Here is a 116,400-nt window from a genome sequence, read left to right on the forward strand (position 1 = left end):
GCGTTTTTCACTGGGAGAACTAGTGCGCACTAAGTGCGCACTCGCCGCAGGCAACGTGTTTCACTGGGCGTTTCGATGCGCGCGAAAATGGTGCGCGCTGTTTCACTGGGAAGTCTAGTGCCGAGTTTTTGCACTATAGTGCGAGAATTCGGCACGAGCTCCGAGAGACGGTGTCAGTTCAGTGCAACATGGCTGCGTGGGATGGTGACAATGTTTCAAATTCACGAGATGCACGATTAGCATTTAGACTATTAAATTTGCTTTCTTCGTCATCATCCAGTAGTGATAAAGAAGATTTATTATTAAAAGAAAATCCGCGGAAAATTCCAAAGATGGAAAACTTTGTTCAAATAATGCATAATCTTATGGATAAGTATGTAAGTACATATATATATATATATATATATATATATATATATATATATATATATATATATATATATTGTTTCTGCAGATTATTGTATTACGTGAAACAATACCCTTATAGAAATTTAATACTGTAAGTGATTATTTGGCTAGTAATTAATGACTTCTTTTGAGTATTAAAATCATTAAAAACAGTACTTTTAATACTCAAAATAAGTAATCAATCACTAGCCAAAATCACTTACAGTATATTTGAGTATATTAAATTTCTGTAAAGATAATATGTATTGTATAAATATATGTAGCATCAATGCTATATACAAATATTATATTATATTATTTTATATTTATCTATTTCATAGGCTTTTCCGAAATAAAAATCAAATTCTAATATAAAGCATGTAAGCCTGGCTGGACGTTGTCGTTATTATTTGAAGGTTTTCTTTTTTTTATAATTATAAATATTATTTATTATTCGCATATATTCGCATATATCAACAAACGTTTCGACTCTCCGTTTGGGTCCTCTTCAGTATTCTTTCGATTTGTAAACAATAATGTCTTCAATCCTAGTATAAGGACTGATTAAAATAATAGGCAAGCGAGAAGAAAAGCAATAAAAATGTATTCATCTTAAAATATTTATTTATATTGTAAAAATATTAATTAAAATATGTTTACCTTAAAATTATTAATTATATGTATTGCATTAAACATATATAACGGATTGCGGATATTTTTTGTTTACAAAGGAACGTTAAAGAGGACCCGAACGAAAGGTCGAAACGTTTGTTGTAATGTATGCGAATAGTAAATAAATATTTTTAATTTCAAAAAAAGAAGATTCTTTTTTATCTTTGTTATTCATTGATGACTATCAGAAATTAAAAGGAAAACAGCCATAGTTAACAGTTCTAATATTACACCTATTATATTATATTTGGTTTTTCTTTCTTCTTTGGCTAGTTTTCATTATTTTATTACTCTGTATTCGGTTTGGCAAACTTACGTATCAAGTTTAACTTTTCCCAATGTCGCTCTTTTGCGGCTTTCCTTTTTTCAAAGTCATCATACAAATCAAATACAGAGGCACAATGCGCCATAAAACCGCACTGAGAATAATGGACGTGTTTAGTTGGGAGTGCAAAAAACTTGCACTTTTGGTGCACTCCGGCAGTGTCGTCTGAACTCGACGAGTTTCCAGTGCGCACTCAGTTCTGCCCAGTGAAAAACGCTATAAAGGTGCGTTCGGGAAGACGCTATTAAGGTGGAAGCACATAAAATTGCAGGAGCCATAAGCAGAATGCAGAAGCCATATGCGCATGCGCTGTGGTATCTGTTAGAGCTCAACGGATACCATAGCGCATGCGCGTATGGCTTCTGCTTTCTGCTCATGGCTCCTGCAATTTTATGTGCTTCCACCTTTAGTGCTATTTGCTTATTTTATCCTTGTTTTACACCTGATGAGCGATAAAGATAGAATGATGCAATAGCGCTAATAGCGCGCTTCCCGAACGCAGCCTAATAAGGAGCCACATACGTGTGACACACGTATGTACATGCGTGATTTTCTTAGGATGCGTGTCCCCTTCACTTATTTTACGGGTTACGGTGTGCCCCCGGCGCGCCGCGCGGGCGGCCAGGGCGTGGCGGCTGGCGCCCCCGCCCCGGCTCTGTTTTATGCAATGGTCGCGTTGTTCATTTGTTCATTTGCATCGTTTCTCACATCACATCTTGGCATCATATTTGCAGTAGCTTGGAAACTTGATTTGACAAAAAGAAATAAAAGAGGAATCAGTTGCTACATATCTGTACGTGAACGCATTAAATCTAAGTAGTAATTTCTTCGTTTGGACGGTGTTGGAATATTATTTCTTTACGAAGCATGTCGTTAGAGAAACGTAAGAGCTTACATTCGACTGATCAAGATTCAGCAGAAAAGCGACAACGTATAATGGAAGAGAATGAAGTTCTTTTTTCAACTTTGTTGAGTGTATGTTAGAACGTTAGAAAGGACATAAAACTTGGTATAAACGATACAGCATCAATACAAAGACATTCCTTAAAGCGATAGTTACATACTTTACCCTACATAGCAAAGAAAATTTAGAAATATTCATACACGCATCAAATCTATTTTCTACTAGCATGTGTAATTTGAACAATTAAAAATTATTAATGCAGAGTCTACTTCAGACGAATCTGTTACTTGTATCAGAATTCAAGACAGAACTCTGTTTATATACGTAACATAAAAAAACATTTTAAAAATTGGTCTTATATGTACATCAAAGATCAAAGTGCTGTTATAGGGGTGGAGAGGACAGTATAAAATTATGAATAAAAGTCTCCGCTTAAATTTAACGGAATTTATAGATCGTGCAAGACTTGGGCAAAAATGCAGTTTACTAATTATTCTTGAAATTTGACGCAAAATTGTGACAGAACTTTTATTTATGAAATCGATTGTGATCAACGAAAATAACTGTAAGTTTTCTCTTACAATGTGGCGCTATTTATTCAATTTTTTTCTGATTGTCTGACGTATGTTTTTATTCAAAAGAATATTAAATATAGTATGTCCAATAATCTCTATGTATTTTTTAGTGAAATCGGATTTCAATCGCTCTTATTTATACGTGTAAATATATTATTACATGTTAGGATATGTGAAATTTAATCTATTTTATTTAAAAGCACAGAAACTTTTATGACATTTTGATGTTGATTCTTATTCATGAGTAAATTAATTATTTACAGATTTCTGACAAAAAAGAAATTGAGAATACCTCTACAGAGAATACCCCGGAAAAGGAGCAGACAGTATCTTTGCCATCTTTACAATATATCAAGAGCTGGTCTGAAACACAAATTAAGTTGATTATACTTGACCATACATGGAAAATTAATCAATTTGTGTGTCTTCAGAAGTGTCTTTGTAATACTATGAAGACGTTAATGTCTCCACCGTTTCCAGAAACTGATCAATACATGATTCAAATGGAAGTTTCAAGTTATAATTCGTCTTCTAATATAGTAGGCTTTTATATACTTACTAGTAATACATTTCACGCTTTGTGTACCACTACTGTAATGACACCGTCTGGAGAAGTTTTATCATCAAAATCTATTTCAGGTCTTATATCGAATAACACATTGTTAATTGAAGTCCATAAAGACTGGGACAAACTTCTGTCACATAGAGATACGCTTACAGTTCATTGCAAGTTGGAAATTTTTCATAATTTGCTAAATAAAACTATACGTATAAATTCACTACCATCTTCAACAGAATTTTCAGAAGACGTGACATATTTTAAAGACTCGACTTTTGATGAATCTTTGTCTAAAAATAAATCCATTTCATGGTAGAAAAAAAAATGTTATATCAAAAAAATTTTACGCCATTAACAGTAATTACTTTAAGAATATCTAGCCTTACACATGAAGGAATAGAAAAAGATATGACAAATAAATTAGTAACGCATAATGAGGCAGAATCTTTTAAACAGATTTTATTATATATTATAATTTGCTCAATAAGACGATGTGATTACGACGTGTTTTAAAAAATTATTAATAACTGATAAGTATGATGTACACCAACTTTAAAATTAACGCCTGAACATTATGTGTCACGCTATTTTACGGTTAATGCTGTGTCACCAGTCGTCATTTATGACAGATAAGAAAGTTACATTGTCTAACACTGTATTTATATAATATATTGCAGTCTTTACTAAATTCATAGGACATGATATATTTTTTTTATTTAGTAAACATGTTTTCTTTTTTCTACAAATATATTATAACTTATAATTTTTACATATGCAGAATTTACATGCAAATAATATATGGATTAAAAATAATTTGTGATTTGAGTTTGTCTGGATGTACAAATAAAACTATTATTAATTATACTTAATGTAGTTTAGTTATAAGTTTCTCAAGTCTACAGGTTGATTTAAAACAAAAAGAATTAAGAACTAAGAATCCTCACAAGCCTATGATATCTATAAATATTTTATTTATTTTTATCGATACATTATATATTAAAAATTATTTCCAACTTGATTTTTGTTCTTCATTATATGTTTATTTCATTTAGGCTGGATTCGGGGAGCGCGCTATTTTCTTATTCTATCCTTGTTTTACACTGATGAGCGATAAAGATAGAATGATGATGCAATAGCGCTAATAGCGCGCTCCCCGAACACAGTCTTAAACGTTTTTGATATTGTCATTCGGGCTCAATAAAATATGATAAGTTGAAACAGAATCAAATTCACAATTATTACTTAATATATGTATAGTTTACAAAATAAACTTATATTACGTTATTTATTTTTCTACCAGTTTATTTATCTTTTTTACTATTTCATCAGAATTTCAAAGATACATGTAATGTTGAGCAAATTATGTATAGGAGGTATTTTGATTAATGAAAATGTACAGTCCGATCATCTGTAGATGGAAGAAAATACGTCACAAAAGTTATAAATCGACTACAATTTGAGTTGAGTTTGATAACTCATTATTTCGAAATTGAGATTTGTTTTAAAAATAATATAAAAGAAACGTGATGTTTTTCGTTAATTTTGTATTTTTTATTGAACTAGTTTCTACGCTTAACTCGAAATAAAACTTTATATATTGTCGCTTTTTGAGAGAAGATATAATAGCTTGACAGTAAAGGATATGGCAAAGTGTGAACAGTGAAAGCTTTGTAACTCGGTAAAAGATTGTTGAACTGCAATGTTGGATCAGTCAGTTAAAACGAGAATGTAATGTATCCTACATAGGCTGCGTTCCGATATTCACTGTGTACGTTACGTAAACTATAGATTTTCAGTACTTTCAGTGAATATCGGAACGCAGCCATAATGAAGGAAAATTTTATTAGCATATTTTAGCGATTCAATTAACAGTTATTACGTGAGTAGAAAAGCTGATACTCATTACTTAAAAATTTAACTGCGTAAAATTTTAATAAAATAATCTCAGCGAAAATTAGTTATAAAAGTTCTTCATGTAGATCTATAGAATCTGATTATTCAGTGTTCCTTCCGGCAACTGTATTGTATACAAAATATTATTTCGCTGGACGAATTATATTGATCGTTTTTAGCCTTGATAAATAAATTAATCATTTTCCGATTTCTTGGATAAAAAAGATATCCATATAACTCTAAAGCTTTTGAAAAGAGGTGGGCTGAATATTTTCATAATCTGTCGTACGACGATTGTCGAACGTGGTTTCAGTCGAGTACTTTACATGTACCCATGGATAATCGATCGCTTTATAAAAGCCTTTATTAAGCAGTGGATTAATCGATTTCTACACTGTTTTCAGGGTTAAAGCCAAATTGATGCAGGATTCGTATTAAGCGTTTTACACAAATCTGATTGGTTAAAAAGCGTTATAAGATTTTATTTGTTTACTGCAACTGACAATGGCCGCATTCAGCGCACAAAACTGTTGCGGGATCGCTCCCTCTCCCAGCGCTGTTTTTCGCTGAATGCTTTGCTGAGTGAGCGGTCGATACTACTCGACATCTGATCCACGTGTATTATCTTAAGTGTAAATAACGTGAAATATGGATCCTTTAAATGTATTTTTGCAATTTGTGGCTGACGACGGGCTGAATATGAATATCGTGGGTAATATTATCGATAATTTGATCCAACCGTTGCTCAGCGTCAATTCTCGTGCACTTCCAATATATCTACAATATTGTAATTTAATCCGTTATATGTATATTGATCTTCGTAATAATCCATTGCAATGCAGCATAGAACATAACCCAAGACAACTCACATGTCTTCACATGTCTCCAGTCAAATCTCACAACAGTTCCGTCGATGTAGCATCAAAATTTTCGCTCTAAAATATGGCGTCCGCTACCGCCACATGTTGTGGGAGCGCTCCCGATCACAGGCCATTCAGCGCATAAATCCGCAACTGTTCTGTGCGCTGAATGCGCCCAATGATTTTATTGATTCATGTGACGTCATCACAATTTACACGAGAATATAGCAAAAAAATTACACATGTAAACCGAATTCGGGTTTTATATCGAATTATGTCTTTGTATAAAACTACAGAGGAAGGAATCGTATACGAATTACTATATTGTTTTAGCCTTTAGTTCTTCGTTGGATTTAGATTTAGGTATACTTAAATTAAAGTAAATCAGTTACATAGACATAGAATCATTAAAGCAGGGCACATACACTTTTCGTAGAACGTAACGGTAAGGTTTCGACCAATCGCGTTGCTCAATTCTTACTTCTACGGTTACAGACGGCCGAATCGAGCAACGCGATTGGTCGAAACCTTACCGTTATGTTCTACGAAAACTGTGTGTGTCCTGCTTTAAGCTGTTTTTCTGTTGAACGTAGCTTATAAAGAGTGTACTTTGAGAAATGTATTAACAATTGAAAATCCGTAATTTGCATTACGTATACTACACACTTTCAGTACTGTGTCAGTAACGCTATGTGATAAAAAAAAGCATTTATGGTACATACAGAGAGAGAGAGAGAAATGCCTATAATTGAATCGTAATACCCGTATTACACTAGCGGCTCGCGGCCGCGACTGCGATTGCGATTTCGTCTCTTGACCAATGAGAAATGTCCGAATTGCCAGCAGCTTCTTTCTCATTGGTCAAGGGACGAAATCGCAATCGCAGTCGCGGCCGCGAGCCGCTAGTGTGATACGGGCATAACGGACGTAGCGCCACTGTGCACTGGCGTCAACGTCGCCGCCTTCATTTGTTCATTCGCGTAATAGCTTGTTACCGACTGGATCGTGGTCATACCGCACCTCGCATCCTGCCGCACCGGCCGCACCCGAAGGGTAGCCGGGGCCATCTAAAAAGAAAAGAAGAAGAAGCGTAATAGCTTGTTACTTGATTTGACGAAAGAGGTATAAAAGAAATCAGTTGCCTTACATCTGTAATTGTAATCTTTACACGCATTAGTCCAATAATTTTATCATCCGGACGGTGTGAATATTATCGAAGCATGTCGTCTGCAGAGAAACGTAAAATCTCAAGTTCAACTGATCAAGATTCAACGAGAAAGCAAATACGCATAATGAAAGAGGAGCAAGTAAGTTCTTAATAGTTCTTTTCTCTCAATTTCGATGAGTGCGTGCTATTGGAACATAAGAAAGCGCATAAGATTTTGTATAAACGAATTAATGCATTCGTGACATTTTTCAAAGCGACAATTCGTGCATTCTGCATAAAGAAAATTCATAAACATTCATACACGTATCAAATCTATTTTCCACTTGCATGTGTACAATTTGAATACAATTCAATTAGAAGTTATTAATGCAAAAAATCTACTGCAGATGAGTTTTACTATTTGTCAGAATTCAAGATAGAACTCTGTTTATATATATGTAGTAATATGAAATACGTTTTAAAATATTGCAAAACGTATAGGTTATAGCACTGTAAAGTCTGTAAATAAAAGTTTTCCTTTAAATTTAACTTTTATAGGTCTTCTAAGACTTAGACAAGAAAACAGTTTATTAATTATTCTTGAAATTTGACACAAAATTTTGACAAAATTTTCAAGTATTTATCGAAATTGATCATGATTAACGACAACATCCACATATGTTTAAGTTCTTCCTACAACTTGGCTATTCATTGAATTTATAATTCAATATCTATTTTATGATTATTTTACATAAAATGTGTTATTTTAAGTAAAAAAGATATTAAATATAGGGTATATATATCTCAAAAATATTTATGTACTTTTGGTGAAATCAGAACAAGTGGTTCTTATCTGTACATGAAAACATGTTACTACATGTTAGGATATTTATTTGAAATTTAACGTATTTTAACAAAAAAAAATATATATATATAAATTGATGCAAATAAAATCAAATAAGGTTAACAAAATTAGCAATAAGAAGCGCAGAAAAGGGCACGTATATATTTAATTATAATATAAACAATATTTTCAATATTATCTCATCTTTTGTTTATATATATATAATAAAATATATATGCGTCCTACTTACTGCATCCAGCTGTTATTATTGTCAATTTATTATTAAACACTAAATATCTCGTTTTGTAGGGCAGACCGCCGCATTTTTCTGCCAGATTTTTTTGTTTCGTGTCAAAACGCGTCGAATGAGCATAATTTTATTGACATTCGAGGTGCAACGCGTATTCTAAATAATTACCAAATTTTTTTACATATTTTAAACTGTAAACGTCGACTAAGGACATAGGCCGTATTTGAATTCCCCGCGTTCACCTACGAGGCGTTCGTGCACATACACTTCGCGCCTAGCGACCTCACGAGCGGTGATTGGTTGTAATGGCGCATGATGATTGGTGTAGTAAGCGCGCCGTGATTGGCTGAGAGAGACGCGCGCGGTAGACTGTTCACACTTTCACACCCTGTTCGAATTTCGAACTGTGACTCGAGAGAGTCGTTGTCTCGAATGTCTCGTTGTCTGGCGACCGAGCCGTGTGGACGTATACCGCGTGTATATTACGAGTAAAGTCTGTTACGCGTTTCATCGAGTTTCACCTTTTTCTACACCCTTTACTATCCATCCTGAATCGCCGCCCTTGTCCTTGCCGTCGGGATAACCTGAGCTACGGACCGGGCGATACCTTACAAAACATAATTTTTAAAAGTTTGTGATCTATTTTTGGCAAATGGATATCGGAGAACTTTCATCTTATAAGGTGCGTATTGGAATTATTCTGCAGCGGCTGTATAATTTATATTTATCTCGTAAGTAATATATATTTTGTTTAATTTAACCTCTCACTTATGTGTCATGACTTTTGATTTATCGGAAATTTTCATCGTGAAATTGAAAATTTCACGATTTGCTTTTCCGTCCGTTACAAATAACGGCGATATGATAATTAAACGATGGTAATATGTACAGCCCCCAAACACATCGAAACGACCGGCAGCGGGAGAGGAAGACGATGACGATGAATGGGACATTGTGAGACAGTCTAAGAAGCTCGACGAACTAACGGAGAAGGAAAAACAAGATATATTGAATAAGGGAACTAGAACTAAGGCGCCTGAAGTCGAAGCGTTGGATGAAGCGACGCTCGAACGTCTGATCCTTCTATTTGAGAAGAGAGCTCTCAGGAATCAAAAGATGAGAGTCAAATTCCCAGATCAACCGGAGAAGTAGATGAATACGTAGAAGCTAAATGCCGGATGGAAATCTCAATGTATAATTGTTTTTTATTTCTTTTTGGCCTTTTGCAGGTTTATGGAATCCGAAGTAGAACTGCACGAAACTATGCAAGAGCTTCAAATTGCAGTAACCAATCCAACCAATCTAGATTTGTATTGTATATTAATGGTAAAGTTAGGCGCCGTACCTTCTTTACTAGAATTGTTGTCTCATGAAAATACCGATATAGCAGTTGGTGTGGTAGATCTTCTGCAGGCATTGACTAAAGAAGGTATATTACACGCAATTCAGAAAGAAAGCGCTGATACATTTATCAATGCTTTGTTGGAGCAACAAGTTTTCGCTCTCCTAGTACAAAATCTCGAGAGGCTTGATGAAACAGTGGATAAAGAGGAACTCGGTGTTTGTACCACACTTGGTAATTACTTAATAAACGTGCATATCGTTTATCTTTCTGCAAAATAATGTTTCTACTAAATTAACTGAACGACGGTTTTGATTTCCAGAGTTTTTTGAGGAACTACTGGAATTTAGACCAGATCTATGTGCGGATGCGGGAAAGCAGGGATTGATGCAATGGTTGTTACGTCGAGTTAAAATTAAAACAAAAACATTTTCTGACGTGAACAAAGGTTGGGCCTGTTCTCTCCTATCTCAACTTGTGCAGCATACGCCAGAAAATAGACTCCTTTTAGGTGACTTGGCTGGAATTCATGTTTTGCTACAACAATTAGCTGTGTGTATTTGTATGTTTCTCTAAGTCCTTGCGTATAACATTACCAAACTGAATTATCTTAAAACCGATTATTTACAGTATTTACCGAGATCGCAGAATGGAGAAAAATATGACAATGAAGGGATAATGAATTTGTTTAACGTTTTGTGCTCAAGCTTAATGGCTACTGTAAATCGAGATAGATTTCTGCGTGGCAAAGGCCTCCAACTTATGAACTTAATGTTACGAGAAAAAAAAATGTCATGGAATGGATCTCTCAAAGTGGGTTTATTCGCAACAGACTTTGTTGGATTTATATAAATTACTATAGTTAAATTATAGGTTTTAGATCACGCTATGAATGGCCCGGACGGAAAAGATAACTGCAGCAAATTTGTAGATATTCTTGGATTGCAAACTATATTTCCTCTATTTATGAAAACTTCTACATACAATAGAAATAAAATGCTGGACTCTACTGCAGAAGATGATGAAAGTATGGCCTCGATATATCTATTAATATTAGTAAGCAAAATTTCAACTTATTTAACTGTTTATAGCGAAATAATAAATAATTAATTTTGCAGAACACGTGATTTCAATCATAGCAAGCTTGTTAAAGAACTGTGAAGGACAACAGCGTCAAAGTTTACTTAGTTATTTTACGGAGAATGATTATGAGAAAGTGGATAGATTAATGAAATTACATTTCAAGTATCTTAAAAAGGTAGAAGAAATGAAAAAGAATGGGAAGGTACGTGCACAATGGAAAAACATTTAACAGAGACATCTAAAAATGAAGACGTATAAAAATTTACACTCTCTTTTTATTTTTATCATAAGGACGATGAAAACGAAAAAGAATCGTACTCGAGAAAATTAGACGGCGGGTTATTTATATTACAGTTAGTAGATTATGTACTTTTAGAAGCTTGCACTTCCGAAGGTTGTCCGCCTGCAGTCAAGGAACGAGTGACAAGAATCTCGGCGCAGAGATCCCTTAACAGAATTCGCCACATTATGAGGGGTAAATTATGTATAGTATAAAATCTATCCACATATTTAATCGTATTAACAATGTATTCATTCACATGTTTTTTGTTTCAAAACCAGAATACGCCGGTAATTTAGGAGATGCCGGTGATACAGAATGGAAAGAAGCAGAGCAACAACGTATCTTACAATTAATTGAAAAATTTTGATATGACTTTTCACATAGAAGACATTAGGGATGTTGCAGAATTTGAAAATCTATTGCAAGAAGATTTAAATAAGATACTGGAATTGATTGAGAAAAGTGAAATTCTTGAAATCAGTACTCATCAGTTGTTTTCGTCACTACTTATGACAGATAAATTTACGTTGGCTGGTAGTGATTCATAAAATAATATACATAATACAGGATAAGGATATTTTTTTATTTTATTAATAAACATGGTTTTTTCTTTTCTATAATTATAACTTTGAATTTTTATATATGTAAGAATTTTATATGCAAATAAGTATTAATACAAATTAAAAATAATTCGTGATTTGAGTTTAGATGTACGAATAAAACTATTATTAATTATAATTATATAAATCGAAAACTATTTAATTATATTTATTATACGTATACTTATTAGTTTAGTTATAAGTTTCTCAAGTCTACAGGTTGATCTAGAACAAAAAGAAATGGAAAAAAAGAATCCTTACAAACCTATGTTATCTATAAATGTTTTATTTAATTTTATCAGTTCTATATTGTATTAAAAATTTCCAATTGTTCTGTAGATCATCTTGTGCATATTACAGTGTCAGAATTTTTAGCATCTACCTTTTCAACGAGCAAGTTATCTTTCATAAATTTAAACTCGTTTTTTGTTGTTTAATGTTTATCGCAATTATACGTTTCTGACGTTGTTCATTAATTGTTGATCATTAATTGGAGTTCAATAAAATGCGATTACATTAAAACAATCAAATTCTTAATTATTTCTTAATATACATACGTAGATAAGTATGTATATAAATTATATTTTTACTTATTTCTTTTTCTATCAGTTCATTTATCTTTGTTTTTAATTCAGAGACATATGGTATTGGCAAATTATGTGTATAAAGGTATTCGATTTAATAGAAATATACTGTCCGATCATCGGTAGATGGAAGATATTACTTCACAAGAATTATGAATCGGTTACTCAAATTCTAGTTAAATTTGATAACTTATTATTTTAAAATCTAAATTTGTTTAAAAAACAGAAATTAAAGAAATACAATAGTTTTGGTAAATTTTGTATGTTTTTTAATATAGTTTCTGTGCTTTCTGCTCGGACTGCTCGTGACTTTTTTTTTTAATGTAAGGAGCAAGGAGCCACATACGTGTGACACACGTACGTGATTTTCTAGGATGCGTATCCCCTTCACTTATTTTACGAGTGATGGTGAGACCCGGGCAACCCGGCTCTGTTTTGTGCAATGGTCGCGTTCATTTGTTCATTTGCATCGTTTCTCGTTTCTCATATCACATCTTAGCATCATATTTGCAGTAGCTTGGAAATTTGATTTGACAAAAGGAAATAAGAGGAATCAGTTGCTACATCTGTACGTGAACGCATTAAAATCTAGTAATTTCTTCGTCTGGACGGTGTTGGAATATTGGCGAAGCATATCGTTAGAGAAACGTACGAGCTTACGTTTGACTGATCAAGATTCAGCAGAAAAGCGAAAACGTATAATGGAAGAGAATAAAGTAAGTTTCTTGTTTCAACTTTGTTGAGTGCATGTTATTAGAACGTTAGAAAGCACATAAAACTTGGTATAAACGATACAGTATCAATCAATACATTAAAGACATTCCTTAAAGCAATAGTTACCTACTTATACTCTACATAGCAAAGAAAATTCATAAACATTCATACACATATCAAATCTATTTTCCACTAGCATGTGTAATTTGAATGCAATTAAAAGTTATTGGTGCAAAAAATCTACTTCAGACGAATCTGTTACTTGTATCAGAATTCAAGATAGAACTCTGTTTATAAATGTAATAGGAAAAACGTTTTAAAAATTTGATTTATATGTACATCAAAGTGCTTTTGGTGGTGAGAGAGGAAGCATAAAATTATGAATAAAAGTCTCTTAAACGGAATTTATAGACCGTGCAAGACTTGGGCAAAAAAGCAGTTTACTATTATAATTATTCTTGAAATTTGACACAAAATTGTGACACAATTTTTATTTATGAAATCGATTGTGATCAACAAACATAAATGTGTTTTAAGTTTTTTCCTACAATGTGGCTATTTATTAAACTTTTTTTTATTGCCATAAAATGTTACTTTTATAAAAAAAAAAAAAAAAAAAATAAAATACATTAAATATGTAATCTCACATCCCTCATCAATGTGTATCTCAATATTAGCCAATGTAATCTCAAAAATATCTGCGTTAAGTTAAATGCAATTTCAAGTGGCTCTTATTTCTATACATTTAAACATGTTATTACATGTTAGGATATTTGATTGAAATTTATTCTATTTTATTTAAATATGATTGGTCAATTTTTTCTCTGTTCGAGAGATCTCGAAAGGATTTCTAGTATCGTGGACACAAGGCTTTAGGACATTTCGATGTTGATCCTTCTTGTCATTCATAAGTAAATTAATTATTTCCAGATTTCTGACACAGAAGTTCAAAATCTCTCTACCGATGATGAGGATGATGAGAATACCTTGGAAAAGGAAGAGACAGTATCTTCACCAGCTTTGCCTTCATATATCAAGAGCTATTCTCAAACACATATTGAATCGACTATAGTTGACCAAACATGGAAAATTGATAAAATTATGCGTTTTAATAGGATCACGAATATAATACCGTTTCCAGCGTTTTTAAAAATAGGTCCATGTAAGATTGAAGTTATTATATGTTCATATAATTATTCGGGGAGACGTATAAAATTACATATACGTACTAATAATCATGCATTTGACGGTTCATGTACCACTACTATAAGGTTACCGACCGAAAGCGTTTTATCATCAAAATTCATTTCGGGTCGTATATCGGATAGGAACTTGTTAATTGAAATCTCGACAGCTGACTCTCAGAAGATTAGTTATACAGATACCCTTATAATACATTGCAAGTTTGAAATTTTTCACAATCTGATAAATAAAACTGTACATATGAATTTATTACCATCGTCAACAGAATTTTCAAAAGACGTGACACATGTTGAAGACTCGACCTTAGATGAGTGTCGGTCTAGAGAAGCGGAATCAATTAAATTTATAGTAGGAAAAAAACAATATGTTATATCAAAAAAATTGTTGTACGCCACTAACAGTAGTTACTTTAAGAATATCTGTCTTACACATAAGGGGGAAAAAAAAGATATGACAAATGAATTAATAGGGAATAGCGAGTTAAAAACTTTTGAACAGATTTTATTATATATTCTAACTGGCTCAATAGAACAATGTGATTATGAGATGCTTCAAAAATTGTTAACAGCAGCTGATAAATATGATGTAGCAACTTTAAAATTAACGTGTGAACATTATTTGTTACACTATATTACAATTGATAATGCTGTGGAACTTATACAGCTTGCGTTTTCGTCTAATGCCAAATTTTTAGAAACACATTCGGCAGGTTTTATTAAATTTCATATAATTGAAATTAGAGATACGGAAGCATTTCGAAATCTACCACCAGAAGATTTTAATAAGATAATGGAATTGATTGAGAAAAGTGAAGTGCTGGAAATCAGTACTCATCAATTTTTGTTGTTACCACCTATGATAAGTGAGACATTTACACTGGCTCAAATTTGATTCATATAATATTAAAGCCCTAAACATATATTCATAAATAAGACATGTGTAGAACATGATAAAGATATTTTTTTTAATTTAATTAATAAACGTGATTTTTTCTTTTCTATAATTATATAACTTTTAATTTGTATATATGTAAGAATTTATATCCAAATAAGTATTAATACAAATTAAAAATAATTCGTGATTTGAGTTTAGATGTACGAATAAAACTATTATTAATTATATCTACTTATTATGCTTATTAGGTTAGTTATAAGTTTCTCGATAAATTTCTACAAGGTGATCTAAACCAAAAGGAGAAAAAAAAAGAATTCTTACAAATTCTTATGTATCTATATAAACGTTTTATTTAATTTTATCACTACTATATCTTATTAAAAATTTGCAATTGTTCTGTAGATCATCCTGTATACATTATAGTGTCAGAATCTTTTAACAACTATTTTGTTCAACGAGCAAATTATTTCTTATAGACTCAATTTTTGTTATTTAATGTTTATCGCAATTACACGTTTTCGATGTTGTCATTAATTGGAGTTCAATAAAATGCTATTAAATTAAAGCAATCAAAGTCTTAATTATTTCTCAATATACGGACGTAGCTAAAGATATAGAGAAATTATTTCACTGTTTCTTTTTCTATCAGTTTATTATCTTCGTTTTTAATTAAGAGATATATGTATGGTATTGGCAAATTATGTGTATAGAGATGTTCGATTTAATAAAAATATACTGTCCGATCATCGGTAAATGGAAGAAAATGTTTCACAAAAATTATAAATCGATTACTCTTATAAATTCCAATTAAATTTGATAACTCATTATTAAAAATCCGTTTCAAAAATAGAAATTAAACAGATATATTTTTGGTAAATTTTGTATCTTTTTTATTAAGCACAGTTTCTGTGCTTAATTTGAAATAAAACTTTATATTATCACTTTAGGAGAAAATAATTTGAAAGTAAAGGTAAGGCAAAGAGTGAACAATAAAAGTAATCGGATAGAAGAAATCTATTCCTATCACGGAAAGAAAATGATGGTGTATCAATAGCATCATTTTTTTATATCAATAGTATCAATGTTATTGAGATAAAATTTATTGATGCAACATCAATATCAATGAACAAAAAATATCAGATAATTGTTTTGATAATTTAAATATTTGGTCCAATAAATATCCAAGTGAATTAACTATTTATGCTTGTGGCAGCCCGTGACGTCGACGTTTAATTGAAGCAACTTTTTTTTTCCGTGTAAGCAAATAATATTTTTAAAATGTAATATGTTGAATCTGTCAGTTTGTTAGCGTATTTTAGCGATGAAATTAACAGTTATTGCATAAATGAGAAAGCCGATACGCGTGTTAAAATTATTACAGTAGACTTAACTAGGCAAAAACTCTAATAAAATATTTCAGTATTTGAAAATTAATCCTCTATTGTCAGTGAAAATAGTCGTGAGTTATAAAAATTCCTCATGTAGATCTAGCATCTGATTATTCAGTTCCTCGGCAACTAATCGATGTACCATAATTCAGAAACGTCAGATTTGAGATTTGAACCGTGGCGCCCGCGGCTCACCCGGGATATAGATGGAGGGGACACGCATTCTAATAAGTGACTGCCACATACGTGTGACACGGCTGCGTTCGGAAACGTCACCCGGGTACACACGGGTACACTCCCTTCTCCTTCTAACTCGCTGAGATAGAAAGAGAAGGGAGTATACTCGTGTACACTGTACACTCGGATGACGTTTCCGAACAGCCCATACGTGTCTCACATTCATTTGTTCATTTGCGTCGATCCTCAACGTCACATCTTTGTTATATTCGCATGCAGTAGCTTGGAAACTTGATTTGACAAAGAAAACAAAAGATATCAGTTGCTACATCTGTACCTGTAATGCGTTAATCTAATAATTACTTCATTTGGACAGTGTTTGAGTATAATAGAAGCATGTCATTAAAGAAACTTGAAATATTAAGTTTAACTAATCAAGATTCAGCGAAAAAGCAAACAATGGAAGAAGAGCAAGTAAGTTCTTGACAGTTTTTTTTCTCAACTTTGTTAACCACGTGTTATGATCGAGGACGTTAGAGAGTAGAGCACATAAGATTTTGTATAAACAAATCGATACATTCATGACATTTCCTAAGTCCTAAAGCGAACAGTTCCACGCGTTCTATATAACAAAGAAAGTTTATGAACATTCACACATCAAATCTATTTTCCACTAGCACGTGTAATCTGAATGCAATTAAAAGTTATTAGTGCAAAAAGTCTACTTCGGACGAATGTGTTACTTGTATCAGAATTCAAGACAGAACTCGGTTTATATATGTAATATAAAAAACATTTTAAAAAATTGGACTTACATGTAGTACATACATCAAGGATCAAAGTGCTGTTATAGAGGTGAAGAGGGTATAAAATTTAAAATTATCAATAAAAGGAATACCGTCTTTCGGTCAGGTTCCGATGTCGTCTGTCGCGTGCGTATTATCCACGAGCGAAGGAAGCAAGACAACCGAGACTACTCCGTCAACCAAAGCCGCGAATAATACACCGGTCGCTCCGTTCTCCCAGATTTTCTCGAGCTCGAGTGCCACACCGCTATTCAACGAGTCGAAGACGACGATAGCATTCGACACGGACAAACCGTCGTTGTTCGCCGCAACGGACAGCAAGCAGCCAGGATTTGCCATGCTCGAGAACAAAATTTCAACGTTCGGCGGTAATACCGAGAGTAAATCGATTTTTGGTGCGACGATAACGAAGTTGCCCGTATTCAATTCACCACCGCCCGCGACAACTCCTCTACCAACATTCGACACACTGTCCAACAAGACTACTTCGTCGCCCTTCGGATCATCTAATGCCTCGGTTTTTGGAAACAGTACCACACCCGCTTTAGGAGGTGTTACGACAACACCTACTATAGTCTCAACCACGAAGCCGGGCGAGACTAATGCGCCGAACTCGTCTTTGTTCACGTTCACGTTTGGTTCGGCTTCGTCGCAACAATCGGCAAGCAGCGGATTTAACTTCTCTGCGAATGTTAATCCACCACCGTCCGCGTCGTCTGCGAAGCCACGTCGTCTGCAAATCCATTCGGTGAAATTTAAAGATCGTGTAAGACTTAGGCAAAAAAGCAGTTTACTAATTATTCTTGAAATTTGACTCAAAATTGTGACAATTTTTATTTATGAAATTGATTGTGATTAATAAAAATAGCTGTATTTATGTTTTTCTCCTACAATTTGGCTATTTATTCAACTTTTTTTTTATCATTTAACATAGTGTTATTTTTATTTAAAAAATATATCAAATACAGGGTGTCTCAAAAATCTCTGTATTTTTAGTTAAATCCAATTTCAATTGGCTCTTATCTATGCATTTAAACATGTTATTACATATTAAGATATTTGATTAAAATTTAGTCTATTTTATTAAAAAGTACCGAAACTTAGGACATTTTGATGTTGATCTTTTTTTATCATTTATAAGTAAATTAATTATTTTCAGATTTCTGACGAAAAAGAAGTTAAGAATATCTCTACTGTGATTACCTCGGAAAAGGAGCAAACAGTATCTTTGCCATTTTTATCGAATATCAAGAGCTGTTCTGAAACACAGATTAAGTCAAGTACACTTGACCATACATGGAGAATTAAACAATTTAAGTGTCTTTATGAATTTGTGAAGACGATGGAGTCTCCACCATTTCCAGAAACTGGTCAATACCGGATTCAAATGGAACGTCAATATGTGCCTCACTCTCCAACGTATAATGTAGTATGCTTTTATATACTTACTAGTAATACATTTAACGGTTTGTGTATCACTACTGTAATGCTACCGTCTGGAGAAGTTGTATCATCAAAATCCATTTCAGGTTCTATATCGAATAACACATTGTTAATTGAAATCCTGGAAGACAAGCTTCTGTCAGCGTTAGATCATATAGATACACTTACAATACATTGCAAGTTCGAATTTTTTTGTAATGTGGTAAATAAAACTATACGTTTGCATTCACTACCATCTTCAAATAAAGTTTCAGAAGACGTGACATATTTTAAAGACTTGACTTTTGATGAGTTTCGGTCTAAAAAAAACGATTTTTTGGAAAAAAAATTAGTTGATGGAAAATAAATGGTACATAAAAAAATTGTGTACCAACGGTAGTTTAACTGTTTCTGAATAAATAAAATGTATGGTAAAAAAAAAACAATGTGTTATACGAAAAACGTGCGCTACCAACAGTTACTTTAAGAATATCTGCCTTACATATAAGGAAAAAGAAAAGGATAAATGAATGAGTAACATATATAGTGAGGTACAACCTTGTAAACGAATTTTTTTTATAAATTATACCTGGCTCAATAAGACAATGTGATTATGACATGTTTTAAAAAATTATTAACAGCTGATGAGAGTAATGATGTATCAACTTTAAAATTAACGTGTAAATTATGTGCCACGGTTATTTTATGATTAAAAATGCTATGAAACGTCACCATTTATGACAGATAAGAAATTAACTTTGGCTAATACTGGATTCATATAATATTGCAGTCTTTAATATAAATTTATAGAACATGAGGTATTTTATTTATTTATTTAGTAAACTTTCTTTTTTTTACATGAAAATATTATAACCTTTAATTTTTATATATGTAAGAATTTATATGCAGATAAGTTAATATAAGTTAAAAGCAATTCGTGATCTGAGTTTTAGATGTATGAAATTATTATTATACTTAATATAGTTATTTATACTTTTTTCAAGTCTACAGGCCGATTTAAAAGAAATAAGAATCCTCACAAACCTATGATATCTATAAATGTTTTATTTATTTTTATCAGTACACTAATATATCTTATTAAAAATTTCTAACTTGATTTTTGTTTTTCAATGTTTATTTCATTTATACGTTTTTGAAATTATCATTAATTTGGGTTCAATAAAATGTGATTAAGTTGAAACAGAATCAAATTCATAATTAATTAATATATTTAGATATATTTTACAAAATAAATGAACTTATATTTAGTTATTTGTTTATCTTTCTACCAGTTCATTTATCTTTTTTACTAATTTAGAGGTGCATGCATGTGATGTTGAGCAAATGAAAATGTATGGTCCGATCATCTGTAGTTGGAAGAAAATACGTCACAAGTTATAAATTGACTACAAAAATTTGAGTTGAATTTGGTAACTCGTTATTTCAAAATCTAGAGATTTGCCTTAAAAATAAATATAAAAGAAACGTGATGTTCTTGGTTAATTTTGTATCTTTTATTGAACTAGTTTCTGCGCTTAACTCGAAATAAAACTTTATATATTGTCGCTTTGGAAGATGATAGTTTGACAGTAAAGGATATGGCAAAGTGTGAACAGTGAAAACTGTAGCTGGTAAAAGAAATTTATTTTTAAACAATACATATTGTTGAACTGCAATGCTGGATCAGTCAGTTAATACGAGAATGTAATGTATCCCGATGTATCCTACATAATGAAGGGAATTCGTGACATATGATTCATCGAATCTATTCATTCGTTTATTTTTTAGCATATTTTAGCGATGCAATTAACACTTATTGCGTAACCGATACTCATATTATTTGAAAAATTTGACTGCGTAAAACTTTAATAAAATGTTCTAATATTTTGAAGTCAATCTCATCGAAAATAGTCGTGAGTTATAAATGTTCTTCATGTAGGATCTAATACATAGAATCTGATTATTCAGTTCCTTTCGGCAACTGTATTGTATACAAAATATTATTTCGCTGGAAGAATTATATTGATTGTTTTTAGTCTTGACACCGACGAGATACTATTAAAGACCGACAACCCTGGGGTAAATTTTCGTGACTGCCCGGGGGCCCGGTGGTAATTGAAGAATACTGACATTATCGACTGTTTTGGCTATTCGACTATTCCGAAAGAAGGAGTTTTAGGGCTTAGTCACAATGAGAAAAATAAGGAATAAGATAAAGGAATAAGGAATAAGGCATGTTGCATCTCACTTTAATGTACGTGTACTAAAGTGAGATGCGACATTCCTTTATTCCTTATTCCTTTATCTTATTCCTTATTTTTCTCATTGTGACTGAGCCTTTACCTTATATAACTGTTTACCACCGGGCCCCCGGGCAGTCACGAAAATTTACCCCAGGGTTGTCGGTCTTTAATAGTATCTCGTCGGTGCCACCGACGAGATGTCTTGATAAATGAATTAATTATTTTCCGATTTTTTGGATAAAAAAGATATCCATATATATAACTCTAGAGCTCTTGAAAAGAGGTAGGCTGCATTTTCATCATTTGTCATACGACGAAATTTATTGTCGAACGTGGTTTCAGTCGAGTATGTACATTTACATGTACCTGGATAATCGATCGCTTTATGAGCCTTTATTAAGCAGTAGATTAATCGATTTCTACACTGTTTTCAGGGTTTTTATTGATTCGTGTGATGTCATCACAATTTACACGAGAATTTAGCAAAAAATTACACATATGTAAACCGAATTCGGGTTTTATATCGAATTATGTCATTTGTATAAAACTACAGAGGAAGGAATCGATGTATACGAATTACTATATTGTCTTAGCCTTTAGTTCTTCGTTGGATTTAGGTATATTTAAATTAAAGTAAATCAGTCACGTAGAATCATTAAAGCAGGGCACAGACACTTTTCGTAGAACGTAACGGTAAGGATGCGTGTTCCCTTCACACTTATTTTACGGGTGATAATGAGCCCCGAGCGCCGGGCACCCCCGGCTCTGTTTTGTGCAATGGTCGCGTTTATTTGTTCATTTGCATCGTTTCTCGTTTCTCACAAATCTCACATCACATCTTGGCATGATATTTGCAGTAGTTTGGAAACTAGATTTGACAAAAGGAAATAAAAGGAATTAGTTGCTACATCTGTACGTAAACGCATTAATCTAGTAATTTCTTCGTCTGGACGGTGTTGGAATATTCGCGAAGCATATCGTTAGAGAAACGTACGAGCTTACGTTTGACTGATCAAGATTCAGCAGAAAAGTGAAAACGGTATAATGGAAGAGAATCAAGTAAGTTCTGTTTTCAACTTCGTTGAGTGCATGTTATTAGAACGTTAGAAAGCACATAAAACTTTGTATAAACGATACAATATCAATACATTAATAACATTTCCTAAAGAGATAATTCCACGCATTCTACATAACAAAGAAAATTCATAAACATTTATACACATATGAAATCTATTTTCCACTAGCATGTGTAATTTGAATGCAATTAAAAGTTATTGGTACAAAAAATCTACTTCAGACGAATCTGTTATGTATCAGAATTCAAGATAGAATCTGTTTATATATGTAATACGAAAAACGTTTTCAAGATTCGATTTATATGTACATACATCAAAGTGCTTTTGGTGGTGAGGGAGGAAGTATAAAATTATGAATAAAAGTCTCTGAAATTTAACGGAATTTATAGATCATGCAAGACTTCAGCAGGCAAATAAGCAGTTTACTAATTATTCTTTTTTGAAAGTGGACGCAAAATTGTGACACAATTTTTATTTATGAAATCGATTGTGATCAACAAACATAAATGTGTTTAAATTTTTTCCTACAATGTGGCTATTTATTCAACTTCTTTTATTGTTTAACAAAAAATGTTACTTTTATATTAGGGGAAAAAAAAACCATTAAATATGTAATCTCACATCCCCCATCAATGTGTATCCCAATATTAGCCAATGTAATCTCAAAAATATCTGTGTTAAGTTAAATGCAATTTCAAGTGGCTCTTATCTATACATTTAAAAATGTTATTACATGTTAGGATATTTGATTAAAATTTATTCTATTTCATTAAACAGCACAGAAACTTAAGCCTTGTGTCCACAATGCTAGAAATCGCTCCAAGAACTTGGACGGAGAAAAAAATTAACCAATCGCATTGGTCAATTGCCGAATTATTTAAATATGATTAGTCAATTTTTTCTCCGTCCGAGAGATCTCGGAGCGATTTCTAATATCGTGGACACAAGGCTTTAGGACATTTTGATGTTGATCCTTGTCATTCATAAGTAAATTAATTATTTCCAGATTTCTGACACAGAAGTTCAGAATCTCTCTACCGATGGGGAGAATACCTTGGAAAAGGAACAGACAGTATCTTCACCAGTTTTGCCTTCATATATCAAGAGCTATTCTCAAACACATATTGAATCGACTATAGTTGACCAAACATGGAAAATTGATAAATATATGCGTTTTAGTAGGATCACGAATATAATACCGTTTCCATCGTTTCTAAAAATAGGTCCATGTAAGATTGAATTCCATGTTCCATTTGATTCCCCTTATTTGAGGAAACGTATACAATTACGTATACTTACTAATAAACAATCATTTGACGGTTCATGTACCACTACTATAATGGCACCAACCGCAAATAACGTTTTATCATCAAAATTCATTTCGGGTCGTATATCGGATAGGATATTGTTAATTGAAATCTCGCTATCTGACTCTCAGATTAGTTATACAGATTCGCTTATAATACATTGCAAGTTTGAAATTTTTCACAATCTGATAAATAAAACTGTACATATGAATTTATTACCATCGTCAACAGAATTTTCAAAAGACGTGACACATGTTGAAGACTCGACCTCTGATGAGTTTCGGTTTAAAGATGAGGAATCAATCAAATTTATAGTAGGAGAAGACCAATATGTTATATCAAAAAAATCATTGTGCGCCATCAACAGTAGTTACTTTAACAATATCTGCCGTACACATGAGGGAGAAGAAAAAAATATGACAATTAATATGAATGAATTAGTAGCGGATAATGAGGTAGAATCTTTTGGACAGATTTTATTATATATTTTAACTGGCTCTATAGATCATGGTGATTATGACATACTTAAAGAATTGTTAACAACAGCTCATAAGTATGATGTATCAGCTTTGAAATTAACGTGTGAAAATTATTTATTACGCTATATTACAATTGATAATGCTGTGGAACTTATACAGCTTGCGTTTTCGTCTAATGCAAAATTTTTAGAAACACATTCGGCAGCTTTTATTAAATTTCACATAATTGAAATTAGAGATACTAAAGAATTTCGAAATCTACCACCAGAAGATTTTAATAAGATAATGGAATTGATTGAGAAAAGTGAAGTTGAAATCAGTACTCATCAATTTTTGTTGTCACGAGCTATGATAAATGAGACATTTACACTGGCTCCAATTTGATTCATATTATATTGAAGTCCTAAACACATATATTCATAAATAAGACATATGTAGAACATGATAAAGATATTTTTTCTTATTTAATTAATAAACATGATTTTTTATTTTCTATAATTATATAACTTTTAATTTTTATATATGTAAGAATTTATATGTAAATAAGTATTAATACAAATTAAAAATAATTCGTAATTTGAGTTTATAGATGTACGAATAAAACTATTATTAATTATATATCTCCTTATTATACTTATTAGTTTAGTTATAAGTTTCTCAATAAATTTTTACAGGATCTAAACCAAAAGGAGAAAAAAAATGATTCTTACAAATCATTATGTTATCTATAAATGTTTTATTTAATATTATCACTACTATATCTTATTAAAAATTGACAATTGTTCTGTAGATCATCCTGATGTATACAAATTATAATGTCAGAATCTCTTAACAACTATTTTATTCAACGAGCAAATTATTTCTTATAGACTCAATTTTTGTTATTTAATGTTTATCGCAATTACACGTTTTCGATGTTGTCATTAATTGGAGTTCAATAAAATGCGATTAAATTAAAGCAATCAAAGTCTTAATTATTTCTTAATATACATACGTAGCTAAAGATATAAAGAAATTATTTCACTGTTTCTTTTAATTTCTATCAGTTTATTTATCTTCGTTTTTAATTAAGAGATATATGTATGGTATTGGCAAAGTGTGTATAGAGATGGTCGATTTAATAAAAATATACTGTCCGATCATCGGTAAATGGAGAGAAGAAAATGTTTCACAAAAATTATAAATCGATTACTTAAATTCGAATTAAATTTGATAACTCATTTCAAAATCCAAATTTGTTTTAAAAATAGAAATTAAACAGATATGATATTTTTGGTGAATGTTGTATCTTTTTTAATACAGTTTTTGTGCCTAATTTGAAATAAAACTTTATCACTTTGGCAGAAAATAATTTGAAAGTAAAGGTAAGGCAAAGATTGAACAATGAAAGTAATCGGATAGAAGAAATCTATTCCTACACGGAAAGAAAATGATGGTGTATCAATAGTATCATTTTTTGTATCAACAGCATCAGTGTTATTGAGATAAAATTTATTGATGCAACATCAATATATATTAATGAACAAAAAATATCAGTTAATTGTTTTGATAATTTAAATATTTGGTCCAATAATTTATGCTTGTGGCTGCCCGTGACGTCGACGTTTAATTGAAGCAACTTTATTTTTTTTGTGTAAGCAATAATAACTAATATTAGAATTAATCAGGCAATAAGAGCCAAGCGTGGTTACAATCGCTAAAATTTATTACATATTATGTCAATACATCACGATTAAAGCAATAATAACGTACATTTTTAAAATGTAATGTTGGATCTGTCAGTTTGTTAGCGTATTTTAGCGATGAAATTAACAGTTATTGCATAAATGAGAAAGCCGATACGCGTGTTAATTATTACAGTAGATTTGACTAAGGCAAAAACTCTAATAAAATATTTTAGTATTTTAAAACTAATCCTATTGTCAGTGAAAATAGTCGTGAGTTATAAAAGTTTCTCATGTAGATCTAGCATCTGATTGTTCAGTTCCTTTCGGCAACTAATCGATGTACCATAATTAAGAAATGTCAGATTTGAGATTTGAACCATTTGAACCGTGGCGCCCGCGGCTCACCCGGGAGATAGATGGAGGGGGACACGCATTCTAATAAGGAGCCACATACGTGTGACACACGTGTCTCACATTCATTTGTTCATTTGCGTCGTTCCTCAACGTCACATCTTGTTACTTGTTATTATATTCGCAGTAGCTTGGAAACTTGATTTGACAAAGGGAATAAAAGAAATCAGTTGCTACATCTGTACACGCATTAGTCTAATAATATCATCTGGACGGTGTACGTGTATAATTAAAGCATGTCCGAGTCCGAGATCATGTCATTAGAGAAACTTGAAAGATTAAGTTTAACTGATCAAGATTCAGCGAAAAAGCAAACAGGTATGTACAATGGAAGAAGAGCAAGTAAGTTCTCGATAGTTCTTTTCTTAACTTTGTTAACTACGTGTTATGATCGAGGACGTTAGAGTAGAGCACATAAGATTTTGTATAAACAAATCAATACATTCATGACATTTCCTAAGTCCTAAAGCGAACAGTTCCATGCGTTCTATATAACAAAGAAAATTTATGAACATTCACACATCAAATCTATTTTCCACTAGCAAGTGTAATTTGAATGCAATTAAAAGTTATTAGTGCAAAAAGTTTACTTCAGACGAATGTGTTACTTGTATCAGATTTCAAGACAGAACTCTGTTTATAAATGTAATATAAAAAACGTTTAAAAAATTGGATTTACATGTACATCAAGGATCAAAGTGCTGTTATAGAGGTGAAGAGGATATAAAATTATGAATAAAAGTTTCTTCTTAAATTTAACGGAGTTTATAGATCGTGTAAGACTAGGCAAAAAAGCAGTTTACTAATTATTCTTGAAATTTGACTCAAAATTGTGACAATTTTTATTTATGAAATCAATTGTGATTAATAAAAATAGCTGTATTTATGTTTTCTCCTACAATTTGGCTGTTTATTCAACTTTTTTTTATCGTTTAACATAAAGCGTTATTTTTATTTAAAAAAAGATATGTCAAATACAGGGTGTCTCAAAAATCTCTGTATTTTTAGTTAAATCCGATTTCAATTGGCTCTTATTTATGCATTTAAACATGTTATTACATATTAAGATGTTTGATTGAAATTTAGTCTATTTTATTAAAAAGTACCGAAACTTAGGACATTTTGATGTTGATCTTTTTTTTATCATTTATAAGTAAATTAATTATTTTCAGATTTCTGACAAAAAAGAAGTTGAGAATATCTCTACTGTGATTACCTCGGAAAAGGAGCAAACAGTATCTTTGCCATTTTTATCGAATATCGAGAGCTGTTCTGAAACACAAATTAAGTCAATTACACTTGACCATACATGGAAAATTAAACAATTTAAGTGTCTTTATAAACTTATGAAGACGATGGAGTCTCCACCATTTCCAGAAGCTGGTCAATACTGGATTCAAATGGAAGTTGTACGTCAATATTCAACTGACCATAGATATTACTACTCTAAGACGTATTATTATGCAGTACGCTTTTATATACGTACTAGTAATACATTTAACGGTTTGTGTATCACTACTGTAATGCTACCGTCTGGAGAAGTTGTATCATCAAAATCCATTTCAGGTTCTATATCGAATAACACATTGTTAATTGAAATCCGGCTAAACAGTCTTCTGTCAGCGTTAGATCCTATGGATACGCTTACAATACATTGCAAGTTCGAATTTTTTTGTAATGTGGTAATAAATAAAACTATACGTTTTAATTCACTACCATCTTCAAATAAAGTTTTAAAAGACGTGACATATTTCAAAGAGTCGCCTTTGGATGAGTTTCAATATAAATAAAATGTATGGTAAAAAAAACAATGTGTTATACGAAAAAAAGGAAGCTACCAACAGTTACTTTAAGAACTGCCTTACATATGAGGAAAAAGAAAAGGATAAATGAATGAGATACAAACTTGTAAACGAATTTTTTTATATATTACAACTGGCTCAATAAGACAATGTGATTTTGACATGTTTTAAAAAATTATTAACAGCTGATGAGAGTAATGATGTATCAACTTTAAAATTAACGTGTAAATTATGTGCCACGGTTATTTTATGATTAAAAATGCTATGAAACGTCACCATTTATGACAGATAAGAAATTAACTTTGGCTAATACTGGATTCATATAATATTGCAGTTTTTAATATAAATTTATAGAACATGAGGTATTTTTTTTTATTTATTTAGTAAACATTCTTTTTTTTTACATGGAAATATTATAACCTTTAATTTTTATATATGTAAGAATTTATATGCAAATAAGTTAATATAAGTTAAAAGCAATTTGTGTTCTGAGTTTTAGATGTGTATGAAATTATTATTATACTTAATATAGTTATTTATACTTTTCTCAAGTCTACAGGCCGATTTAAAAGAAATAAGAATCCTCACAAACCTATGATATCTATAAATGTTTTATTTATCTTTATCGGTACACTAATATATCTTATTAAAAATTTTTAACTTGATTTTTGTTTTTCAATGTTTATTTCATTTATACGTTTTTGAAATTATCATTAATTTGGGTTCAATAAATTGTGATTAAGTTGAAACAGAATCAAATTCATAATTAATTACTTAATATATGTATATTTTACAAAATAAATAAACTTATATTTAGTTGTTTATCTTTCTACCAGTTTATTTATCTTTTGAAGAAAATACGTCACAAGTTATAAATTGACTACAAAAATTTGAGTTGAGTTTGGTAACTCATTATTTCAAAATCTAGAAATTTGCCTTAAAAATAAATATAAAAGAAACGTGATATTTTTGGTTAATTTTGTATCTTTTATTGAACTGGTTTCTGCGCTTAACGCGAAATAAAACTTTATATATTGTCGCTTTGGAAGAAGATAGTTTGACAGTAAAGGATATGGCAAAGTGTGAACAGTAAAAACTCTGTAGCTGGTAAAAGAAATTTATTTTTAAACAATACATATTGTTGAACTGGAATGCTGGATCAGTCAGTTAAAAGAGAACGTAATGTATCCTACATAATGAAGGGATTTCGTGAAATATGATTCATCGAATCTATTCATTCGTTTATTTTGTTAGCATATTTTAGCGATGCAATTAACAGTTATTGGATAAATGGGAAAGCCGATATTCATTACTTGAAAAATTTGACTGCGTAAAACTTAAATAAAATATTCTAATATTTTGAAGTCAATCTCAGCGAAAATAATCGATCGCTTTATAAGCCTTTATTAAGCAGTGGATTAATCGATTTCTACATTGTTTTCAGGGTTAAAGCCAAATTAATGCAGAATTCGAATAAGCGTTTTACACAAATCTGATTGGTTGAAAAACGTCATAAGATTTTATTTGTTTACCGCAACTGTCAATGACTTTATTGATTCGTGTGATGTCATCACAATTTACACGAGAATTTAGCAAAAAATTACACATATGTAAACCGAATTCGGGTTTTATATCGAATTATGTCATTTGTATAAAACTACAGAGGAAAGAATCGTTGTATACTAATTACTATATTGTCTTAGCCTGTAGTTTTCGTTCGTTGGATTTAGGTATATACTTAAAGTAAATCAATCACATTGTAGAATCATTAAGCTGTTTTTTTTTGTTGAATATAGTTTATAAAGGGTGCATTTCGATAAACGTATTATTTAATAGTATTGAAAATCTGTAATGTGTATTACGTACTACAGATTTTCAGTACTGTCATACTGTGTCAGTACACTTCGGAATACGTTCAACAAAAGAACAAGGTTTCTAAACGCTATGTGACAAAAGAAAGCATTCATGGCACGGAGAGAAAGACGCCTAATTGAATCGTAGCGCCTTGGCCGTGGATTCTCGAGTGCCAATCTCCAATAGAAGAAGAATCGTAGCGCCACTGGCGTCAGCGTCGCCGCCTGATAAGGCTTGATTTGTTCATTCGCATTATTTCTCGCGTCTCACATACTCGCATTATCTTGACATTATACGTTATATGTTATATTCGCAATAGCTTAGGAACTTGATTTTACGAAGGAGATAAAACCGATCAGTTGCCACATTTGTATACAAGCATTAGCCTAATAAGGCCATCATCTGGACGGCGTTGAATATTATTTATCTAATGCGGCGACAAAGCATATCGTTAGAGAAACGTAAGGGCAGTTTAAGTTCGACTGATCAAGATTCAGCGGAAAAGCGAATACGTTTAATGGAAGAGAAGCAAGTAAGTTTTTAACAGTTCTTTTCTCAACTTCGTCGAGTGTATGTTATTAGAACGGTAGGAAGCACTTGGTATAAAACTTGGTATAAACGATACAGTATCAATACAATTAATGACATTCGCTAAAGCAATATAGTTACTCCTTATATACTTATAATATACTTATATACTCTACGTTGCAAAGAAAATTCAGAAATATTCATACGCGTATCAAATCTATTTTCTACTAGCATGTCCGAGACAGTACCACGTCCAAAATCGGGACGTCTTTCAGCCATCTTTTTTAGTAAGACGTCTTTCAGACGTCTTGTGTCCCCGCTTTTGGGCAAGTGCGTTGTATGGGGTGTAATTTGAATACAATTAAAAACTATTAATGCCAAGAGCTGACTTCAAACGAATCTGTTGTATCAGAATTCAAGATGAACTCTGTTTATACATATACACTAATACACTACCGCTCATTAATTTCAATACACCCCCGAGATTCGTTGATTTCTCTGTAAAAGATGAACATGATACGTGTTTTTACACAGAAAAATGAATGCACTTGCTGTTAAAAACGCTTCACTTGCGTGCAGCGTATTTTTATATATTATTTATATAAGAATTCTTGGAAACTTTAGTTTTCGAAAAAACGGTTCTATAACAGCCGGATAGTGTCTGATCCTTGAAAATAAAGAAAATACGCGCGCAAGGTCAGGTGACCTTGCGCGTGTGTATTTTCTTTATTTTATTTCCAAGAGTGGGCCTATTCTGTAACTCTTAACGACAGTTTCAGGTTTCATCGTTATCATTATAAGTGCGTTGCGCAGATATTATATATATGATAAAAGAGCTACCCAACGACAATAATAACGATAACGAAACTGTCGTTAAGAGCTGCAGAATAGGCTCACTCAGGGATCAGACACTATCCGGCACTAGCCCCGTTTTTTTTTAAACTACCGTTTTCAAGGATTTTTATATAAATAATATATAAAAATACGATGCATGCAAGTGTTGAAAGTGTTTGTAACAGCAGGTACATTCATTTCTGTGCAAAACACACGTATCATATTCATCTTTTACAAATGAGAAATCAAAGAATTTAGGGGTGTATTGAAATTAATGAGCGGTAATGTATGTAACATGCAAAACGCTTTAAAAATTGGATTTATATATACATCAAAATGCATAGAGCATAATATGTTTTTCTTTTTAACGAGAATTATAGATCTTGTAAGACTTAAGCAAAAAAGCAGATTACTATAAGTTATTTTTTAATAGTTTTATTATGACAAAACTGTCAAGTATTTATTGATATCGAGTTTGATCAACAAAAATAGTCGTATTTAAGTTTTCTTCTATTATTTGGCTATTTATTCAACTTTTTTGTGATTGATGTAAAATGCATTGTTATTTTTTAAAAGAAAAATATGCTAAATATATATATATATATATATATATATATATATATATATATATATATATATATATATATATTGTGTCTCAGAAACCTCTGTATATTTTTAGCTAAATCAGATTTTAAGTGACTTGTGTCCATATGTGTAAACATGTTATTACTTGTTGAGAATGTTTGTTTTTGTTTAAAATTCAATTGATTTTATTAAAAGGCATAAAAACTTTTAGAGCATTTTGATTATTTTTATTGTTCGTAAGTAAGTTAATTATTTCCAGATGTCTAACAGCGAAGAAGTAAGGAATGTCTCTGAAAATAATACCCCGAAAGAGCAGCGGACAGTATCTTCACCAATTTTACCTATATATATCAAAAGTTTTTCTGAAACACACATGGAATCGACTATAATTGACCACACATGGAAAATTAATCAATTTTTACGTTTTCATGAGATCAAGAATGCGATAACGTTTTCATCGTTCCCGGAAATAGATAAATGCGAGATTCTAATGAATGTTTCACGTCAACCTGATACGAGTTATGTAATAAAATTTTATATACTTACTAGTAACTCATTTGACGGTTCATGTAACACATCTATAATGCTAGAGCCTGAAACAGTTATATCAGTTAATTTTATTTCGGGTCATATGTCAAATATGACATTATTGAGTGAGATTTCGACAGACAAGTTTGCTTCGCTTAGTCGTACAGATACACTTACAATACGTTGCGAGTTCGAAATTTTTCATAATCTGATAAATAAAACTGTACGTCTAAGATTACTGCAATCTTCAACAAATGTTTCAAAAGTCACGAAATGTCGTGAAGATTCAACTTTTGATGAGTCTAGAAATGAGGAATTAATCAAATTTATAATAGGAGAAAAACAGTATGTTATATCAAAAAAATCGTTGCGCGCCACCCATAGTAACTACTTTATCAATATCTGCCGTACACATGAGGGAAAAGAAAAAAATATGACAATTAATATGAATGAATTAGTAGCGGATAATGAGGTAGAATCTTTTAGACAGATTTTATTATTTATTTTAACTGGCTCCATAGATCATGGTGATTATGACATGCTTAAAGAATTGTTAACAACAGCTCATAAGTATGATGTATCAGCTTTGAAATTAATGTGTGAAAATTATTTATTACGCTATATTACAATTGAGAATGCTGTGGAACTTATACAACTTGCGTTTTTGTCTAAAGCCAAATTTTTAAAAATACATTCGATAAGTTTTATTAAATTTCATATAAAAGAAATTATGGACACTAAAGAATTTCAAAACCTACCGCAAGAAGATTTAAATGAGATAATGGTAATGATTGAGAAAAACAAATCACTTGAAATCGACATTTATCAATTCTTTTCGTCGCCACCTATGGCAGATAAGACATTTTCATTCGCTAATATTTGATTCATATAATAACAATCATAGAACATAATTAAGATATTTTTTTTATTTAATTAGTAAACGTGTTTTCTTCTTTTCCACAAATGTAACTTTGAATTTTTATACATGTTAGAATTTATAAGCAAATAAGTATTATATGTAGTACATATTAAATAGTATATTACACTATAAGGGCAGAAAGTTTGAGATTCCTGCACTGCGCGCCATCGTGCTCGAGGCGAAGCCGAGAGCACGATGGCACGCAGTTCAGGGCTCTCAAACTTTCTGCCCGTGTAGTGTATACTATTTTTCTTGCTGCCTGGTCGAAAGTACGGAAGAATGACATGTGTGTGTTGAAGATATTGATGCCTGCCCCGACATTTGCGGCACGAGCGAAGCGAGTGCTGCTGGTCGGGGGCAGGCATCAAATCAAATGCATCTATAAATAAAGGTATAAATACACTTTTTCCTCATCTGTTGACTCGCCAGATGATGGTTCATGCATTTTCTTATTTTTATTTTTATTACACTAATCACAATCACTTTCTGAATAGAATTTACTAATAAACATTATCATTGACTAACTGTAAACAAATTTTTAGGTTATACGAGTGAAAGTAAAAGTAGAGGTTGGGGCGATGTGAATTGGGTTTGTGGTAATATTGTGGTAGGGATCTTGTCATATATTGAGTGCCAGTGCACGCAACTAAGTTTTTACTCCCGCTATTCTAGATGGCGCGCATGTAGTTTAACCAAGGCATAAAAATGAGACTTTCTGCCGTGGAACCGGGGCCGAAAGTACGTACTTTCGACCGAGGTAGTAAGAAAAATAATTCTTGATTTGAGTTTAGATGTATGAATATAAGACTGTCACTAATTATACTTAATGTAGTTTTCTTAGTTGTAATTTTCTTAAATTTATAAGTTGCTTAAAAACAAAAGAAAATAAAAAATAAGAATCCTTACAAACCTATGCTATCTATAAATGTTTTATTTAATTTTATCAGTACTTCCTAATCGTTCTGTATGTTATATATATCATCCTGTGTACGTATTATATTGTAGTGTCAGAATCTTTAGGATTACCTTAGCTTTTTCAACAAGCAAGTTATTTTTTATCACAAATTTTAGTTGATAACTCATATTTTAAAATCTAGATTTGTTTTAAAAATAAAAAAAAATATGACCTTTTTGGTTAATTTTGTAGTATCTCTTGTTAATCTATAAGTTTCTGCGCTTGATTAAAAATAAAACTTTACATTTTCGCTGTAGGAAAAAATAATTTAAAAGTAAAGGATAAAGTAAAGTACGAACAATAGACCTGTTCTTTTTAGCTGAACTTCTTGCATGGTTTATCTTTTCTCTTTTTCCCTCCAACGTGAAAAGAGAATTATTATATTATACAGAGAGATATTATATTATCAATACATTTTGGGAAATGTATTGATAGTATTAAAAATCCATAATTTTTACATTAAGGCTCCTGGGTAGTCACCGCGGCCATATTGGATTCTTACTATCGAGGCGAGGAAAACACCTAATTTTAAGTTGCGGTATTTTCCGAAATAAAAAGACATTTCAATAAAAAATCACGACAGATCGTTTCAGCACATTTCAAAAATTGACCGGATACTATCCTTTTCCCTCGACAATAAACAAACAGCCATAAAACGAAGCCTAAACATATGGAAAACAAGCCGTTTGACGACTATCGAAAAGAGTGGTGAATGTTCCTTCCGCATATATATTTCTTGCAAATCTTACCATCCGGTCAATTTTACGAGTTTCACGAATACGTTAAACGTTAGAGCACAAGTACAGAGCGAATAATAAAGAAATATACCGCAACTTAAAATGAGGTTGTCAACATGTCACAAGACAGAATTCTCCATTGGAGAGAGTGAGAGGAGAGAGTTCTTATTTCTGCCGCGACGGTACGGCGCCACCGTCAACGCAGAGTTCTCGGCTCAGGGACCAGGAGCCTTAAGTTTGCTATAGATTTTCAGTACTGTCAGTACAATTCGGAATACACCAAAAAATAGAATAAAGTCTCTAAACGCTACCTGACAAAACAATTAAGGTGTCGGTGGTTCAGAGATGCCAAATTTGAACTCGCGCCACTCGCGGCGGGTCGAATAGGATGCGCGACCCCTCCATCTATCTTCCGGTTCCGGATTAGCCTAGCCGGCGCGCGAGTCTGGCAACGCTGCAATAGCCACGTTCATTTGTTCATTCGTTATAAGTTTTTTCTCATATGTAGTTGTTGATATAGTACATGTTCACAGTAGCGTGTGGAAACTTGATTCGATAAAAGGAAATCTTAATCAAAGGAGTCAGTTGCCACAAGTCTGTACACGTATTAGTTTAATAATTTCTTCATCTGGACGGTGTTGGAATATTACCGAAGCATGTCGTTTGCAAGGAAACGTAAGATTATAGGTCCGGCCACAAGGACCATAGTACCGTACCGTGGTTCGACTGATCAAGACTCAACGGAAAAGCGAATAAGACGTAAAACGGAAGAGGAGGTTGTAAGTTGTTAACAGTTCTGACGTAAAACGGAAGAGGAGGTTGTAAGTTGTTAACAGTTCTCTTTTCAACTTGACTACGGCTGCGGTCCACTTGATGCTACAAATGCTTCGAAATCTTCTCCTTTCGTTCAATAAAGAAAGAAGGAGAAAAAGAACGTTTCAAAGCATTTGTAGCGTCAAGTGGACAGCAGCTTTTTACGTGTTATTAAAACATTAGAAAGCGCATAAGATTTTGTAGTATAAATGAATTAATACATTCGCGACATTTTCTGAAGCAATTCCATGCATTTTACGTAGCAAAGAAAATTCATAAACATTTATTCACGTATCAAATCTGTTTTCTACTCATGTGTAATTTGAATGGATTTAAAAATTATTTATGCAAAAGTCTCTCAGATATCTGTTACTAGTATAGGAATTCAAGATAGAACTTTATATGTAATATAAGGAATATTCAGAATATTATTTTGACATATATATATGTATCAAATTTTTTGAATTGTATAATTATATTTATAAAAATTGAATATATGTACATTATGTATATTATATACATATGTATATTAACGTGCATGATGTATAAAATTAGAAATAACAAATTTAATTCTTATGAGAATTTTACACATAGATCGTCTACCACTCTAACAATAAAACTTAGACGAGAAAGCAATTTACTAATAATTCTTGTAAGTTTTCCTCTATAACTTGGCTATTAATTTAATTCTTTTTTATGATTATCTGTTTATAAAATGTTATTCTTATTAAAAATGATATATTAAATGTAGGATGTCTACTTTCAGTGTAATCCAATTTCAAATGATTCTATACATGATAAACATATTATTACATGTTAAGATTATTGTTTGAAATACAGTCTATTTTATTAAGAAGCATAGACACTTTTAGGACTATTTAATGTTGATTATTTTCATTATTCATAAATAAATTATTTCCAGACTTCTGACAGTGAAGAAGAAAGTGATGAGGATATCTGTACTGAGATTGTACCTGGAAAGGAGCAAACAGTGTCTTTACCATTGTCACCTTCCTATATAAAGAGCTGTTCTCGAACTCAGATTAAGTCGACTATAGTTGACCATACATGGAAAATTGATCAATTTATGTGTCTTCCTAATATCATGAGTATGATAAAGTCGCCACTGTTTCCAGACACAGGTCAATACATGATTCAAATAGATATTTCACGTCAATCTGATACAATATTTGTATTCAAATTTTGTATACTTACTAGTAAAACATTTAACGGTTCATGTACCACTACTATAATGCTACAGCCTGATGCAAGAACTTTAACATCAAGATTCATTACGGGTGGTATATCGAATAAGACATTGTTACTTGAAATCTCGACATCTAACTTTCGAATTCATTATTCAGATACTCTTATAGTACATTGCAAGTTGGAATATTTTCATGATCTGGAACATAAAACTACACGTATGAATTTAATACCATCGTCAACAGTTTTTTCAAAAGACGCTAGATATTTTGAAAATTTGATCTTTGACAAGGAACCTAAAGATGAGGAATCAATCAAATTTGTGGTAGGAAGAGAACAGTATTTTGTATCAAAAAAATTGTTGTGGGCCAGTAAGAGTAGCTACTTTAAAAATATCTGCCGTACACATGAGCAGGGAAGAGAAAAAAATATGACAAAGGAATTAACGAGTAACGAGTTACAAACTTTTAAACAGATTTTATTATATATTATAACTGGCTCAGTAAAGCAATGTGATCATGACATGCTTAAAAAATTATTAACAGCAGCTGATAAATATGATGTACTAGCTTTGAAACTGACATGTGAACATTATTTGTTACGCAGTCTTACGATTGAGAATGCCGTAGAACTTGTGCAGCTTGCGTCTTCGTGTAATGCAAAATTTTTAGAAGTGCATTCGGCAAATTTTATTAAGTTTCATACAAAAGAAATTACAAATACTAAGGAATGTTGAACTCGTTTACAATCAAAATAATATTAATGCAGAAAATAAAAGAAAATGTAAACACGCTTGAAATCATTTCTTTTTATTATTGTTTAATTAAAATTTTATGTCGATTAATATTCGATTTATATAATATTGCAGTCTTGAATATAAATTCATAAAACATGATAGATATTTTTTTTTTCATTTAATGTGTAAACATGTTTCCTTTATTTTCACAAATATATTATAATTTTTATTTTTTATGTGTATAAGAATTTGCGAGCAAATATGTATTATTATACATTAAAAATAATTCGTTATTTAAGTTTAAGTGTACGAATGAACCTATTATTAATGTTATACTTAATGTATACTCCGTCCAACGAGAGATTGAGAGTGGTATCTCTCGTTTAACAAAGTATAGTTTAGTTATAAATTTTCTCATGTTTGATCTAAAACAGGTTGATCTAAAACAAAAGGAAATAAAAAATATGAATCTTTACAATCTTGTGTTACCTATAAGTGATTTTAAATTTAATTTTATCAGTAATATATCTTATTAAAATTTCCAATCGTTCTGTAGATCATCCTGTGTATATATTAATGATGTCAGTCTTTTAGCAACTACCTTTTTTAACGAGTTAATTTTTCATAAATTTAAATTTTATTTTTGTTCTTCAGTATTTGTCGCATGTATACGTTTTCGATATTGTCATTAATTTGAGAGTTCAATAAAATGTGATTAAATTGAAACAGAATCAAATTTATAATTATTGCTTAATACATATAGCTAAAAGAATAAGTGTAAACTTATATTTCGTTATTTTATTTTTCTTTATTTCTAATTCAGAGGCGTAAGTGATGTTGAGCAAATTATGTATAGAGATATTCGATTTAATAGAAATATACGATCCAGTCATCTGCACATGGAAAAAGAAAGTTCGCACAAATTAGAGATCAGCTACACGAGTTAAATTTGATAACTTCTTTCGAAATCTAGATTTGTTTTTGAAATAAAAATAAAAAATTTTTTTTGGTTAATTTTGTATGGTTTATTAATCTAGTTTCTGCACTTAATTCGAAATGAAATTTTATATAATTGTCGCTTCAGGAGAAGGTAATTTGAAAACAAGGGATAAGAGAGATAAAGTGTGAACTACAAAATCGAGTAGAAGCAATTAATATTACTATGTACATAATGAAAGAAGTTTGTGATATATCAGTCATCGAATTTATTAGTTCGTTTATTATTTTGCTAGCATATTTTAAAGATGTAATTATTGCATAAATAAGAAAGTCGAGAGAGATACTCGTTAATTATTACTGCAAAACTTGACCGCGTAAAACTTGAATGAAATTCTAATGTTTTAAAGTTAATCTCAGTGTCAGTGAAAATAGTCGTCAGTTATAAAAGTTTTTTATGCATATCTATATCTAGTATTCGTTCTTCATTGCATCTAAATATCTTATATCTAAAGTAAATCGATCATAATAAAGAATCATTAAGTTAATTTTTCTGCTGAACGTAGCTTAAAAATAATGAGTGCATTATTCCTAAGCGTATTAACAGTATTGAAAATCCATAATTATAGATTTTCAATACATCAGTAAATTTCAAAATGCACTCAACAATAGAATATAAGGTTTTTAAATGCTATGCATGACAAAAGAAAGCATCGGTGGCACAGAGGGGCCGCGACGCTGGGGATCGAATCAGCCATCATTGCAGTGGCCATGTTCATATGTTTATTCGCGTAATAGTTTGTTACCGACTGGATCGTGGTCGTACGGCACCCCGCACCCGTAGGGGAGCCGGTGGCATCTAAAAAGAAAAGAAGAAGAAGCGTAATAGCTTGTTACTTAATTTGACAAAAGAGGTATAAAAGAAATCAGTTGCCCTACATCTGTAATTGTAATCTGTACACGCATTAGTCCAATAATTTTATCATCCGGGCGGTATTGGAATATTATCGAAGCATGTCGTCTGCAGAGAAACGTAAAATCTCAAGTTCAACTAATCAAGATTATTCAGCGAGAAAAAAATACGCATAATGAAAGAGAAGCAAGTAAGTTCTTTTCTCTCAATTTCGATGAGTGCGTGTTATTATTGGAACGTAAGAAGGCGCATAAGATTTTGTATAAACGAATTAATGCATTCGTGACATTTTTCAAAGCGACAATTCGTGCATGTGCTACATAAAGAAAATTCATGAACATTCATACACGTATGAAATCTATTTTTTTACTTGCATGTGTATAATTTGAATGCAATTTAATTAAAAGTTATTAATGCAAAAAATCTACTGCAGATGAGTTTACTATTTGTCAGAATTCAAGATAGAACTCTGTTTATATATGTAATACGAAAATTAAAAATTTGACTTCTTATATGTACCTACATCCAAAGTGCTTTTGGTGACGAGGGAGGAAGTATAGAATTATAAATAAAAGTTTTCTTTAAATTTAACTTATATAGATTGTCTATGACTTACAATTAGACAAGAAAGCAGTTATCTAATTATTTTTGAAATTTGACACAAAATTTTGAAATGTGTTATTTTAATTAAAAAAGATATTAAATATAGGGTATATATATCTCAAAAATATTTATGTACTTTTGGTGAAATCAGAACAAGTGGTGGTAAATGTTTAGTATAACGCTCTCCCCTCCGATTTTCTTACAACTTTGTAAAATTGTTTATTTCTGTGTGTAAAAAACATTCTGAGAAGGAAAATCGTCGCTCAGGTCTCGTTTTTTTTTAAATTTAATTTCAAAGTTTTGATGTCGGTAAGGTAGGAAAATGATAATTTACGTTTTTTAAATACTGCGCAACTTTATTTGTTACTATATCCACAAATTAAGTTGTCCGCATACTCATTAACGGTGCCATTTAGGTTAAAATTTTATGGTTGTGAAATACTGTACGTGGCCAAAATTGATAAATTAATAAATTGATAAATTGTGATTTTTTCGTTAAAGCACTGCACACACACACGTGTGTATGCCCTGCTTTATAGAAGTTGTGATTTTTGTTAAAGCAGGGCACACACACACACGTGTGTATGTCCTGCTTTATAAAAGTTGTAATTTTTGTTAAAGCAGGGCACAAACACACGTGTGTATGCCCTGGTTTATAGAAGTTGTGATTTTCGTTAAAGCAGGGCACAAAACACACGTGAGTATGCCCTGCTTTATAGAAGTTGTGATTTTCGTTAAAGCAGGGCACAAACACACGTGTGTATCCCCTGCTTTATAGAAGTTGTGATTTTCGTTAAAGCAGGGCACACACACACGTGTGTATGTCCTGCTTTATAGAAGTTGTGATTTTCGTTAAAGCAGGGCACAAACACACGTGTGTATGCCCTGCTTTATAGAAGTTGTGATTTTCGTTAAAACAGGGCACACACGTGTGTATCCACTGCTTTATAAAAGTTATGATTTTCGCTCGGATTTTCGTTAAAGCAGGGCACACACATGTTTTAAGCAGATATTTTGTATTTAATTAGCAGACAGTTGTCACGTGACCTTCAAATGAAGTTGCGCAGTACTTTAAAAACGTAAATTATCATTTTTCTACCTTACCGACATCAAAACTTTGAAATTAAATTTAAAAAAAACGAGACCTGAGCGACGATTTTCCTTCTCAGAATGTTTTTTACACACAGAAATAAACAATTTTACAAAGTTTTAAGAAAATCGGAGAGGAGAGCGTTATACTAAACATTTACCCAAGTGGTTCTTATCTGTACATGTAAACATGTTACTACATGTTAGGATATTTATTTGAAATTTAACGTATTTTAACAAAAAAAAAATATATATATATATTGATTCAAATAAAATCAAATAAGGTTAACAAAATTAGCAATAAGAAGCGCAGAAAAGGGCACGTATATATTTAATTATAATATAAACAATATTTTCAATATTATCTCATCTTTTGTTTATATATATATAATAAAATATATATGCGTCCTACTTACTGCATCCAGCTGTTATTATTGTCAATTTATTATTAAACGCTAAATATCTCGTTTCGCAGGGCAGACCGCCGCATTTTTCTGCCAGATTTTTTTGTTTCGTGTCAAAACGCGTCGAATGAGCATAATTTTATTGACATTCGAGGTGCAGCGCGTATTCTAAATAATTACCAAATTTTTTCCATATTTTAAACTGTAAACGTCGACTGAAGCACATAGGCCGTATTTGAATTCCCCGCGTTCACCTACGAGGCGTTCGTGCACATACACTTCGCGCCTAGCGACCCCACGAGCGGTGATTGGTTGTAATGGCGCATGATGATTGGTTGTAGTAAGCGCGCCGTGATTGGCTGAGAGAGACGCGCGCGGTAGACACACCCTCACACCCTGTTCGAACTTCGAACTGTGACTCGAGAGAGTCGTTGTCTCGAATTCGAATGTCTCGTTGTCTGGCGACCGAGCCGTGTGGACGTATACCGCGTGTATATTACGAGTAAAGTCTGTTACGCGTTTCATCGAGTTTCACCTTTTTCTACACCCTTTACTATCCATCCTGAATCGCCGCCCTTGTCCTTGCCGTCGGGATAACCTGAGCTACGGACCAAGCGATACCTTACAAAACATAATTTTTAAAAGTTTGTGATCTATTTTTGGCAAATGGATATCGGAGAACTTTCATCTTATAAGGTGCGTATTGGAATTATTCTGCAGCGGCTGTATAATTTATATTTATCTCGAAAGTAATATATTTTGTTTAATTTAACCTCTCACTTATGTGTCATGACTTTTGATTTATCGGAAATTTTCATTGTGAAATTGAAAATTTCACGATTTGCTTTTCCGTCCGTTACAAATAACGGCGATATGATAATTAAACGATGGTAATATGTACAGCCCCCAAACACATCGAAACGACCGGCAGCGGGAGAGGAAGACGATGACGATGAATGGGAGATTGTGAGACAGTCTAAGAAGCTCGACGAACTAACGGAGAAGGAAAAACAAGATATATTGAATAAGGAAACTAAGGCGCCTGAAGTCGAAGCGTTGGATGAAGCGACGCTCGAACGTCTGATCCTTCTATTTGAGAAGAGAGCTCTCAGGAATCAAAAGATGAGAGTCAAATTCCCAGATCAACCGGAGAAGTAGATGAATACGTAGAAGCTAAATGTCGGATGGAAATCTCAATGTATAATTGTTTTCGATTTCTTTTTGGCCTTTTGCAGGTTTATGGAATCCGAAGTAGAACTGCACGAAACTATGCAAAAGCTTCAAATTGCAGTAACCAATCCAACCAATCTATATTTGTATTGTATATTAATGGTAAAATTAGGTGCCGTACCTTCTTTACTAGAATTGTTGTCTCATAAAAATACCGATATAGCAGTTGGTGTGGTAGAGCTTCTATTCGAATTTACTTACGATACATATTACAATATATTAGACGCAATTCAGAAAGAAAGCGCTGATACATTTATCAATGCTTTGTTGGAGCAACAAGTTTTCACTCTCCTAGTACAAAATCTCGAGAGGCTTGATGAAACAGTGGTTAAAGAGGACACCGGTGTTTGTCACACACTTGGTAATTACTTAATAAACGTGCATATCGTTTATCTTTCTGCAAAATAATGTTTCTACTAAATTAACTGAACGACGGTTTTGATTTCCAGAGTTTTTTGACGAACTACTGGAATTTAGACCAGATCTATGTGCGGATGCGGGAAAGCAGGGATTGATGCAATGGTTGTTAAGTCGAGTTAAAATTATAACAAAAACATTTTCTGACTTGAACCATATTTGGGCCTGTTCTCTCCTATCTAAACTTGTGGAGCATACGCCAGAAAATAGACTCCTTTTAGGTGACTTGGATGGAATTGATGTTTTACTACAACAATTAGCTGTGTGTATTTGTATGTTTCTCTAAGTCCTTGCGTATAACATCACCAAACTGAATTATCTTAAAACCGATTATTTACAGTATTTACCGAGATCGCAGAATCGAGAGAAATATGACGATGAAAGGATAATGAAAGATTTGTTTGACGTTTTGTGCTCAAGCTTAATGGCTACTGTAAATCGAGATAGATTTCTGCGTGGCGGAGGCCTCCAAATTATGAACTTAATGTTACGAGAAAAAGAGATGTCATGGGATGGATCTCTCAAAGTGGGTTTATTCGCAACAGACTTTGTTGGATTTATATAAATTACTATAGTTAAATTATAGGTTTTAGATCACGCTATGAATGGCCCGGACGGAAAAGATAACTGCAGCAAATTTGTAGATATTCTTGGATTGCGAACTATATTTCCTCTGTTTATGAAAACCCCAACAAGAAATAGAAATAGAATGCGAGGACTTACTGCAGAAGACGATGAAAGTATGGATATATCTGTTAATATTAGTAAGCAAAATTTCAACTTATTTAACTGTTTATAGCGAAATAATAAATAATTAATTTTGCAGAACACGTGATTTCAATCATAGCAAGCTTGTTAAAGAACTGTAAAGGACAACAGCGTCAAACATTACTTTCTTATTTTACGGAGAATGATTATGAGAAAGTGAATAGATTAATGGAATTACATTTCAAGTATCTTGAAAAGGTAGAAGAAGTGAGAAAGAAGGTAGAAGAAGTGAAAAAGAAGGTAGAAGAAGTGAATGGGAAGGTACGTGCACAATGGAAAAACATTTAACAGAGACATCTAAAAATGAAGACGTATAAAAATTTACACTCTGTTTTTATTTTTATCATAAGGACGATGAAGACGAAGAAGAATTGTACTCGAGAAGATTAGACGGCCGGTTATTTATATTACAGTTAATAGATTATGTACTTTTAGAAGCTTGCACTGGTTGTCCGCCTGCAGTCAAGCAACGAATAAAGGATCTCTTGGCGCAGAGATCCCTTAAAACAATTCGCTACATCATGAGAGGTAAATTATGTATAGTATAAAATTTATCTACATATTTAATCGTATTAACAATGTATTCATTCACATGTTTTTTTGTTTCAAAACCAGAATACGCCGGTAATTTAGAAGATGCCGGTGATACAGTCAAGCAACGAATGACAAGAATCTTGGCGCAGAGATCCCTTAACAGAATTCGCCACATTATGAGGGGTAAATTATGTATAGTATAAAATCTATCCACATATTTAATCGTATTAACAATGTATTCATTCACGTGTTTTTTGTTTCAAAACCAGAATACGCCGGTAATTTAGGAGATGCCGGTGATACAGAATGGAAAGAAGCAGAGCAACAACGTATCTTACAATTAATTGAAAAATTTTGATATGTATTTTCTGTATTATTAAAATATATTGTTATATAACATAAGACTCAATAACTTTATATTATTACGTAATGTACAATGTAATAAACATTTTTCAACAGTTGTATGAAAAAAGTTTCATACAAAAGAAATTACAAATACTAAAAAATCTTGAACTCGTTTACAATCAAAATGAAATTAATGCAGAAAATAAAGGAAAATGTAAAACACGCTTGAAATAATTTTTTTTTATTAATGTTGATAACTAATTAAAATTTTATGTCGATTTATATAATATTGCAGTCTTAAATATAAATTCATAAAACATGAAGATATTTTTTTTATTTAATCTAACCATGTTTTTTTTATTTTCACAAATATATTATAATTTTTATTTTTTATATGTATAAGAATTTGCAAGCAAATATGTATTATTATACATAAAAAATAATTCGTTATTTAAGTTTAAATGTATGAATAAACCTATTATTAATGTTATACTTAATGTATACTCCGTCCAACGAGAGATTGAGAGTGGTATCTCTCGTTGGACGGAGTATAGTTTAGTTATAATTTTCTCATGTTTGATCTAAGGCCAGTATTCATAGTCGGTTCTTATATTTAAGACCGTCTTAAGTACAATCTTAAGATGTCATTAACCAATCACAGAGCCGTATTAGCATCTTAAGATATTGCTTAAGACGGTCTTGAAATAAGATCTGATTATGAATACCGGCCTAAGACAGGTTGATCTAAAACAAAAGGAAATAAAAATTATGAATCTTTACAATCTTATGTTACTTATAAGTATTTTTAAATTTAATTTTATCAGTACTATATCTTATTAAAATTTCCAATCGTTCTGTAGATCATCCTGTGTATATATTAATGATGTCAGAGTCTTTTAGCAACTATCTTTTTTAACGAGTTAATTTTTCATGAACCTTATTTTTGTTCTTTAGTATTTGTCGTAATTATACGTTTTCGATATTGTCATTAATTTGAGAGTTCAATAAAATGTGATTAAATTGAAACAGAATCAAATTCATAATTATTGCTTAATATATGTAGATAAAAAATTAATAACTTATGTTTTGTTATTTGTTTATTTTTCTACCAGTTTATTTATCTTTATTTCTTATTCAAAGGCATTTATGATATTGAGCAATTTATGTATGTAGATTCGATTTAATACAAATATACAATCGATCATCTGCGGATGGAAAAAGAAAGTTCGCACAAATTAGAAATCAGCTACACAAATTTGAGTTAAATTTGATAACTTATTTCGAAATCTAGATTTGTTTTTAAATTAAAAATAAAATAATTTTTTTAGTTAATTTTGTATTTTTTATTAATCTAGTTTCTGCACTTAATTTAATTGAAATGAAACCTTATATAATTGTCGCTTTAGGAGAAGGTAATTTGAAAACAAAGGATAAGATGAAGTGTGAACTATGAAATCGAGTAGAAGCAATTAATATTACTAAATAGTAATAGTGTTGAAATGAAATGTTTGATTTGTCAGGTAAAACAAAACTTTGGTGTATCCTATGTACACTGCCGGTAGAGTGTACATAATGAAAGAAGTTTGTGATATATCAGTCATCGAATCTATTAGTTCGTTATTATTTTGCTAGCATATTTTAAAGATCCAATTATTGCATAAATAAGAAAGTCGAGAGGGATAGTCGTTAATTATTACTGCAAAACTTGACCGCGTAAAACTTGAATAAAATTCTAATGTTTTAAAGTTAATCTCAGTATCAGTGAAAGTAGTCGTCAGTTATAAAAGTTTTTCATGCATATTCTAATAGTATTGGTTCTTTGTTTGCATCTAAATATCTTATATCTAAAGTAAATCAATCATAATAAAGAATCATTAAGTTAATTTTTCTGCTGAACGTAGCTTAAAAATAAGAGTGCATTCCTAAGCGTATTAACAGTATCTAATGAAAATCCATAATTATAGATTTTCAATACCGTCAGTAAATTTCAAAATGCATTCAACAATAGAATATAAGGTTTTTAAATACTACATGACAAAAGAAAGCATCGGCGGCACAGAAGGGCCCCGGTGCACGCCTGTACGGGGATTCTCTAACTCCTTAACGACAGTTTCGGTATCGTTGCGCAGCTTTTTTATTATATATAATACCTGCGCAACGATACCGAAACTGTCGTTAAGGAGTTAGAGAATCCCCGTACTGGGGGGCTCGAATCAGCCATCATTGTAGTGGCCACGTTCATTTGTTCACTCGCGTAATAGCTAGTTACCGACTGGATCGTGGTCAATGGTCATACCGCATCCTGCCGCAGTCTAGGGGAGCCGGGGCCATCTAAAAAGAAAAGAAAAGAAGAAGCGTAATAGCTTGTTACTTGATTTGACGAAAGTGGTATAAAAGAAATCAGTTGCCCTACATCTGTAATTGTAATCTGTACACGCATTAGTTCAATAATTTTATCATCTGGACGGCGTTGCAATATTACCGAAGCATGTCGTCTGCAGAGAAACGTAAAATCTCAAGTTCAACTGATCAAGATTCAGCGAGAAAGCAAATACGCATAATGAAAGAGAAGCAAGTAAGTTCTTAATAGTTTTTTTCCTCTCAATTTCGATGAGTGCGTGCTATTGGAACGTAAAAAACGAATTAATGTGCATTCGTGACATTTTTCAAAGCGACAATTCATGCATTCTGCATAAAAAAAATTCATAAACATTCATACACGTGTATCAAATCTATTTTCCACTTGCATGTGTATAATTTGAATGCAATTCAATTAGAAGTTATTAATGCAAAAAATCTACTGCAGATGAGTTTACTATTTGTCAGAATTCAAGATAGAACTCTGTTTATATATGTAGTAATATGAAACATGTTTTAAAAATTTGACTTATATATACATCTATAGCGAAATGTATAGGTTATAGCACTGTAAATAAAAGTTGTCCTTCAAATTTAACTTTTATAGGTCTTCTAATTGTAAGACTTAGACAAGAAAACAGTTTATTAATCATTCTTGAAATTTGACACAAGATTATGGCTAAACTTTCAAGTATTTATGAAGTCGGTCATGATCTATGAAAATATCCATTAAGTTGCCTATTTATTTTAACTCTCTTGTATGATTGTCTGACATTAAATGTTATTTTTATTAAAATTTACATATACTAAATACATGAATGTCTTAATAATCGCTATGTACTTTCAGTAAAATCAGATTTCAAAAAGTTATCTATACATAATGTAAGCATTATTACATGTTAGGATATTTGTTTGAAATTCTTAACTGTTTTATTAAAAGCATAGAGACTCTTGGAACATTTTAATGTTGATTATTTTCATTATTCTTAAGTAAATTAATTATTTCCAGACGTCTGACAGTGAAAAAGAAGTTAAGGATATCAGTACTGAGATTGTCCCAGAAAAGGAAAAGACAGTATCTTCACCATTCATCTCATCTTCGTACATCAAGAGCTGTTCTAAAACACAAATGAAGTCAACTATACTTGACCACACCTGGAGAATTGATCAATTTATACGTCTTTCTAGGATGATGAATACAATAAGGTCTTCATCGTTTCCAGAAACAGGTCAATACTGGATTCATGTAGATATTAAACGTCAAGTTGGTTCGACGATAGGTGTAGTAAGCTTTCACATACGTACTAGTGAAACACTTAACGGTTCATGTCTTACTAAAATAATGTTTTCTGAAACAGTTTTATTTTCAAGTAGCATTTTAGGTCGTATGTCGGATATGACATTGTTAATTAGATTCTCAACAGAGAAGCTGCAGGATTATACGAAAGATACGCTTGTAATAAATTTCAAGTTTGAAATTTTTCATGCACTGATAAATAAAGCTATACATATAAATATACCATCATCTACAACGGTATTGAATAGAGTGAAATCTCTTGAAAACTCCACCGTTGAATTTAAGTCTGAGAATGAGAAATCAGTGAAATTTATAGTAGGAGAAGAACAGTATGTTGTATCAAAAGAATTGTTGTACGCCAGCAACAGTAGCTACTTCAAAAATATCTGCCTTACACATGAGGGAAGGGAAAAAAATATGACAAGGGAATTGACGAATGATGAATTACTTAATTTTAAACAGATTTTGATATTTATTTTAACTGGCTCAATAGATCAGTGTGATTATGACATGCTTAAAAAATTGTTAAAAGCAGTTGACACGTATGATGTACCAAATTTAAAATTAATGTGTGAACGTTATTTGCTACGCCACATTACCATTAAAAATGCTTTGGAACTTAGGCAACTTGCGTCTTCGTGTAATGCAAAGTCTTTAGAAACGCATTCGGCAAAGTTTATTCAGTTTCATATAAAAGAAATTGTAAATGCTAAAAAAATCGAAAATTGATCACAATCAAGCTAAACATAAGAATTAATGTAGGTTATAAAGAAAAACTCAGAGAATTAGAATTAATGTAGAAGGTAAAGGAAAATGTGAAACACACACATACTTGAAATCAGCACTTACCAGTTGTTTTCGTCACCACTTATGATAGATATTTACATTAGCTAATATCATTCTTTGATTCATAATATTGCTGTCTTAAATATAAATTAATGAACCATGATAAAGATATTTTTTTTGTTTAATTAGTAAACATTTTTTCTTTTTTTCTACAAATATATAAGTTTTAATTTTTATATATGCCAGAATTTATATGCAAATAATTATGTGCATGTGCATTTTAATACAGGTTAAAAATAATTCGTGATTTGAGTTTAGATGTACGAATAAAATTATTATTAATTATCCTTTTAATGTAGTTTAGTTATAATTTTCTCAAGTTTACAGATTGATCTAAAACAAAAGGAATAAATAATAAATAAGAATCTTTACGAACTTATATTAACTGGAAATGTTTTATTTATTTTTTGCAATAGTACATCTTATTAGAAATTTACAATCTTTTTTTTTTAGATCATCTTGTATATATATTAATCAGAATAAGAATCTTATATAGTACGTGTTTCAGAATCTTAAGCAATTAATTGCTTTTTTCAGCGAAATAGCGAGTTATTTTCATTGAATTTAAAATTGATAATTATATGCAATCGATATTGTCATTAATTCAGGTTTAATAAAATGCGATTTAGTTGTAACAGAATCAAACTCATATTTCTTAATATATAGGAAAATAAATTTAATAAACTTATATTTCGTTATTTATTAATTCTTCTACCAGTTTATTTTTATTTACCAATTCTATCTACCAATTTATCTTTATTTCTAACTCAGAGACATATGTGATGTTGAGCAAACTATGTACAGAGATGTTAGATTTGATAGAAATATACAATTCGATCATCTAGAGATAAAAAAAATGCTTTACAAAAGTTATAAATCGGCTACATAAATTTGAGTTGAATTTTATAACTCAATTTTAAAATGTAGATTTTTTTGAATAAAAAAAACGATATGGCCTTTTTAGTTAATTGTATATCTCTTATTAATCTAGTTTCTATCTTTCTATGCTTAATTCGAAGTGAAACTATATAGTCGCTTTAGAAGGTCGTTCAAAAGTATAAGAGGTAAGGCAAGATGTGAACAGTGAAACTTCTGTAACTTGGTAAAAGAAATTTATTTCCAAACAATAATAATATTACGTACTGAAACGCAATGTGTTGAATCAGTTAGTTAACCCTCGGATGATTGCGTCCAAATTTGAAATACGAATAGTCGCGTGAGGTGTAAGTTACACCCCAGAATATTTTCCTCGTAAATGTTAATTAATGAAGAAAAAATTTTCACTTTTTCAATTTTATGAATTTTTAAACCTGTTTTTCTGAAGTATAAAACAAATTTCAATTTCAATAAAAAGATAGACTTTTCTCCAGCAACGGTAAAATTTTTTTCTTGTAATTGCAAAAATAAACTAGACGGCCGGGTGTAGCCTACACCCCGCGCGACCTTCCGAGGGTTAAACCGAGAATGTATAATGTATCCTACATAATGAAGGAAGTTCGTGATATATCGTTCATCGAATCTATTCGCTCGGTTATATTTTGCTAGCATATTTTAGCGATGCAATTAACAAATTATTATTGCATAAACGAGGAAGTCACAACTTATTAATTATTACGGTAAAACTTGACCGCATAAAACTATAATAAATTTCTAAGATTTTAGAGTTAATCTTACAATCAGAAAATAGTCGTGAGTTATAAGTTCTTCATGTAGAACTAGTTGTAGTTCCTCATTGCGTCTAATCATCTTAAGTTATACCTAAAGTAAATCTCAATTACATTAAAGAATCAATGAGCTAATTTTTCTGTTGAACGTAGCTTATACTTATAAAGGATGCATTCCGAGGTGTATTAATAGTATTAAAAATCCATAATTTATATATTACGTTTGTTACAGATATGTTAGGATATTTGTTTGAAATTCTATCTATTTTATTATAAAAAGTATAGAGACTTTCTCTCAGGACATTTTGATGTTGATTATTTTCATTATTCATAAGTAAGTTAATTATTTTCAGTTGTGGAGATCTGAAGAAGATAAAAATACCTATATTGAGACGAAAATGGAGCAGAAAGTATCTTCACCATTTTTACCTTCGTATACCAAAAGCTATTCTCAAACACGATTTGAAGTGACTACGTCTGAGTATACATGGAAAATTGATCAATTTGGATATCTCTCTGAAATCGTAGATACATTAAATTCTCCACCATTTGGAGAAAACAACCAGTATAAGATTCAAATGAATATTTCACGTAAAGATTTGCTATGTGCAATACGAATTTCAATACGTACTAATACAGCATTTAAAGGTTCATGTACTACTACTATAATGCATCCGCCTGAAAGGGCCAGATCGGAGGCTACTTTTCGATATACTGTTGAGAATATATCTAAGATGAAGGACTCGCAGTTGTCCCCTGCATTTTACGTTCGCAATTTACCATGGAAAATAAAGGTGTGTCCACCACGGTCAAGTCAGACACAGGAGAGACAGCGATCTCTTGGATTTTACCTTCAGTGTAATGGAGAGAGTGAATCTACATCTTGGAGTTGTTACGCTGTTGCTGAGCTGCGTCTTCTTTCTTGCAAAGAAGGACAAGAACCATTTAGCAGAAAAATTGAACACCTCTTCAACAGTAAAGAGAATGACTGGGGCTTTCGTCATTTTATGACATGGCAGGCTGTTTTAAATCCTGATAGAGGTTTTATAAAAGATGATTCAATCACGCTTGAGGTTCATGTAGTGGCTGATGCAGTTTTATCTTCAAGTGCAGTTTTATCATCAAGATCGATTTCGTGTCTTATTTCGGATATGACATTGTTAATTGAAGTTTCCGACTATTCGTGCATTTCTACAGAGGCGTTTATAATACATTGCAAGATCAAAAATTTTCATCAATTGATAAGTAACACTATACACATGAATTTACAAGCATCTGTACCGGTATTTAAAGAGGTAAAATCTCTTGAAGATTCAACTTTTGAATTCGCGTCTAAGGATGAATCATTCAAATTTATAGTAGGAGAAGAAGAGTATGATATATCAAAAAAAAATTGTGCGATACCAACAGTAGTTACTTTAAGAATATCTGTCTTACATATAAGGGAAGAGAAATAAATATGGCAACGGTATTAACGAGAAATGAGTTACAAACTTTTAAACAGGTTTTATTATATATTACAACTAACTCCATTGATCAGGGTGATTATAAGATGCTTAAAAAGTTATTAACTGCAGCTGATAAATATGATGTACCAACTTTAAAATTAACGTGTCAACATTATTTGTTACGCAGTCTTACGATTGAAAATGCCGTAGAACTTGTACAGCTCGCGTCCTCATCTAATGCAAAATTTTTAGAAACGCATTCGGTAACTTATTAAATTTCACATAAAAGAAATTAAGGACACTATAGCATTTAAAAGTCTATCGCAAGAAGATTTATATAAGATAATGGAATTGATTGAGAAAAGTAAATATGAAGTCAGCACTGATCAATTTTCTTTGTCACCAGCTAAGACAAATTAGAAATCTAATTATAATTAGATTTATTTATTAATATTAACTTTTATACGTAAAAGACATTATATGCAAATAAGTATTAATATGGATTAAAAATAATTCTTTTTTTTAGTTTTGATGTGCACGAATAAAACTATTATTAATTATACTTAATATAGTTCAGTTAAAACTTTCTCATGTTTACAGGTTGATCTAAAACGAAAGGAAATGGAAAATACCTAAAACAAAAAGAATAAGAATCTTTTTATAGCAAGAATCTAGTATCTATAAACGTTTTACTTACTTTTTGTCAGTATACTGTATCTTATTAAAAATTTTCAATCTATTTTTTTTTTAGATTATCTCAATCTTTTTTTTTTTTAGATTATCCTGTGTACATATGTACAGTGTCAGAATTATTTTGCAAATCTTAGCTACCTTTTTCCACCGGAGCACGTTATTTTCATAAATTTAAATTTGATTTTTGTCTTTTAATGTTTATCGTAATTATAATTATACGTTTCTGATATTGTTATTAATTCGCATTCAGTAAAGTTGCGACTAAATCGGAACAGAATCAAATTTATAATTATTCTTAATACATGTAGATAAAAAATCAATGACTTGTGTTACGTTATTTGTTTATTTTTCTACCAGTTTATTTATCTTTATTTCTTATTCAAAGGCATGTATATATTGAGCAATATATGTATAGATATATTCAATTTAATACAAATATACGGTCCGATCATCTGCAGATAGAAGTAGAAAATACTTCACACAAATTATATGTTATACAAATTATATGTATTAATTCAAATTATATGTACAAAATTTGAATTAAATTTGATGAATTATTTCTTTCTTGAAATCTAGATTTGTTTTGAAAATAAATATAAACGAAACGGTGACCTTTTTGGTTAATTTTTGTATCTTTTATTAATCTAGTTTCTGCGTTCAATTCGAAATAAAACTTTATATTATCTTATTGGGAAAAATAATTTGAAAGTGAAAGCTAAAAAGTGGTGAACAGTGAAGATGTGTAACGCGGTAGAAGGAGTCTTTATAAAGTGAACCGGATAAAGGCAACGCGCCCTTGAACAGTGAGAGTTATTCAATGCCCTCGAGTATTAGCCAATTTCATAAAGAAGTTAGCTAAAAAAGTTAGCCGTAGAAAACGAATCAACCCCCCCCTGCTTCCTATTGTTGGTCAACCTGCTAACTTACCGTCGGTTAAGCTAACTGTGTTGGTGAAATTGGCCCTAAAGACCTATCGGACATAAGTTTCTTCTGTCGGAGGCGGAGAGGGAGAGATCACTGCGAGACTTGGCAACGTTGCTACCGCTGCGACAATATCTAGGTTAAGTATAGAATGCGTCAAGATCTTAATTGGGCAACGTTTTTTCAATATCAAGTTATTTAATCTTTTTTTCTTTATAGTCATTATTATTACTTTTAGAATGCTCAATAAACAAGTAGGTAGAAAACGTACTCATTTATGAATTGGTATTGGAGAAATGCGAAAACGGAACAAAAATTTGCCAGATCGAGTACAAGCTGCGCGGCTAGGACGAGTTTCGACTTTTGCGCACGGAAGTAGTTGTCAACCATATCATTACTCCGTGTGTCTGAGTTGAGCACAACTGCCACCGAGAGAACGTCCTTAAGGGGATGCTAGTGTGTGATTCAATACCGACAATTACAGTCAAAGGTCTAATTTTGAAACGGCTTTATAGATCGCAAAATCCTTTTACAGGAGTAAAGTATAGGTACTAATGAAGGGTGGGAATGTAAAATAATTAGTAATAATTGAAAAAAATTAAAAATGTTGTTACCTCATTTTCTAATATAAACAGTTGTATAAGTAATATGTACGAAATGAAATGTTCCCACCCTTCAGAAGACGTGCACAAACAATAACGTACCTTTGAAATTGAGATTGAAAGCCTGGAATAAAAATGAGAGCTTTGAAGAAATTATAACCTATAACCATGTCTATCCTTGTCTATCATCATTGTCTATACAAGGACAGATATAGAATTCGGTCGGTAATACAAACGTCTTTAGGATCCCCTTAAGGGGATCCTGCAGTGACTGGCAAACTTCCTCGATGTCGATAATGTCAACCTTTCTAATTTTGTTTTCCCTATATCTGTCTTTGTCTAACGAAATGACATCTGTCCTTTTTTCGATTGCTCGCCATCTCTCGCAAGATCCGGCAACTACTGTTGCTGCTCTTCTTGTCATCCTGCATCTGTATTTGCATTACTAAAATAATTATTAGATGGATCTTTTTTTATACGCATTGAATCTTACTTCTACTTACACGATATTATTCCTACATGTTTTCCCAAGGGTGGATGATAAACATTATGTATGTATAAACTGTAGAATTTTTGTTTTAAGCAAATATTGTCGTCAGGTGACAGCTGTGTATGTGCCCCAATAAGTAATATTTTTAATTTTTTAGTGCTTTTGATATAAAATCGCGTTTTCCACCCTAGATTTTTGTGCGGACTTTAATTCTAGACCAAAACTTGCAATTCTGTAAAGCCAATTAAAGATCCATTGATTAACGATAAGGTCGGTAAATCATACGGCTGCAGGATCCCCGATCCTAAAGCCGTGATCCTAGCCGGTTTTTTCCGGTTTTTTTCTTAGCACTAATCTTTTAATTGGCTTTATAGAAATGCAAAATTCTTGTCTAGAATTAAAGTACGCATCAAATCTAGGTCATGAATGCTTTTTTTCTACGCACTGAATCTTACTTCTACTTACACGATATTATTCCTACATGTTTTCCCAAGGGTGGATGATAAACATTATGTACGTATAAACTGTAGAATTTTGTTTTAAGCAAATATTGTCGTCAGGTGACAGCTGTGTATGTGCCCCAATAAGTAATATTTTAATTTTTGGTGCTTTGATATAAAATCACGTTTTCCACCCTAGATTTTTTGCGGACTTTAATTCTAGATCAAAAACTTGCAATACTGTAAAGCCAATTAAAAGATCCATTGATTAACGATAATGTCGGTAAATCATACGGCTGCGGATCCCCTTAATTTGATTTTTACAGTTTTCAGAGTCAGATTAGTGCAGAATTCGGATAAGTGTTTTATAAACAATCTGATTGATTGAAAGCGTTATAATATTTTATTTGTTTACTGCAACTGACAATGAATTTATTAATTCGCGTGATGTCATCACAATTTACACGAGAATTTAACAGGAAATTACATATGCAAACGAATTTGGGTTTTATGCGAATTATGTTTTTATATGAAGCCTCAGAGAAATCCTTGTATACGATTACTCCATTGAGTCTTTAGTTCTTTGTCGGATTTAAAATAAATCAGTCATATAGAATCATTGAGCTGATTTTTCTGCTGAACGTATAGCTTATAAAGGGTGCATTCTGAAATGTATTAACAATAACAGTATTGAAAATCCATAAATTTACATTATGTATGCTTTATATATAAATTTTCAGTACCGTCAGTACATTTGGAATATACCCAACAAAAATTGAGGTCCCTTAATGTTATGTGACAAAAAAAGCATCGGTGCTATCGGCAGCCGCCATGCCCGCCATATCCGCCATCGTCGGCAATGCCGGCAGCCGGCATCACTGCAGCCAGTGCAGCCATATTGCCATATTGCGTCATTGCAGTGATCGAGTGACTGCGTCTGCGGCGCGTTCATTTGTTGATTCTCATCTTTTTTCACATCACCGGTCAACGACGTTAACGTTGTATTCGCAACAGGTAACAGCTTGAGAACTCGATTTGATAAAAGGAAATCAGAGAGATCAGTTGCCAAATCTCGTTATACACGCATTGATCTAATATCATCGTCGAGAGTATCTAGACAGTGTTCGAATATCATCGTAGCATATTGATAAAGAAACACCAAGATCTTGGTTCGACTGATCAAGATTCACGGAAAAGTAAGTACGCATAATGGCAAATCGACTAAAGTTCTTAACAGTTCTTATCTCAACTTCATTGACTACGTGTTGTCAGAACATTAGAAAACACATAAGACTTGAAGTATAACGTATTAGGATCATGAAATTTCCTAAAGTATCAATTCTATGCATTCTACTACATAGCAAAGAAAATGCATGTATTCATACACGTATCAAATCTATTTTCTATTAACAGGTGAAATTTCAGTGCAATTATTAATCAGTAAAATTATTAATGCAAAAAGTCCACTTCAGATAAATCTATTGTATCAGAATTCAAGACGGTACTTTGTTTATATGTAATATAAAAAATATTTTAAAAAATTGGACTTATATACAATACATCAATGTGCGTGAAGGAAGATAAAATTTTAACCCTTCGCAGAACATGTATAATTTACTGCTTTCGTCGAAAATGTGGGTCTTAGGGCAGTTATTAAGATTTTCAAGCTGTAATAAAAATGCCATAAAAAATCTGAAAAATGTCAGTATACTTTTGAAGGCTTTAAGAATTTATTTATACCGTTAAATATGCTTGATTCTTGTTTGAGGTTTTTTTATGAGTCCGTAAAATCTCAGAAAAATTTAAAATATCGACCGGGTCCCTAAAGACCCACTGTTCTGCGAAGGGTTAAATATAAGTATCTCCTTAAATTTAACGGGATTTATAGATCGTGTAAGACTTGAGCAAGAAAGCAGCTCTTTCTAATAATTCTTGGAATTTGACACAAATAGGACAAAGGTCATAACTTTCAAGTATTTATTAAATTGATCTTGATCAACGAAAATAATCATGTTTAAGTTTTCTCCTATAATTTAGCTATTCATTCAACTTTTTTGTGATTGTCTGACATACAATTTATTTTTATTTAAAGAAAAATATATTAAGTATAAGGTGTCCCAAAAACCTCTTATGTTTTTCAAGTTAATCCACATACTTCTATATGTTTTCACTTTATTATATTTGTCACATCTACAGACTTCTATACAATATCGCTGTATTTTTGGACAACGGTTAAATGAATTTCTATCCCACAATAAAGACAGCTGCTATACGAGTTAGCAGTCTGGAATAATATATGTAGAAGTTTGTAATTAAACCCGATTTTAAATGGCTCTTACTTGAGCGTATAAGCGTATTATATGTTAGGATATTTGTTTGAAATTCCATCTATTTTATTATAAAAAGTATAGAGACTTTCTCTCAAAACATTTTGATGTTGATCATTTTCATTATTCATAAGTAAGTTAATTATTTTCAGTTGTGGAGATCTGAAGAAGATAAAAATACCTATACTGAGACGAAAATGGAGCAGAAAGTATCTTCACCATTTTTACCTTCGTATACCAAAAGCTATTCTCAAACACGATTTGAAGTGACTACGTCTGAGTATACATGGAAAATTGATCAATTTGGATGTCTCTCTGAAATCGTAGATACATTAAATTCTCCACCATTTGGAGAAAACAACCAGTATAAGATTCAAATGAATATTTCACGTAAAGATTTGCTATGTGCAATACGAATTTCAATACGTACTAATACAGCATTTAAAGGTTCATGTACTACTACTATAATGCATCCGCCTGAAAGGGCCAGATCGGAGGCTACTTTTCGATATACTGTTGAGAACATATCTAAGATGAAGGACTCGCAGTTGTCCCCTGCATTTTACGTTCGCAATTTACCATGGAAAATAAAGGTGTATCCACCACGGTCAAGTCAGACACAGGAGAGACAGCGATCTCTTGGATTTTACCTTCTGTGTGATGGAGACAGTAAATCTACATCTTGGAGTTGTTGCTCTGTTGTTGAGCTGCGTCTTCTTTCTTGCAAAGAAGGACAAGAACCAGAAAGCGAAAAATTTCAACATCTTTTTAACAGTAAAAGTAAGTCATTGGGCTTTCCTGATTTTATGAGATGGCAGGATGTTTTAGATCCTGATAGAGGTTTCATAAAAGATGATTCAATCACGCTTGAGGCTCATGTAGTGGCTGATGCAGTTTTATCGTCAAGATCGTTTTCGGGTCTTATATCGGATATGACATTGTTAATTGATATCTCGGACCGCTCGTACATTTCTACAGAGGCGTTTATAATACATTGCAAGATCAAAAATTTTCATCAACTGATAAGTAACACTATACACATGAATTTACAAGCATCTGCACCGGTATTTAAAGAGGTAAAATCTCTTGAAGACTCAACTTTTGAATTCGCTATGTGCTCGAATTTAAGATGATAAATCAATCAAATTTATAGTAGGAGAAGAAGAGTATGTTATATCAAAAAAAATATTGTGCGACACCAACAGTAGTTACTTTAAGTATATCTGTCTTACACATAAGGAAAAAGAAAAAGATATGACAAATGAATTAGTAACGGATAATGAGGTAGAATCTTTTAAACAGGTTTTATTATATATTACAACTGACTCCATTGATCAGGGTAATTATGAGATGCTTAAAAATTTATTAACAGCAGCTGATAAATATGATGTACCAAGTTTAAAATTAACGTGTCAACATTATTTGTTATGCAGTCTTACGATTGAAAATGCCGTAGAACTTGTACAGCTTGCGTTCTCGTCTAATGCAAAATTTTTAGAAACGCATTTGGTAACTTTTATTAAATTTCACATAAAAGGAATTAGGGACACTGAAGCATTTCAAAGTCTATCGCAAGAAGATTTAAATAAGATAATGGAATTGATTGAGAAAAGTAAATTTGAAGTCAGCACTGATCAATTTTCTTTGTCACCAGCTAAGACAAATTAGAAATCTAATTATATATAATTAGATTTCTTTATTATTAATATTAACTTCTATACGTATAAGAATTTGTATGCAAATAAGTATTAATATGGATTGAAAATAATTCTTTTCTTTAGTTTTGATGTGTACGAATGAAACTATTATTAATTATACTCAATGTAGTTTAGTTAAAACTCTCAAGTTTACAGGTTGATCTAAAACGAAAGAAAATGGAAAATATAAGAATCCTCACAAATGTTATCTATATACATGTTTTATTTATTTTTATCAGTACTATATCTTATTAAAATTTCCAATCGTTTTGTAGATCATCCTGTGTACTATGGTATCAGTATCTTTAACAGCTATCTTTTTCACCGAGCAAATTATTTTTCATGAATTTAAACTTGATTTTTGTTCTTTTATGTTTATCGCAATTATATGTTTTTGATGTTGTCATTTGATGGGGTTCAATAAAATGCGATTAAGGGGTAAGGCCACCTTGCGCGTGAATCAATTTCGGGATTTTTTTTAAAGAGTATAGTAAATGTTATCGAATTTTCGTAAAAAGGACTTTATAAAACCTGCCTTGAGGTACAAAAATAAATTTTTTCAAAAATTTTTATTAAAAAATGGCGGCTCCAGAACCAGGATCCGACGACGCCATGTCCAAAACGGGCGAACCGATATCTCCTTCAGATTTGCACCTGGAACAAAAACCCAAAATTTTTCTTTTAATAGATACCCTAAACTAGTGGACCACGTAGGGATTTTTCGATATCTTATAAACTTTATTTTTTATAAACAATTAAATTAAAAAATTTTTACGTGAATTTTGGGTTCAAATGCTCACCATTTTCCGAAAAAACGGTATTTTCAAATTTCCCTACGTGGTCCACTAGTTTAGGGTATCTATTAAAAGAAAAATTTTGGGTTTTTGTTCCAGGTGCAAATCTGAAGGAGATATCGGTTCGCCCGTTTTGGACATGGCGTCGTCGGAGCTTGGTTCTGGAGTCGCCATTTTTTAATAAAAATTTTTGAAAAAATTTATTTTTGTACCTCAAGGCAGGTTTTATAAAGTATTTTTTACGAAAATTCGATAACATTTACTATACTCTTTAAAAAAAATCCCGAAATTGATTGACGCGCAAGGTGGCCTTACCCTTAAATGAAAACAATCACATCGGTAGATGAAAGAAAATGCTTCGCAAAAATTACAAATGGTAGTTAAATTAAGGGTAATACAAAGTGTGTATTATGAAACCGGAACTTTATAACCGAGTAGAATAAATTTAATTATTCCTAAATAATAATAATAATATTATTGAAATGTAATGTCGAATCTGTCAGGTAAAGTGAGAATTCAATGTATTCTGTTTAATGTATTTTGTTTAATCGTTTAATGTATTCTATGTAATAAAGAAGTTCCTGATACTATATATCTTTCATCGAACCCATTTGTTTATTCATTATTTTGCTATCATATTTTAGCAATTAACAGTTATTGCATAAATAAGGTAGTCGACTCATTAATTATTATAGTAGAATTTGACTGCGCGAAACTTCAATAAAATATTCTAGTATTTTATTGAAGTTAATCTTATTGTGTGTGTCAGTGAAAATAGTCGTGAATTATAAAATTTCTTCGTGTAAATCTAGTTTTAGGTCCTTGTTGCATCTAAGTATTTTAAGTTATACCTAAAGTAAATCAATTATAAAGAATCATTAACAATAAGCTAATTTTTCTGCTAAACTTATAGTATTATAGATTATAAAGGGTGCATTTCTCTCTAAGTCTATTAATAATTGAAAATTCATAATATACATTTACATATGCTATAGATTTTCAATACCGACTACGGTCAGTACATTTCAGAATATGCCTAACGAAAGAATTAAGGTTTTTAAACGCTATGTGACAAAAGAAAGCATCTTTGGCACAGAGATACGAGGGCACATATTATAGAACTTTTCAAGATGGATTCCGATCAGAATACTTTCGTTTTCCTTAGAAATCTTAGAAATCTAGGAAATAATTAAACAATTCCAATCGGAATTCATTCCGAAAAGTTCCATGATACGTGCCGAGATCTCGTGGGCGCCCGCGATCTATCCGTGACATAGATGGAGGGGACAAACACCCTAAGAAAGAACTACATACATACATCGTAACACATACGTATGTAGCTCCTTAGGTCCGTGCCCCCTCCATATACTTTACGGATTAGTCGGGGCCCGGGGCGCCTGGTTCTCGAATCTATTTCATTTTTGCAGTGGCTACGTTCATAATTATTTGTTCATTCGCATTCGTTTCTCGCATCATCTCGATGTAAGACGGAAGACGTTGTATTTGCAGTACCTTTTGGATACTTGATTTGACAAAGGAAATAAAGGAAATCGATTGCCACATCCGTACACGCATTAGTCTAATAACTGCTTCATCTGGACGGTGTTGGAAAATTATGGAAGCATGTCATTAGAGAAATTTAGTATGTTAAGTTTAACTGATCAAGATTCAGCGGAAAAGCAAATCAACGTAAAATAGAATAGAAGCAAGTAAGTTCTCAACAGTTCTTTTCTCAATTTCGTTGACTACATGTTTTAAGGACGTTATTAGAAAACACATAAGAGTCATAAGACATTGTATAACGAATCAATTTTGACATTTTTTCAACGAAAATAGCTGAGTTTAAGTCTTCTTTTCCTATTTGTCAATTCACATTCAACTCTTTTATTCCGATTGTATGTCATGATAAAAAAAATATTTAAGTGTTTCAAAAATGTATTTTAAGTTAAATTCGATTTCAAGTGGCTCTTATCTATACATGGTTTATAAGCCTTATTACATGTTAGAATATTTGTTTGAATATCAATCTATTTTATAAACCCTGCAACCGTCGATGTGGGTCGTTTGCGTCCTCGGCATTTCGACTATGTGGTATTTTTCAGAGGTGCAACCATTAAATTAACAATTGCAAAATTAATTTTATAATATTATTATTGTTTAAACTTATAGTTAAGATCTCAAGGAACGCCTATGAATTTTTTCAGAATTTTTGGTAAAGTTTTAGGTTGTTTAATGTATCGCCGCGAACGCAAACGTTTTCATACATATATCGTTAGTAGGGGCCGAATAAGAGTGTACGGTTGCAGGGTTAAAAAGCAAGAGACTTGAGGACATTTTGATGTTCGTCTTTCTCATTATTCATAAGTAAATTAATTATTTTCAGATTTTTGATAAAGAAGTTGAGAATATCTCTACCGATGATCGAGGATACACCGAAAAAGGAGCAGACAGTATCTCCACCATTTTTACCTTCGTATACCAAGAGCTATTGTCAAACACATATTGAATTGACTATACTTGAACATACATGGAAAATTGATCACTTTATACATTTTTCTAAGATCAAAAATATGATAACGTTTCCGACGTTTTCAGAAATAGGTCAATGCGAAGTTCTAATGAGTATTTCACGTCAAGATAGTTCGCAGATAAATGCAATAAAATGTTATATACTTACTAATAATTCATTTGGTGGTTCATGTACCACTACTATAATGTATGCGCCGAGACAATATACTATGATGAGCCGTTGTCATCAAAATTTATTTCAGGTCATATACAATATGACATTGTTAATTGAGTTCTCAGAAAGGTTTTTGTTTAATCGAACAGATGCGCTTATAGTACATTGCAAGTTTGAAATTTTTCATAATCTGATAAATAAAACCATACGTATAAATTGACTGCCTTCGACAGAAGTTTCCAGAGACGTGATATGTTCTGAAGATTCGACTTTTGATGAGTTTCGGTCTAGAGATGAGGACTCAATCAAATTTATAGTAGGAAAGGAACAATATGTTCTATCAAGAAAATTGTTGTGTGACTCCGACAGTAGTTACTTTAAGTATATCTGCAAACATAAGGAAAAAGTAAAAGATATGACGAATGAATTAATAACGGATAATGAGATACAAACATTAGCAGATTTTAATATACATTTTAACTGGCTCAATAGAACAATGTGATTATAATATGTTTAAAGATATGTTAATAGCAGCTCATACGTATGATGTACCAACTTTAAAATTAATGTGCGGACATTATTTGCTACACGATATTATGATTGAAAATGCTGTGGAACTTCCATTGTTTGCGTTGTTGTCTAATGCAAAATTTTTAGAAACACATTCGACAACTTATTAAATTTTACATAAAAGAAATTATGGACACTAAAGAATTTTAAAACCTACCATAAGAAGATTTAAATAAGATATTATTGGAATTGATTGAGAAATGTGAAACGCGTGAAAACAGCATAATTCAATTCTTTTCATCACCACTAAGACACATAAGAAATCTAATTATAATTATTAACTTTTATATATATAAGAATTTATATTCAAATAAGTATTAATATGGATTATAAATAATTCGTTTTTTTAGTTTTTGTACGAAAGAAACTATTATTAATTGTACTTAACGTAGTTTAGTTATAATTTTCTCAAGCCTACGTTATTTATAAACGTTTTACGTATTTTTATCAGTACTGTATCTTATTAAAAATGTTCAATCGTTTTTTTAGATTATCCTGTGTACCTACATATATTACAGTGTCAGAATCTTTAGCAAATCTTAGCTACCTTTTTCAACGAGCAAGTTATTTTTCATAAATTTAAACTTGATTTTTGTCCTTTAATGTATATCGTAATTATAATTATACGTTTTTGCTACTGTTATTAATTCGGGGCGATAAAGTGCGATTAAATCGGAACAGAATCAAATTTATAATTGCTTCTTAATATATGTAGATAAAAAATCAATAACTTATGTTTCATTATTTGTTTATTTTTCTACCAGTTTATTTATCTTTATTTCATATTCAAAGGCATGTATATGATATTGAGCAATACAAATATACGGTCCGATCATCTGCAGATAGAAGAAGAAAATACTTCACACAAATTATATGTCGGCTACAAAAATTTGAATTATATTTGATAACTCATCATTATTTCTTTCTTGAAATCTAGATTTGTTTTGAAGATAATAAATATAAATAAAACGTGACCTTTTTGGTTAATTTTATATCTTTTATTAATCTAGTTTCTGCGTTTAATTCGAAATGAAACTTATTAATATTATCACTTATTTAGGGGAAATTAATTTGAAAGTAAAGGATAAGGCAAAGCGTGAACAGTGAGAGTTCTCTGTAAAACTCGGTAGAAGAGCCTTTATAAAGCAGTGGATTAATTTGATTTTTACACAGTTTTCAGAGTCAGAGCAGTGCAGATCGTATCAATTCGAATAAGTGTTTTACACAAATCTGATTGATTGAAAAGCGTTATATTTTATTTCAGTACCGTCAGTACATTCGGAATATATACTCAACAAAAAATTAAGGTCCCTAAACGTTATGTGACAAAAGAAAGCACCGATGCCATCGGCGGCCGCCAGGCGCCATGCCCGCCATCGCCGGTCGGCAGCTGGCATCACTGCATTCACTGCAGCCGCAGCCAGTGCAGCTATATTGCGTGATATTGCAGGTGAGTGGCGGCGTTGTCCGCGTTCATTTGTTGATTCTCATCTTTTTTCACATCACCGATTTATGTATGTATTCGCAACAATCGTAACAGGTAACAGCTTGAGAACTCGATTTGATAAAAGGAAATCAGAGAGATCAGTTGCCAAATCTCGTTATACACGCATTGATCTAATATCATCATCGAGAGTATCTAGACAGTGTTCGAATATCATCGTAGCATATTGATAAAGAAACGCAAGATCTTGGTTCGACTGATTAAGATTCACGGAAAAGTAAGTACGCATAATGGCAAATCGACTAACGTTCTTAACAATTCTTTTCTCAACTTCACTGACTACGTGTTGTCAGAACATTAGAAAACACGTAAGACTTGAAGCAATAACGAATTAAGTGGGGAGCACACACTTCTGCGTAACGCATAATGCGTAAGCATAAGAAAATTGATAGGTCCATACACATGTGCATAAGGAAATAGACCAATCAATTTTCTTATGCTTACGCATTATGCGTTGTGCAGAAGTGTGTGCTCCCCGCTTTAATCATGAAATTTCCTAAAGTATCAATTTTATGCATTTTACTATAGGGAAGAAAATGCATATATTTATACACGTATCAAGTCTAATTTCTACTAACAGGTGAAATTTCAGTGCAATTATTAATCAGTAAAATTATTAATGCAAAAAGTTCACTTCACAGAATTCAAGACAGTATACTTTGTTTATATGTAATATAAAAAAATATTTTAAAAATTGGACTTACGTACATATATGTATACATCAATGTGCGTGAAGGAAGATAAAATTTTAACCCTTTGCAGAACATGTATAATTTACTGCTTCCGTCGAAAATGTGGGTCTTTTAGGGCAATTAAGATTTTCGAGCGGTAATAGTGCCATAAAAAATCCTAAATATTCAAGTATACTTTTGAAGACATTAAGAATTTATTTATACCGTCAAATATGCTTGATTCTTGTTTGAGGTTTTTTTATGAGTCCGTAAAATCTCCGAAAAATTCAAAATATTGATTGGGTCCTTAAAGACCCAGCACTCGTTCTGCGAAGGGTTAAATATAAGTATCTCCTTAAATTTAACGGGATTTATAGATCGTGTAAGACTTCAGCAAAAAGCAGCTCTTACTAATAATTCTTGGAATTTGACACAAATATGACAAAGTCATAACTCTCAAGTATTTATTAAATTGATCTTGATCAACGAAAATAATTATGTTTAAGTTTTCTCCTACAATTTAGCTATTTATTTGTGATTGTCTGACATACAATTTATTTTTATTTAAAGAAAAATATATTAAATATAAGGTGTCCCAAAAGTCTCCATGTTTTTCAAGTTCAATCCACAGACTTCTATATGTTTTCACTTTATCAGATATATTTGTTATATCTACAAACTTCTATACAATATCGCTGTATTTTTGGGCAACGGTTAAATAAATTTCTATCCCACAATAAAGACAGCTGCAATACGAGTTAGCAGTCTGGAGTAATATATGTAGAAGTCTACTGTGATTAAATCCAATTTCAAATGGCTCTTATCTGAGCGTATAAGCGTATTACATGTTAGGATATTTGTTTAAAATTCCATCTGTTTTATTACAAAAAGTATAGAGACTTTCAGGACATTTTGATGTTAATCATTTTCATTATTCATAAGTAAGTTAATTATTTTCAGTTGTGAAGATCTGAAGAAGATAAAAATACCTCTACTGAGACGAAAATGGAACAGAAAGTATCTTCACCATTTTTACCTTCGTATACCAAGAGCTGTTCTCAAACATCGCTTGAAGTGACAGCGTCTGACTATACGTGGAAAATTGATCAATTTGGACATCTTTCTGCAATCGTAGATACATTAAATTCTCCACCATTTGGAGAAAACAACCAATACAAGATTCAAATGAATATTTTACGTAAAGATTTGTTATGTGCAATACGAATCTCAATACGTACTAATACAGCATTTAGCGGTTCATGTACTACTACTATAATGCATCCGCCTGAAAGGGCCAGATCGGAGGCTACTTTTCGATATACTGTTGAGAATATATCTAAGATGAAGGACTCGCAGTTGTCCCCTGCATTTTACGTTCGCAATTTACCATGGAAAATAAAGGTGTGGCCATCACGGTCAAGTGAGACACAGGAGAGACAGCCACAGCGATATCTTGCATTTTACCTTTATTGTAATGAAGAGAGTGAATCTACAGAGAGTGAATCTACAGAGAGTGAATCTTGTTACGCTATTGCTGAGCTGCGTCTTCTTTCTTGTAAAGAAGGACAAGAACCATTTAGCAGAAAATTTAGCAGAAAACGCCTCTTCAACAGTAAAAATTACTGGGGCTATAGTAATTTTATGACATGGCAGGATGTTTTAGATCCTGATAGAGGTTTCATAAAAGATGATTCAATCACGCTTGAGGCTCATGTAGTGACTGATGCAGTTTTATTGTCAAGATCGTTTTCGGGTCTTATATCGGATATGACATTGTTAATTGATGTCTCGGACCGCTCGTACATTTCTACAGAGGCGTTTATAATACATTGCAAAATTGAACATTTTCATAACCTGATAAATAATACTATACACATGAATTTACAACCATCTGCACCGGTATTTAAAGAGGTAAAATCTCTTGAGGACTCAACTTTTGAATTCGCGTCTAAGAATGAATCATTCAAATTTATAGTAGGAGAAGAAGAGTATGTTATATCAAAAAAATTATTGTGCGACACCAACAGTAGTTACTTTAAGTATATCTGTCGTACACATAAGGAAAAAGAAAAAGATATGACAAATGAATTAGTAACGGATAATGAGGTAGAATCTTTTAAACAGGTTTTGTTATATATTACAACTGATTCCATTGATCAGGGTGATTATGAGATGCTTAAAAATTTATTAACAGCAGCTGATAAATATGATGTACCAAGTTTAAAATTAACGTGTCAACATTATTTGTTATGCAGTCTTACGATTGAAAATGCCGTAGAACTTATGCAGCTTGCGTTGTCATCTAATGCAAAATATTTAGAAACACATTCGGCAACTTTTTTTAAATTTTACATGAAAGAAATGAGGGACACTATAGCATTTAAAAGTCTATCGCAAGAAGATTTAAATAAGATAATGGAATTGATTGAGAAAAGTAAATTTGAAGTCAGCACTGATCAATTTTCTTTGTCACCACCACCACCTAAGAAATCTAAAACATAATTATCTTTGTCAACGCCTAAGAAATCTAATTATAATTATTAACTTTTATATGTATAAGAATTTATATGCGAGTAAGTATTAATATGGATTAAAAATAATTTGTTTTTTGAGTTTTCATGTACGAAAGAAACTATTATTAATTGTATTTAACGTAGTTTAGTTATAATTTTCTCAAGTTTACAGGTTGACCTGAAACAAAAAGAAATAAGAATCTTTATAAGAATCTTTTTTGTTTCGTTATTTTTTTATTTTTCTACCAGTTTGTTTATCTTTATTTCTTATTCTAAGACGTGTATGATATTGAGCAATTTATGTATAGATATATTCGATTTAATACAAATACGGTCCGATCATCTGCAGATAGAAGAAGAAAATACTTCACACAAATTATATGTCGGCTACAAAAATTTGAATTATATTTGATAACTCATCATAGTCATCATTATTTCTTTCTTGAAATCTAGATTTGTTTTGAAAATAATAAATCTAAACGAAACGTAACTTTTTTGGTTAATTTTGTATCTTTTATTAATCTAGTTTTTGCGTTTAATTCTAAATGAAATTTTATATTATCATTTATTTAGGGGAAAATAATTTGAAAGTAAAGGATACAAGCAAAGTGTGAACAGTCAGAGCTCTGTAACTCGGTAGAATAAATTTATTTCCAAACAATATGAGCTTTTATAAAGCAGTGGATCAATTGAATTATGTTTACACAGTTTTCAGAGTCAGATCAGTGCAGAATTCGGATAAGTGTTTTACACAAATCTGATTGATTGAAAAGCGTTATAATATTTTATTTGTTTACTGCTACTGACAATGAATTGATTAATTCGCGTGATGTCATCACAATTTACACGAGAGTTTAACAAGAAATTACATATGCAAATCGAATTCGGGTTTTATACCGAATTATGTTTTTTTATGAAATCTCAGAGGAATCCTTGTATACGAATTACTCCATTGAGTCTAGTTCTTTGTTGGATTTAAAGTAAATCATATAGAATTGCATTGAGCTGATGTTTCTGCTGAACGTATAGCTTATAAAGGACGCATTCTGAAATGTTTTAACAACAGTATTGAAAATCCATAAATTTACATTACGTATGCTTTATATATAAATTTTCAGTACCGTCAGTACATTTGGAATATACCCAACAAAAAATTGAGGTCCTTAAACGTTATGTGTAAAAAAAAAGCATCGGTGCCATCGGCGGCCGCCATGCCCGCCATCGCTGACAATAGTGACAATGCCGGCAGCCGGCATCACTGCACTGCAGCCAGTGCAGCCATATTGCCATATTGCGTCTTGCGTCATTGCAGTGATCGAGTGACTGCGTCTGCGGCGCGTTCATTTGTTGATTCTCATCTTTTTTCACATCACCGGTCAACGACGTTAACGTTGTATTCGCAACAGGTAACAGCTTGAGAACTCGATTTGATAAAAGGAAATCAGAGAGATCAGTTGCCAAATCTCGTTATACACGCATTGATCTAATATCATCGTCGAGAGTATCTAGACAGTGTTCGAATATCATCGTAGCATATTGATAAAGAAACACAAGATCTTGGTTCGACTGATCAAGATTCACGGAAAAGTAAGTACGCATAATGGCAAATCGACTAAAGTTCTTAACAGTTCTTATCTCAACTTCATTGACTACGTGTTGTCAGAACATTAGAAAACACATAAGACTTGAAGTATAACGTATTAGGATCATGAAATTTCCTAAAGTATCAATTCTATGCATTCTACTACATAGCAAAGAAAATGCATGTATTCATACACGTATCAAATCTATTTTCTATTAACAGGTGAAATTTCAGTGCAATTATTAATCAGTAAAATTATTAATGCAAAAAGTCCACTTCAGATAAATCTATTGTATCAGAATTCAAGACGGTACTTTGTTTATATGTAATATAAAAAAATATTTTAAAAATTGGACTTATATACAATACATCAATGTGCGTGAAGGAAGATAAAATTTTAACCCTTCGCAGAACATGTATAATTTACTGCTTTCGTCGAAAATGTGGGTCTTAGGGCAGTTATTAAGATTTTCAAGCTGTAATAAAAAATGCCATAAAAAATCTGAAAAATGTCAAGTATACTTTTGAAGGCTTTAAGAATTTATTTATACCGTTAAATATGCTTGATTCTTGTTTGAGGTTTTTTTATGAGTCCGTAAAATCTCAGAAAAATTTAAAATATCGACCGGGTCCCTAAAGACCCACTGTTCTGCGAAGGGTTAAATATAAGTATCTCCTTAAATTTAACGGGATTTATAGATCGTGTAAGACTTGAGCAAGAAAGCAGCTCTTTCTAATAATTCTTGGAATTTGACACAAATAGGACAAAGGTCATAACTTTCAAGTATTTATTAAATTGATCTTGATCAACGAAAATAATCATGTTTAAGTTTTCTCTTATAATTTAGCTATTCATTCAACTTTTTTGTGATTGTCTGACATACAATTTATTTTTATTTAAAGAAAAATATATTAAGTATAAGGTGTCCCAAAAATCTCTTATGTTTTTCAAGTTTAATCCACATACTTCTATATGTTTTCACTTTATTATATTTGTCACATCTACAGACTTCTATACAATATCGCTGTATTTTTGGACAACGGTTAAATGAATTTCTATCCCACAATAAAGACAGCTGCTATACGAGTTAGCAGTCTGGAATAATATATGTAGAAGTTTGTAATTAAACCCGATTGTAAATGGCTCTTACTTGAGCGTATAAGCGTATTATATGTTAGGATATTTGTTTGAAATTCTATCTATTTTATTATAAAAAGTATAGAGACTTTCTCTCAGGACATTTTGATGTTGATTATTTTCATTATTCATAAGTAAGTTAATTATTTTCAGTTGTGGAGATCTGAAGAAGATAAAAATACCTATATTGAGACGAAAATGGAGCAGAAAGTATCTTCACCATTTTTACCTTCGTATACCAAAAGCTATTCTCAAACACGATTTGAAGTGACTACGTCTGAGTATACATGGAAAATTGATCAATTTGGATATCTCTCTGAAATCGTAGATACATTAAATTCTCCACCATTTGGAGAAAACAACCAGTATAAGATTCAAATGAATATTTCACGTAAAGATTTGCTATGTGCAATACGAATTTCAATACGTACTAATACAGCATTTAAAGGTTCATGTACTACTACTATAATGCATCCGCCTGAAAGGGCCAGATCGGAGGCTACTTTTCGATATACTGTTGAGAATATATCTAAGATGAAGGACTCGCAGTTGTCCCCTGCATTTTACGTTCGCAATTTACCATGGAAAATAAAGGTGTGTCCACCACGGTCAAGTCAGACACAGGAGAGACAGCGATCTCTTGGATTTTACCTTCAGTGTAATGGAGAGAGTGAATCTACATCTTGGAGTTGTTACGCTGTTGCTGAGCTGCGTCTTCTTTCTTGCAAAGAAGGACAAGAACCATTTAGCAGAAAAATTGAACACCTCTTCAACAGTAAAGAGAATGACTGGGGCTTTCGTCATTTTATGACATGGCAGGCTGTTTTAAATCCTGATAGAGGTTTTATAAAAGATGATTCAATCACGCTTGAGGTTCATGTAGTGGCTGATGCAGTTTTATCTTCAAGTGCAGTTTTATCATCAAGATCGATTTCGTGTCTTATTTCGGATATGACATTGTTAATTGAAGTTTCCGACTATTCGTGCATTTCTACAGAGGCGTTTATAATACATTGCAAGATCAAAAATTTTCATCAATTGATAAGTAACACTATACACATGAATTTACAAGCATCTGTACCGGTATTTAAAGAGGTAAAATCTCTTGAAGATTCAACTTTTGAATTCGCGTCTAAGGATGAATCATTCAAATTTATAGTAGGAGAAGAAGAGTATGATATATCAAAAAAAAAATTGTGCGATACCAACAGTAGTTACTTTAAGAATATCTGTCTTACATATAAGGGAAGAGAAATAAATATGGCAACGGTATTAACGAGAAATGAGTTACAAACTTTTAAACAGGTTTTATTATATATTACAACTAACTCCATTGATCAGGGTGATTATAAGATGCTTAAAAAGTTATTAACTGCAGCTGATAAATATGATGTACCAACTTTAAAATTAACGTGTCAACATTATTTGTTACGCAGTCTTACGATTGAAAATGCCGTAGAACTTGTACAGCTCGCGTCCTCATCTAATGCAAAATTTTTAGAAACGCATTCGGTAACTTATTAAATTTCACATAAAAGAAATTAAGGACACTATAGCATTTAAAAGTCTATCGCAAGAAGATTTATATAAGATAATGGAATTGATTGAGAAAAGTAAATATGAAGTCAGCACTGATCAATTTTCTTTGTCACCAGCTAAGACAAATTAGAAATCTAATTATAATTAGATTTATTTATTAATATTAACTTTTATACGTAAAAGACATTATATGCAAATAAGTATTAATATGGATTAAAAATAATTCTTTTTTTTAGTTTTGATGTGCACGAATAAAACTATTATTAATTATACTTAATATAGTTCAGTTAAAACTTTCTCATGTTTACAGGTTGATCTAAAACGAAAGGAAATGGAAAATATAAGAATCCTAACAAATGTTATCTATAAATGTTTTATGTATTTTTATCAGTACTATATCTTATTAAAATTTCCAATTGTTCTGTAGATCATCCTGTGTACTATAGTATCAGAATCTTTAACAGCTGTCTTTTTCACAGAGCAAATTATTTTTCATGAATTTAAACTTGATTTTTGTTCTTTTATGTTTATCGCAGTTATGTTTTCGATGTTGTCATTAATTGGGGTTCAGTAAAATGCGATTAAATTAAAACAATCACATCGGTAGATGGAAGAAAATGCTTCGCAAAATAAATGAGAGTTAAATTTGATAACTCATTATTTCGAAATCTAGAGATCTGTTTAAGAATAAAAATATTACAAATATGATCTTTTTGGTATTAGTATCTCTTGTTAATCTAGAAGTTTCTGTGCTTATTTAGAAATGAAACTTTATATTGTTGCTTTGGAAGAAGGTAATTCGAAAGTAAAGTGTGATACAAAGTGTGAACTATGAAACCTTATAACCGAGTAGAAGAAATTTAATTATTCCTAAATAATAATAATATTATTGAAATGTAATGTCGGATCTGTCAGGTAAAATGAGAATTCAATGTATTCTGTTTAATGTATTCTGTTTAATGGTTTAATATATTTAATAAAGAAGTTCCTGATATATTACATTTGTTTATTCATTATTTTGATAGCATATTTGAGCAATTAACAGTGATTATTGCATAAATAAGTAGTCGATTCATTAATTATTATAGTAGAGCTTGACTGCGCGAAACTTCAATAAAATATTGTAGTATTTTGAATTATAAAAATTCTTCATGTAAACCTAGTTTTAGGTCCTTGTTGCATCTAAGTATCTTTATTTATACCTAAGGTAAATCAATTATAAAGAATTACTGACAATTAATTTTTCTGTTGATGTTCATCTTCTGCTGAATATACATTATAAAGAGTACATTTTTAAGTCTATTAATAGTTGAAAATTCATAATTTATATTTACATATGACATATGCTATAGATTTTCAGTACCGACTACAGTCAGTATATTTCAGAATACGCCTAACAAAAGAATTAAGGTTTTTAAATGCTATGACAAAAGAGAGCATCTTTGGCACAGAGATACGAGGGCACACATTATAGAACTTTTCAAGATGGATTCCGATCAATACTTTCGTTTTCCTTAGAAAATCTTAGAAATCTAGGAAATAATTAAACGATTCCGATCGGAATTCATTCCAAAATGTTCCATGATACGTGCCGAGCCGATATCTCGTGGCGCCCGCTATCTATCCGTGACATGGGTGGAGGGGACAAGCACTCTAAGAAAGAATCACGTATTACATACATGTAACACATACGTATGTGGCTCCTTCTTAGGTGCCCCCTCCATATATTTTACGGATTAGCCGGGGCGCCTGGGGCTCGAATCTATTTCCTTTTTGCAGCAGCTACGTTCATAATCATTTGTTCATTCGTATTTGTTTCTCGCATTATCTCGACGTAGACGGAAGACGTTGAATTTGAAGTACCTGGGATACTTATTGATTTGACAAAGGAATAAAGGAAATCGATTGCCACATCCGTACACGCATTAGTCTAATAACTGCTTCATCTGGACGGTGTTTGAAAATTATGGAAGCATGTCATTAGAGAAATTTAGTATGTTAAGTTTAATTGATCAAGATTCAGCGAAAAAGCAAATACGTAAAATGGAAGAGAAGCAAGTAAGTTCTCAACAGTTCTTTTCTCAACTTCGTTGACTACATGTTTTAAGGACGTTATTAGAAAAGACATAAGACATTGTATAACGAATCAATCTTGACATTTTCTCAACGAAAATAGTCTTCTCCTCCTATTTGTCAATTCACATTCAACTCTTTTATTCCGATTGGTTATAATAAAAAAAATATATAAGGTGTCTCAAAAATCTCTATTTTAAGTTAAATTCGATTTCAAATGGCTCTTATCTATACATGATTTATAAGCCTTATTACATATTAGAATATTTGTTTGAAATTCAATCTATTTTATAAACCCTGCAACCGTACATGTGGGTCGTTTGCGTTCTCGGCATTTCGACTATGTAGTATTTTTCAGAGGTTCAACGATTAAATTAACAATTGCAAAATTAATTTTATAATATTATTATTATTTAAATTTATAGTTAAGATCTTAAGGAACGCCTATGAGTTTTTTCAGAATTTTTGGTAAAGTTTTAGGTTGTTTAATATATCGCCGCGAACGCAATCGTTTTCATATATCGTTAATGGGGGACGAATAAGAGTGTACGGTTACAGGGTTAAAAAGCAAGAAACTTGAGGATATTTTGATGTTCGTCTTTCTCATTATTCATAAGTAAATTAATTATTTTCAGATTTTTGATAAAGAAGTTGAGAATATCTCTACCGATGATCGAGGATACACCGAAAAAGGAGCAGACAGTATCTCCACCATTTTTACCTTCGGATACCAAGAGCTATATTGTCAAACATATATTGAATCGATATACTTGAACCTATATTGATCAATTTATACATTTTTCTAAGATCAAAAATATGATAACGTTTCCGTCGTTTTCAGAAATAGGTCAATGCGAGGTTCTAATGAGTATTTCACGTCAAGATAGTTCGCAGATAAATGCAATAAAATGTTATATACTTACTATATAATTCATTTGGTGGTTCATGTACATACCACTAACTATAATGTATGCGTCGAGACAATACTATGATGTGCCGTTGTCATCAAACTTTATTTCAGGTCATATGTCTAATATGACATTGTTAATTGAGTTCTCAGAGAGGTTTTTGTTTAATCGAACAGGTGCGCTTATAGTACATTGCAAGTTTGAAATTTTTCATAATCTGATAAATAAAACCATACGTATGAATTTACTGCCTTCGACAGAAGTTTCAAAAGACGTGATATGTTCTGAAGATTCAACTTTTGATGAGTTTCGGTCTAGAGATGAGGACTCAATCAAATTTATAGTAGGAAAAGAACAATATGTTCTATCAAGAAAATTGTTGTGTGACTCCTACAGTGTTACTTTAAATATATCTGCAAATATAAGGAAAATGTAAAAGATATTATGACGAATGAATTAGTAACGAATAATCAGATACAAAATTTTAAGCAGATTTTAATATACATTTTAACTGGCTCAATAGAACAATGTGATTATAATATGTTTAAAGATATATTAATAGCAGCTCATACGTATGATGTACCAACTTTAAAATTAATGCTTTCCGCCCGCTATGCCGGGTGGAAAGTATCAATTTTCTTCCTTAGAGAGGAAAGTAAGCCCTGACGTGAAAGGGGCCACTCTCGCCTCTTTTGCCTCTCTCTAGGCATGGAAGTCGAACTTTCCGTAAAGGTATTGTGAAGAATATCGTGCCGAAGGCTCGGGCGGCAAACTTCACACTCGTTTGAAAAACCTTACTTTCGCCCCTTGGTGCACAATATACTATTATCTTCTCACAACTTTTATCCAACTCCAAATATTAATATTAACAACACGCTGTGAGATACACCTGCTATTTTAGAGAATAAGAATTGTAAAACTTTCATTATATCATTTTGCACTACAAAGCAATTAATCATTCTTAACTTGTAATTTGCTAATCGAATAAGAGAATAGCTTTGTGATCTATTCAGTAAATTTATTAATTGTAGCTTACAACATTTTTGACCACAGAATGTACTCCTTATCTTATAATAAAAGTTCTATTATCTAACGTGATCTTTTGCAGTACGTACATTATAAATTATAACGCATTTTGGATGAATACGCATAATGTAAGCTTGCGCAATCAAAAAAACATACTTCATAAATAAATTTTTACATATAATAATCCTTTCCAAGTTTTTCAATAAGAAACGCGTTAAATATTATAATAGGTAAAGCGTTTAATGGAGCGACTACAGGAAATTTGTAATAAATTGAAAGATGAGAACGAGATCAATATTATGAAAGAATATGGAAACAGCGTGAAACGTTATACAGTTTTAATTATAAGTAAGATAACACATGTTAATATAAAGCTAAATAAATTAATTATAAGAAATATTAAACGACCAAATAAACATAACTATTTAAACATTATTATTTTTTATACTTACACTAAATATAATCGACATATTTCTAAAATGTAAAGATATAATTTAAAAATGATTTTAAAAAGTCAAAGAATATTTTTACTATACGGAATATAAGTATACACGTTTCATTTTAAAACGTAAGAATTTTTTGCAGTTATCATTTGCATAAAATATCATATAGCAAAATTTATATAGTAATTTTTTTCAAATGTTCTTACAATTAGTGTTTAGCATGTGCTGTTTATTTATCGTTATTTTATTGCCAATTTTGACGCCAGTTCTTGATATTGCTTTGCATATAAATGGATTTCAGCCAGGTCGAGTACTACTACATTTCATGACTGAATATTTTATCGATCAAGAAAAATATTTCTACATAATTTTGTTGCATTCAAATGCAGTCATATGTATAGGAGCAACTACAGTGACAGCAACAGGGACATTACTCAGAGGATATCTCATACACGCTTACGGATGTTTAAAATTGCCAGGTACGTAAAAAACAAAATCTACGAAAAAATACAAAAGTTATATAGTTGAAAATAAGAAGACTTATTTTGCATCAAATGCCTCCGTACAAACAAATTACGGAGAACTATGTATTTATAGCCTAAAATTAATTTATAGTTATCGTATCGAGCAAGCGATGAAAATGCTCGATGACGATAAAAATGCTCTGCAAAAATATCAGTACAAGAAACGACATTATGATTTACAAGAAAATAATTTGTGCCGTTGACATTCAACGCAAAGCTTTAAAGTTGGTGTTTATACATGATATTATTTACATAGTACCTATTTGTCATAATATTTTACTTTTTTAAGGGGCTACATCCACCTAGAGGCCCAAAAAATAGGTCGAAATTCAGATTTTTTTTTTTTTCAGAAACTATATTAGTGGGAATGAAACGAACTCTGTTTGTACTTAAAGATACATGTTTTAAGAACTTTAAAAAAAGTTTTTATTAAAAAATTTTCAAACACAAAAAAGTTATGGCCGCCGGCAGATGATGAGTTCTTTTTCGACACGTTCGGCGGTGGACATCAGATCTGGAAAACCGCTCGATGGATCGTTTTGAAATTTACACACAATACGCTGAGAAACATTTAGAGGTCGTTGACGATCGCAGATTTTTAAAATCGATTTTTTAAACAAAATGGCAACGAAATGAAACTCAGGTATAAACAATTTGTGAGAAAATGTCGTCATTTTTACGTAATTATTAAAAAATAAAGATCGATTTTAAAAATCTGCGATCGTCAACGACCTCTAAATGTTTCTCAGCGTATTGTGTGTAAATTTCAAAACAATCCATCGAGCGGTTTTCCAGAACTGATGTCCACCGCCGAACGTGTCGAAAAAAAACTCATCATTTGCCGGCGGCCATAACTTTTTTGTTTGAAAATTTTTTAATAAAAATTTTTTTTAAAGCTCTTAAAACATGTATCTTTAAGTACAAACAGAGTTCGTTTCATTCCCACTAATAGTTTCTGAAAAAAAAAATATCTGAATTTTGACCTATTATTCGGGTCTCTAGGTGGATGTAGCCCCTTAAGGAATTCTCAATTTTTATTATCCAGCTTTAAGGGATCCTTCTTCTTCTTAATAGCGATTAATGTAATTTCTTTGAGTCTCAATCTTTTTACAGTGAGTTTTCTCTCACATTTTTAAACATATTAATCAATGACTTCTGTAAATTATCTCATAATATTTCAATACTTTGCAGATAAAGAATAATATAATCAATAATTACAAAAGTAATTGAAAAAAGTGTTAAATTATCTTTAGTCAATCAAAATTTTTGAGAAAAGAGAAATAATTATGGATATTATTTTTTGTATTATTTATTTGTAATTTTATAATAACCTATTTTTGCATATAAAATAAATAATTATTAAATATAACTAGAACTTTGATCATAATCGTGATATTTCAGATTTTTCAGTGTGTCTCGCTCGGAAACAAAGAGGGATTCGTATTTCGTCTTTTGTGATTGTGTCGGTCATTCTTTTGTACATGTTTTTAAGGACGTTCTCTCGTCCTTATGCTAGAGAAAATCTATTTTCTTTAGATTTTCTTAAAAACTATGAATATACGTTAATTTGGGTGTGCTTTATGCGTGGTATAAATTTCAGTACCTCTTTCGATATAAAAAATAAAGATACTGAGCCTAAAAGTAAAAAAAAAAAAAAAAATTTATTTTTTTTTAGTTTCGGCATTTTTTCCTTACAGAACTCGACGAGAGGAGAGCAACGTATATTCACAGTTTCAAGAAAATCTAAAGAAAATCGATTTTCTCTAGTATAAGGACGAGAGAACGTCCTTAAGCTAACTATACCGGACAAGAAGTCATGGATCACAATAACGACATATATATATTGCAGCGTAAGAAATTGTTTTATATAATGTCCATTTAATTGTATATCATTAATTGTATTGTACATATTCGAGTAGTAAAATCAAATATTAATAATTAGTATAATTATACAAATATTGGAATTATTATAATAATTATCTTCCTCAATTATTTGAGAGGAAGGGAAGAGAAATCTTAATTAATTGACTTTTCATTGGTCGATTTATCAAAACAATTATATTTGACAACATCTCAATGCGCGACGTCTCAATCCTAAATTTCGCATAGGATACGTACAATTTCTCTCTCTCTCTCTCTCTCTCTCTCTCTCTCTCTGCAATTAAAACTGACGATAATTAAAATATCAGCAAGTACTTAGGCATTATATAGTTGATCATTTTGTCAGTAAACGAAATTCTTTTCATTTGTTGTCATCATTTTATAGATACAAATGTTCGATGGTATGTAGTTCCCGTGCACACACAAAAGTTGATACTCTTTATATTACGAAGAAGCAGCAAAGCCTTTGCTTTAAATGTCGGCCAAATATTCGTGGCATCTTTAGAATGTTTCGCCACGGTAATAATCATTAGATTCATACAGTATCTTAAAAATGACTATTCACTCTTCCACTGATAATGTAAAAAGACATATTTCATTACAGTTATTAAAAGCATCGATGTCTTATTTCACCTTTATGTATTCTATGCAATAATAATATCAAGGTATACCTACTATCTACACGGAAAAAAAATGGTTACTTCAATTAAACGTCCACGTCACGGGCTGTCACAAGCATAAGTAGTTAATTCAACTGGACATTATTAAACCAAATATTTAAATTATTAAAACAATTATCTGATGTTTTTTATTCATTAATATTGATGTTGCATCAATCAATTTTATCTCAATAACACTGATGCTGTTGATACAAAAAGTGATGCTGTTGATACATCATTTTTTTTCCGTGTAATAAAAATCGATTATAAATTTTTATAATTTACAGAATAAAATGTGATTTAAATAAAGCTTGCACAAATTAAATTTGTTAAGGTAATTGATTTTTTCTTAGATAATATTCTTTGTAATATTGTTTGCGCGAGAGAAAATCGTTAGTTAAATAAAAATATCGGGGTACTTTAAATTATAAAAATTACAGAATGTAAAAATGACAACGTTATGTATATACAATATAAATTTGTCATTATTCAAGTTTTGTTTAATTACTTTTACGAAATAAGTTTCTTTTTGTAAATACAATAAAATTTTGGATAATTTAACTATTAAATTACATCGAAATTTGTCATTAGAGTTTTATTCTCATATATAAAACGTAAACATTATTTAATTTCGAATACTATTTAATATTATATATGTTCAATATCTATTTATTTCATATAGATGAAAGAGTTTCCCCACAAATTAATCCATATTTGCACGATAAATAACTTGAGAACAATATATGTAAAAAAATGTAGAGAAAATATTGATTACTATCTGCGGGGGGTGGCAAAAGTTTACATTTATAAAATTATAACTTTGTTCACAAGTAGTGTTACAGAAATAATACCAAGAGACACGGTAGTGTCTCGCGCCAAGTATAGCGCAGCGAGATCGCTCCGTGTATCTTTACTCGAGCCCGAGAGTTGCGAGTACCCGAGATTATCGGATCCTAATAACGGCTAAATCGATTAAGTTCTAAGTAAGCTCAATCGATAGCTTGGGTTCGATTTACATAAGGAGAAAGTGTTTTTATTTTTTTTTCTACGTATCCTACGAACGGAGATATTGCGATATGAAGTCCGAAATGTAAATATAAAATATATCGTACAGATACAAGGTATGACACATATGAATGTAAGATTTTGGGAAATAAAATTTAGAAAACACACAAACGTACACAAAATAGAGATATTTTCACTGAAACATTTCATGATATTTACCAACAATTCATATTTGATAATCATTACGTCGAGGTATCGAGCTAAAATCCTTCTTCAAAAATTAAACGTCACTTAAGACAGTAGCACACACCAGAAAAAAGAACGTTAAAATAAAATATATTACGCTGGAAGGGGTCGAACCCCACTTGCACAGTCAACTGTCGCACAAGTCCCTCAACAAAACACTTGCTGATGGAAACATCTATTACTTTATTGTGACATAAAAATCGATCATTTAACTATACATCCTTTCTAGAATAAAAATGTAAATGGTCAAATATATTGATCTCACGGCGGTGTTTCGTTCACTGTGCACTACATGTCAATAAAATTAGGCAACTCAGCTGAATATTTAAATAAAAAAAGAAACAAAACTATAGAATATTCAATCGGCAAACAAAAGTAAGAAAACGCCATTTAGGAAATACAAATATACTCGAATCAAAGATATTTTCAAGAAGGAATTATATGTAACATTTATCAGCAATATACATTGACAACCGTTACGTCGACATTTCAAGTGCAAGTTGTACATACCATTGCGAAGAAATAACCGTAACTCAAGACACAGCACGCACTAGAATGAGGAACGTTACGGTATAACGCGCTGCAATGGAAGGGGTAGAAACGCATCTGCGCAGTCCGCTGTCACGTACGCTGTCACGCAACCCTCTTCACGAAGTATTTCTTTATGGGAAATAAACATCTGTTATTATTATTACGTTGCTGCCGTATTCAAATCAATCGATTGCACCACACACACTCCTCTTTTAAAAAAAAGGGTGCAAATAGCCAGTAAAAATTGTTTTGTAAGGTACTTTGATCACACGGTGGTATATCGTCATATTTTTTCAGAGAATTCATAAGTATTTACCTATGAGAAATAAACATCTGTTCTATTATCTTATGTCGCTTAATCACCGACTTATTTACAGATAAAATTGTTAAATTGCGCGTGTTCCGATCTCTGTAATATTTTGTTACATTTTCGTTAAATTAGATAATTTACGTTAGAATTTGAGCTAGAGTATGAATAAAAATGGAGCAATAAAATATGCAACTGATAAAAAGAAAAAATAAGCGAACTGGCCTCTCCGGTGTCATACACACATCTGCTTGCTCGTGGAGAAATGATCTGTATCGACTCTTTACATATTAGCCTCAATCGGTTTCTATTACTCACAGTTGGTCTGTGGCCTTATCAAAGGTCTAAACTTGTTCAACTCCAGTTCACATTGCTTTTTAGTGTTTTGACGACTTTTATCCTAGGTCAAGTATGTTAATAATTTTAATTATATAATAACAAGATAAAAAATATATATATATCTAACGTTATTTTCAGCAATCTTTTATTTTGCGTTTTAGTATATCAAAATCATAAGACCGTCACAATATTAAATATATTGATATTGATTTTATAACATGTGTTTGTTATTACATAAAAAAAAATTTAATTTGCTTAATATATATTGCAGTTAAATAGCTTTCTCATGTTAAATTATGGTACATTGTAAAACAATTAAAGACTTAGAGCCTTTCTCTGGTTGTATAAGAAAATAGATAATAATATTTCAGTGTAAAATTATATAAAAAAATTTCTTTGCAGTTTGCAACATTTCTGACATCACAATGTACTCCAGATCTCCTCATTAATGTTCTTGCATCTGCATTATTTTACATTACCTTTGCAATTAAATATAGTTCATTTAGTATTAACGTTGAAGTCGTAAGTAAAACATACTGGATGACAATTGGAAAGTTCGTGAAACTAAATCGTAAAATTTCATTTTATGATAAGCAGAAAGCAGAAAATAAATTAAACGCTACAGAAAGAGAGCAGTTTTTTTAGACTAGAGTTTTTTGTACCAGCATGTAGTGTAAAAGAAAAGTTATATATAAATTTGTAAAAATTAATATTATAAAAAAGGGTCAACAATACAGTTTATAGCATAACTCAATAATCAGTTCAAGATGGCTACTGAACTGACATAATAATTGAGGCGTTTTTCAAAACTTTAAAAATTTACATATGCTATCTAACATTAATAAGTGAAACTGTGCTTTTGAAGAATCCTGGGGATATTTCTTTCATGAAAGTATCCATGTCGATATTTCCTAAATACACATGTTATATTATTGAGTTATGCAATTAACCAAATTTTTATTTGTTTTATAGATTTTATTTTTACATGTATATAAACAGATATTCTTTTCACGCAATATGCAGATAATGATTATGAAATTCTTCTGCAGTGTAACATGTTTAATTTATTTCATTTTGTTGATTAATTACATAAATATTAGATATTCAGCTTCAATAATTTCTCGAGTATCATGCGGTATATTATATGTATATTGTATTCATATGTGTATTATTTTTGGGAAACAAGTTGTATTGTATAAAAAGATCAATTCTTCGGAAATATTTCCGAAAAAAGGTTTTTTTATAGAATACAAACAAAAAAATTTTTTGAAATATGATTAAGAGAAATAGTATGCAATATTGACAGATAAAGTGTTTGCTGGAGCAACTGCAGGATACTTGTAACGAGTTAACTGACGAAAATGAAATCAATATCATAAAACAGTATGCTATCTATGCAAAACGTTACACGATTACGTTTACATGTAAGACAACTGCATTAGATTTACTTTGAACGCGAATTATTATATTTCGAATATTGTATTTAGAAAATTAAACGCGCGGCGAGTTTATAATAAATTTCTTATCGAAATAATTGATCCTTAAACATTTTTCAGTGCTTGTTATATTTATCGCAATTATTTTAATTTTATACCCAATTTGGTCGCGCGTTTTTTACACCTTACTGTCTATAAATGAAACTCACGCACGTATTTCGCCGCTGCTTGTGACAGAATACTTTGTCGATAAAAGATACTTCTACTTGATATATTTCCATACAAATGCAGCCTTTTTTATTGGGTTAATTGCAATGATAGCAACAGGAACAATGTTCATAGTTTACTTACAACATGCATGTGGAATGTTTCGAATTACCTGGTAAGGGAATAAATATAAAAACAAATATAAAAGATCTATCAAATTGGAAAAACAGAAAGGCCATTTAATGATGCCAAAAGAATCATTTGCAGTTATCGTATCGCACGTACAATGACACTCGAAATTCTACGAAAAAACAGCTTGCAAAACGAATACTTGATATACAAGGGATTAATTTGTGCAGTGGATATGCATCGCAAAGCTATGAAGTTAGTATATATTTAATAAGCAATATGAATTATATATATTAGGGTGATTAAAAAAAACCTTCTTTTTTTATTTTTCGCGACGCACCCCACAATATCAAAGCTTACCTAAAAAAAGAATTTTCCTCAAAATTTGAGCAAAATCGAACAAGTTTTAAAGGTCGCTACCAGCGATTTTCAATATTTTCGATTATAAAAATTTGTTCTTTTCAAATGTTCAAAATTGCATAACTTAGGGAGTTTTAATGATAGAATCATGAAATTTTCAGGGAATCTTCGTCAATTAATGTAGTTTATGAATATCGTGTTAGAAAATTTATTTTCGGAAACAATTTTTTTACGTTTCTTTTGTTTATAATGAAAAAATAATCGTCTAAGTATAACAAATAGGCGCCAGCGATCTGGGACATGGTTTTGACTTTAAATTACATCTAGGTAATCCAAAAATACATTTAAATAAATCAAATGCTTGAACATCGGTGAATTTGTTGCTGAAAATTTGTTTAAACAACAAATTCAAGAAACCACGTTACCCGCGTAATGTAGAAATAACGCATGTCCATAATTTTTATTTAGGTGTTTGTATTGCATTCCAATTTTTGTTGTCAAATTTAAGTTGATAGAATTATAAATTATCCAAATGCTACATATTGTATAAGTACTTATTGTTCTTTGAAAATAAAATTATTATGACAAATTACAAAAGAAGTAGCATTGTTATTAATCTATCCATTTTACAAATATGAGTCGCAGTAAAAAAACAATTGCAATTCGTAAAATTGAATGGTGTTATTGTATTAGGCAGAAAAGAAGTTGATGTTGGAACCAAAAATTATTGAATATGTAGCATTTGGATAATTTATAATTCTATCTACTTAATTTATCAACTCGCTTCGCTCGTGCGACCATCACACTCATTTGAGCTCGACCACTCTTCTTCCCACGAGTTGGTCATACTATTTTTCCTAACAAGAGCGTGAAACAGGCCGTTTTTCGCGCTTGTTTTACAATTTCATTTCTCCACAGTTAAGAAATGGCTCCATTTCTCGACGCTTACGTCATCGATGCGAAATGGATCGTTTTGCTCACTCAAAACAAGCGCGAAAAGCGGCTCATTTTACGCTCGCGTTAGGAAAGTTCTTTTTTTAGGTAAGGTTTGATATTTTGGGGTGCGTCGCGAAAAATAAAAAAAAAGGTTTTTTTTTAATTACCCTAATATATATATATATATATATATATATATATATATATATATATATATATATATATAAAATAATAATAATTAGGATATGAAATACGCGCATATAATAATATTTTTATTTAAAGATTTTCTAACTCGACAATATCTAGATTTAAAATAATGTTCGCTCTTTCGATAATGACCGGTGTAATGTGCGGAAGTCTTAATATTTTTCTGGTAAATACTGCCTTTGTTTTATTATATATACTCATAAATAAAAGTAATAAGATTAGTTACTACTAAATGTTTATTTAGACAATTCTAATTAATTGTTATTTTTTTATAATATTGATTTAATTTTTATGACAATTATTACAATATCGATGTATTTTAGATTTTTCAGATGACATCCTTTAAATGTGATATTGAAGAACTCTTATTACGATTAATATTTATGATGTATCTCTTGACTTACATGTTTGTAGGCAACTATATTGCGCAAAAAATTATGGATCATAATAATAACGTTTTTGTCACCGTGTAAGGGATTATTTTATGCGTTACAATTATATTATATGAATATCCGTACAACAAATATTCACATATTCGTTATATGGATCACTGTAATAACAAATACATTTAATATACTCGTAGTTTAAGAAAGGTATAATGAAACTGTTTGCAAACACAGATTTTATTTATATTTCTTAATTATTAATTAATCATCACGTAGGTACAATGTTCAGTGGTACGTAGCTCCGTTGCAAATACAAAAAATGATACTGTTTCTCTTGCAAAGAGGTACCAAGTCGTTCACTATGAATATTGCTGGATTGTTTGTGGGATCATTAGAAGGTGCTGCTACGGTAAGAAGAATATCTTTCAAAATAGTGTTGAATGTAAAATATATTTTATAGATAGATAAAAATAAAAAGTTATGTGTTATTATAGTTACTGAGCACGGCAATATCGTATTTCACCGTTCTTCATTCGATGCAGAATTAATGTAAAGCAAATCAATTGATATAGTGTAGTGGAATAATGATAGTGAAGAAACTAATTAGCACACTAAAACAAATTACATACTATAATCTAAAAAGTTGTATTGACTGATAATCTCGATAAAATTGTAAGAACTCTTAATTTTAAGAAAATATGAAAGTGTTTAAAGCAATAATGTGTTTACAGTAAATTAGCAATAATATATTAATAATTGATATATCGATATACCTGTATATCGCACTATAAAAGAAAAACAATGTCACAACTCAGAAATTCACAATTTTCGGGAGAGAGGAAAAACAAATAATTCAACTTGTTTTTTAATTGTGAGACAACTAAGGGCCAAAGCACATATGACAGTCGTATCGTGGACGTAAGTAACGCACAAGCTTTGACGTATCCTGATTTGTCAGGTCGAGGACTACGACTGTCGTATATCGCTACGCCATGTTATGTGCTTTGGCTCTTAAAACGCAATTGCAATTATGACATTTTGTTATAATGAACTTATACTGTCTTTTTAAAAACGTCTGCTGTGATTCACTTGTCAATTCACTTATTACACTATTCGTCGAATCGTAATAAAACGACACTTCTGCTCCCGTGTAGCGAATTTTGCATATAGATTTGTAACATTATTATAGCATGTATAGAGAACACCTTTTACGCATACTTTTTATGGCATACTTAACTCAAAATCGAAATTTTTTGAGTTGTGTATTCTGCTTGGAGTGCGATATGTAATACTAAGCGATTACCATTTCTCTAAATGGTTTAATATAACTTAATTATGAGAGCACGCATCATGCAACGAAGAGACATGTTATTGCGTTACTGAAAATTGGCGAAATGCTTGTGCGGTTCTCTGTCAGGGAATACGCAAGTAGAGGAGACCGCCGGGGCGAAGTCGGTCCCGGGGCGGAGTCGTTTTTGCAATTATTTCGAAATCTGTATGTTGTGTAAACTCGCCATTAATACTGTAAGCGCGGCTTATGGTGCCCACGTGACCAACAAAGTTTAATGAGGTTACGTGCCACGTTGTGATTCTTATCGAAACAAACGTGTTTTTGCAGGTCAAAAGTAAAATTTCTTCCGCGTCGAAAGTTTGTAATATCTTAAGTATTATTGTCTCTCCGAATCTCAAAGTAAGTGATCCTAAAGAGTAATGCATGCTGAACACGAATCCAGTGCAGTTTTTTTATTTTTTCATTGATTTCTATTATTTTATAAAGCGACCAAACCTAAAACTTGTGTTCGGGGCGAAGTCGTTTCCAAGCCAAAACGAAGTCAAAAAAACTAAATAATATGTGCTGCGTATATGCTCGGAGATAATACAAAACAGAGCTAATGAAAAACAGTGCATTTCGTGCAGGCGTAAGGCACACAACGAGTGCGTGCGCTCGTCAGACTCTGTTTTTACATGCTTTAACTGTTAGCGAAAAAAAAAATTAATTCTCTTGAAATTATTTTTCGCTTTCCATTTTTCTACTAAAAAACAATGAATAAAGTGTATTCTATTATTTTTTATGATCAAAATTATGTATCTTTATTTAAAATCCAGTCCGAGAATGAAGACACAGAAATCGGAAACCCCTTTATTATTAACAATTTTTCTAATTTTATTACATTCTTTTTTTTTAGTTCTTCCTACCCTTATTTCATATATAATTCTTTAAGATTCGGTTAATTAATTCCCGAAAAATTTCGGTACCAGCTTCCAAAAAATCGGTAACAAAAAATTATACACCCCTACTTCATATACAATTCTTTAAGATTCGATTAATTATTTCCCTAGAAATTGGAAAATTTTCGGACCGGTTATAAAGCAGGCAAACAATTTCCTTAAAAAAATTGATTCTTTTAATAAGACCTATCATCCGCTACAGTTTATCCCATACTTTCTGAAACACCCGGTATATTATATATATCATGTGTATAATATTTTTATACAATATATATTATGTCATCACGTCCCAATAAAATATATATTTGTATTTTATTGTATTAGATTATCTTCTATCCATGTTTCATTAATAGCTGATGTAATTTTGTCGTTGTCCATCATTGTGATATGATTACCTTCCACATAATGAATTTGTATTTTACCTTCGGTAACCTGAAAATAAGTTTCTTGTTATAAAGCTTCTTATTATTTCTAAAATCATATAGTCTTATATTCCAAAAATGTCTCTATCCAAATTAAATTTACCTTATGTAGACCATAATCCTCTTCAGTAAAAGAGGCAATTAGAAATGTGGGTTTTAGCAATGTTATAGGTGATTTAAGGCGAGGTAACGAAGAAATATCATAATCCTGTATAGCAACTATATGATTGTAAACTGTGAAATATAAATTTTTTTTATTTTCAGTGGTCAATATATCTATCTCGTTCGGGAAGTAAGCTAAAAATATTTTTAATTTTTCGTCCCATGTATTACATTTATTCAGCTCTAACGCAAGCTGTAAATAAGAAAATTTTATATAATTAATAATAATAATTGTGCCAAAGTAACATTTGCGTTTTATTAATATAAAAAATAATATAAAATATATTCTTATTTATTTCATTAAAATTCCTTACATATTTATTAATACTCACTTATTGTGCTTTTTATCTAAAACTATTTTTATCCTTTAATCATGACACAAACATACAAAACAAAATGTAAAACTTTTACTATTTCAAGATTCAAATACAATCCCTGAAGATATTTATGTTATAATGAATTATTTTATGTGTGTTATTAATTTATTTAAATTTATATAAGATTAAAATTACATAAATAGCTTTTACAATAAAAAATCAAAATGTGTTTTTTTATCATTTACTAACCTTTTTCTTGTTAATTATAGTGTACATTTCCAATAAACGAAGTAATATCACATTTTGTAACTCATCTGGCGAAGTACAGTCCAAATATTGATTAATCCAAAATTTTATTTGATCGGGAGCTCCGTCTATTAATATTAAACGTCCTGAGAAATCTTTAGCTTCTAATAATCTTGCTAATTCAATGGCAATTAAGGATCCAAACGAATAACCCACTATTAGAAATTTCTTTTGATCTTTCATTTTCTTTAATATGTGCTAAGAAAATAAATATAAATGTATGTGTAAGCTGTGATATAATACGAAAGATTTGTACCTCTAATTGTTAAATATTACTTATATATATATCTATAAACTATTTAAAAATAATCAAAATAAATATTTTAATTAAATTTAATCTCCTTACAGGCAGCAAATAAGCGGCTGATTTCATCACTGAATGACTTTCATCAGGAATATTAAGTATACCATGTTGCAAACACGTTGCCGAAGATTTAATTCCTGATACCACAGTTTTATATACGCTTGAACATCCTTCAATTCCTGGTAAAAGAAATATATTGCCTCGATCAACCTCTTTCTTGGTAACAAATTCTACAAGAATATCTGGAACAAAGTCTGCATCCTTCATTTTTCGAATCAGCATGCCAAAGCCTTCTAAATTACTCGGCTCAATTTTATTTGTATCGTGTATCTTTCCTTGTTCTGTTGTAATTGTCATTTGTCGAAGTTTAGCAAAATTTAGAGTTTTAATGTCTTGCGCTGTCAAGGAAATATCGAACTCTCTTTCCAACGTTTGCTTAATTTCAACTGCCATCATCGAATCCATACCCATTTCGACCAGTGGTATGTTTGGTGGCACTGTGTTTATGTTCTTTAATCCTATTTTGAAATAAGGTAAGATTTGTATAATAAAATCAATTTTATGTTATTCTACTTAATTTTTTAAAATTGAATATACAACAAAAATTTTAATTAAGATTCAAATTATTAAATTTCTTGGTAAATATGCATAAAAGGTCAGCATTCACCGATTTTATCGCCACTTAAATATGTTGTAGGGGGAGGGGGCCGTTCTGAGTAATTCTACGCAAAAAATACCTAAGTGAGAGACGGCATTGGTTTAGAAGAAATAGCAAATTGAAGTTTTACAATTTTATTACTTTTCTTAGGTATTATAAAGTAACATTAGTTCTAAGAGAAGTAATTTATTGATATGTGTGATGTGTAGACAGTACACGTGTAGGCGGGGAGAGGCTACCGCTTCTTCCCCCGCAAGCAGGGATGGATGGGGGTGGACCTTGGTTCGCGTGGAAAGTTTCTCACCCATACAACAATTGGGTTGGGTCAGACCTTTGATTACATTGAAGTTCACCCCACCCACCCCTGATGCATGCAGGGTACTCCCTCGCCTACATACGTACTGTCTATACACGCACATATCAGTAAATTACTTCCCTTAGCACTGGCATAAACTGTTATATTTTTTAGTTACATTATTTGTTCTTAACTTTTAAATAAACAATGACCGCCGATTAAGATATAAGGAAAATTTATTCAAGATCACGTCCTTGACAACATATGTCAAAGTCATTAAAATCGGTGAGGTTGCCCAGTTTCTGTATAATTATCTGTGTATTTTTTAACAAATAATTGTAGAGATAACTATTATAAAGTGTAACAATTATTATAGCTTTTAAACTTGATGTTAAGATAACTTTTACTCTGTTCATCGCTCTGATACTGTTAAAACTGCTTGAGATGTAGACAACCAATGGATGTCACTTTTATAGCGAATTCGGTTGAACATTTGAATGCGCCAGTGCGCACTAGTGCGACCAACTAAATTCGTTATTAATTACAATTACATGTACAAAGGAAACTATGTGACAAACAATAGTAGAATAAATCGATATAATTATTATTTGAGTAATCCGTAACAAAAATTCTAGACAAAATTATTTATTAGTAGAATACTTTTGTGTTAAAAGACAAAGGCCATTAATTTTTTTTTTGCTTTTACTTTCTGTTTTACCTTCTCTTTCTTTCTTTTAGAGATCTTATTTTATCGCTGACTAGATTTTCAGAAAAACAAATTTTTTTTCTAAATATTAATTATAATCTAAAAATTTTGATTAAGATCCAAATTATACAATAATTAAAATGAGAGAAACACGTAGAGGCCTCCTAAGACTTAAAGTGTTAAGTCTGCAGTAATTGTAAGATAATTTTCCAAATATTATAAGTATTCCTGTAATTTTGTGCAAAAAATATATTTTTTAAAATATTACTTATTCCAATAAATATACTTGGAATAACATTTTGATTTTACTTCTATTTTATGGCCATTATATGTATTTAGTATCTTTCTTTGTTTAGCTTTGCATAAAACTACTTACCCATTATATGAGCAACTGTTTCATAAATATTCATTGATCCGCCAATTTTTGCTTTTTCAGCAACAACCATACTGCTTACAACAGGTCGATCTTGTAACAGAAATACTTCTAATGTCTTCAAACAGGAAGATATTCGTTGTTGCAATGTACCTCCAATAACCAATTCCTTATTTTCTTCTTGCATATCTGCCACGAGTCCGACATCACCAATAGCACCCCACTGTATTGCTAAACCGTGTAATCCTTCTTCCATCCTTTTTTCACAAATTTTCTCCATTACGGAATTAGCCATCCCATAATTTGTCTGGCCTGCATTTCCTCTTCCACACGACACGGAGGAAAAAACGACAAAATGTCGAAGTTGCAGACAGATCTTTCTCGACAATTCGTCCATTTTTTTTGTCATCCATGCTTTTGATTTGAACGAATCCTCGAACGTTTGTGGTGATTGATTTTGGAATGTACAATCTTTTAAAACAACTGCAAGATTAAATATAGCGTCCACTGGTGCTTTTTCTTCAGCAAATTTTAATATAGATTCACAGTCTTCATGTTTCAAATTATCATCGACTGTAACAATCTGTACATCCACACCGTAAGATCGCCATAGTTTTACTCTTGATTGCTGATAACCTGTTCTGATCCCGGCTCGTGAAGTTAATACCAGATTTTTTGCACCTCGAAGAGTCAACCAATCTGCTAGCTCTAAACCAAATCCGCCAAGTCCACCCAAAATAACGTAGCATTTATGCTCCAAACAATAATATCGTGGATGAGCGAGTAGTGGAGCATTCAAAGGCTCTTGATCCTCTTTGTGAAGTCTGATAATTATCTGCGAATAAGCAATTAAGAAACAATCGTTTTTTCTATAAAGTAATAAATTATAAATAACAAAGATTTCATATTTTATTTTATTATTGATATTGTTTTGCATTTTATTATTAATTTTATTAATAATTTTTATTAATTAATAATTAACGTTATTTATTAATATAAATACAAAAAATTTCTTGGTCAAATATAATTATTTAAATAAACCTACATTTGTTACTACCTTTATAGCATTAATTAGAAACAAAGAATTGTTTCTAATTTGATATGATAAAATATTATGTATCATAATTACATATTTCTGTGTATATTAAGAAATAATTGTACCTTGCCAATATGTTTCCCAGCGGCCATATATCTAAAGGCAGCTTCTATTTCATTTCTTTCGAAGACTCTTCTGCATAGTGGTTTAATAGCACCGTCTTTTAAACCTTCTGTTATTGTTTTCCACAACCTTGACTTTTGTTCTGCGTTTGAATAGAATAATTTGTCTAATAAAATACCATAAAAGCTGATATTTTTAGAAAAGATAGATATATCCAAGGAATTATTGGAAAACATATCAAATTTTCCAATTTCTAGAAAACGGCCACCATTTGCTAAACAGCGAACAGATGCTTGTAATTTCTCTTCGGCTAAGGAATTCAATACGATATCCACTCCACGACCTTTCGTACGCTGCATAATCATTTGTTCAAAGCTTGTATCTCGAGAGTTTCCGATATTGTCTTTGGGAATGGAGGGAAACGTTTCTCTTATAAACTGTCGTTTCTCGACAGTTCCAACTGTCGTAAACACTTCGCAACCTTCGTAAAGCGCAAGATGGATCGCAGCTTGACCAATGCCTCCAGTACCAGAATGGATTAAGATTTTGTCTCCCTTTTTCATTTTACCCCTCATGTATAAAGCATAGTAACACGTGCTGTACACACACGGAATCGTTGCTGCGTCTTCCATTGTCCACTTGTCAGGTATAATCCAACTGAGATATTTATCGGCCACAAGAATGTTCGTCATTCCTCTATCCATAAAAATTTTAAAAATGTATTTATTTATTTAAACGTTACTTTAAAATGACGTATATCTTGCTTATTTTTAATTTAATATTAAATTTAAGTTAATGTTACTTTTAAAACGTTATTAATACTATATATAATTAATGATACTTATATAAAATAGAAATTAATACTGTCAATTGCAAAAAGTTTTTTTTATCGCATATGTATTGATATTCGATCTATTTTACCCGTGTGAACATAATCCCATTATCCTCTGCTTATGCGTATTGAAACCAACAAATTCTAAGCCAATGAAACAGTCGTTACCGCGTTCGAACGGTGCGATAGTTTCAGCATTGAGTCTGCCAGTAGCTACCATGATATCTCTAAAATTAAGAGACGTGTAAATTACATTAACGAGATTTTCATGGTTAATGGGAGACATTCTGCTCTGTGCCCAGCAGAGAGTACTCAGATCTCCTTGTACCTGTTATAAGTAAACATTAATTAATATTATTTAATTATAAAATTTATAATAATAGAACATCTTAACATACCATCTGCGTAACGTAAGCGCTCTGAACAAGTTTTGGTTCTAACGATGGTAATGGTAAATGCCTGTACGATCCCCAAACGTTACCGGAACGTATAACATTGATGGGTAGGTCCAACTGTAGCTGCTTTGTGTACAACGGTTCTTGCAAAGAAAATGTAGGCGCTTTGTTATCTTGAATAAATACGCTTCTAATTATTTCGCCGCCTGGTTCTTTTCGCAAACAATTAATAAAACCGAGTAGCCCGCATTCGAAGTCTTCTTCCGAGACGAAAATTATCTCCGTATCTACACCAGTCTCGTTTTGCACATTCATGATTGATTTCAGTTCATCTACCCATGAAAATTCGTAATTGTTCACATGTACAATCCGCTGGTTTCTGGCAATATTTCGCGTTTTTCTTAATAACAAAAGCTTCTTGTCATTTATTTGTTTTTCCAGTATAATATCCAACTCATACGTTTTCAGGCATAAATAATCGTAGGCACCGGATTCCTCCAAAGTCAATAGAAAACCTTGTGGCATTAACAGAGACAGCAACTGTTTGTATAATGTTTTGCTATTTTTTGTCAAAATATTGAAACCAAGGACTATCAAACAATTCTCGTCCTTCGACAACTTAGTAATTTCTGTTGTAGAAACGTTGTCGGGCAAAGAAATATTTGGGAATTTCTCGTGGGTCGTCACGAGTTTAGTGTAATGTCGAATCTGCGGTAAATCATTTAAGATTTTACTAATAAGTGGAGAATTTAAATCTTCTGGTACCACTTTGTCACTATCGTCGACAAATTCGATAATTTTAACATTTATCATATTGCAACATTCAAGTGCAATGTGCGTCGACATTCTTATTGCATCTTGCAACGACGTAGTACCTAAATCACGATGAGCAACAAATTTGTATTCTTCAAGAACGGTATTAACTACTTTTTTTCGACGAGATATAGGTGTAGCCACAGTACCACAAATTTCTATTCCTCCAGATATTATAGCGTCTAAAGACTTGTAACGACGAACAGAGAATTCTGCAACGTAGTGAATGAAATTTATTTGTCAGGCAATTGGCCGCATTGTATCAGTTATTTTACTTACGTCTATCTTCAATTGGACAATCCTGAATTATCTGTGTGTGATATTTCGGATCGATAGTCAGTTTGCAAATTCTTGTTGGAACATAAAGGCTTCTTGAATTCTGTCCTAAAATCATCATCTGTAACATACTGTCCATAAATGCTACCCAATTAGATGTCCATGCGATATGGCCGTTTGATCCAGTAACCGATGCGCTTTTTAATCCACGAAATGCGCCGGCATATTGATAACCGCGAAGTCTTAATTCCTTATAGATGTCTTTTGTATTCATTTCTTCCTCATCATCGATACATTCAGCAAGATTAGCTGATATTTTTTCATTTTCAATATTGGTTGGAATTCGTACTGTTCCAGTAACAACAGCATTATCTCCTTCGATTATTTCAAACCTATTGCTACCTAGATATAAGTGTAAATTCATTAAACGTAATATAATTTTATAAGAAATTAAAATTAATATAAATATATCAATATGGAGCTGGACCTTACAAAACCAGTTAACTTGTAAAAAGAAAAAAGATTCCGCGTTAAGATTAGTTATTCTCATATATTTTCTTTGTATATTTTTTACATTTTAATCATAGTATATATTGCGCCATAAAAGCGGCATATAAGTTTTAAAATCTAATTAAAAAATAAAAAACTCACGCTAAAAAATTAATTGTTTACGTAATAATATTACCTTCTTGGATCGAGAAAGTTAATTCAATCTCATTTTGTTGTGATAGCACTATAGCACGAATAAAATGAACGTCTTCAAATACAACTGGTGTATTAATATATTCTTGGTTTTTTAACAATGCGATCATCTCCCAGATATAAAAAAGATATCCCGTAGCAGGAAATAAATTTTTTTCATTAACGACATGGCCCGTTAAATACGTAAATTCTTCTTCTACTGTACTAATACTGACAACTGTTTCCTTTTTGTCAATTATTTTTTTTTTACAAAATTGCACTACAAAAAAGTTCTCTGAATGATCCCATCTAAAAACGTCATTAGAAATTATTACATAATCTTCGTGTAAACGAATTAATTGTGGAAATTACTTAATTCAAGATTTGATATAAAATTGAAGCACAGATTCTAAAGTATCACTGTTATCTGCTCTTTGTAATAGGCATAAAAGAATTAACATATGTAAAAGAATACATTTATCTTTGAGATAAGTAAGGTGATAGAATATATGTCTTTAAAATACAGAGATGTGATTTTGAAAATAGATGATAAAACTGACCAAGTTCGAAAAAGAGTTTAAAGTCTTAATTCGCTATTATATTGAACATGTTCTCTTCTGACTATTTCACTTAAATATGAAAATGTTTGTTTCTTGATAATTTGTCCATTTGTGCTTAAACGAAAAATATGCATACCTTATAAGAGGAGAAATCATTGGGGTACCGCGGCTTACAGGAAATTCCACTGTCGGATAGAGATTTGCAATCTGTGGCTGCAATCCTGCGTTATAAAGTTTTCCGATTGATTCTAAAAATATCTCATTATTATGATCCTCGGTTCGTTCATATAGCGCTACGTTTGTCACTGTAGTGTATAAATAATTGTTTAAAATGTGTTGAAGAATATTCTGAGGAGATATTTCAATCGTCACTGTATCTTTTGAAACTGAACGTATCGTCTTTGCAAATAACACCGGAGACAACAAGTGATTTGTATAATATTTTGAACATAAAGGTATAATATTGGAGTACTCGTGAGAGGATGTTGTCAGCCACTTTGAGCTGTGAAACTTTTTTTGTGGTAATGTTCGGTTCAAGTATTCTTCAGATTTAGCTACAGCAGGTTTAATGTAACGACTATGAAAAGGTATATAACCACAAGAAATTTCTTTTATAGATATACTATTCGCCTAAAAGAATGAATAAAATCACATAAGTATTATTAATTGCTTGTTTTAACAAAACAATTAAAGAAACTAGATAGAAGAAAGATTATATTGTTTATAAGCATTAATATATACCTGCAATTTGGTGAGGAATGTTTTTATAGAATTCGTTGGTCCGCTTACAATAAAATTAGAAGAACTATTGTAACAAGCTATATCGATATCCGAAGGACACATAACTTTTAAGGTTTCAAGGTCAAGATTAATTTCAGCCATGGAGCCATTAATTATTTTCGACTCGTGAAGGGCTAAACCGATGAAATATGCCGACAAAATCGTTTCTTCGGCCGTTAAACATCCATCGGCATATCCACAGATTAGTTCACCAATAGAGTGACCGATTATAAAATCGGGGACTACACCAATAGATGTTAAAAGATCAACTAATCCAATCTGCGATACATATAAAAGAAATAGCTTCCCATTTGGTTTAAATAAAGATTAAAATTATGGGGTAATTATAAAGTAATTTTTTTTAATTATCTTTATAATATATATATATGTATGTATGTATATGTATATGTATATATATGTATACAGTGTGTCTTATTTTAAAAAACGCACGATAATTTTTTAACGAAGCATTTTCAGCAAAAATATTTCAGACAAAAGTTGTACGGTTTCGAGGAGCACATAAAATGGTGTCATTAGTTTGACTTTGAATAGTTGCTTGAAGATCACGTAAAGGTCACCTTCAATTTTTTAATTAGAACCCTCTATATTGTATTATATTGTTTGAAAGGGCATAAAATAAGAAAAATTGTGGCGCAAGTTAGAAGTCGATACGTTGACCCATTTAAAAGTTATTTAGGTTCAAAAATTGGCTTTTTCGAACTTTGATTCTAAATAACACTCGAACGGGTTAACGTATTGACCTCTAACTTGCGCCAAAATTTTTCTTATTTTATGCCCTTTCAAAGGATATACTACAATATGGCGGGTTCTATTTAAAAAATTAAAGGTGACTTTCATGACCTTCAAACGCCTATCTAAGATGAAACCAATGACATCATCTTATGTACCCCTCGAAACCGCACAACTTTTGTCTGAAACATTTTTGCTGAAAATGCTTCGTTGAAGAATTATCAAGGTGCGTTTTTTAAAATGAGACACCCTGTACATATATATATACACATATGTATATATATATATATATTGTATATAGAATAATTTATGAAGGCCAAATAAAGAGTTTTCTTTTTACCTGTAGTCCAATAAGACCCAATAAAAAATTAAATATATTATCAAAAATATTTTTATTATCACTTGTTAAAATATCTGTAAGTGATATGCTGTAAGATCTCAAAACGATACCACATTTCTGGATTGCCTTGGCAAACACTGGGAATTTCATTAGAGCGCGACCTATATTAAAATTTTAATAAAATTTATAAATTTCAATATACAGATATGTACATGCATCCGCGTATTTATAGTAGGGGAGCTAGCTCCATTTTTTTGTGATTATTTCGGTACTTATAAAACTATCTATTTGTGGTGATTCAGAATGTTATTCTATGATCAAAGCTCCGGAAACTGACAAAAAAGTGGGTAAAATATATTTATAATACTTACTCATCCCAAACCATTGAGATCCTAATCCAGAAAATATAAAACAAATCGGTCTTCTAATATATGGAGTATGTTCTATTTTACTAATTGTATTATGAGATATTTTAGACCCAGTTATCACGTATCCTCTATAAGGATGACCTTTTATATCATCATTATGAATATGATGTAGCAGAGATATAAACTCAGCATTTATTGGTCGATTTCGCACCTGCATTCAGTAACAAGAATGTACATTTTATAATTCTTGGAATAATTTTACACAAAAAAGAACGATAATATTATCTTATTCTGCAATGTTTTACTTTAGCAATTAAATTTAATTATTAAATGCATTGTTATTACTTAACATATTAAATAAATATATGTATATTTAATACATTTACTTTTCTTTTTTGTGCAAATTGGAAATAATTTCGAAAGCGATTATGTACGCAAATATCTTTTTAGACACTGTATAAATACACGTGTGTATATTTAATTGTTATGTTTGTTATATTTATATGATAATATAAAAAAACTAATGTCAAAAATTATTTCTGAAATAAATGAAATAAGCCATTATAATATTTGCTTACATGATCCAAGATGATTTTAACTGCTTCCTCCGTACAACCAGATACAGCTACAAGCCTAGGTAAATCATCATTCGGAGCTCCATTGTTAATTTTTTGTTTAAAATTCGACTTTAGCAATATGTGGCTATTAGCCCCTCCAAACCCAAAAGAATTGATACCTACATAACCACCCTCCCATTCTGTTGGTTCAGTGACGATCTTTATTCTTCCTTCGATAATAGCAGTTAACTCTTTTCGCGGACGCTTGAAGTGTATAGTAGGCGTAATTATACCAGTTTCCATCGCTAATAATACCTTTAAGAAATCACATCTTTTTATTAGCAGTAATTATAGTAATTATTTTATATAAATGTATTATATACATATGTAGGGTAGACCGGGGACAAAAGTAACAGGGTACAGTTGTAACATCGTGAATATTTCTTAAACTATAAAAGGTACGTGTGTATGACCGCGAGGCGAGATTCGCTAGATAGAGCGGCATTTGTTCCTTAGTTCATTGCCGCCCCTCGCGGAACGTGCACGTGTGCAGGAGAAAAAGTTACTTTTTTCCTTCCTGAAGTAAGTTTTCTTACGTGCATAAAATCTGAAATATTTTTCTTTCTTTATGCCGAAGGTATAAGGTTTTATTTTTATATGTTTTAGTGATTATTTATGTTGATGATTTGCATAATACGATTGACTTTCATCCAGATATTTATGTAAAAAATTTACTTCAAATCATAAAATATCATTAGGGGACAATTGTAACATTAATGGCTGGGGACAGTTATTGTAGCGTTACAATTGTCCCCGTTGCTCGGGGACAACTTCAACTTAACCTAACCCTTTAAATATATATGATAATAAATAATCTTTTAGTTGAGAAAACAGTATTATTTGTTTTTGTTTGCTATAATGTAAAAATACTGATATTGTCATGTAATAAATTATTTTATCATTAAAGTTACATTTTTTATAGAAAATTCGTAAGATTGATTACATAAACCTACTAAATAACCATTATTTTGTTTATAGATGATGTGGTACAATCGTTCCCCTCTGCTGTTACAATTGTCCCGGGGGTTGGGACGGTTGTAACAGTATTCCTCATATTCTTTAAACAATAATAACTTTTTTTCTAGTTACATTACTGAATTCAGCACAAGAAAATTTTGTAGTCAAATAAATTCTACATTTAAAGGTACAGGTCTTTTTTACGTAGATATTATATTTTAACTGTTATAAAATCTTAAACTCAAAATGTTACTTTTGTCCCCGGTCTACCCTATTATAATTGTAACAATTTAAAAAAAATATAAATTGCTATAATCACATTTTAAGCAAAGTTAATGTTAAATTATTTTATTACAAATGTACCTTTGCGATTTGACAAAGGCTACTGCCGGGTTCGGAATGTCCAATATTCGATTTTACCGAGCCCATCAATAAAGGAGTGTTTCTTTTAGCGCATAAAGTCTGGTCAATAGACATAACTTCTACGGGATCACCGGCAGGAGTACCAGTTGCATGGGCCTCTACGTAAGATAACTCATTGGGCGAGATTTCACATTCCTCATAAAATTCACTCAACAATATATTTTGCTTTTCGATCGATGGAAAGGTAATACCTTCTTCTTTAAAACCATCGCAATTTATTTTACCGTGTACGAGGGTTGCATATATTCTTTTTGCATTTTTTGCCTTTTGCAGATATATTACCGCGACCATCTCGCTACGCATATATCCGGTGCCTTCCTCGTCAAAGGGTTTACAGTAACCATCAGAAGATAGAATTCCTAGAAGGAAATTAATTCATGTTATTAAATAAAGTTCTTCAAGCTCCGATTCAATATCTAAATGTAAGGATAGAAAGGAAGATAAAGAAATATATACCGAGGTCATATGAGTAGACACCACCCCTATAATAATTTTCAAATGTTTGCCAAAAATAACTGACATAGCTTAAAGCCTTTTACTGCATGGGCTTATTCAACATTACAGACAAAGAGTGCGATTGTTTCACAGAACACGTTAATATAATTCACATACAACAAGTTTGTTGATTTCACAGAAGACAGTACAAAAAGAATATATCTGTGCTAATACATCCGAACGAAATGTAATTGTTCTAGACTGTTCGAGAATATCTAATAGAGTTACAATCACGCATATATATAGCTTGTCGCACAATTTGAATTGATCTGCCGGTTAAATATCTTTTTATTTTGATAATATTTTGTGTTTTGTTTCATTTTCTTTGTTTAAACTTCTTGCTTTATTGGTATTGGTATGTATCTAGTTGTTCACATCTTCAAAAATTTCTTATAGAAATGCTTTCAGGAATATTACATACTCTTCTTAACTTGTGGGAGTAGTAGTGAAATGCCTTACAGTTATGTTGTTCAAAAATATGTATGGTGCAAAACCCGAAATGTGCTCAATGAACAAAAATGTAATTTTTGATCGCGATAAGAAATATATACCGAGGTATATATTTCACACCTGAGTGGTCACCACTTCTATAATTTTCAAATGTTTGCCAAACATAATTGACATAGCTTAAAGCCTTTCTACTGCACTGATCTTCGAGAAAGAATGACTCAAACGAGGGATCCTGGGTGGAGAGACACTGATTATAAAGCTTATCTTAAAAATATCGGGCCCTGAATTTTTGTGGGGTGGCCGCCACTCAGTGTGACCTCAAAGGATTAACAGTAAAGAACTGACATTACAACACAATACTAATATAGCATAAATAAAGGCACATAACAGAGTGATTGCAAGCAAATATCTTCATTCCAATAAAAAATGATTAGACCCAGCTTTATACACGATTGAAGGTCCATATGCAAAGTTCATGCATATTGGACCATGTAGCCTGAACTCCCAAAGTCAACATCAATTTGACATTGCGTCGATTGTGAAACCCTAATACTTGAGCTACTAAGCTCTATCAATTTATAAAAAGGTTAAATTTAAAATTAAAAAGTGTGCAAATTAGAAACTTGCACATTGCTTCCTCATCATTACAGATCGTTCCTATTTTATTTCGCTCATAAAGCTTCCTCTATAAGAAAGCCAAAACAAATAAATACTAATAATTATGCATCGAATAAAATACAAGCTTCCTCATAGAGGAGCTTTGTGAGCGAAATAAAATAGGAGCAATGGTAGCGATCTGTAATGATGAGGAAGCAATGTGCAAGTTTCTATAATTTGCACATTTTTTCTGACTTCTGCGGCGTAAATACCGGAGTTACCCTAATAAAGTTTCTTTTGTTGAAATCAAATCCACTCGGAGTTTTCATTATCTTCAAACGGACAAATAACAATATTAATAATTTTTACTTTAACCTTAACAATATTAATAATTTTTATGACGTAACATACAATATAATAAGATATAACAAATACATACCTAGAGTGTAAAATTGCATTTGGACATGAGGATGGAAACATAAATTGGCGGAAGCGATAATGGCAGCATCGCAACTTCCGGACCGAATCTGCTCGTAAGCTTTCACTATAGCAGAGTTACTTGAACTACATGCACTATCAATATTATGCGATTGTCCAATAACGCCAAGCCAGTAAGAAATTCTATTTGCCATGAAAGAAATGTTGCATCCAATCATAGATAATCTAGCAAACTAATTACAATACATGTTTGTAATAAATAACAAGTCAAATTTATTTGTAAAATTATTAAAAACTATTGTATAATTATTCTAAACTTTACATACTAAGGAAACAGATTTCCATATTTGCAATAAGAATTTTACACATGGTTATCATTTTCATAAATAATTTTCTATTATAATTATGTTGAATATATTAATTAAATATATCTTACCTGAGGATCAAAAGAAAAATATGATCGAGTCTCTGATAAAGAAATTGCTGTAAAAACACTCGTTCTTGTTCCCCGTAATTCTTTTGGGTTTACACCCGCATCGATAATTGCTTCGTAAGTATGCTCGAGTAACATTCTAGTCATAGGATCCATTATATGAGCTTCTGTTGCGGATATATTAAAAAATTCTGAATCGAATTTCTCAATATTGTTGATTTTACCAATTCGATGGGGCATATTATAAGCTATATAAGAAATAAATATATTAAAAAGTAACAAGTAAAAGGAGGCTTTGACAGTACAATGCGGTTAACAAAGCGTACATACGTTAACGTAAGTTAACGTTATAATAACTAATATAGATATAATGAGGAAATATTCTTCGCCAGTGGATAAATAACAGTAATAAGAATTCTTTGACTATAACTGGCAATTTAATTAATAAGTCAACACGTCGTTTCGACTCTAATTCAAAAGTTCTTTTCAAGTGTACATATTCTTACGAAGCAATTCAATAGTCACGACAATGTGCCTGCATGTCAAATGTAATGACTAGAAAGAAAAACGGAAATTGTTACATTACAAATAATTATGGTTAATAAAAGAAAGTCAAAACTTACATATGCTTTGTGCGTTGTAAAGAGATAGAACATGGTCAGTTATTAAAATAATAATTAAAAATTGATTGTGTTAGGGGAAACACATCTGTACACCACGGTTACGGACAACACAATGAGCAATATGTAATAACAAAAATAGTTTATGACAAATAGAGATTGACTATGTGGACGTTCTCTTGATTTTCACGTTTCTACAGATTTCCTTAAAATTTGGTGTACAGCTTGATGACAGCACTATCCATATAACATATGTTAAAATTTTAGAAGTCACAGCCGCACCGAATTATAGATATAGAGCTTCAAAGTTTTATTATTTAACACGTAATCCCTATACTAAGACTTCACAAAAGTAACGTTTTCATTGATTGTAGACAGAATTTTCTACAGATTTCGTCAAAAAACGAGTATGTGGCCGATTGGTCGGTGATTCCAGCGAAGCTCGGCCTCGTCCTCTTTCGTTCTGAGGACTCCGAACTAAGCACACCTCTAAAGGGCCGAGACAGCCACCTTTGAATTTCTCCGATTGGCGACTGAACTGAATACGGATCTTGCTACGGCGACCGAACTGAAAACTGATCTTGATACGGCCCGCCCGGCATATTATCAGCGACTCGAGGGGAAGGGAGCGAACGTCCCCGGAACAGGCGAGAAAGCCAACGAGGGAAGCGCAATCTATTCTATTATACAAGCACACAGATGAGTACCTTATTGTCTTTACTGTAAATCCGAATCGTAACCGACGCGTGGCGGTCACCTCAGCATGAATGTGGAAAGTATATGCGTGAGTGAGTGGACGTATGTACGCGGTATAACACGGACTGAGAAAGTAGCATATTGTAATCTGGCGCCGAAAGTAAAAGTAAAGACGCCGTTGTAATAGAAGTACGAGTTAGATTATCTGTTGTCCATTCCTACCGTGGAACTGAGCCGTCGTAGGTTCGTCAGGCGAGTAAAAGATCTTACACATACTACGTTTACGATAATTCCTTCGCGTAAACGAGATTTTGTAGTAACTTACGATAATTTACTCCGCGTAAACGAGTAATATATCGTAAGTTACTACAGAAGTAACGCTCGCTAAACGCTCGCTAAACGTAGTAATAGTGTGTTTAATAATTATCATCCACGACTAAAATTCACCTACGAAATCGAAAATAATAATGAGCTGAATTTCCTAGACACTACTGTCCTCAGAAATGGCAATAATTTAATTACAAATTGGTATCGTAAACCAACTTTTTCGGGACGGTATCCACCATACCCGTAATTACTTTTTTTATGATTTTCAGGATAATTCGACAAATAATTAATGTACGGTCCCGAAAAGGACTCGAATTAGAGTCGAAACGTCGTGTGGACTTATTAATTAAATTGCCAGTTATAGTCAAAGAATTCTTATTACTGTAATATAATTATAGTAATAAGAATTATAGTAGGTATAATTATACATCGGACATTTCGGTTTTGTTTTGAATAGTCAGATCTTCAGCGGTGACAACTGAATCAAAATAATCTCACACTCTCCAACGAGAAAATTTGGTAGTCTACAAGTAGTATAACCTGCGAGAAAATTCAAGTAAAACTTATTAGAACCTCTGCACAATACTTTCGTATTGTAGCGTAACGTAACATGGATCACGCACAAGAAACGTATCAATTACGGTGTTGTACGTTTCTTGTGCATTGACTCACCGCTCACGTTATGTTACGTTACGTTGCCAGACGAGAGTCTTGTGCGAAGGCTCGTAGCCTATCTCTATATAATATCATAGTTTATAATATAATCGAAATAGAAATGACAGCCAGAACTTCATCGATAAGAGAAGTAAATTAAATCACCCATCAGTTCATAAAACGCGAAAATGAGGTCATATTTTATAAGAATATTTATATAAACACTGGGGAACACGGATTTTTTGTCGGGTCAATGGCAACTGATTCTGATAGATTTTTTTCCGTAGAATCCGAATCTGAAAACGAAAATAATCATGAATTGGCTCTTTTTTTAAGAAATACGGTGCTCCCGTCGTTTTTTCGACAGATGTTCAAAAATGACCAAAAACACGTTTTTTGGCACTTTTGACCCCGTTTATTTAAAAAACCAGAGCCAATTTAGTATTTTCAAGGCCAGTTTCTTACTTGTTCAGCGGAACCAAATTAGTAAAAAATACCTATTCCCTTAAAAACAATCTGAAAACGATAAGATTTTGTTGACCAGTGTAATATATATATATATATATAACAAACCAGTGTAATATATACTTATTTTTACATAAAAAATGAAAATGTTTTTAAGGATTTATAATATGCATCTGGATCATTTTCAATTATGATATTAGAAATAACACGAAGCCATGAAGATGTTTGAATTAATAAAAGATAATTTATAATTTTCGACATTTACAAGGATTGTTTTCGTTATATATGTATATATTGTGTACGTATATGTATAAGGGTTACAATTTTTTTGGATTCTGATATCGTTTTTAAAAATTATTGGATTAGGTATTGCAAATCTTTAATTACGATTAATATATACGATAATATAAAACGAATATTTTTCCTAATAAAGTTTTGAAAATATAAAGAGGTTGGTTGCCGTCACATTGCGGGGCAGGCGGCGAGAGGGGACGATTGCGAAAGGAAACTCTAAATAATCAAATTTTTCGACGCGTGAAATAAACGAGTTTTAGCAAATAAATATGTGGAATGCATTTAATTAGCTGTTTCTTAAAGTTTCAAATTAAGGTTTTAAAGTTGTTTGTACAATTAAAATCAAAATACGTTAAAATGTGGCAATATGCTGTTTTATTTTTACAATTTCTTGATAACTATATATCAGTCTTCGTAAAAGTCTTTCCTAAATATGTAAAGAATTATTTGCATCTATTCTCATTAAATTCTTGTCATTTTTAATAGGCTTTCGAGAGTTACATTACAGGTGTCGTAACATTTTTGCTATGTCGCCCGTGTATAAAAGAAAGATAAGAGTTTATCTTCAAATAATTAATTACTCGATAACCATGCAGACAATTGTCTTTAACTTTGGCATGGACGACAAATTCCCATATAGACGAATATCCTCCATAAATTTGGACTAATTCTTATCATATTGATTTAAACAACCAACCTCTTTAATGTTAAAAAAAAATTATTACAATTATTCCACCGTCCATGATCGCTCGAACCAAGATCCGCCTTGTTAAAAAGATTTTCTTGAAATTCTTTTAAATTGTCACTATTAGGAAATCGGCCAGCAATACCAGAGATTACGATTTCTTCTTCAGCATCGACGCTGATATACACTGAAAAAAAAATTTATTACAATTAACGAAATTTGACTTGTTTCAAGTAAATGATTTCGTTCAATAGTACTAAAGAAATATTTATTTGAATCAAGATACAATTTTTCTTTGGAACAAGTAAATATTTCCTAGAAAATGAAAAATCGTGAACTGAAATGCAATGAATTGTTACTTACTTATAGTAAATATTTCGTTGATTCAAGACAATCAGATCTTGCCTCAAGATCTGCATTTCTTAAATCAAATAAATATTAACCAAAAGAAAATAAATATTTACTTGAGAATATAAAACCATTTCAATTTAATTTTCAAATAGTTTCTATTTTTTTTAAATATTTTTATAGTGTAATCTGTATTTATTGTTTCGTATATATATTCTATTTTAATTACAATTAATTAAAATTACGCATTTATTTAAGAACGCATCGACGGGATTTGAACCTAAGATGTTCGGGGTCGCAACCTAACACGCTAACGCTGAGCTAATCGTACGCTTGTGGTATCTATCATTATAACAATATATATATTTCTACTCTTTATCACAGAAATTTCTTTATTTCAAGTAAATTTTTACTGCCGCCAGAAACAAGAGTGCCGCCGTTACTGCAAATTGTTACTTTTCTAATATTTATGTAAAGTTCAGAAGATTTTCCATCAAATCATATTTATATTTTCCATAAATTTTCAATAAATTTTCCATAAAATCTATATATTTTGATCATATACGTTTAAGACTTAAATTGAAAACGAACTTGATTTCGGTAAATGATAAACTTCTGAACTTTACATGAATATTATCATAAAAATTAAATTGTAGTTATGGACATTCTTGCTTCCGGCGACAGTATATTGATAATTTTAAAATGCTAACACTTTGATTTAAGCAAATATTATCTTAGATTAAATAAATACTTTTTATGCAACACGTGCATGGAAAGTGCCCCATTACGCACGCTACGCGTGCGTGATAGACCATTTTCCAGGCACTTGCAACATAAAATAAGGAGTGTAAGTCGTGTGTAAAGATGAAAATTCCCGAGTGCGGAGTTAACGCACGAGCCGAAGGCGAGTGCGGTAACCGCACCCGGGAATTTTCATCTTACGACACTTGTTACACAAATAACTATTAATTTCGAACGAATGGTTTCTGTGGTCATTAAATATTTGTTTACTGATCACAAAGAAATATGTTGTCGGTTTCAAAAAACCAAATCTTTGATTTGAGCAAATATTTTCTTAGAAAAAGTAAATATTTGTTAAACATATTTATCGATATTAAAGTAATTTCTGGTTTGAAGTAAATATTTTCTGATACCAAGCTAATGATTTCTGTCATTTAAGTAAATATTTGTTAGACATATTTATCGATATTAAAGTAATGTATTTTCTGGTTTGAAGTAAATATTTTTTGATACCAAGCTAATGATTTCTGTCATTTAAGTAAATATTTGTTAAACATATTTATCGATATTAAAGTAATGTATTTTCTGGTTTGAAGTAAATATTTTCTGATACCAAGCTAATGATGTCTGTCATTTAAGTAAATATTTGTTAAACATATTTATCGATATTAAAGTAATGTATTTTCTGGTTTAAAGTAAATATTTTCTGATACCAAGCTAATAATTTCTGTCATTTAAGTAAATATTTGTTAAACATATTTATCGATATTAAAGTAATGTATTTTCTGGTTTGAAGTAAATATTTTCTGATACCAAGCTAATGATGTCTGTCATTTAAGTAAATATTTGTTAAACATATTTATCGATATTAAAGTAATGTATTTTCTGGTTTAAAGTAAATATTTTCTGATACCAAGCTAATGATTTCTGTCATTTAAGTAAATATTTGTTAGACATATTTATGGATATTAAAATAATGTATTTTCTGGTTTGAAGTAAATATTTTCTGATACCAAGCTAATGATTTCTGTCATTTAAGTAAATATTTGTTAGACATATTTATGGATATTAAAATAATGTATTTTCTGGTTTGAAGTAAATATTTTCTGATACCAAGCTAATGATTTCTGTCATTTAAGTAAATATTTGTTAAACATATTTATTGATACTAAGTAATTTATTTACTGGATAAAAGTGAATATTTTCTAATTCCAAAGTAATGGTATCTTTGATTCAAGTACATAATTATTTACCAATTATAAAGAAATATATTCTTCGTTTTCAAACACCAACGCTTTGATTCAAGTTAACATTCTCTCAGATCAAGTAAATTATTTTGTAGTTGAATTTTTCAAAAACCAAAGTTTTCATTTTATTTATTCAAAATAATATTTATTTTCATCAAGTAAATATATATGCCTAAAATATTTAATTATGTACAGATATGAATTGCTTGAGTCAAAGAAATATTTATTAAAACAAAATATATATTTCGTTATTGAAAGTGATTATTTGTTTGCTTTTAGTATCCCAGTATTACTAAATTGGTTTTCTTGAATTAAATAAATATTTATTTGAAATTGGCTACTACTTTTAAGTAAATGCATTTATTACATGTAAGAAAATTATTTCACAGTTTTAAGAAAATATTATTTGATTTAAAATAACGATTTCTTCATGTGAGTAAATATTTATTAAGGACATAAATTACTTTTACGCAAATAAATATTTTCTTAAAAGTAAAAAAATTTGCTAGATTTTAATAAATAATTATTTAATTCAAGTAAATATATTTCAAGTTAATATATTTACTTAAATCAAATAAATTTTTTTTTCAGTGTATAAATTCGGTCGATTCATAGTATCTTTATATTTTTTAAACAGACAAATTCTACAACAAAATGTCATTATTTATTTTTTGAGAAAACAGACATAAATGTAAAATAAAGAAAATAATCAAATACAATTTAATATTATATACATATACGTACTAATAGGAAGTGGAAGCACCGCGGCACCGTGGCAATTGAAACACTTTTGAAGAGTGAAGTCGAAACTAAATATCTCCTCTATTTATAGTTTCTGTGTTATATGTATATTATACTTCTACATACATGATAATGATGAAGCCGATTAAAATTGTAAATGTTTGAATAGACATCCCATTGCCGAGCGTGGCCTATTTGACAGCGCATTGGTCTATTGAGCCAAAGGTCCCGGGTTCGATTCCCGGTAGAGCTAGAAAAATTATATTTGCTCGTTCTCCTCTCGGAAGGCAATGGCAAGCCACCGAGAGTATGTCTTGCCAAAAGAACTTAAAAAAAAAAAAAAAAAAAGAAGCTGACGCTTCCGTTATGTATTTATCACACAATCGTGGGAATTATTGAGGAGTTTGCTAATTCGTAGTAACAGAATGAATTCAGAAAGAAAATATAACATAGTTAGAACATTCTAAGTTTATTGAAAAAAAATGTTTCTTATATATTTTACATCAATTATTTTCAATTTAAATAGAGATATACAAGCTGTAATATATGCTGGCATTGCAAGCGTAAATCTACTTATTGTACGAAACTTGCACGCATATACGCACGCATTGTATTTGTCCTAATTTTGATTTTATTCGGATTCTTTTCACTAATTGAATATTCGATATATTAACTCACAAGTTATAGCCTAAATGGAATAAACTAAACTTTAAAACTATTTCAAAAATACGAAGTTACAAATATATGTTTTTTATTCTCGCGTTCTCTGAACTCTGGTGAGTGTGTGACTTTATACTTCTCTTTGTCCTGACTGTTATTTCTGTTTCGATCATATTACAAACTATGATTTATTAATCAAGTTTCACTTAAATTTTTTCGTGGAAAGTTTTACTGTTGATTATTTTTTTATTTTGACTGTTAGCACATCGCTGAAAACGACTCAAAACAGAACCGAAACGTCCGATGTATTATAATTATGTATTTTATTAGTTATTAAAGGTTGATATAACGTTAACTTACGCACTGTTAACCGTGTCCCAAATCTTTTTACTTGCTACTTGTTAATTTCGTTATCAAATTCTTAATTACCCATTTATATTAACCTAACACATTGGAATATGCATGTTCAGATTTTATTTAATAGACACATAGACTTACATAATTCACGCGTGCAATATATGTATAAATAAGAATTAATTTTATAGTTTTAGACATTGTCATGTCTACTTTGCATAATGTATTCACGCATTTACGCATTCACAATAGGAATAATATCCGCTAACCTTTGATATCTGACGCATATGTAAAATCATTTTCGATTGTCAAGCGATGTCAAGTAAACGGAAACAACAAACTAACTACGTCAATGCATAAATGTCAAGATGCTAATGTATATACCAAGTTTGTCTGGAACTTTTCGTTACTGAAACTTAAGGAGGGTGGTTGCTCAAATCAACTTGATAAGAATTAGTTCAAATTTATGGAGGATATTCGTCTAAGCCAAAGATGAAGGCAAATTGTCTACATAGTTGTCGAGTAATATAATTATATTGAAGTTATAACTCTTGTCTCTCTCTTATACACGGGCGACACAGTAAAAATGTTATCTAACCTGTAATGTAACTCTCGAAAGCATATTAAGGGGATCCCGCAGCCGTATGATTTACCGATTATCGTTTTTAGATGGATCTTTTAATTGGCTTTATAGAATTGCAAAAATCGTTTATAGAATTAAAGTACGCATAAAAATCTAACTACACAAACACGATTTTATATCAAAAACACCAAAAAATTAAAAATATTACTTCTTTAATTGGGCACATACAGCTGTCACCTGACGACAATATTTGCTTAAAATAAAAATTCTGCAGTTTATATATACATTAGGGTGATTAAAAAAGAACCTTCTTTTTTTATTTTTCGCGACGCATCCCAAAATATCAAAGCTTACCTAAAAAAAAGAATTTTCCTCAAAAGTTGAGCAAAATCGAACAAGTTTTAAAGGTCGCTACCAGCGATTTTCAATATTTTCGAGTAAAAAATTGGTTTTTTTTTCAAATGTTCAAAATTGCATAATTTTTCGAGTTTTAATGATAGAGGCATGACATTTTCAGGGAATCTTCGTCAATTCATGTAGCTAATGAATATCGAGTTAGAAAATTTATTTTTGGAAACAATTTTTTTACGTCTCTTTTGTTTATAATAAAAAAATAATTGTCTATAACAATAAATAGGCGCCAGCGATGTGGGACATGGTTTTGACTTTAAATTACATCTAGAGGTAATCCAAAAATACATTTTAATAATCAAATGCTTGAACATCGGTGAATTTGTTGCTGAAAACTTGTTTAAACAACAAATTCAAAAAACCACGTTACCCGTAATGTAGAAATAACGCATGTCATTATCTTTATTTAAGTTTCTGTATTGCATTCCAACTTTTCTTGTCAAATTTAAGTTGATAAAATAATAAATTATTCAAATGCTACATATTCAATAATTTTTGGTAACAACATCAACTGCTTTTCTGCCTAATACAATAACACCATTCAATTTTACGAATTGCAATTGTTTTTTTACTGCGACTCATATTTGTAAAATGGATAGATTAATAACATAATGCTACTTTTTTTGTAATTTGTCATAATAATTTTATTTTCAAAGAACAATAAGTACAATGTACTTTGAAAATATTTGTTTTTTTGAAAATAATTGTTCTTTTTCTATCAGTTTTTTTTTACAATTTGTACTTATTGTTCTTTGAAAATAAAATTATTATGACAAATTACAAAAAAAGTAGCATTGTTATTAATCTATCCATTTTACAAATATGAGTCGAAGTAAAAAAACAATTGCAATTTGTACAATTCGTACAATTTGTACTTATTGTTCTTTGAAAATAAAATTATTATGACAAATTACAAAAAAAGTAGCATTGTTATTAATCTATCCATTTTACAAATATAAGTTGCAGTAAAAAAACAATTGCAATTCGTAAAATTGAATGGTGTTATTGTATTAGGCAGAAGAGCAGTTGATGTTGTAACAAAAAATTATCGAATATGTAGCATTTGGATAATTTATTATTCTTTCAACTTAAATTTGACAAGAAAAGTTGGAATGCAATACAGAAACTTAAATAAAGATTATGACATGCGTTATTTCTACATTACGGGTAACGTGGTTTTTTGAATTTGTTGTTTAAACAAATTTTCAGCAACAAATTCACCGATGTTCAAGCATTTGATTATTGAAATGTATTTTTGGATTACCTAGATGTAATTTAAAGTCAAAACTATGTCCCAGATCGCTGGCGCCTATTTATTGTTATAGACAATTATTTTTTTATTATAAACAAAAGAAACGTAAAAAAAGTGTTCCCGAAAATAAATTTTCTAACACAATATTTATAAACTAAATAAATTGACGAAGATTCCCTGAAAATTTCATGCCTCTATCATTAAAACTCGAAAAGTTATGCAACTTTAAACATTAAAAAAAAACCGATTTTTTAATCAAAAAATTTTTATTAAAAATCGCTGGCCAAATTTTGTCACGACTTTTTACACTCCCGGACCGCTCCGGGACGTGTGCCGGATCAAAAGGACTTAGGAGAGCGGGATAGTAGGCCTCTCCAGTGGTTTCCTCGCACCTCCGATACTCCACGAAATGTTCCGAATGTTGGGCGCCAGACGCGTACATTCGCGTCCACGAAATCGCGAAAACTTAAACGAGACGCAAAACGACGTGTGTGGAGGTGCGTGGAATCGGCTAGCTTGACTTAATCACGGGCGGGGTTAATGAAGGGCAGCGCGATATCCGGCGGGGTGACACGTAAATTTTGTAACTCTTAGCGACCTCTAAAACTTGCTCGATTTTGCTCAACTTTTGAGGAAAATTCTTTTTTTAGGTAAGCTTTGATATTTTGAGGTACGTCGCGAAGAACAAAAAAAGAAGGTTTTTTTTAATCACCCTATAATATACATAATGTTTATCATCTCCCCTTAGGAAAACATGTAGGAATAATATCGTGCAAGTAGAAGTAAGATTCAATGCGTACACAAAAAAAGATCCATTTAATAGCGAATTCAGGCGCTTGTGCACTAGTGCACACTGAGTGCGCACTAAGGCTTGTTCTTAATCAATTGTTATATTTACAGATCATCTCAAATACTTAGTCTGTTAACGGATTTATTGTACAGCATCCAGATAGATCCATCGCGCGAACATTATTTGCTACACGATATTATGATTGAAAATGCTGTGGAACTTCGACCGTTTGCGTTGTCGTTGAATGCAAAATTTTCAGAAACACATTTGACAACTTTTATTAAATTTGACGTAAAAGAAATTATGGACACTAAAGAATTTCAAAACCTACCGCAAGAAGATTTAAATAAAGGTATTGGAATTGATTGAGAAATGTGAAACGCGTGAAAACAGCATAATTCAATCCTTTTCGTCACCACCTAAGACACATAAGAAATCTAATTATAATTTATTAACTTTTTATATGTATAAGAATTTATATGCGAATAACTATTAATATGGATTAAAAATAATTTGTTTGTTGAGTTTTGATGTACGAAAGAAACTATTATTAATTGTACTTAACGTAGTTTAGTTATAATTTTCTCAAGTTTACAGGTCGACCTAAAACAAAAAGAAATAAGAATCTTAATTTATTAGAATCTTTATCTTGTGTTTCGTTATTTGTTTATTTTTCTAGCAGTTTATTTATCTTTATTTCTTATTCAAAGGCATGTATGATATTGAGCAATTTATGTATAGATATATTCGATTTAATATAAATACGGTCCGATCATCTGCAGATAGAAGAAGAAAATACTTTACACAAATTATATGTCGGGTACAAAAATTTGAATTAAATTTGGTAACTCGTCATTATTTCTTTCTTGAAAACTAGATTTGTTTTGAAAATAATAAATATAAACGAAACGTGAACTTTTTGATTAATTTTGTATCTTTTATTAATCTAGTTTCTGCGTTTAATTCGAAATGAAATCTTATGTTATCATTTATTTAGGGGAAAATAATTTGAAAGTAAAGGATAAGGCAAAGTGTGAACAGTGAGAGTTCTCTGTAACTCGGTAGAAGAAATTTAGTTCCAAATAATATGAGCCTTTATAAAGCGGTGGATTAATTTGATTTTTACAGTTTTCAGAGTCAGATTAGTGCAGAATTCGGATAAGTGTTTTATAAACAAATCTGATTGATTGAAAAACGTTATAATATTTTATTTTTTTACTGCAACTGACAATGAATTTATTAATTCGCGTGATATGTCATTACAATTTACACGAGAGTTTAACAAGAAATTAGATATGCAAACCGAATTCGGGTTTCATGCCGAATTATGTTTTTATATGAAACCTCAGAGGAATCCTTGTATACGAATTACTCCATTGAGTCTTTAGTTCTTTGTCGGATTTAAAGTAAATCAGTCATATAGAATCATTGAGCTGATTTTTCTGCTGAACGTATAGCTTAAGAGTGCATTCTGAAATGTATTAACAGTATTGAAAATCCATAATTTACATTACGTGCGCTTTATATATAAATTTTCAGTACCGTCAGTACATTCGGAATATACCCAACCAAAAATTGAGGTCCCTAAAAGTTATGTGACAAAAAAAAGCATCGGTGCCATCGGCAGCCGCCATGCCCGCCATCGCCGGCAATGCCAGCAGCCGGCATCACTGCAGCCAGTGCCGCCAGTGCAGCCATATTGCCATATTGCGTCATATTGCAGTGATCCGAGTGACTGCGTCTGCGTTGTCCGCGTTCATTTGATGATTCTCATCTTTTTTCACATCACCGGTTAACGTTGTATATAAGGGGTATTCAAATAAGTTAAAGTTTAACGGTTTGACAGGTTATGTCGGGTTAAAGTCGAGTAAAAAGTTAATTAATTAACTTTGGGCGCGCTACTCTTTAAGGTTATGCAAAATACATAAAGGTTATTCTACATAGAAGTTGTAGTCGTGAGTTGTAAGAAATTGACCAATCACAGATTGAATATTCTCCTCAACTTCGAATGTGATTGGTCAATTTCTTACAACTCACGACTACGACTTCTATGTAGAATAACCTTAAGTGACTCATTAACCTATCACATTAATCTTTGGGTTAAAAGTTTAAAAATTAAATTTTTACTTGACTTTAACCCGACATAACCTGTCAAACCGTTAAACTCTAACTTATTTGAATACCCC

General features: G+C 31.2%; 10 protein-coding genes and 1 pseudogene across 21 annotated transcripts; 10 read left to right on the plus strand and 1 right to left on the minus strand.

The window, feature by feature from the left end:
• The first annotated feature begins 8,815 nt into the window (after nucleotides 1-8,815).
• On the plus strand, nucleotides 8,816-12,630 carry LOC139810893 (beta-catenin-like protein 1). Of its 2 annotated transcripts, none has more exons than XR_011731512.1 (9): nucleotides 8,816-9,098; nucleotides 9,308-9,564; nucleotides 9,646-9,992; nucleotides 10,081-10,310; nucleotides 10,389-10,571; nucleotides 10,632-10,785; nucleotides 10,877-11,043; nucleotides 11,218-11,316; nucleotides 11,403-12,630. XR_011731512.1 is itself a non-coding variant. In XM_071774787.1 (9 exons), exons 1-9 carry the CDS (start codon nucleotides 9,069-9,071, stop codon nucleotides 11,489-11,491), a joined length of 1,641 nt encoding a protein of 546 aa, XP_071630888.1. In that variant the 5' UTR covers nucleotides 8,817-9,068; the 3' UTR covers nucleotides 11,492-12,629. The 2 variants fall into 2 exon arrangements, 1 of the variants encoding a protein (XP_071630888.1); XM_071774787.1 differs by having other exon boundaries at nucleotides 8,817-9,098; nucleotides 11,133-11,316; nucleotides 11,403-12,629.
• A 51-nt stretch (nucleotides 12,631-12,681) lies between these two features.
• Nucleotides 12,682-15,298, plus strand: LOC139816348 (uncharacterized). Its single transcript, XM_071783826.1, has 3 exons — nucleotides 12,682-12,715; nucleotides 12,821-13,023; nucleotides 13,952-15,298. Exons 1-3 carry the CDS (start codon nucleotides 12,682-12,684, stop codon nucleotides 15,113-15,115), a joined length of 1,401 nt encoding a protein of 466 aa, XP_071639927.1. The 3' UTR covers nucleotides 15,116-15,298.
• Nucleotides 15,299-16,884: 1,586 nt separating this feature from the next.
• Nucleotides 16,885-34,042, plus strand: LOC139810487 (uncharacterized). Of its 9 annotated transcripts, none has more exons than XM_071774127.1 (5): nucleotides 16,885-17,157; nucleotides 17,596-18,255; nucleotides 18,649-18,918; nucleotides 22,012-22,213; nucleotides 23,237-24,653. In XM_071774127.1, the coding sequence occupies exons 1-4, from the start codon at nucleotides 17,080-17,082 to the stop codon at nucleotides 22,012-22,014; spliced, it is 1,011 nt and encodes a 336-aa protein (XP_071630228.1). In that variant the 5' UTR covers nucleotides 16,885-17,079; the 3' UTR covers nucleotides 22,015-22,213; nucleotides 23,237-24,653. The 9 variants fall into 9 exon arrangements, 7 of the variants coding, with proteins under 7 accessions (XP_071630228.1, XP_071630211.1, XP_071630220.1 ...); XM_071774110.1 differs by having other exon boundaries at nucleotides 23,237-24,652; XM_071774119.1 differs by lacking the exon at nucleotides 17,596-18,255 and having other exon boundaries at nucleotides 23,237-24,652.
• A 92-nt stretch (nucleotides 34,043-34,134) lies between these two features.
• On the plus strand, nucleotides 34,135-39,615 carry LOC139816328 (uncharacterized). Of its 2 annotated transcripts, none has more exons than XM_071783765.1 (2): nucleotides 34,135-35,615; nucleotides 36,572-39,615. In XM_071783765.1, the coding sequence occupies exons 1-2, from the start codon at nucleotides 35,493-35,495 to the stop codon at nucleotides 37,589-37,591; spliced, it is 1,143 nt and encodes a 380-aa protein (XP_071639866.1). In that variant the 5' UTR covers nucleotides 34,135-35,492; the 3' UTR covers nucleotides 37,592-39,615. The 2 variants fall into 2 exon arrangements, with proteins under 2 accessions (XP_071639866.1, XP_071639855.1); XM_071783754.1 differs by lacking the exon at nucleotides 34,135-35,615 and adding an exon at nucleotides 36,157-36,301.
• Nucleotides 39,616-41,958: 2,343 nt separating this feature from the next.
• Nucleotides 41,959-44,973, plus strand: LOC139807883 (beta-catenin-like protein 1). The gene is made up of 10 exons (XM_071769369.1): nucleotides 41,959-42,232; nucleotides 42,440-42,690; nucleotides 42,772-43,127; nucleotides 43,216-43,445; nucleotides 43,524-43,709; nucleotides 43,770-43,923; nucleotides 44,010-44,212; nucleotides 44,302-44,479; nucleotides 44,567-44,668; nucleotides 44,755-44,973. The coding sequence occupies exons 1-10, from the start codon at nucleotides 42,203-42,205 to the stop codon at nucleotides 44,841-44,843; spliced, it is 1,779 nt and encodes a 592-aa protein (XP_071625470.1). The 5' UTR covers nucleotides 41,959-42,202; the 3' UTR covers nucleotides 44,844-44,973.
• Nucleotides 44,974-47,154: 2,181 nt separating this feature from the next.
• On the plus strand, nucleotides 47,155-49,574 carry LOC139807922 (uncharacterized). The gene is made up of 2 exons (XM_071769423.1): nucleotides 47,155-47,405; nucleotides 48,198-49,574. Exons 1-2 carry the CDS (start codon nucleotides 47,319-47,321, stop codon nucleotides 49,212-49,214), a joined length of 1,104 nt encoding a protein of 367 aa, XP_071625524.1. The 5' UTR covers nucleotides 47,155-47,318; the 3' UTR covers nucleotides 49,215-49,574.
• A 14,549-nt stretch (nucleotides 49,575-64,123) lies between these two features.
• LOC139807889 (speckle-type POZ protein-like) lies at nucleotides 64,124-68,473 on the plus strand. The gene is made up of 3 exons (XM_071769382.1): nucleotides 64,124-65,110; nucleotides 65,201-65,381; nucleotides 66,796-68,473. Exon 3 carries the CDS (start codon nucleotides 66,841-66,843, stop codon nucleotides 68,335-68,337), a length of 1,497 nt encoding a protein of 498 aa, XP_071625483.1. The 5' UTR covers nucleotides 64,124-65,110; nucleotides 65,201-65,381; nucleotides 66,796-66,840; the 3' UTR covers nucleotides 68,338-68,473.
• A 1,037-nt stretch (nucleotides 68,474-69,510) lies between these two features.
• On the plus strand, nucleotides 69,511-73,601 carry LOC139807896 (speckle-type POZ protein-like). The gene is made up of 2 exons (XM_071769394.1): nucleotides 69,511-69,935; nucleotides 71,222-73,601. Exon 2 carries the CDS (start codon nucleotides 71,267-71,269, stop codon nucleotides 72,590-72,592), a length of 1,326 nt encoding a protein of 441 aa, XP_071625495.1. The 5' UTR covers nucleotides 69,511-69,935; nucleotides 71,222-71,266; the 3' UTR covers nucleotides 72,593-73,601.
• Nucleotides 73,602-74,581: 980 nt separating this feature from the next.
• On the plus strand, nucleotides 74,582-77,869 carry LOC139812725 (uncharacterized; annotated as a pseudogene).
• Nucleotides 77,870-82,398: 4,529 nt separating this feature from the next.
• On the plus strand, nucleotides 82,399-86,952 carry LOC139807912 (uncharacterized). Its single transcript, XM_071769415.1, has 9 exons — nucleotides 82,399-82,619; nucleotides 82,952-83,071; nucleotides 83,856-83,973; nucleotides 84,106-84,367; nucleotides 84,460-84,576; nucleotides 85,900-85,990; nucleotides 86,148-86,293; nucleotides 86,487-86,619; nucleotides 86,705-86,952. Exons 1-9 carry the CDS (start codon nucleotides 82,476-82,478, stop codon nucleotides 86,756-86,758), a joined length of 1,185 nt encoding a protein of 394 aa, XP_071625516.1. The 5' UTR covers nucleotides 82,399-82,475; the 3' UTR covers nucleotides 86,759-86,952.
• A 1,622-nt stretch (nucleotides 86,953-88,574) lies between these two features.
• LOC139807872 (fatty acid synthase-like) lies at nucleotides 88,575-110,183 on the minus strand. 2 transcript variants are annotated; one of them, XM_071769349.1, is made up of 20 exons: nucleotides 110,168-110,183; nucleotides 107,128-107,274; nucleotides 103,350-103,594; nucleotides 102,915-103,146; nucleotides 100,874-101,292; nucleotides 99,515-99,808; nucleotides 98,940-99,147; nucleotides 98,569-98,729; nucleotides 97,440-97,757; nucleotides 96,835-97,328; nucleotides 96,143-96,447; nucleotides 95,461-95,859; nucleotides 94,372-95,393; nucleotides 94,063-94,301; nucleotides 93,144-93,837; nucleotides 91,986-92,817; nucleotides 89,993-90,468; nucleotides 89,590-89,844; nucleotides 88,965-89,216; nucleotides 88,575-88,871 (listed from the first exon to the last, which is right to left on the minus strand). In XM_071769349.1, coding segments are annotated over exons 1-20 (7,113 nt in total). In that variant the 5' UTR covers nucleotides 110,169-110,183; the 3' UTR covers nucleotides 88,575-88,751. The 2 variants fall into 2 exon arrangements, with proteins under 2 accessions (XP_071625450.1, XP_071625459.1); XM_071769358.1 differs by lacking the exons at nucleotides 100,874-101,292; nucleotides 102,915-103,146; nucleotides 103,350-103,594; nucleotides 107,128-107,274; nucleotides 110,168-110,183 and adding an exon at nucleotides 100,507-100,783 and having other exon boundaries at nucleotides 88,579-88,871; nucleotides 99,515-100,100.
• Between the last annotated feature and the right edge of the window lie 6,217 nt (nucleotides 110,184-116,400).

Source organism: Temnothorax longispinosus, chromosome 1 (assembly GCF_030848805.1).
Source record: "Temnothorax longispinosus isolate EJ_2023e chromosome 1, Tlon_JGU_v1, whole genome shotgun sequence".
In the NCBI taxonomy this organism is placed as follows: domain Eukaryota; kingdom Metazoa; phylum Arthropoda; class Insecta; order Hymenoptera; family Formicidae; genus Temnothorax; species Temnothorax longispinosus.

What these genes read in the sequence shown, in the direction of transcription:
- LOC139810893 (XM_071774787.1), top strand. Translation starts at nt 9,069, where the DNA reads ATGGATATCGGAGAACTTTCATCTTATAAG. An exon ending in TTTTGCTACAACAATTAGCT is followed by an intron (nt 10,311 to 10,388) that starts GTGTGTATTTGT and finishes GATTATTTACAG; the next exon opens with TATTTACCGAGATCGCAGAA. An exon ending in CATGGAATGGATCTCTCAAA is followed by an intron (nt 10,572 to 10,631) that starts GTGGGTTTATTC and finishes GTTAAATTATAG; the next exon opens with GTTTTAGATCACGCTATGAA.
- LOC139816348 (XM_071783826.1), top strand. Translation starts at nt 12,682, where the DNA reads ATGCGTATCCCCTTCACTTATTTTACGAGTGATG. An exon ending in CACTTATTTTACGAGTGATG is followed by an intron (nt 12,716 to 12,820) that starts GTGAGACCCGGG and finishes TCATATTTGCAG; the next exon opens with TAGCTTGGAAATTTGATTTG. An exon ending in GTATAATGGAAGAGAATAAA is followed by an intron (nt 13,024 to 13,951) that starts GTAAGTTTCTTG and finishes AATTATTTCCAG; the next exon opens with ATTTCTGACACAGAAGTTCA.
- LOC139810487 (XM_071774079.1), top strand. Translation starts at nt 17,080, where the DNA reads ATGTCATTAAAGAAACTTGAAATATTAAGTTTAACTAATCAAGATTCA. An exon ending in AAACAATGGAAGAAGAGCAA is followed by an intron (nt 17,158 to 17,595) that starts GTAAGTTCTTGA and finishes TCTTTCGGTCAG; the next exon opens with GTTCCGATGTCGTCTGTCGC. An exon ending in CGGTGAAATTTAAAGATCGT is followed by an intron (nt 18,256 to 18,648) that starts GTAAGACTTAGG and finishes AATTATTTTCAG; the next exon opens with ATTTCTGACGAAAAAGAAGT.
- LOC139816328 (XM_071783765.1), top strand. Translation starts at nt 35,493, where the DNA reads ATGTCGTTTGCAAGGAAACGTAAGATTATAGGTCCGGCCACAAGGACC. An exon ending in GTAAAACGGAAGAGGAGGTT is followed by an intron (nt 35,616 to 36,571) that starts GTAAGTTGTTAA and finishes AATTATTTCCAG; the next exon opens with ACTTCTGACAGTGAAGAAGA.
- LOC139807883 (XM_071769369.1), top strand. Translation starts at nt 42,203, where the DNA reads ATGGATATCGGAGAACTTTCATCTTATAAG. An exon ending in GAGAACTTTCATCTTATAAG is followed by an intron (nt 42,233 to 42,439) that starts GTGCGTATTGGA and finishes TAATATGTACAG; the next exon opens with CCCCCAAACACATCGAAACG. An exon ending in TACTGCAGAAGACGATGAAA is followed by an intron (nt 43,924 to 44,009) that starts GTATGGATATAT and finishes TTAATTTTGCAG; the next exon opens with AACACGTGATTTCAATCATA.
- LOC139807922 (XM_071769423.1), top strand. Translation starts at nt 47,319, where the DNA reads ATGTCGTCTGCAGAGAAACGTAAAATCTCAAGTTCAACTGATCAAGAT. An exon ending in GCATAATGAAAGAGAAGCAA is followed by an intron (nt 47,406 to 48,197) that starts GTAAGTTCTTAA and finishes AATTATTTCCAG; the next exon opens with ACGTCTGACAGTGAAAAAGA.
- LOC139807889 (XM_071769382.1), top strand. Translation starts at nt 66,841, where the DNA reads ATGGAACAGAAAGTATCTTCACCATTTTTACCTTCGTATACCAAGAGC.
- LOC139807896 (XM_071769394.1), top strand. Translation starts at nt 71,267, where the DNA reads ATGGAGCAGAAAGTATCTTCACCATTTTTACCTTCGTATACCAAAAGC.
- LOC139807912 (XM_071769415.1), top strand. Translation starts at nt 82,476, where the DNA reads ATGATCTGTATCGACTCTTTACATATTAGCCTCAATCGGTTTCTATTA. An exon ending in TTACACGATTACGTTTACAT is followed by an intron (nt 83,974 to 84,105) that starts GTAAGACAACTG and finishes AACATTTTTCAG; the next exon opens with TGCTTGTTATATTTATCGCA. An exon ending in AATAACGTTTTTGTCACCGT is followed by an intron (nt 86,294 to 86,486) that starts GTAAGGGATTAT and finishes ATCATCACGTAG; the next exon opens with GTACAATGTTCAGTGGTACG.
- LOC139807872 (XM_071769349.1), bottom strand. An exon ending in TTAAAATCATCTTGGATCAT is followed by an intron (nt 99,148 to 99,514) that starts GTAAGCAAATAT and finishes TACTGAATGCAG; the next exon opens with GTGCGAAATCGACCAATAAA. An exon ending in AGGATTATGGTCTACATAAG is followed by an intron (nt 88,872 to 88,964) that starts GTAAATTTAATT and finishes ACTTATTTTCAG; the next exon opens with GTTACCGAAGGTAAAATACA.